At 42.2% G+C, this 144,179-nt stretch overlaps 6 protein-coding genes across 6 annotated transcripts; 4 read left to right on the forward strand and 2 right to left on the reverse strand.

Annotated features, from left to right (window-relative positions):
* Positions 1–4,752: 4,752 nt before the first annotated feature.
* LOC139755830 (uncharacterized) lies at positions 4,753–7,598 on the forward strand. Its single transcript, XM_071674435.1, has 2 exons — positions 4,753–4,864; positions 7,244–7,598. The coding sequence occupies exons 1-2, from the start codon at positions 4,753–4,755 to the stop codon at positions 7,474–7,476; spliced, it is 345 nt and encodes a 114-aa protein (XP_071530536.1). The 3' UTR covers positions 7,477–7,598.
* A 2,338-nt stretch (positions 7,599–9,936) lies between these two features.
* LOC139755762 (uncharacterized) lies at positions 9,937–23,469 on the forward strand. The gene is given in 14 exon segments (XM_071674388.1): positions 9,937–10,018; positions 10,132–10,213; positions 10,396–10,570; positions 12,404–12,466; positions 12,468–13,701; positions 14,195–14,314; positions 14,317–14,408; positions 14,515–14,742; positions 16,727–17,034; positions 17,395–17,461; positions 17,723–17,851; positions 21,986–22,033; positions 22,540–22,591; positions 23,447–23,469. Coding segments are annotated over 14 exon segments (2,703 nt in total).
* A 92-nt stretch (positions 23,470–23,561) lies between these two features.
* On the forward strand, positions 23,562–43,525 carry LOC139756154 (uncharacterized). Its single transcript, XM_071675330.1, has 4 exons — positions 23,562–23,661; positions 28,735–29,015; positions 37,860–38,065; positions 41,418–43,525. Exons 2-4 carry the CDS (start codon positions 28,746–28,748, stop codon positions 43,054–43,056), a joined length of 2,115 nt encoding a protein of 704 aa, XP_071531431.1. The 5' UTR covers positions 23,562–23,661; positions 28,735–28,745; the 3' UTR covers positions 43,057–43,525.
* Positions 43,526–72,045: 28,520 nt separating this feature from the next.
* On the forward strand, positions 72,046–90,752 carry LOC139755831 (uncharacterized). The gene is made up of 9 exons (XM_071674436.1): positions 72,046–72,131; positions 77,332–77,448; positions 78,441–78,650; positions 80,385–80,466; positions 82,520–82,694; positions 86,104–87,400; positions 89,212–89,426; positions 89,553–89,780; positions 90,047–90,752. The coding sequence occupies exons 2-9, from the start codon at positions 77,346–77,348 to the stop codon at positions 90,377–90,379; spliced, it is 2,643 nt and encodes an 880-aa protein (XP_071530537.1). The 5' UTR covers positions 72,046–72,131; positions 77,332–77,345; the 3' UTR covers positions 90,380–90,752.
* Positions 90,753–100,746: 9,994 nt separating this feature from the next.
* On the reverse strand, positions 100,747–115,235 carry LOC139755763 (uncharacterized). Its single transcript, XM_071674390.1, has 8 exons — positions 115,160–115,235; positions 113,352–113,561; positions 112,146–112,227; positions 111,322–111,496; positions 107,597–108,893; positions 102,755–102,969; positions 102,400–102,627; positions 100,747–101,238 (listed from the first exon to the last, which is right to left on the reverse strand). Exons 1-8 carry the CDS (start codon positions 115,233–115,235, stop codon positions 100,747–100,749), a joined length of 2,775 nt encoding a protein of 924 aa, XP_071530491.1.
* Positions 115,236–129,487: 14,252 nt separating this feature from the next.
* On the reverse strand, positions 129,488–143,734 carry LOC139755832 (uncharacterized). Its single transcript, XM_071674437.1, is given in 9 exon segments — positions 129,488–129,955; positions 130,246–130,473; positions 130,611–130,825; positions 132,176–133,036; positions 133,039–133,471; positions 135,268–135,442; positions 136,364–136,445; positions 142,313–142,522; positions 143,451–143,734. Coding segments are annotated over 9 exon segments (2,646 nt in total). The 5' UTR covers positions 143,557–143,734; the 3' UTR covers positions 129,488–129,619.
* Positions 143,735–144,179: the final 445 nt, after the last annotated feature.

The raw sequence follows: 144,179 nt of genomic DNA on the forward strand, positions 1-144,179 counted from the left end.
CTTGTTTCTGTGGTCATTCTTCTCATGACCAGGTGAAGAAGCACTAATAATCACCCATCTTTCACAATCCACTTTCAGTTTTACCCACATCAGTCTAGAATTTACTTTCTTACACTCTCACACATTTCCACAATTCCTACTTCAGGAGTAGTGCTACTCCTTCCTTAGCTCTTGCCCTCTCACTAACCCTTCATTTTACTGTTACGACACTCCCAAACCATTTCTCCCCTTTAACCCTTGGTTGCATTACAGTAATACAGTAGTTGACAGACCTATGACTGGGAAAACTAAGCCCTTTGCTTGCTTAGCTATGCTCTTGTTCATGGATTGTTTACGACATTCACAGCAGTAGGTATGGAACAGTTCTTGTATCTGTACAGCACTGGTTGGTACAAGGAGGTTGTGGTGAAGGACGTCGGTCAGGCGATCGCTCCATGACCCTTGAGGAAATCTATGGAGTTGCTGAGGTCAGCTGGGTGGGTCACGACTCCAACGGTCAGGGGTCACCGTCGCCCGTTGTTTACACGGCCATCATCTCCAACATAGACCTCATCAGCTCACTAGTGAAGGTTTCTGATTTGTTCGTCTCTTTAAGAGTCAAGTTCACACTGGAGGGAGACACTCGTGTGTGAGGATGGTAGGTTCAGTCTGGCGTGACCCAAGGGAGGTTAGGATAGAGAGAGAGTGAGTTCAGGTCAACATATGCTGATCTGCAGGCGACCTGAGGGTGCCACTGACACTCGTCATACCCTATCGTGTGTGTGTGTGTGTGTGTGTGTGTGTTTTGGTGTACATAAGAGAGGGCGAGGGTAATGTCAGGTTCAGTCGACGCGGTTGGTTGTCATGCGTCAACTGTGGCGGTTCCTCTCGTCCCGGTCCGTGTGACAGAAGGCAGCAGCAGCCTCAACCTGAAGCAGGTCCCTCTCTCGTACCTACAGGTCGGTCCTCTCTCTCTCTCTCAACTGACTTGTACATTACCTTCCTGAGGATTTTTTCGTTTGGGTTAGTTCACGTCCCTTAACCCTCCTGTGGGTGGTGTATGTATGTTAGCTTCATATGGCGCCTGTATGTCTTCAAGTACTGGCTGTTGCTTATGAACTGCAAGTGGCTTCTGCTTCATAGTCTGACGTGGATTTGATAGTTTAGTCTAAGTCGACCCCAGTCATCTTACTTCAGAGGTCAGCTTGAGTTTGATCATAAGACCCTTCGTGTGTAACAACATCAAGAGGTTTCCTTCCTTCCCTTATTTAGCCCTTGTTTCATACTATTCTATCATTCTCGTCATACCCATACAGAAGATCCTCTCTAACTCTCCCAGCTCACTTCATGGATCACCTTTTACGCCTTCACCTCCACCTTAACGTTTACCTTGAGGTGAAGTGTTGTCTTACAGTCACTTGGTTCTCTTACTTGCCTTCGTTTGGCTTCTCTTGAGTTCCACACTTATTCCACCTTTTGGTCCTGGATCTTCTCTCTTACATGAGCGAGTCCTCTCGCGTATGCTCAACTGGATCTGTTCTCTTAATTTCACATGAATCCTCTTCCTTACCTCCAGATGTGTCCTCTAATTCCCTTTTTTACCCTAAAGTTCGTCTGTCCTCTTGCCTTCATATAGGTCGTCTCTCTTACCTTCAGGAAGGCCTTCTGTTGGCCCCAATTGCTCCAAGGTTCTGATATCTTCCATTATCTCAATCAGCTTCGAAAGAACTCATTTGTCTGATGCAGTTTTGTATTCCTTCATAAACGTCAGGTGAGCCAACCTTACAGTCATGGGTTGGGTATATTCACAGACCTTCCAGTGAAAACTCACTCACTCTCTTACTTACACTTATCAACTTTTTTTTGGAAAGTTTGGGTGCAAATTATGAATATGTAAATGAAAGTGAATAGGTAAATGATTATATAATCGTTGTACTTTCGTAGAAACAATGTAATGTTTATTTTTTCAGCCTCAGGATGAATTTCATTGAAAAGCCATCATTTGTGGTGCATATGACAATACTAATAATAATGATAATGATAATAATAATATAATAATAATAATATAATAATAGTAATAATATAATAATAATAATAATAATAAAATAATAATAATAATAATGATAACAATAAGAATGATAATGATAATAATAATAATAATAATAATAATAAAAATAATAATAGTGATAATAACAATAATAAAAATGATAATGATAATAATAAAAAAAAATAATAATGATAGTAATAATGATTAATAAAAATGATAATTTTAGTAAAAATAATAATAATAATAGTAATAATAATAATAATAATAATAATAATAATAATGATTATAGTAATAACAATAGTTAAATTACTATAAATACTGATAACAGTAAAGCTAACCATCATTCATTCTATGGGAAGACAGAAAGTTTCCGGCAACCGTCCTAGCGAACAGACGTGCCTGTGTCTTCCAGCGACCGTATAGGAAGATCAAATCTCATACCATTTTTGCAGCGAATATTTTCTTTTTAGAATTTTGTCACTGCGTCTTTTCAGTTAGACCTTCTGTTTTTCAAGTGTTTTGATAATTGTGTTTGATACTACAGTTTTGAAAAGTTTTATGAATTTTAACGTCTAAGATATAAGGAATAAATTTGTTAGGTCGTGCGTATATGCTGAGGAAACGCTGCCCGGATTTAGGAAAACGTGGGGCGCTCACGGAAGCTTAAAGAACGAGGTTAGGGTTCCTGTCTTTTACCCGTGTTATCATGAAATCTTTTCAAACAGAACTTTTGTCCTCTATAGCGTTTTGTTCACTGTTTTTCACACTGTGATGCAGAAATGTGCTGTAACAGGCGACTTGAAAAGGGAAAATTTCACCTTCAGGCCATGTGAACTGAAGAAACACGGTTACTTACAGGGAAAACACAGCGTGACTTCCTGAAACGTAAGGAACTTGGTCAATGCTTCGAGAGTCGAGGGTTCGATAACCTGGGTGGCTTCACAGTGTCCCAGAACCACTAGGGCACAACTAGTGGCCAGAGTTGGGATATGTTGTGTGTTCGTCTGTTGGTAAGAACATAAGTGAGGTTGGTTTAGTAAGTCTATTAAGTCTGACCTGACCTTGCTAGAGATAAAGGGACGAGGGGAGAGTGTGTCATCATGACCTCAGACCTGACCTTGCAAGAGATAAAGGGACGAAGGAGTCAGCATGACCTAAGAACTGATCTCGCCAGAGATAGAGAGACGAGGGGAGGGAGGGGGGGGGGGGGTTCAACATGACCTCAGACCTGACCCAACTAGAGATAAAGGCGTGGAAGGAAAGAGGGGAATCATCTTGACCTTAGACCTGACCTTACCACACATAAAAGCTCGCTGGGAAAAATAAGGTCAGCATGACCTTAGACCTTGCCAAAGATAAAGAGACGAGGGGACAGAGTGGTCGACATGACCTCAGACCTGACCCTACTAGAGATAAAGGCACGTAATGAGAAAGAGCTGACCTTGCCAGAGATTAAGGCACGAATGGAGACACGGTCAACATATACTCTTATCAGGAAAGGAAGATAATAATGTAGTTGAAGAGGTCGGGGTTCGTGGTCGCTTACCACCAGATGAGCGACTATGTACTACGTGGTGATGTACGTGTGCACTACGTGGTGATGTACGTGTGTACTACGTGGTGTTGTACGTATGTACTACTTGGTGATGTGTGTGTGTACTACGTGGTAATGTACGTGTGTACTACGTGCTAATGTACGTGTGTACTACGGGCTGATGTACGTGTGTACTACGTGGTGCTGTATTTACTACGTGGTGATATAGGTGTGTACTACGTGCTGAGGTATGTGTGCACTACGTGGTGATGCAAGTGTGTACTACGTGGTGATGTACGTGTGCACTACGTGGTGAGGTACGTGTGTACTACGTGCTGATGTACGTGTGTACTACGTGGTGTTGTACGCATGTACTACGTGGTGATGTAGGTGTGTACTACGTGGTGAGGTACAGGATTGGCCACCGATTCGACTCATTAGAATACACATCATGTCTCCGGTACACAAGTCTTAACTTCCGAGCAATTCACACCAGACGTGACACGTAAAAAAATGAAATATTTTGTCGATTTATCGATAATGTAAAAGAAGTCACTAGTGCTTGCTTAGGTTAGAGGAATGAGACTTAACTGTACTCCTGGAACAAAGGACTGCTGCTGTGTGGCGAATTTGTACATCTTGATGTATATAATTGTGTATGTACCATCTGTTGCTGTGGTCAATAAACTGAACTAAGTTATGATGACCTTGTATGAAAGCAGAGACCTACATATTAATAGTTACTAAGCATTTGATATCACTCCTCTGTTCTTTACAGGAAGGAAGAGTTAGTGATTTGTATTAGAAATTTACATTCTCCTTCTGTTGCTTCATTTACTGTAATTCAAAAAGGAATGAGAAAATGAGGAATGAATCAGACGATATCTTTGTACACATTTGTTCCTTCAGGCCTGGGGAACATAAGAAGACCTATGGCTGAAATTCCCTGCAGCCAGCATTATAGTTTTTATAGTACATTGATCGAATCTTATTTTTTTCCATTTAAGAGATTTAACTGCATGACTGATGAATGCTGGTGACACAAAATTCCTTCTTCGATCGTGAAAGAAGATTCTATACTCTTCAGCTACCATTAAGGATGGAAATCATGATTGTTCAGTGTGTCATGTGTTATGCAGAGTCCCAAACTCACTCGACTTTTATTTACTTCTGAAAAACCCTACACCAGATGATGTCTGGAGTCCAGAACAAGACGACGTCTCTCAGGCTGGACCAGAGAGCTTCCAGAGAACCCCAGCTGCTGCTGCTGTTGCTGCTGCTGGGAATTTACCTTCTGGATCAAGGTGAGATGATGATGAGTTTGTGTCAAGAGGAAAGATCACCAGTTGGGGCCATCTGTCCCTCTAACCACCACCTATCACCAACTTTACACATCATGTTGAGCACCAGCTGAACCATCTGTTCCATGAACTATATCACCTGTCACTAACATCACCTCATAATGAGCATCAACTTGACCATCTGCCCCGATCACTACCACCTGGTCCTCACCACCGAGCACCAAGTGAACCATCTGCCCCAATCACTCCCATGCCTTACATCCTCGATAAAAACTTTTCACTGCTTCTAACAACTTGCCTCCCACACCATATATTCTTAATACCTTCCACAGCGCACCTCTATCAACTCTCACCACCTAACGCCATGACTGGACCAGTCCTCCACACCAAAGATACATCTTAGTGATGTTGTTTGATGTTACTTACCAACGTCATGTGTTTATTGTGTTACCTGTCAGTGTATATGAGGGCATTTCTTTGTGTCCTCAGTCATGTTATTTGGTTTCGTTCTGTGTAAGTGTGAGGTGATCGTGATGTGTAACGTTGCTGCGTCTGGACACCTGTGCATTCATATCTTTTATATGTGTCAAAACCAGAGCACCTCTAGTACAGGACATATTTTTTTTTTTTTTTTTTTTTATACTTTGTCGCTGTCTCCCGCGTTTGCGAGGTAGCGCAAGGAAACAGACGAAAGAAATGGCCCAACCCCCATACACACGTACATACACACGTCCACACACGCAAATATACATACCTACACAGCTTTCCATGGTTTACCCCAGACGCTTCACATGCCTTGATTCAATCCACTGACAGCACGTCAACCCCTGTATACCACATCGCTCCAATTCACTCTATTCCTTGCCCTCCTTTCACCCTCCTGCATGTTCAGGCCCCGATCACACAAAATCTTTTTCACTCCATCTTTCCACCTCCAATTTGGTCTCCCTCTTCTCCTCGTTCCCTCCACCTCCGACACATATATCCTCTTGGTCAATCTTTCCTCACTCATTCTCTCCATGTGCCCAAACCATTTCAAAACACCCTCTTCTGCTCTCTCAACCACGCTCTTTTTATTTCCACACATCTCTCTTACCCTTACGTTACTTACTCGATCAAACCACCTCACACCACACATTGTCCTCAAACATCTCATTTCCAGCACATCCATCCTCCTGCGCACAACTCTATCCATAGCCCACGCCTCGCAACCATACAACATTGTTGGAACCACTATTCCTTCAAACATACCCATTTTTGCTTTCCGAGATAATGTTCTCGACTTCCACACATTTTTCAAGGCTCCCAAAATTTTCGCCCCCTCCCCCACCCTATGATCCACTTCCGCTTCCATGGTTCCATCCGCTGACAGATCCACTCCCAGATATCTAAAACACTTCACTTCCTCCAGGACATATATATACACATATATATACAGTATAATCAAGATTCACTGTACAGCTTATATATTCTTTGGCCAGTCCAACACTGATGTCATTTCCCTTTCTGTTTATCAAAAGATGGCTATCAATTTCATTTGTCAAATGGAAAAGTACTTTCCATGACCACATGTGTGTACGAAAGGAACATTGGTGTAACAAGGGTATAATTTTTTACAACTAATTGCGTATACTTTCACGATACTCCGAGATGATGGGTTGTACTTCCCTTCAATAAACTTTCTCTTCCTCTTTTCGATGACGGAGGCTATAAAGATGCTTTCTCTTCTGTCTAGACTTCTCCCCTTCCACAGAAGACAGACGAAGGAAGTTAGCCTCAGATCTCCCATCCTGGATCATCTGCTATACTAGTATATGATAGCAAGCTGGAGCACGGTGTGGGTCGTGAGGGATATATTCTGTGCGTCAGGCTATCAACCCCAGTGATGCTTCTGTCAGACGGTCAGCGGTCCGAGCAGCACCTCAAACCATCCCGAACACCCTGCCACAAAAACCTTACTGGAGACGATCCTCCCTAGAAATATTATCGTAGATGTAAAAAGTTCAAGGTAACCAAGCGAGGATCCAAGATCATAGAGACCTGAGGGCATCAGAACGATTCTTAGATACAATCTACACATGCAGACAGAGCTGTACCTCGCCCCCAAGAACACGGTAGAAAAGAATCTCTCGATCTACCATCACAAAATCCTAAAAGGACTCAGTAATGTCTAATTTCTGCCTGTATTCTTTTATTTTTCTGTTACCGTCTCTAGCTAGCGTCTCTCAATCTCACCAAGCGATGACCTCTCCTCAACCCCATTCCTGATGAACCAATCATTCATGTCCCCTGGTCTACTCACTCCTTTTCCATTATCCACCGCTTCCTCCTGTGTCTCTCCTTTCACCTGACTCTTTCACCCCGTTTCATCTGTCCTTCCAGGCGCAGAGAGCATCCAGGTGCTGGAATTCCAGAGGGACGGGGTGGCCACTCAGTCGACCATGGCGGAGTACGAGGGCAAGCTGGACCACAACTGGAAGATGGACTCCCTCACCTTGTGTGCCCGCTTCCAGATCTTCTTCCTGCACGGCCGCAGTACCTTCTTCAGGCTCTGGGACCGCGTCGATGGCTTGCCCTATCAGCTCATCGGCGGTCAGTACATGGCGGAAATTTGACTGGGAGTTACCAGAGGAGGGGCCAAGGAACACAGAAAAAGAAAAGCCAACATGCCTTTTGTTATGTATGTTTCACTTGCTTTAGATAGTTTCTTGCTTGATAATCACCCACCAGTGGACAGTCTCTTAGTCCAACCTAAATACATACACACAAGGGAACCATTTGGTCCAAATATCTTCAATCCTCCTTAAACTCGCCTTTATTTCTCGTGCTTCATTCCTCAGGCTTTGCACATGTCTCCAACTCTCTGACCTCCTATTGCGAGGGAATGCTCTCCTCACACCCACCCGCTGCAGTCCTCTATGCAGGGGACTGCAATTTACACAAGTCAAAGTCAGATAGTCAAATAACACGGGAGTTCCAGACGGACACGACCACTCTTCCAACACACTTTTCCTCCTTTTTCTATTCACATCTGAACAAATTTCAAAATATTACATTTCAGTTGCCAATAACTGCATCCTTCACCTCATCCTGGAAACCCAATAAAATGAACATCATAGAATCTGTTCTTTAGAGCTGGGAGTATTGTATTGGTGTTGGACTACCGGCAGACCTCAAGCCATATTAACATGAAGAAAATGGTTTCTTAAGTGTCCGAGAAGGTGAGAGTTGAAGAGAGAGAGAGAGAGAGGGTCACGTTAAATCATATTTTCCGTTGCATATATGCTCCTTCTATCTATGAATAATATCGAGGATTTATGAACGAGTTGATCGTACATTGTTTCCAGGAATATAATGATTTTAGTGAAATACGCCAGTATAACAGCGCCTCGGTAGCAGCACTATTGTGCGGTAAAGCAAAGGCATAATGAATGTTCAACATGTTCGAATTGCGACGGAGTACGTAACATGGCATGTCAGTGCTTACGGCAGGGCGGGTAATCAGCAAATTGTTATCAGGGGTTCTGAAAAGCCAATGCGACAATAAACCAAAGATTAAGGAGTTCTTTCGAGCATTAAGAGCTCAATACGACGCTTGAGACAAAAGCCTAACAACTCTGATGGTATAAGCAGCCGCCTGGTTGATGTGGACATTGGCTAATGACGTTACTGGATGAAGCGCCAAATGCGAGATAGAGGCATGAGGAGACATTCAGCCTGTCTTATGAAGCCCTTCATCTTCTCGTCGCTGTGAGTACGTGAACGTAGTTCAGATATCATGAATGACGTAACGTAAACAGGTCTGAGTGATGAACAACATTGGCCTGAAGTCTTGTGAGACGCCTTACTTGCTAAATAACTTTACTTCCAACAAGTCTGAGTTTTCTCAAGTTTGTAACAAAGTTTTACTTAAGTTTTGTGACCAGTGATAAGTTATGAATGTTAAGTTTTGTGTTAAGTAAAAGTGACGAAGTGGTAGTATAATAATCTATCGGAAATCTTTTATTTGTAAGATCATAACTAGAATCAAAGGTTATGAATACCTTATCAAATTGTAAGTTTTAGTTCAGTTTGCATAGTATATGAATAATTCAGAATATCGCGGTTATCAATTTCTACTCCTTGAATTTCCAACACGTAATGCTCAGCAAAAGAAATTGTGGTTAAGATAGGCATAAATCTTTTTCTAGCGTAATCACAAAAATGAATGAATTTCGTTATGTACAGAAGATTTTTATTTTTTATTCTCTCTCTCTCTCTCTCTCTCTCTCTCTCTCTCTCTCTCTCTCTCTCTCTCTCTCTCTCTCTCTCTCTCTTTCGTCATCGTTTGTTTACCCTAGTGCATTTCTTGGTGTTGCTATTGCATCTTTAACATTCATTTTCTAACATCTTACATTTGAAAAATCTTTGGGAATAATTTTAACATGTAAGCAAACGTTTTTATGTTAAGGTGTTACCTTTTTATATTCTCACATTCCTTCTAATTATTGACGATGTTCATTACTTTCTTTGTTTTTATTAGTTTTGTTTGTGGCGACTTAGTTACCTATTTTCTTAGTCATTCAAGTTAGTTTTAACTGTACACTGGATCCTCTTCAACCCTCTTGTTTGGTTCTCATTTCTAGACAGAATTAATCTGTTCTTTGAATCAACTCATACATCTCTTCATCTGTATGAACATCAAGATGTTTGTCGGAAATCCTTGGTAAAGTCTCTTTGGCACGTGTGGGCAACTGTGGCGATGTGTGGGTAGTGGGGTGGTGGCCTGACTTGGAGGGAGAGACAAGTCCGGTCTCGACTGTTGGTCAGAGATGTTTGATAAACTCTGGAGAGGGACTTAGTGCTCGAGGGGGACCAGTGAATTATGGGCATATTGGCTATGGATGATATATAGGCCAGAGCGTGAGTATACGAGGGTCAGAGCCAAAGGCTGTAGTGTTAGAGATGCAGAAGAGGAGGAATAGGACGTTTTATATATATAGTGAGTCACTAAGGAGCTGAGCCAAGCTAGGATGCGGCACAGGACCTGAGCTAAATGGGTTAGCAACTAGGCTAATGCACAGGACTTGTGCTGAATGGGCCAAGCTAGGCTGAACACAGAGCCTAGTGTAAAACAGGCCAAGCCTAGGATAAAGAACGGAGCATCAAGCATCCAGAGTAGGAACTTATGAAAGGCAAGTTTATGAGACTGAACTACAGAAGACAAAATGCACAAAAATCTAGGAACGAAAAATAGAGATGCACTCTTGATTTTCGACCGTTTCCGACAGAGCTGTGGTTGGATCGTGTGAGGCCTGTGATCGCCCACCGTTGGCAGTTCCAGCTGCTCAAGACTACGTTGAGAGCCTACAGGTGAGTACTGACTCTTCTCTGAGAGTCTTTTATGATAACTGCTTACGGCGGAACGCTTTAGTTTTCACTGCCTTTTTTTCTTTCTCTTGTTTCTCTTTCTTTACATCCTCACATTTGTCCCATACCTTCATTCTATGTATCCTCCGTTCTTCCTCCCACTTCTTCGGCATCACCTGCCTCAGGTGGTATCACATATGCTTCACCTACGACCACCTGGAGCACCTATACAACACCTTCGTTGACGGGGAGCTGGTCTACGAGCTGACCTACGACGTGGGTCGGCCAGTCTACGGCGACTACGCTTTGCTCGGCCAGCACATAGAAGTCCAGAGGAGCTTCAGCGGCAACCTATCACAGGTGAGGGATACTTGGTGCTCATCCCAAAGTCACTGTGGTCAGTCGTTCCTAAACTAAATGTCAAAGCGCTTTCTTTACGAGACTGTAGAATGATGTAGGGCGTAAGGCTGGGAATGGTTCTCAAATCGTATGTATGTAATCCTACTTTTAAATCAAAATCTTGAGTTAGTATATTTTTACGAAAGCTTTTGTAATCTTTTAGATTTTTTTTTCTCTTAAAATAGTTAAAGTTCTGCAGAGGTTCTGCATGAGTTGTAGAAATTCCGTGTGTTCTGGAATGGATTTTAAGGGGACTGAAATGATAAGCCTAGGTCTGGTTGGAGTACTGCAAACAGCAGTCTCTGTGAGCATGCGAGAAAACGATCCTAGTTCTTAGGGTTCTGGCAGTGTTGAAATTCTGTCAAAACACTTTTCTTCGGGTGAATCAAGTTTCATGAGCTCGCTCAAAAGACTGATAAAGCTTACTTCTCAAAAAGAATAAAAAGATAACTTCATTTTTCTTTAAACACTTAAGCACTTTAAACACTTAAATCTTGGTCTCAGCTACTTCAACATTAATTCTGAGTTTTTCTCCTACCTGTCCTCCAACCCACGCTATCGGATGTTGTTTTTTAAGAAATATTACCGTCAGATATGATGTATAGTTTGTCGTTAAACTTTCATAAAAAGTATGCTTTCTTCCTCTGGCGGAAGCTTAGTTCTCTTGAAAGCTGTGACGAAGCTTAGTTCCTCAAGGGTCTTGTCAGAGTAACGGGGAAAATTCTGGCATCTCAGGATTTCTGGGGTTTTAGGATAGACTTAATGACTACCTAAGAGATTTTCAACTTCATATTCAAGAGTGAACACAGTTTGGTACAGTAAGCCCTGAACCTTATTGTCATTACTCAGAGATTAATGTGTCTTATCTATAAACAAAAGTGTATGAAATTTCTAGACTATGATGTAATGATGCTTCTTAACCTTTCCTACGCATTTTCACTCGCCGCAAACATTTCAAAGGTTTAACATCTCATATTTGACATATTTTGCGACGGGTATAGAGAATCCGGTATGAGATCATTTTTTTTTAGTTCATTACACTGGAAATATGATTTCAGAACACCATAAAACGTCAAGTATTGGGTTTTGTTAAAAAAAAATTTTGTGTTTATCAATCTAAAGGGCAAAACCATTTCTTTGTACTCAGTCCGTTATTCTGCCGATAACGACGGCGTTTGTCCAGCTATTTTCTTTTTCCGAAATAATAATTTTTTCCACAAAGTAGTTGTGCTGAAGAGGAGCTTTATACTTCGATGAGTGAACCATGGACCTGACACAACCATTATCTATAAGATGTCAGAGAACAGAAGGTGTTACCAGCTGTCCATATAAGCAATAAACAAAATGATTCAATGCGATGAATTAGTAAACATGGCACCTATGTCCTCGACGCTGGCACAAAAACGTGTGTATACAGTCGTCTCGTATACTTTCGTTATACAACAGTGGGAAAAATAGTAAATCATTCGCGATTCTAAATGCCTTATTCATGTACACGAAAAAGCCGCGAGGTATGATTATCAATATATTTCAAAGGAAGGTCGTGATTACAATACAATATTGTAATCAAGTTCTATAATCAGCTGAGTGTGTGTGTGTGTGTGTGTGTGTGTGTGTGTGTGTGTGTGTTGTAACAGCTATCATGTGGCGTCATAGATAGGTAAGGTTAGTTAGACAATGAATATATGATTTAGAATCACAACACATAGGCTTATGGGAATTTGCAAAGAGCATCAGGCATTTTTACATAATCGTCTTCACTGAACCTGTCATGCAATTACCTTATGTCCGCAGGTCAACGTCTGGGACTATGTGCTGAGCGAGGAGACGATAGCCGAGATGGCTGCCTGCCAGAATCGACCCTCAGGGTAACTACGTCTCCTGGCAGGGCGGGTGGAAGCTCTCCAACCTCACGGAGTACCACGTCCCTCTCCAGTACTTCTGCCAGAAGACTTCAGACTCCACATACTTTTGGTTCCCGAAAACGCCGTATACCTTTGGATTCTATATCTGTGAGGCTCTGGGTGCTCACCTGCCTCTCCCGATTACCATGGATGATGTGCATAGAATATATCACCTCTCAGCTCAGGCTTGGCCCGACGAGAATATCTTATGCAGGAAAAGATTCTGGGTTGCCATAACTGACGCCCAGGACCAGGGCACCTGGGTCACTCACTACGACAACGCCATCGCTCCAACTCCTGCCTGGAAGGACGGCGAACCCAATGGTATATTCTACGAGGACTGCGTCCAGATTGAACCCAGAGGCGTGGCAGATGTAAACTGCCTCACTAACCTTAAGTGTGCTGTGTGTGAGTTTCCCGAGCTCCAGATTTTCTCTCTCCTGGGGACCTGTGAAGCAGAGCTCCGTAACGTCTACTTTATCGCCTACCAGGAGGAGCTGGGAGGTCTTATGTTCAAAGGATACGGTGAGTACCATATCCGCAAAGAGGGCGAGGAATGGCTGTGGGTCAGTGTGAGGAAAAACGAGACTATGGCTAGACTAGATGTCAATGCTCCTCATGACATGCCCATGGGACGTCGCGTCTGGCATCTTGAGACACCAGTTTGTGACCAGTTAGAAGGTACACGAACCTTGGTCTTGACCCCATGTCCATCAGACAGCTACACTTGTGATGATGCCACATGTATCCCCCTCGAGAATCGCTGCGACCTCAAGTACGACTGTCTTGACCGGAGCGACGAGGCTGACTGTCAACTTATCGGCAAACCCGAAGACTACAAGAATGACCTGCCACCCAGACTCGGTAATAAAAGAGACGCCTTGAGTTTACCAGTAATGCTACAGATGAGTATCGAGTCCATTACTGTCTACACGACAGAAATGACGATGCAGCTGTCATACCAGATGCAGATGACTTGGTTCGACAACCGCCTCACCTTCCGCAACCTGAAGACTAACGACAGCCTCAACAAGGTGCCCCTCAATAGCATGATGGAGCTGTGGTCGCCCATCGTCGGATTCATCAACACGGAGGGACACCAGCACACAACGGTGGATGTAGAGGCATCGCTGCACCTCCAGCGGCTGCAGCCACCTTCAGGAAGGGACAACAGCGCCCCCGGGGAAGGTAGGACTCCGTATACTATGCATAATATGAAAGGTTCTTCGGGTACAATGTCCCTTCACAGATATAAGCAATGGATGGCTTGTCTGATGGGTTGTGTGTGACGCAGAGTGACGGACTAACACATTAAGTTCAAATGCCTCGCAAATGTCTTGTGTAATGGGCCTGCACCTTGTCCCGGACCTTAGTCTGGATGAGGTAGCGTATGAGGGGCCGCTTGCGACTCGTTTTCACAGTACATTTCACTTGTAAGATTTCCCAGTTGACTGGTCCCCTCCGTCCCTCACCTTTCACTGGCCACTCTTGAATAATCTTCTCCTGGTTTATAGCTGGGTAGATGTTCTCTTATTCACGTGGGTTTCACATTTCAGTATGTAGTATGAATTTTGCTCTTAGAGATCTTTCTTAGTGGATTACAAAACACAAAGAACATCTTCACTCTGAAATGATGTTACCAGTTGATCTTCACTCGGACCTTTCATAATTCTTCTGCTAGTGGAGCTGTTCCCTGGGGAAGAGAACCCCTTGACCATCACGAGGAAGTACAGCACCACCTTCGTCTGTGACTTCAACTTGGTGCTGTACCCGTTCGACGAGCAGCACTGTGACATGCACCTCCGATGCTCTCGGCCTCTAAGAACTACCTCATGTTCGACGATGCGGCCACCTCCGCTGCCTACTATGGGAGTGAACTTCTACTGGAGTATCAGGTTCGTGGTTGATTGTTATCAAGGAGGTACATGAGGTATGTTGCAATGGGTTTATTCAGTGTCATCTTATAGTCAAATCTTAAAATTTTTCCTGCCTTTTCTGCAGCTTAAGCAACCCAGACTATTGTACGACAACAGCCAAGAGTTCAGCGAGATGAGGGTTCGGATCCCCCTGCAGCGGAGAGCGGGTTATGCCATCCTGAACATCTATACACCCTCCCTGATCCTGCTCGTGATCAGCTACGTGAGCCTCTTCTTCCGTCCACACATCTTCGAGGTTCGGGTCATGACAACTCTGACCTCGCTGCTCGTGATGGCTACACTGTTCACACAGGTGAAGGAGACCAATATGTGTGGTGGAAGTCATATGTGTCTTTGTGTGTGTGTGTGTGTGTGTGTGTGTGTGTGTGTGTGTGTGAGGCGCCGCCTCTCCAGGTGTGAGGGGGAACACTGCACGGGAAATGTTACTTTACTTTGACCTAAACCAACCACCATTAGCCAGTATGGTCAAACGTAATAACCTATGAGAATGTGACATAATCATTTCATTTCCATTTTTGGTTGAGTGAATTTGGTTAAGTGTTCACCGCAGTAAGAATTAGGAAGAACAGAGGTGAACATTGCACTCAATCAGTTAGTGCCGTGCTTATATACGACCTCTCGTATCACGACATACAACCTCAAATGTGTAACTACCTCACATACTAGCTGGCCATACCTTTAAAACAAACTCATACATTTGATTAATACCTTACAAAGTGATGTAAAGTCAGCCATTACCATGTATACATACTATACTCTATAATATAAAGCCTGCCTATAAGGCATATATGGCCACTATCTTAAGTGTAATCATCTTTGATACAGGGATAGTTAATCTCCTCCCAGACGTGCAGCTAGCCACCAGCTTCGTATATAAGCCTGATAATTATGGTCTTTTATGTAACCTCTTATTTCTCAGTATAAATCATCTATACACATATGTATAGATAACCACTGTCTTATACAATCTCAGATGTACACTTGGGTATTGTCTATTGTATCAATGTTTTGAACAATACAACCCAAGCATTAATCATCATAACATTTGGCATAAATAGAAAGGAATTGAAACAGCAATAAACCACAGTGGTTGTGGGGGAGAATCAACACTCATAACTTCGTGTGGTGAGAGTGGAAAGACATGTCAATGCTCCAAAGAGCAAGACTTACAAACTGTCATTGTGATTAAGGAGACGCAAATTAGGTCAATCGTGGATATGACGAGATGCATTAAGCGTCTGTTCTTCAACTGATGACTGTTGCTGCTTTCCTCAACCACGTCAACTCACATTTGCTCGTCAAGATCAATGTGAAGATCATTACAATTTACTGGTCTAAAAATCTGGTAACTCGTGTTGACCAACATAAACAGTGACCTCAGAAGTTGGTGATCCCGTGTGTCAAATTATCTTTATCTCTGTCTTGAACATTATCATCGAGATTGTCATTTCTAGTGGGTGTTAAATCTCTTTTCGCCGTGGGTAGGTTTGTCAACTGATTTCCGTACATTAGGGCACTACAGAGTCAACCCGAGTCGGGGCTGCGCCCGGAGTTTGTGGAATGAGCTTCACCTTACATTGATACCTGTGTGGTTTATCCTTCTCACTGTCATCAGAGTTCATCACAGACTTCCAGCAGCTGGTCATAATATCTTTCAGCATCTAGTGTTTGTACTGGGTAGGGACTAAAAACTAGTCCTGTTATCATTTTCATAAGAAGATTATCTTTAATTTTCTAGCAAAACTGATGTCAGTAATAATGGCAGGATCAGCACAGGACTAACACGAGCTAACAAGGAGCAAGACACTACATCAATCCCCCCCCCGTCACTGTTATATAGTGTGTACGCTGGAAAATCGTCTATTCGGTGATGATGTATTGATTCAATGATGTTAAGAATTACCCACGTTACCCTCAGTGGTAAATATAATATCAGTATTATTCACACGCTTATCAAGTATCCCGTTGTGCCACCAGATAACTGAATGCATCTAACCCACGCTCTCTTTTCGTAATATGAACAGAGGAACCAACCACAAACTCGTCTCTCGTCCTGACTGATCTATAAAGTCACTAATGAATCTCTCTCTCTCTCTCTCTCTCTCTCTCCTCGTATTCGTCACTTGCTCATTCATTACACATTTTCCACACGGGTTTCACCCCTTTCCTTCCTCTGGGCACCTCAGTCCCTCTCCTCACCCTCTGGGTTGCTCATCCTCCCTCACGCCCCTTCCAGCTACAACTGGTGGGTCAGTCATTCTCTCCCTCACCACCAGGTCTCCGCGTCGCTGCCCAAGACCTCGTACTTCAAGATGGTGGACGTGTGGCTCCTCTTCTGCATCGTGATGAGCTTCATTATCATCATCTTCCACGCCATCATCGACAACTCCCTAGGGGACGCCATCCCCGGGCTGGCCGCCTCTTCCCTCCCCGTTCCGACGAAGGTGCTGCCGTTCTCCCCAGAAAGCCCGACCTCCCCCAGCAACAAGAGTTACACAAACATCAACAAGACGACCAAAAGACTCATTAGTGCCTCTCGTCTGAGCCTCATCGTCCTCGTTATCCTCTTCAACCTGATCTACTGGTCATATATCTTTGGTTAACGTCTGGCCCTTTTACCTGTGAGGTAGAGTCCCATTTACTTGCGAGATTGTGTTATTCATCTAATAAGTTGGTTGTGTATCACTGAGGATCTTGGTTGCCTCTGATCCAGTGAAATTGTGAGGAAATGGTAGACTATACTTGATCCATCGGTCTTGAGAGAACTTTCCCTGTATCTTGTTACTCTGCCGTGTGACTCTGCTGCTCAGACTGATGTCTTCTGCTGAACTCAACACCTGGCATTAACATCCAGTCCCCCTTCACCTGCCTTCTGATCTCCATCACGATAACCTTCATTGAGCGTATCTCTTATGGTTTAAAGCTGCGAGTCTTTGGTTTATAGTTGTGAGTCTTTGGTTTATGCCCGGGAGTCAGTGTTCAGTATGTGTGATCTGAAGCTCAGTGATCATGTTGGACAGTTTCAAGTCATCAGTAGATGTCTGCTGTAGTGAGGACGTCCAGGCGTTTTATGTTGAGGTTATGAGCATCATTCTTGAGCCGTTTGGTGTTGGGGTCGTCTGTGAAGACCATCTTGAGCAACACAGTCTACATACACCATATTCATTGTTCCATTGTATATCATTGATGATACTTTGTGTTCTATGTTCCAGATTACGTTTAGTATTATGTTCTATGTTACACAGATTAGTATTGTGTAATGTGTTCCACAGATGACGTTTAATATTGTGTTCTATGTATTTTGTATGTGTCACTGTCAACAGTGCAGATCTAATGTCAGCAGTCTAAGTTCTCCACAGATAATATGGTACTGGTCATCGTCCTCTGCTCCATTCACCAAAGTGAGTGTCAAAGTCTCCACAGACGAGGCTACCAATGAGGTTCCACACACCCTTCTGTATGGTGTACAGACTTTGATCACAGTCCAACATTCCCTGGTCAACCTGTGGCTCAAACCTCTGGTCTACATGTATGTCTAAGTTTTTCACTTTCATCCACTACCATGTATACATCCTTCACCTCGTTAAAGTCTTTCATATTCCGTAAAATTTCAGTTTTGCTTAGTTTTGAGTGATCCTTAGCCCTAAGTTTTTTTGATAACTGCTCCGTACTCTTAGGCATAGCGTCAAATGCGTCATAACTCAAAATGTGAATAACTTTTTCTGATGTTAAGTTCAGCATAATCATTACTGAATTTGATATACTCCATAATCCAGAATTGTTGCCAAATATCTCATTATCATATGATGAAGTGTAGTGATCATGGTACACAATTATACCTAAAATAATCAGAGTCGTATGTGCTGCCTCTACATACGCACAGTTTAGAAGGAACAGTCAAATGATACACAGAAAATGAGAACAAATGACCACATCCTGTCGTTCATATGACAGATTTTTCGAACGACTCGTTTCTCCTGGCAAATGACTTGAAATCTAGATTTCGTTATGACTCTACGATAAGCAAATACGCATTTAGCATTAGGGATGATCATCATTTACTTCCCGTGACGTCAACGCCCACGTCAATATAACTGTAAATACAATTAACTAATTGCATGAGACGTAACGAAACCTACCGTCACTGAATGATTCAGTCCCCCATGGCCCTGTGAGGGACTAAGTTCAATGAACAAAGAACATGGATGTAGAAGAAATTTCATTTGGGGTGCCTATTATAAATCTATACAAGACTCTTACTCTTCCATTCTACGTTCAACGAGGCAGTCTAACGCTACATAATATAACTACAGATTCAACTATGTAACATGAGGGACGCTTGTTGTATCATAACACAGATCACTGGTGCCAACAATAATAATGTCTGATCAACCAAGAAAAGATTACTTATTACTTATCATGACTACAATGTGGCCTCCAAATTCAACAATGTCTTGGCTTCAGTAAGAACAAAGCTGTCTTAAGAAATGCGAGACACACTGATATCAGCAACAATCTCAATGTACACATTTCCTATACATTATACTTATGGAGCGTAGAGGACAACAATGTAGCAGCAATGATAATAATAAAAACCAATGGGGAGAAAAATTCAATGAGCCTTGATGAAATGAAGTTGTAGATGAGATAAATAACGTGACATCACAGGACACGAGGGGGCGACAAGTCTCATAACCTCAGCAAATACAGACCAGTGTTGAAGTGGTCACTGCCGGCGAGGATACTTGGAAATGCTCGGTCCAGGAAGGATGGCTTGACGCCTTTTCATCCAGGACAACATTCTGGATCTTAGAACCAGTTCAATCTTGCGTCAAACTCAGCGTCAACACAACGGCAATTATCCCACTGAATTTTGTATCAAACAGCGTCAACACAACGGCGATTATCCCACTGAATTTTTTGTTGATCTTCATCAAACCCTTGATACACTGAATCACTCAAATTTCATCCATGAACAACTATATCTCACTCGACGAAAAATACCGACACATTACTTCAGCAGATGGTATTTCAACACCCCAGCCAGAGGGCGTGGGACTGACTCTATCCGTTGATAATACAACACTGAGCCCCTCACGCAAGAATCCAGCCCCTTCATCAACATATATTCATTAAACTTGAATTCATAAAGTGACGATTGAGTGACTGGATTAACACATAGACTGGAGTAACACTACTAAGATTATAATGTGGATTAATTTCCTTTCGCTGTTGACTATTGGATTATTTCAATATGCAAAGTGAATGAGACGCTGATTGAAAATGAATAAGAAAGTGACTTTGCCGCTCATATAAAGACTCTCTTATACGATGGGACAAGTTGCCAAGTACAGTAGTGGAAATTTCGTGGGCCTTTAGGTAGCTTTAAACGAAGGTTGGATGTGTTGATGGGTTCAGGAGGCTGGTTGTAGGGTGGACAGACTCAGGACCTGCCTAACATGGGCCAATAGCTATGCTTCTTGCAGTGTCCTCAGTTCTTATGCTCTTATGTTCATCCTCCAAAAACTATTATACTAACAGTCGACTGCTTTATCACTGACCTTCCCTTCCGACATAACTTGTCTACTTTGGGGTTATCAATGTAACGTCACTGAAAACATATCCTGACTGAAAAAGACAGACATTGAGATTCTACCCAACTCAAAATATAGGAAATATATTGGCTTTGTGGATATCATAATCTGTACATCATATTTTGATCCCACTAACTACCGACTTCACGAAAATTATATACACACTTTCTCACCTTCAGACAAAACCTACAATCATTTAAGTAAGAAACTCTTTGATTAAAATCTTACATAACTAACTCGATGACGCAATGTAATGTACGACTATAGTATCACTGATAAGATATCTCACACATACATGGGTTTACAGTAACTCATAATAGCTCGTTGGGTCACTCATAAACGTTTGTGGGGGCGTCCGTGTACGAGTAACTAACTCATTATGTGACTAACGCATGACTGACAAACATAATCCTTTCTTACTTTATCACATCAACGTCACAGTTCTGCCGTGTGTATGGGTGTGTGGACTCTCCGTCCAGAGAGAGGGTTGCACACACACACACACACACACACACACACACACACACACACACACTGAGTTTGGTAAAGTGTGTGGAAGAAGAAAGTTAAGAGTAAATGTGAATAAGAGCAAGGTTATTAGGTACAGTAGGGTTGAGGGTCAAGTCAATTGGGAGGTGAGTTTGAATGGAGAAAAACTGGAGGAAGTGAAGTGTTTTAGATATCTGGGAGTGGATCTGGCAGCGGATGGAACCATGGAAGCGGAAGTGGATCATAGGGTGGGGGAGGGGGCGAAAATTCTGGGGGCCTTGAAGAATGTGTGGAAGTCGAGAACATTATCTCGGAAAGCAAAAATGGGTATGTTTGAAGGAATAGTGGTTCCAACAATGTTGTATGGTTGCGAGGCGTGGGCTATGGATAGAGTTGTGCGCAGGAGGATGGATGTGCTGGAAATGAGATGTTTGAGGACAATGTGTGGTGTGAGGTGGTTTGATCGAGTGAGTAACGTAAGGGTAAGAGAGATGTGTGGAAATAAAAAGAGCGTGGTTGAGAGAGCAGAGGAGGTGTTTTGAAGTGGTTTGGGCACATGGAGAGAATGAGTGAGGAAAGATTGACCAAGAGGATATATGTGTCGGAGGTGGAGGGAACGAGGAGAAGAGGGAGACCAAATTGGAGGTGGAAAGATGGAGTGAAAAAGATTTTGTGTGATCGGGGCCTGAACATGCAGGAGGGTGAAAGGAGGGCAAGGAATAGAGTGAATTGGAGCGATGTGGTATACCGGGGTTGACGTGCTGTCAGTGGATTGAATCAAGGCATGTGAAGCGTCTGGGGTAAACCTTGGAAAGCTGTGTAGGTATGTATATTTGCGTGTGTGGACGTATGTATATACATGTGTAGGGGGGGGGGGGGTTGGGCCATTTCTTTCGTCTGTTTCCTTGCGCTACCTCGCAAACGCGGGAGACAGCGACAGTGTATAATAAGAAAAAAAAAATATATATATATATATATATGTCACTGAAAGTCGATATTTCTTTATACAGATGATTTCTATAAAATGACAAGAAACGTAGCAAGTAAAATAATGAATCAATTCACTTATCAACACGCAATAATGAACAAAAAAACAAAAAACTCTGGCTTAGAATGGAATACTTAGCAATCCTATTTTTTCCTTCTTAAGGTTATAATCTAGAAGCAGATGATGATGATCGTGTTATGACTGATTCCTTTGTCTCACAACTTAACGACTTAACCTTAATTACACCACTCTGGACATGGATTACATGTCCTTAGCTTTAAGGAAAAGTCGAACAAACATAAAGCAGTTTAGATGCAAATCTGCCTGGAACCAGTTGCGTCCAATGGAACCAACATAGCTGGACAACTTGTAAACTTCACATACCATGTAAACAGATTAATAATTCATTATATCGTCCTAACCATGTGAACACTTTTCTCAATATGTGACCTTTGGTGATATAGACACACTTGGCTGCTGCCTTCCAAGCTTTGACTCAGCTTGAACCTAAGGTAAAGTCTAGAAACAAGAACGTAACACTTCTTAGCTACAGTAAAATACTACTTAACAAGTTATAGGTAAAACTAAAATATACATCCTATCATTCTTAACATAAATTTACTCACATGACTGTTGTGTCTCCATCACCTCGAAGGCTCCCTCTATGTAAATAAAAGTACACTATGAAAAGCAACTCTACAAAACTATGAAAAGCCAGTGGTATCAAACAAGAAATGAAACTCATAAATATCACATAACCTATGACATATTTCAGTCACTGAAGCCCACACTCCCTGGATCTTTTGTGAACTCTGCATCCTCTTCTTTGACCAGCTTATGATATACATGTAAAATAAAATGTATTATTGTATAAATGTTTCATGATCCTACTTGGAGCTCAAGTGATGATCATCCTTACTTTGGTGTCGAATTGATGTCGTTTGATTATTAAAAGTCCTTCTTGACTATAGTCTGAGGTCAAATAGTGCAATACCGTTTTCTCTATATTGACCGACAGGGCTTCGGCAAAACACTGGAAGGCGGTATTCGTGTTACTTACTGCATGGAAGGTTAGTGAAAAGACTCTAGATAAGTTCTTCGTGAGCTGGGGGACGACCAAGAACCATCGTCAGCTCCAGCAGTCACAACCATTGCAAGGAAGAGCTTCTGAAAGAACAAGATAAGATGTCTTTATTGTCAAATTGTAAACATGATTCAAAATGAAATTCTTTGTGGCTAGGAGCTTAATTTAAGGTAAAAAGTTATAAGAATTGTAAAATGAAGATTATAAAGCATCACATAAAAGAAGGTTAGAGGTAAAACTCCTATAAAAAGGTGTGTGTGGGGGGGGGGAGACGAAGTTGTGAAGTTACAAACTGGAGATCAAGGTCTAGTGTTCCTTCCTGCAAATAGAAACAAGCTACTACCTCAGTGGAAGGTATACTATACACCTCTAACCCTACCTACATCATTCGCGTGGGGAACCAGCTGTAATAATGTATAGGATAAATGAGGTGACCCATTCGCTCGATCAGCTGTGTGGTGGGGGTCAGCCATGGTGTATGACTTTCTGCTTTTAGGCAAGCTTACAGTGTGGGTCAGTGAAGACTCTTACTCAGCTGCCGGCCTGGAGCGGAGTAATATTTCCCCAGAGTTGGTTCCACTATGGTATGGAGTTGATGGCCGACTGATATAGTCAGCATCATTTGATGTTTTGTTTATAATGCCATGGTGAAGAGCCGTCTCAGTCACCTTTATTATTATACAGCAAAAGGTTATTAATGTTCATAATAACTATATGGTACTTTTAAGCCAAAAAGATTTAGTAACTAACCATCAAGTTATACCCAAAAAGGTATTAGATGCTCTGTGCTATAGTGACTACCAGAAATAAAGGATTGTATCAAATACCTTTGGTCCCACAGATGGCGCCATCTGTGCCCAATAGATAAGACACTGTAATCAACACTGCCCAATCCCAAGAAACTATAGATGATATGATAAGGCAAACGATAACCTAGTTCATATGGAGAAGTGCAACCACAGAGCTACAGTAGTCGTACGGTTGTGAAGGTAAAGTTCTGCGTCTCAAGCTCATGGAGGAAAATAAGAAAGTTATACGTCTTTAAACTTGTGAAAGGTTTGTGTGCGATCTGTATTCTGTTTTAAGGTTAGAGTCAAGGGTACACTGCACTAGACTATCGGCTTTCATATTTATTTATTTATTTATTTTGCTTTGTCGCTGTCTCCCGCGTTTGCGAGGTAGCGCAAGGAAACAGACGAAAGAAATGGCCCAACCCACCTTCATACACAATGTATATACATACACGTCCACACACGCAAATATACATACCTATACATCTCAATGTACACATATATACACACACACAGACACATACATATATACCCATGCACACAATTCACACTGTCTGCCTTTGTTCATTCCCATCGCCACCTCGCCACACATGGAATACCATCCCCCTCCCCCCTCATGTGTGCTAGATAGCACTAGGAAGAGACAACAAAGGCCCCATTCGTCTACACTCAGTCTCTAGCTGTCATGCAATAATGCCCGAAACCACAGCTCCCTTTCCACATCCAGGCCCCACACAACTTTCCATGGTTTACCCCAGACGCTTCACTTGCCCTGATTCAATCCACTGACGGCACGTCAACCCCGGCTTTCATATATATATATATATATATATATATATATATATATATATATATATCATTATTATTATCATTTTTATTACCATTATTACTATCATTATTATTATACTTTGTCGCTGTATCTCGCGTTAGCGAGGTAACGCAAGAAACAGACGAAGGAATGGCCAAACCCAATCACATACTCATGTATATACATAAACGCCCACACACGCACATATGCCTATACATTTCAACGTATACATACATATACATACACAGACATAAACATATACACACATTTACATATTCATACCTGCTGTATTCATTCATTTCCGTCACGCATGAAATGGCACCCCCTTCCCCCCGCGGGCCAGCGGGGTAGCTCTAGGAAAAGACACCAAAGGCCACATTCGTTCACACTCAAAGTCTCTAGCTGTCATATGTAATGCACCGAAACCACAACTCCCTTTCCACGAAGAAAATGAAACATCATAAGTTACCAAGTGCACTTTCGCGTAATGATCACATCGTTAGAGGAGATACGAGAATGAGAACAGTCAGTTGATATACAAGAAACAGACGTAGCTAAGACGCCACAGGTGAACGAGCGATATCGGGTAATGTGATGTTTGGGTTGGTGGTGCCTTTCATGAAATTCGAATAATGTGGACAGGAAAGGGAAGTTTACAAATTTTGCCTACAACAAAGCTAACCAGTTCTTAAAGATCTTCACTAATACTTATGTGTTTAATGTGAGAAGATTCAACGATACTTTTCGTGGTAAAGGAGTTACACTTAACTGAATTCGCGTTACTCCAGTCAATACAATGGTCATAATTTTTAACATTAAAAAAATTGATTCTTGTCTTGTTTTTATACTATATACATGTTGCGTAAGTCTAAAATAATGACCCTTGCCAGTCTGCCCAACATAAAATGAACTAGTTTTTACAAGGGATTCTGTAAACACAACCCGCAGAATTCTCTGTTGAGTTTTTCATTAAGAAACTCTTTATAGTATTGTTATTGCGGAAGGATACATTTACATTGAAGGATTTAAGCAACCTGGGAAGTAAGGTACAATTATCACTAAAAGGGAGAGCTAAAAGATTCTTGGTATTAAGGGGAGGTTTGGAGTTAACTCTATAGAATTAACTCTTTGCTAACAATGAAATGGAATGATGATAGTTTAACACTGGTGGGTTTTCTGTATATGCTAAACTTAAGCATGTTTCAATCACTATGTATCATGCTCTAAATTCTGAGCATAATGTTCTCCAAACTGAAACATACAGTCTTTTATACACAATATCATCAAGTCAATAAACACAGAATTAGAAACAGGTAAATCAATATCATCCAAGACAACCAGATGTTCTAAGAGCTCATCAACTCCAACTTTTGTGAACAAGAATAAAACATCAAAATTTATCGGTTTGAAACCAAAATCAACATGGATATTATTTTGCCTGTAGCGAAGAAGGTGAAGATAAAGTGAAACATCTTGAAACTTGATTTCCAGCGATGCAATACAGTTTCAGCCCAACACAGGCCTTCCTCAATCGCCTCAAACAGTGGCAGAGAAGGAAATCACCGTTTATATACAGGTTTGGGTAACCTTTGCGCAAATCAGACCCAAACATGCCGTAACCTTGGTTCACTCGCTGTGACCTGATCTATAAGGTTAAATCCAAAACCAAATCTACTTTCTCTAATGATCCTAACACATTCAAAGTATCGTCACCGATTATTCGAATGAAAATTGAATGTAACAGAATTAACATGTATAGTGGACAAGAAACTCAGCTATGTAGCGAAGAAATAGTGGACAAGGAACTCAATTATGTAACGAGGAATTAGCGGGCAGTTGGAAGAATAGCCACTAGAGGGATATCGGAGAGAAGGGAGACTTGGATTCGCTGAGGTATGGTGTGTAAATACATCAAATTTACTTATATATGTACATAGTCTACCCACCTGGATTAGCCTGGATGATAGGCTGTCACACCAGTTATATACAACTCCGGCTTGTATCTCTCGTCGACGTATATATCATCTTTCATATGTAACGAGTTACTGACGTATCCTTGTAGTTCCATCAAGTTACCCATTAGGAAAATACTGCGGGCAAAAGATATTGACGCAGTGATCTGTTATGGTGTAAGAAGCAGTGAGTTGCAGAGACAAAGCTTGGCGACCGCAATGAGATAGATTATCAGGGTATATCTTATCTCCACAAAAAGCTGGTCTCTCCTCTGACTAACACCAGTCGTGGCGGCCAAGGAGTCTCTATTTCTTGATCACCTTACACTTTCTAGGGTCCCCGTGGACTCGTAGGAACATACTTGATCACACGCAAAATTGTGATCCTTTCCAACATATATAATACATATATATATATACTTATAGAGTCACTGAAGAGCCTACGAAGACGCGCAGCTCCCAGGGTGCTCAATTCGCGCGGTCCGTCCTTCGTAAACGCATCAGATCGCAAGTTTATATGAATTCGACTTCCTCCACGTAACAGATTCACTGAATCTATCATTCAGCCCGGACAGCTGAACTGATGAAGTCGATCTTTTGTTGTACTTCTGAGGTCAAAGTATCACTAATTCTGTTTAGAAAACGCGAAGAAGCTGGTGATATTCCTCCAAAAGCTCCTCTCGTCTTCAGTACATACATTGGTAGCTATACGATATATATCAAAGGTAACATAATCATCAGCGACTCCATTGGCCAGTCATGTTCTCCTGCCTGGCACATGAAAAGTAAAACACGTTTGCAGCGTTAAGGGCTCCTGCCTCTGAATTCCTCCAGCTATCCTAGAAAAACACAGCCATCGACCACCTTCTTGTCCTCAACATCATTCAAAGCCTGAAATCTATCATTACTACCAGCTAAGGAAAACGTTTACGGGGCTTTTTGTGAGACTATGTTTTCTGTCAACGTTGTAAGATGGTTGATGATCAATGCACCGGAAGACCCATAACAATGATCAAAGACTCATTTGAGATCGTAGAGGTTGATATTAACCCAACGACCTGGTTAGTAGCGCTAGATAATCATTATTCCAAAGGGCAAGCCACAGTTGCTGTCATACCCGAACTGATGAAGCTGTTTTAGGTATATCTGAAAGTTCTTAAATCTACTCTCACTGTCTAGCAAGTGGTCATCAGGTAAGGGTTTAATGTATAGATGGTTCCCGTGCTATGGGGTTTCAATGACCCTCCGATGAATGGATATTGTCTACGGACCTTCGTAGATAAAACCCAACAAATATTCTCTTGATAGAATTAGTAGATTTGTCGACGAGGTGACTATTGTATTCACTTGTATGTTCAAAATGTCTTACATTGTAGTTCTGCTCTCTCTCATATATATATATATATATATATATATATATATATATATATATATATATATATATATATATATATATATATTTTTCTCTCTCTCTTTTTTATTATACTTTGTCGCTGTCTCCCGCGCTAGCGAGGTAGCGCAAGGAAACAAACGAAAGAATGGCTTAATTCACCCACATACACATGTATACACATACACGTCCACACACGCACATATACATACCTATACATTTCAACGTATACTTATATATATATATATATATATATATATATATATATATATATATATATATATATATATATATATATACAGACATATACATATATACACATGAACATAATTCATACAGTACTTGCTGCCTTTATTCATTCCCGTCGCCGCCCCGTCACACATGATTTGACAACCGCCTCCCCCGCATGTGCGCGAGGTAGCGCCAGGAAAGGACAACAAAGGCCACTTTCGTTCACGCTCAGTCTCTAGCTGTCATGTATAATGCACAGAAACCACAGCTCCCTTTCCACATCCAGGCCCCACAGAACGTGCCATGGTTTACCCTAGACGCTTCACATGCCCTGGCTCAATCCATTGACAGCACGTCGACCCCGGTATACTACATCGTTCCAATTCACTCATTTCCTTGCACGCCTTTCACTCTCGAGCATGCTCAGGCCCCGATCGCTCAAAATCTTTTTCACTCCATCCTTCCGCCTTCAATTTAGTCTCCCACTTCTAGTACCCTCCACCTCTGACACATATATCCCCTTTGTCAATCTTTCCTCACTCATTTTCTCCATATGTCCAAACAATTTCAATACACCCTCTTCTGCTCTCTCAACCATACTCTTTTTATTACCACACCTCTCTCTTACCCTTTCATTACTTACTCGATCAAACCACCTCACACCACATATTGTCCTCAAACATCTCATTTTCAACACATCACATTTACCCTCAGCATCCTTCTTTCATATATATATATATACATATATATATATACATATATATATATACATATATATATATATATATATATATATATATATATATATATATATATATATATATATATATATATATATATATATATATTACGGTCTTTTGTGGACCTTCTTAACAATATATGAACACTGAATACTTACTTATGTAATCTTTTATTTTTCCACATAAGTGATATTAACCATGGCCAAAATATCGCCAGGATCCGTCACTATGAAGGGACGGAATCAACAGTGTACCGTTCAGCTGGATCAGACGGGGTTAGACGGATCCCGTGCTATGCTACTGGGTCAGGTGGAAGTGACCGAACCTATGATTGATGTGAGGAGGAAGGAGAGGATCAATTTGGCCCACACGTGCCACAAGGCTGTGGTCAACGGATGGCAAGAAAACGGAAAGCTGATCGATGTTCAGATCATCAATAAGGAAGCTGAGGTTCATCTGAAGCAGGGAGCTATACACGTCATCTGTAATGGTCACCAAGTGAGTTTTGCCCAACTGTATAAAATACATTAAAGTTACCCCTAAAAAGGCTGTAAATCCAATTAGAAAACGAAGATTTCTTTCATGAATATAATAATAAACATAATTCCATAATATTTGTGATATGTGAACACAAATATCAAAGAATTCCATTTTTCACCATCTTTTCTAATTACAAAATGGGTCAGTGTACAAGTGACGCCTCCATCATAAGCACAAAAAGCTATCTACGTAATAAAAAAATAATGTTTGCGCTGAATAATTCCGTGCTACAGTGTACTAAACGTACGAATTAACTTGTGCTTTGAAAACTCCAGAGTCTGAGAGGGTAACATATTTTTTTTCTATTATGCTTTGTCGCTGTCTCCCATGTTAGCGAGGTAGCGCAAGGAAACAGACGAAAGAATGGCCCAACCCACCCACATACACATGTATATACATACACGTCCACACATGTACATATACATATCTATACATTTCTACGTATACATACATATACATACACAGACATATACATATATACACATGTGCATATGTACATATACATGCTGCCTTCATCCATTTCGTCGCCACCCCGCCACACATGAAATGGCGTTAGGAGAAGACAAACAAAAAACCGCATTCGTTCACACTCATTCTCTAGCTGTCATGTAATAATGCACCGAAACCACAGCTCCCTTTCTACATCCAGGCCCCACAAAACTTTCCATGGTTTACTCCAGACGCTTCACATACCCTGGTTCAATCCAATGACAGCACGTCGACCCCGGTATACCACATCGTTCCAATTCACTATTCCTTACACGCCTTTAACCCTCCTGTATGTCCAGGTCCTGATCACTCAAAATCTTTTTCACTCCACGGGCACTGCACGCGCATGACCGATGATCGCGTCCAAGATCGTGAGGTTCTCGAGGCATCGTCCTCAAGAACGAATGCCATTTGATCTCCATCGATCTTGACGAGGCTCGAGATGCGGCTGCTAAGGATCTTATGTAGTAGTCGGATTACAGCACTCGAGATGGTGATTGGTCTGTAGTCCTTGGGCTGTGTTGGATTTGGTACCTTAGGTATCGGTACAGTCCTATTCGCCTTGAGTGGTTCTGGCAGTGTAGAGGTAGCGATCCACAGATTAAACATCTTGCAGAGCGGAGGAATAGACTTTAGGAACCTTGTCTGCATTCCGTCGGGACCGGGGGGCTGATGTCTTAGCGGCCTTGAGGTGGTGTGCTACTTCTCTCGTGGTTAAAACCTCTGCTGGCGGTTCGCATGATAGGTCGCAATCGGTAATGGCACGTCTGTCTGGTTCGGATGGTCACGAGAAGAGGGCTCCCCAAAACGGGTAGAGGGTTTCCGGCCCAACCGTAGTCAGCGGTACTTTCCACTCGCTTTAAGGACCTGTCTAGCGGCCAGCGATTCATTCTCATGATAAAGCCTCTGTACTTTCTTGTATTGCTCCCTGCGCAGTCGGTTTCCGCGCACAGGAGCCCCGTCTGTCGGCGATCACAGCCCGCGTCCACTTGATGTCTTGCTCCGCCCTCACCACGATCTTGGCGGTCTGAGGGTGAGCTACAGGAACTTTCCAACATTTTGGCGTGTTCTGTGGCTACCCTGATGGCGGAGAGGCTGTCCCCTCGGCGCAAATGACCGAGGGTGGCGTTTAGCACTTCCTCGCCCCACACAGGATTTGCGGGGCCAGGCCCTAGCGTATCGAGGTAGGACAAAGTCTCCGCGACAAAAGAGGCAACGGATTGGGGTTGGGGACCCCGCGGAGAGTAGGGGACAGATAAAACCGTGGGGTACTCTCCTCCACCACCACAAGGAGCAGTAGGCTCTTCCCCATCGAGGACAACCCCCTCTTCCGTACCGGTGGAGCCTACCCTACCGGAGGAGTTGGCAAGCAAACGCTTTCCTCGCGTTGTGCCTCCTCCAAGGTGCCACTCAGCGTGTCGCCTCTAGAGGTCGTTGGGACACGTCTCCCACCCGACACATTGCGTTCTCGTGGTGAGGGTTAACGTTCAGGATCACAAGGGTTAAGGAATCGGGTGTGAGGATTAGATTCGGCGACCAAAACGTGCCAGTGCTTGCCTTCGCCGATGATCTGGTTTTGGTGGCGCAGACGGCGGAGGGTCTGCATAAGGCAATATACATCATGGCGGAGACTCTCGCGGGGGGGTGGCCTTCAGGTGAACCCGGAGAAATGTTGGTGCCTTAGCATGGAGATCGATGGCGAACGCAAGACTTGTTATGTCAATAAAAACAGGACTTTCCAAGTCTTGGGCAGCGCTATCCGTTCCATTGACGCTGAGGACGATTACTAGCACCTTGGTGTTCTCGTCGGGGGAGGAGGTAGGCGGAAATCCTACGGTGCCCCCTGCTAGAAGAGGGCTTGCCAACATTACCAGGGCCCATCTAAAACCTCAGCAGAGGATTACAATCCTCGTGGACCACTTCGTACCCAAGTTAATGCATCGCCTGGTGCTGGGGGAGGTATATAAGACAGAGCTCGCGAGCATGGACAGGCAAGTGAGAATGGCAGTTCGCCGTTGGCTCCACCTGCCCCATGACGCGCCCTGCGCTTTCTTCCACTCAGCGGCAGGGGATGGCGGTCTGGGGATTCCCGATTTTGTCTCGACCGTCAGGCTAAATAAACAAGCCAGACTCGAGAAGTTGCTCACCTCGTCTGACCCGGTGATCCAGGCCGCGGTCCGGGAACCTGCAATATTAAAAAAGTTGCAGAGCTGGTCGGGCCACGCACGCATTGCTTGTCGATAGGCGAACAATAAGACCGAACCATCTCACGCATGGAGGGCTAACCTAATCAGTACCTGCGATGGGTCGGGTCTCGCCCCATCTGCTGCTGTACCACAGGTCAGCAGATGGGTCACCAGTGGGATCCAACTCCTCACGGGCAGTCACTATGTTAAGGCCATCCAAGTGAGGTCGGGAACACTTCCCACCCACACCAATGATAAAAGAGGCTGACCTGATATCTTGGACCTGACCATTAGTTGTGTCCAAGCCCCGCCCCTTTGATGACGTCACCAGCGTTACTCAAGAAAAGCAATGCTTCCTTATGATCTGCTGTTTGGTTCCTCTTCCGTTCATGGAGGCCTCTTTCCTTCCTCCTCGCTGGTTCCTGCGAATGACGACGAGTACGACGGATCCGTTGTTATTTTTTCGCTTTGAAACGTTTGATGTTTGTTGGGATATATATATATATATATATATATATATATATATATATATATATATATATATATATATATATATATATATATATATTTCTTTTGTATTATACTTTGACGCTGTCTCCCGCGTTCGCGAGGTAGCGCAAGGAAACAGACAACAGAATGGCCCAACCCACCCGCATACACATGTATATACATACACGCCCACACACGCACATATACCAATACATTTCACCGTATACATACTTATACACACGCAGACATATACATAAATACACGTGTACAAAAGGCCACATTCGCTCACACTGAGTCTCTAGCTGTCATGTGTAATGCACCGAAACCACAGCTCCCTTTCCACATTCAGGCCCCACAAAACATTCCAAGGTTTACCCCAGACGCTTCACATGCCATGGTTCAATCCACTGACAGCACGTCGACCCCGATATACCACATCGTTCCAATTCACTCTATTCCTTGCACGCCTTTCACCCTCCTGCATGTTCAGGCCCCGATCGCTCAAAATCTTTCTCACTCCATCCTTCCACTTCCAATTTGATCTCCCACTTCTCCTCGTTCACTCTACCACCTATGACACGTACATCTTTGTCAATCTTTCCTCACTCATTCTCTCCATGTGACCAAACCATTTCAATACACCCTCCTCTGCTCTCTCAACCACACTCTTTTCATTACCACACATCTCTCGTACCCTTTCATTGCTTACTCGATCAAACCACCTCCCATCAAATATTGTTCTCAAACATCTCATTTCCAACACATCCACCCTCCTCCGCACAACCCTATTTATAGCCCATGCATCGCAACCATTTAACATTGTTGGAACTACTATTCCATTAAACATATCCAGTTTTGCTCTCCGAGATAACGTTCTCGCCTTCCACATGTTCTTCAACGCTCCCAGAACCTTCGCCCCCTCCCCCACCCTGTGACTCACTTCCGCTTCCATGGTTACATCCGCTTCTAAATCCACTCCCAGATATCTAAAACACTTTCCTTCCTCCAGTTTTTCTCTATTCAAACTCATCTCTCAATTGACTTGCAGCTCAACCTTACTGAGCCTAATAACCTTGCTCTTATTTACATTTACTCTCAGCTTTCTTCTTTCACACACTTTACCAAACTCAGTAACCAGCTTCTTCAGTTTCTCACCCGAATCAGCCACAAGCGCTGTATCATCAGCGAACAACAACTGACCCACTTCACAAGCCCTCTCATCTACAACAGACTGCATACTTGCCCCTCTTTCCAAAACCTTGCATTCACTTCCCTAACAACCCCATCCATAGAGTAATTAAACAACCATGGAGACATCACACACCCCTGCCGCAAACCTACATTCACTGAGAACCACTTTCCTCTCTTCCTATACGTACACATGCCTTACATCCTCGATAAAATCTTTTCACTGCTTCTAACAACTTGCCTCCCACACCATATATTCTTAATACCTTCCACAGAGCATCTCTAGCAACTCTTATCATATGCCTTCTCCAGATCCATAAATGCTACATACAGATCAATCTGTTTTTCTAAGCATTTCTCACATACATTCTTCAAAGCAAATAACTGATCCACACATCCTCTACCACTTCTGAAACCACACCGATCTTCCCCTATCTGATGCTCTGTACATGCGTTCACCCTCTCAATCAATACCCTCCTGTATAATTTCCCAGGAATACTCAACAAACTTATACCTCTGTAATTTGGACATTCATCTTTATCCCCTTTGCCTTTATGCAATGTAACTATGCATGCATTCCGCCAATCCTCATGCACTTCACCGTGAACCATACTTACACTGACTATTCTCACCAACCAGTCAAAACAGTCACTCCCCTTTTTAATAAATTCCACTGCAATACCATTCAAACCCGCCGCCTTGCCGATATATATATATATATATATATATATATATATATATATATATATATATATATATATATATATATATATATATATATATATATATATTTTTTTTTTTTTTTTTTTTTTTTATACCTTGTCGCTGTCTCCCGCGTTAGCGAGGTAGCGCAAGGAAACAGACGAAAGAAATGGCCCAACCCCCCCCCCCCGTACACATGTACATACACACGTCCACACACGCAAATATACATACCTACACAGCTTTCCATGGTTTACCCCGGACGCTTCACATGCCTTGATTCAATCCACTGACAGCACGTCAACCCCTGTATACCACATCGCTCCAATTCACTCTATTCCTTGCCCTCCTTTCACCCTCCTGCATGTTCAGGCCCCGATCACACAAAATCTTTTCACTCCATCTTTCCACCTCCAATTTGGTCTCCCTCTTCTCCTCGTTCCCTCCACCTCCGACACATATATCCTCTTGGTCTATCTTTCCTCACTCATTCTCTCCATGTGCCCAAACCATTTCAAAACACCCTCTTCTGCTCTCTCAACCACGCTCTTTTTATTTCCACACATCTCTCTTACCCTTACGTTACTTACTCGATCAAACCACCTCACACCACACATTGTCCTCAAACATCTCATTTCCAGCACATCAATCCTCCTGCGCACAACTCTATCCATAGCCCACGCCTCGCAACCATACAACATTGTTGGAACCACTATTCCTTCAAACATACCCATTTTTGCTTTCCGAGATAATGTTCTCGACTTCCACACATTTTTCAAAGCTCCCAAAATTTTCGCCCCCTCCCCCACCCTATGATCCACTTCCGCTTCCATGGTTCCATCCGCTGACAGATCCACTCCCAGATATCTAAAACACTTCACTTCCTCCAGTTTTTCTCCATTCAAACTCACCTCCCAATTGACTTGACCCTCAACCCTACTGTACCTAATAACCTTGCTCTTATTCACATTTACTCTTAACTTTCTTCTTCCACACACTTTATATCATATTCTTTCATACTATTCGCAATTTCCCCCGTTAGCGCGGTAGCGTTAAGAACGGAGGAATGGGCCTTTCAGGGAATATCATCACCTGGCCCCCTTCTCTGTTCCTTCTTTGGGAAAATTAAAAAAGAACGAGATGGGACGATTTCCAGCCACCCGCTCCCTCCCCTTTTAGTCGCCTTCTACGACATGCAGGGAATACGTGGGAAGTATTCTTTCTCCCCTATCCCCAGGTATATACGTATATATATATATATATAAAGTGCGTAAGACAAGGGAGCAAATGGGAACTTCAGTGAAGGGCGTAAATGGGGAGGTGATAACAAGTAGTGGTGATGTGAGAAGGAGATGGAGTGAGTATTTTGAAGGTTTGTTGAATGTGTTTGATGATAGAGTGGCAGATATAAGGTGTTTTGGTCGAGGTGGTGTGCAAAGTGAGAGGGTTAGGGAAAATGAGTTGGTAAACAGAGAAGAGGTAGTAAAAGCTTTGCGGAAGATGAAAGCCGGCAAGGCAGCAGGTTTGGATGGTATTGCAGTGGAATTTATTAAAAAAGGGGGTGACTGTATTGTTGACTGGTTGGTAAGGTTATTTAATGTATGTATGACTCATGGTGAGGTGCCTGAGGATTGGCGGAATGCGTGCATAGTGCCATTGTACAAAGGCAAAGGGGATAAGAGTGAGTGCTCAAATTACAGAGGTATAAGTTTGTTGAGTATTCCTGGTAAATTATATGGGAGGGTATTGATTGAGAGGGTGAAGGCATGTACAGAGCATCAGATTGGGGAAGAGCAGTGTGGTTTCAGAAGTGGTAGAGGATGTGTGGATCAGGTGTTTGCTTTGAAGAATGTATGTGAGAAATACTTAGAAAAGCAAATGGATTTGTATGTAGCATTTATGGATCTGGAGAAGGCATATGATAGAGTTGATAGAGATGCTCTGTGGAAGGTATTAAGAATATATGGTGTGGGAGGCAAGTTGTTAGAAGCAGTGAAAAGTTTTTATCGAGGATGAAAGGCATGTGTACGTGTAGGAAGAGAGGAAAGTGATTGGTTCTCAGTGAATGTAGGTTTGCGGCAGGGGTGTGTGATGTCTCCATGGTTGTTTAATTTGTTTATGGATGGGGTTGTTAGGGAGGTGAATGCAAGCGTTTTGGAAAGAGGGGCAAGTATGAAGTCTGTTGGGGATGAGAGAGCTTGGGAAGTGAGTCAGTTGTTGTTCGCTGATGATACAGCGCTGGTGGCTGATTCATGTGAGAAACTGCAGAAGCTGGTGGCTGAGTTTGGTAAAGTGTGTGAAAGAAGAAAGTTAAGAGTAAATGTGAATAAGAGCAAGGTTATTAGGTACAGTAGGGTTGAGGGTCACGTCAATTGGGAGGTGAGTTTGAATGGAGAAAAACTGGAGGAAGTAAAGTGTTTTAGATATCTGGGAGTGGATCTGGCAGCGGATGGAACCATGGAAGCGGAAGTGGATCATAGGGTGGGGGAGGGGGCGAAAATTCTGGGAGCCTTGAAGAATGTGTGGAAGTCGAGAACATTATCTCGGAAAGCAAAAATGGGTATGTTTGAAGGAATAGTGGTTCCAACAATGTTGTATGGTTGCGAGGCGTGGGCTATGGATAGAGTGGTGCGCAGGAGGATGGATGTGCTGGAAATGAGATGTTTGAGGACAATGTGTGGTGTGAGGTGGTTTGATCGAGTAAGTAACGTAAGGGTAAGAGAGATGTGTGGAAATAAAAAGAGTGTGGTTGAGAGAGCAGAAGAGGGTGTTTTGAAATGGTTTGGGCACATGGAGAGAATGAGTGAGGAAAGGTTGACCAAGAGGATATATGTGTCGGAGGTGGAGGGAACGAGGAGAAGAGGGAGACCAAATTGGAGGTGGAAAGATGGAGTGAAAAAGATTTTGTGTGATCGGGGCCTGAACATGCAGGAGGGTGAAAGGAGGGCAAGGAATAGAGTGAATTGGAGCGATGTGGTATACCGGGGTTGACGTGCTCTCAGTGGATTGAATCAAGGCATGTGAAGCGTCTGGGGTAAACCATGGAAAGCTGTGTAGGTATGTATATTTGCGTGTGTGGACGTATGTATATACATGTGTATGGGGGTGGGTTGGGCCATTTCTTTCGTCTGTTTCCTTGCGCTACCTCGCAAACGCGGGAGACAGCGACAAAAAAAAAAAAAAATATATATATATATATATATATATATATATATATATATATATATATATATATATATATATATATATATATATTTTTTTTTTTTTTTTTTTTATACTTTGTCGCTGTATATTCAAATCTATAGGAAGTTTTACATATGAAATCGAAGTAATCTTTCACCATGGTGTGCCCTGGGATCGAAATCTGGGTCACTTGCATGATAACTGCCTGAGAGACATGGGATCTCACTTATCAAACGAGATGTAGCGCGAGACAAGTTAAAGCCAGTCGTTGTGTATCAGTGATGTGCAGAGTCTCCCACACCCTTCTGGTGATAGCAGACACCTCTATAGGCTAAAGATGTTACTATAAATAAACTGGATATCTTTAAATATTGGTGGTAACCACGAAATGACCTCGGAAACATTAAATATGGGTCGCGACAACAACGTAAACATACAGCAGGCCGCTCAAATGAATGCACGAGTCGAATATCCTCCATCCAGCGGGCCTATATTCAGGATGATAATATTCATGGTAACGCATTTAGACTATTCCCTCCTCCTCCTCCTCCTCCCCAACAACAGGTCAACCGTCATAAAGTGACCGGCGTGAGTGTCATAACCGCCGTGAGCTGCACCATAGGTCACCTAGTGTACATTGGCCGATGTCAGGAGCAACAGAGGCGCCTGGCTGTCGTACTGGACTTCCGATCGAAAGAGGCGGCAGACTCGCTCATCAGGGGGTTCCTGGAAGCGAAGACACAAGACACAACGCTCTGCGGATCCTTCAGGTATATATAGATGTCCACAGTGAGCCACTCCGTCTGTAGTAGTAGTAGCCTAGTCCACTAGTGATTATGAGCGTGTTTAATTATTTTGGAGTCGCGTAAAATAAAATTTGATCTACTTGTAGCTACAAGATTTGACAGGGTTGGGGAAAGGAAGGAAGGAACGAAGGAGAGAGAGAGAGAGAGAGAGAGAGAGAGAGAGAGAGAGAGAGAGAGAGAGAGAGAGAGAGAGAGAGATTTAAGGGCAAACTAATTTAGATTTATAACATACGTGTCTTTGGTGTTTTGCGAGGGGTAACCGTTTCAGAATTTGGAGAAACATACTTTTGATGCCGTCATTTTGCGGAAATGTAACAAAAATGATGCAGGATTTGTCGTCTGTCAGGTAAAGTAAACATAAGAAAATAAAATCTTAGCTGCTTAAGAACACCAAAGATAGCTTATCATAAAATGTGAAGTGCACACGCTATCTTTATCATTCCTTGGGCATATGTTTATCTGTGTGACTAGTAATTGACAATATTTAATCGAAAAGAGGAAATAAAAACATTTGAACTATACTGATTACGTGACAATTTACGTGTAAATATCAAAATATAGAGAACTAGAAGCAGTATTTGAAATGATTCGTTTCTTTATTGTTTTACGTTGTAAACCTTGTTTATGTGTGGGTGTTGGAGATGCCACAAGTCTTCTCTCATGTAACTGTGGTGTATTGAATGGGTCCGTTGACGTATTTGTGTGTATTGTAAAATGTGATGGCTTGTTTCATCTTGAAATAACCAAGTGATCAGTGTTCACATAGGATATAGAAGCAATGACGTTCGGAAGAAATGTGAGGAAAGTACTAATCGGGTCCAACAGAAATGAGGATGAAATTGATGAGCTTATTCAAGGATCTCTCCTTTCCCTCAGCGCCCCTCCTACCCACCCAGCCCTAGCCTGCCAAGAATGCAAAGCCTCTCAAAAGCTCACAAACCAGGGATGCCAATGAGTTTCATCTCATCAGGCACAGACAGAACATCGCGTAAGCACAGCACATCACCCACACTAGCCAAGCGGTTGGCCAATCTACTCTCTAACGCTTCAAGGTCCGATAATGGTACACACGTCAAACACCCCGCGGGTTTGATTGAAAAGCACTACCATAAAACGCTGGAAAGCTTTAATTTAAAGCTGGTAAACTTTAATATCAAAGCTTTATTTATCAACTTGCTGTTAGAGGGGGTCCATACAAGTAGTTAGAAGGGCGGAGGATTAGATTCAGAATGAGGAACTACCGTAAATACCAGAAATATGACGCTGGTGTATTTATGCGCCAGGACTGAGGCATTCACGTTCAACGAGGAATACAGACAGCGAAGTGGTCTTGCCATGGCCTCCACCCTTAGTGCAGTCATCCCAAGCCTGTGTGTGTAGACGTTGGGGATGGACAGCTACAAGTTAATCGTCGGTAGTGGCTCATGAGGGGATCGGAAAATTAACCATTTCATATACGATGATAAATGGAGGTTTGACCAGTATGTAAAGTTCTCATTTTACAGTAAACTTTTAAACTAGAATCATTTAGTTTCGAAAAATAACGACAGAATGAAGAAGTGTGGAGTTATCATTGGGTTCATTTCAAGGGACTACTAGAATCTGCAGCTGTGAGTAGTTGGAGAACAGATGTATTTTCGGCGAGTTCAAGAAGTTTTGTTGCCCTTGAAGATCAATTCATCACACATGAGAATTACGATGTCATAATGCAGAGGCGGAGAGGAGCAATTGAAAGCAACACGGTAGAAATGGGATGTAAAACAATCATAACTATTTTGAAAATATACTTTATATTTTGATTTTTAGCGTGCCATGAGTTTAATGACCTTAGCAGATGATGGACCTTAAGCTAAAACAACCAACCAACCTATTGTACTTTGTAGATGATAACACTGTATGGTAGATACGTACAGAAGACGAGAACCAATATCGCTTCTTCATCAGGGATAAAGACTGGTGATATTCTGAAAACAAAGTGGTAAATGTGTCAACGAGGATAGACGGGTGTTCAGCAATTTACTTTGGGGAAACTACAATAGCCATAAACGGTTTCATGAGGTGGGCAAACTACAACTGGTACGAATTTGGCGGTGATGGAATTTAATGAGCCGAGGCCGGAGACTTGGGGACCCTACTGACTTGAAAAACAAGTCAGTTGGAAAGTGAGTCTGAATGGAGAAAAATTGGAAATGAAATGTTTTAGATATCTGGTGGTGGACTCGACAATGAATGGAACTAAGGAAGTGGAGGTGAGTCACAGGGTGGGGAGGGGGCGAAGGTTCTGAGAGCGACAAGGAATGTGTGGAAACAGAGAACGTTAACTCGAAGAGCAAAAATGGGTATGTTTGAAGGAATAGTAGTTCCAACAATATCATATGGTTACGAAGCATGGGCTATAGATGGGGTTGTACGGAGTAGGGTGGATGTGTTGGAAATGAAATGCTTGAGGACAATAGGTAGTGAGGTGGTTTGATCGAGTAAGTAATGAAAGGGTAAAAGAGATGTGTGGTAATAAAAAGAGTGTAGTTGTGATAGCAAAAGAGGATGTGTTGAAATGATTTAGACACATGGGGAGAATGAGTGAGGAAAGATTGACAAAGAGGATATATGTGTCAGAGGTGTAGGGAACAAGGAGAAGCGGGAGACCAAATTGGAGAAGGATGGAGTGAAAGATTTTGAGCGATCAGGGCCTGAACATGCAGGAGGGTGAAAGGAGTGCACGGGATAGTGAATTGGAACGATGTGTTATACTGGGGTCGACATACTGTCAATGGACTAAACCAGGGCATGAGAAACGTTTGGGGTAAACCATGGAAAGGTCTGTGGAGCCTGGATGTGGATAGGGAGCTGTGGTTTCTGTGCATTACACATATCAGCAAGAGATCGAGTGTGAACAAATGGGGTCTGTTTTCCTGGCGCCACCTCGCTGAAGCAGGGGGTAGCGATGCTGTTTCCCATGGGGCAGGGTAACGCCAGGAATGGATGAAGAAGGCAAGTATGAATATGTACGTGCATATATGTGTGTATGCATGTGTGTGTATATGTTGATATGAATATGAATATACATGTAATATGTGCTAGTGAGAATCCTGCCGAAAGGTCTGGCGAAAATTGGCAAGGTGATGAAAGCCTTGAACTAGATGAAGTGCGACAAAGCAGCTGGAGTGGATGGGAATGCAGGTGAATTTTCTTGAGTGTAAATGTTGTTGACTTGAGTCATACTTGTTCAACACTCATAGGGCTCAAAGCGAGGTGCCTAGGCAGTGATATAAAGTATTTATAGTGCATTGGTTCAAGGTAGTGCTTCTCCCAACAGAGATACTCCTCTGACGTTGCTGCAGGACCCTCCCCGCCGCCATAGAGGATCCATAGCTCAACCACAAGCCACGGACACAGAAGACCCAACTCACCCTCATCAGGAGGAGACTAAGGAACAGCGCCAACGCCATCCCCAGGATAGGCCCCAGCCACTGCCCCGACCTCTTCCCCAGACACTGTCCCGACCTCTTCCTCAGCCACCCCAGCCCCAACCTCAGTCTCCACTCCTTCCCCAGTCCCAATCCCCACTCCTTCCCCAGCCCCAATCCCCACTCCTTCCCCAGCCCCAATCCCCACTCCTCCAGTCCCAGCCCCAATCCCCACTCCTTTCCCAGGCCCAGCCCAAACCACTGCCCCGACCCCTTCATCTAGCTAAGCCCCAACCACTGCCCAGACCCCTTCCCCAGGCTCCGTCACAGCCACCACCCCTACCCCAGTTTCGAGGTTTGCCCCAGCTCAGCCTCATCCAGCACCCATACGTCAGTAATGATTCCTACGAACAGCAGCAGGTCCTGGCTACCCCAGGCGTTAGACCGACCACGCTTCCCTCACCTGGAAACGAAATTCCCCCGGGCGATGAGGAAGACATCTACGAGGTCGTGTCGCCTGACAATTACGAATATGTCGTACCTACGTCCCCCACCTCCAGCGATGGGAATGACTCCGAGTATTATATCGAGGACCCTTACGAAAACCTGGTGAGCTTCGTCCGCCATGATAACGAGGAGGAGGAAGACCAGTGCGCGGAGCCCTCCCTGCTCGCGCTCGTGTGCGAGTTCCTTCAGAACGAGTACGAGTACCTCAGCGCCATTCAGAGAATCAGCGACGCCAGGCGCTTACTCCCGCCTGAATTGCAGCACCTGCTCCGGGGGACGGAGCCATTGGCCAGCGCTCACAAGGATATGTACGTCGAGTTGCACGACGGGCACAGGTCGTGCTCTAGGATCGCCCAGGTCTTCGTCTCCCGGATGCCTCAGCTGGAACAATACAAGTACCACCTAATGAACGTCCCTAAGACAAACTACTATCTGGAAAAGGTGCCGCAGGCGGTGATGTGCAAGTGTCCAAAACTGAAAGAGGACCTGACGTCTTCCTGGAAGAGACTGCACTACTACTTCATGACCCTCGAGAAAATCATGGAAAGTGCTCCAGCGGAGAGCAAGGGAGCGATCCAGGAGGTCATCAACCTACTGAAGGATCTGTACCGCCAGGGGGATGCGGGCATCCTGATAGACGGCATCAGAGCAGCTCCGTTCGACATGCACCTCCAAATGCCCCTCCTCCTCCAGAACTCCTTCGTCGTCTCGAGCAATGCCCTCAGAAAGCTCAAAGCCAACACGTACCACGTGCTCTTGTTCGCAGAGATGGTAGTCCTAACCTTACCGAAGAAGGGCAGGTATGATTTCAAGGCGCACCTTCGCATCGAGCAGCTCTATGTCCTCTCCTTGAAGTCAAACGCCGGCGAAGAGTTCGCTCTGGAACTGAGACTCGGAGGGGAACGCCGGGCTGAGAAGTACAGGTTCCGAGCCAGATCGAGTGTGATAAGGGAGAAGTGGGTGAGAGAGATTAGCCGACTCATCGAAAATTTCGCCGAGAGATCCAAATGTATAATGAAAAAGCGTTACGGACTAGATTGATGGCCTTCCCCTTTACGGTACTTGTGTCTGCTACGAATTACGATTAAAGAAGCTGAACCGCACTGGGATTAAATCCCTCTTGACTACCAGAGATGCCATATTTGCGCGAAGATCACCATTTGCAACATGGCTGTTGCTCTTGTTCCCACCAATCAGCAGCGAGTGGCAAACGGCAAGGGGTCCAGACTAACCAGACAAAACACGGCTGTCCAGCCAATGATGCTGGCTCGTTCAGAATTCCATGAACGTTAACGAAGACATCTAGCAACTCTGAGTTTGTTGGCGTGAATGAAATTGTGAATGAAAAATGTTTTGCTACGGCATCGCTGACTGGTTAACAACACAGTCTCACCACGGCATCGCTGATTGGTGAACTGAGCAGAGTGTCCCTCAGCGATTTGTTTTTGTATATGATGTATATTGCTAGATTTAATATATATATATATATATATATATATATATATATATATATATATATATATATATATATATATATATATATTTATTTTATTATTATTATTTTTTTTATTATACTTTGTCGCTGTCTCCCGCGTTTGCGAGGTAGCGCAAGGAAACAGACGAAAGAAATGGCCCAACCCCCCCCCCATACACATGTATATACATACATCCACACACGCAAATATACATACCTACACAGCTTTCCATGGTTTACCCCAGACGCTTCACATACCTTGATTCAATCCACTGACAGCACGTCAACCCCGGTATACCACATCGCTCCAATTCACTCTATTCCTTGCCCTACTTTCACCCTCCTGCATATTCAGGCCCCGATCACACAAAATCTTTTTCACTCCATCTTTCTACCTCCAATTTGGTCTCCCTCTTCTCCTCGTTCCCTCCACCTCCGACACATATATCCTCTTGGTCAATCTTTCCTCACTCATTCTCTCCATGTGCCCAAACCACTTCAAAACACCCTCTTCTGCTCTCTCAACCACGCTCTTTTTATTTCCACACATCTCTCTTACCCTTACGTTACTCACTCGATCAAACCACCTCACACCACACATTGTCCTCAAACATCTCATTTCCAGCACATCCATCCTCCTGCGCACAACTCTATCCATAGCCCACGCCTCGCAACCATACAACATTGTTGGAACCACTATTCCTTCAAACATACCCATTTTTGCTTTCAGAGATAATGTTCTCGACTTCCACACATTCTTCAAGGCTCCCAGAATTTTCGCCCCCTCCCCCACCCTATGATCCACTTCCGCTTCCATGGTTCCATCCGCTGCCAGATCCACTCCCAGATATCTAAAACACTTCACTTCCTCCAGTTTTTCTCCATTCAAACTCACCTCCCAATTGACTTGACCCTCAACCCTGCTGTACCTAATAACCTTGCTCTTATTCACATTTACTCAACTTTCTTCTTCCACACACTTTACCAAACTCAGTCACCAGCTTCTGCAGTTTCTCACATGAATCAGCCACCAGCGCTGTATCATCAGCGAACAACAACTGACTCACTTCCCAAGCTCTCTCATCCCCAACAGACTTCATACTTGCCCCTCTTTCCAAAACTCTTGCATTTACCTCCCTAACAACCCCATCCATAAACAAATTAAACAACCATGGAGACATCACACACCCCTGCCGCAAACCTACATTCACTGAGAACCAATCACTTTCCTCTCTTCCTACACGTACACATGCCTCACATCCTCGATAAAAACTTTTCACTGCTTCTAACAACTTTCCTCCCACACCATATATTCTTAATACCTTCCACAGAGCATCTCTATCAACTCTATCATATGGCTTCTCCAGATCCATAAATGCTACATACAAATCCATTTGCTTTTCTAAGTATTTCTCACATACATTCTTCAAAGCAAACACCTGATCCACACATCCTCTACCACTTCTGAAACCACACTGCTCTTCCCCAATCTGATGCTCTGTACATGCCTTCACCCTCTCAATCAACACCCTCCCATATAATTTACCAGGAATACTCAACAAACTTATACCTCTGTAATTTGAGCACTCACTCTTATCCCCTTTGCCTTTGTACAATGGCACTATGCACGCATTCCGCCAATCCTCAGGCACCTCACCATGAGTCATACATACATTAAATAACCTTACCAACCACTCAACAATACAGTCACCCCCTTTCTTAATAAATTCCACTGCAATACCATCCAAACCTGCTGCCTTGTCGGCTTTCATCTTCCGCAAAGCTTTCACTACCTCTTCTCTGTTTACCAAATCATTTTCCCTAACCCTCTCACTTTGCACACCACCTCGACCAAAACACCCTATATCTGCCACTCTATCATCAAACACATTCAACAAACTTTCAAAATACTCACTCCATCTCCTTCTCACATCACCACTACTTGTTATCACCTCCCCATTTGCGCCCTTCACTGAAGTTCCCATTTGCTCCCTTGTCTTACGCACTTTATTTACCTCCTTCCAGAACATCTTTTTATTCTCCCTAAAATTTAATGATACTCTCTCACCCCAACTCTCATTTGCCATTTTTTTCACCTCTTGCACCTTTCTCTTGACCTCCTGTCTCTTTCTTTTATACATCTCCCACTCAATTGCATTTTTTCCCTGCAAAAATCGTCCAAATGCCTCTCTCTTCTCTTTCACTAATACTCTTACTTCTTCATCCCACCACTCACTACCCTTTCTAATCAACCCACCTCCCACTCTTCTCATGCCACAAGCATCTTTTGCGCAATCCATCACTGATTCCCTAAATACATCCCATTCCTCCCCCACTCCCCTTACTTCCATTGTTCTCACCTTTTTCCATTCTGTACTCAGTCTCTCCTGGTACTTCCTCACACAGGTCACCTTCCCAAGCTCACTTACTCTCACCACCCTCTTCACCCCAACATTCACTCTTCTTTTCTGAAAACCCATACAAATCTTCACCTTAGCCTCCACAAGATAATGATCAGACATCCCTCCAGTTGCACCTCTCAGCACATTAACATCCAAAAGTCTCTCTTTCGCACGCTTGTCAATTAACACGTAATCCAATAACGCTCTCTGGCCATCTCTCCTACTTACATAAGTATACTTATGTATATCTCGCTTTTTAAACCAGGTATTCCCAATCATCAGTCCTTTTTCAGCACATAAATCTACAAGCTCTTCACCATTTCCATTTACAACACTGAACACCCCATGCATACCAATTATTCCCTCAACTGCCACATTACTCACCTTTGCATTCAAATCACCCATCACTATAACCCGGTCTCGTGCATCAAAACCACTAACACACTCATTCAGCTGCTCCTAAAACACTTGCCTCTCATGATCTTTCTTCTCATGCCCAGGTGCATATGCACCAATAATCACCCACCTCTCTCCATCAACTTTCAGTTTTACCCATATTAATCGAGAATTTACTTTCTTACATTCTATCACATACTCCCACAACTCCTGTTTCAGGAGTATTGCTACTCCTTCCCTTGCTCTTGTCCTCTCACTAACCCCTGACTTTACTCCCCAGACATTCCCAAACTACTCTTCCCCTTTACCCTTGAGCTTCGTTTCACTCAGAGCCAAAACATCCAGGTTCCTTTCCTCAAACATACTACCTATCTCTCCTTTTTTCACATCTTGGTTACATCCACACACATTTAGGCACCCCACTCTGAGCCTTCGAGGAGGATGAGCACTCCCCGCGTGACTCCTTCTTCTGTTTCCCATTTTAGAAAGTTAATACAAGGAGGGGAGGATTTCTGGCCCCCCGCTCCCGTCCCCTCTAGTCGCTTTCTACGACACGCGAGGAATACGTGAGAAGTATTCTTTCACCCCTATCCCCAGGGATGATATACATATATATATACATATACACATACACACACATACACATACATACGCACATATACACACACACACATACATATATATACATATGAAAAATGTAAGAAACAATTTAGAAAACTGAAACTTCTAGCTTGAAATGAATGAAAAAATGAAACATGAATCTTTCATATACAATACAAATGTGTACATAAAAATATATTTATTTATTTCTTATTATACTTTGTCGCTGTCTCCCGTGTTAGCGAGGTAGCGCAAGGAAACAGACGAAAGAATGGCCCAACCCACCCACATACATATGCATACACGCCCACACACGCACATATACATACCTATACATCTCAACGTATACATATATATATACACAGAGACATATACATATATACACATGTACATAATTCATACTGTCTGCCCTTATTCATTCCCGTCGCCACCTCGCCACACATGAAATAACAACCCCCTCCCCCCTCATGTGTGCGAGGTAGCGCTCGTAAAAGACAACAAAGGCCACATTCGTTCACACTCAGTCTCTAGCTGTTATGTATATTGCACCGAAACCACAGCTCTCTTTCCACATCCAGGCCCCTCAAAACTTTCCCTGGTTTACCCCAGACGCTTTACATGCCCTGGTTCAATCCACTGACAGCACGTCAATATATAAATATATAAATATATATATATATATATATATATATATATATATATATATATATATGCGGAAGATGAAAGCCGGCAAGGCAGCAGGTTTGGATGGTATTGCAGTGGAATTTATTACAAAAGGGGGTGACTGTATTGTTGACTGGTTGGTAAGGTTATTTAATGTATGTATGACTCATGGTGAGGTGCCTGAGGATTGGCGGAATGCGTGCATAGTGCCATTGTACAAAGGCAAAGGGGATAAGAGTGAGTGCTCAAATTACAGAGGTATAAGTTTGTTGAGTATTCCTGGCAAATTATATGGGAGGGTATTGATTGAGAGGGTGAAGGCATGTACAGAGCATCAGATTGGGGAAGAGCAGTGTGGTTTCAGAAGTGGTAGAGGATGTGTGGATCAGGTGTTTGCTTTGAAGAATGTATTTGAGAAATAGTTAGAAAAGCAAATGGATTTGTATGTAGCATTTATGGATCTGGAGAAGGCATATGATAGAGTTGATAGAGATGCTCTGTGGAAGGTATTAAGAATATATGGTGTGGGAGGCAAGTTGTTAGAAGCGGTGAAAAGTTTTTATCGAGGATGTAAGGCATGTGTACGTGAAGGAAGAGAGGAAAGTGATTGGTTCTCAGTGAATGTAGGTTTGCGGCAGGGGTGTGTGATGTCTCCATGGTTGTTTAATTTGTTTATGGATGGGGTTGTTAGGGAGGTGAATGCAAGAGTTTTGGAAAGAGGGGCAAGTATGAAGTCTGTTGGGGATGAGAGAGCTTGGGAAGTGAGTCAGTTGTTGTTCGCTGATGATACAGCGCTGGTGGCTGATTCATGTGAGAAACTGCAGAAGCTGGTGACTGAGTTTGGTAAAGTGTGTGAAAGAAGAAAGTTAAGAGTAAATGTGAATAACAGCAAGGTTATTAGGTACAGTAGGGTTGAGGGTCAATTCAGTTGGGAGGTGAGTTTGAATGGAGAAAAACTGGAGGAAGTAAAGTGTTTTAGATATCTGGGAGTGGATCTGGCAGCGGATGGAACCATGGAAGCGGAAGTGGATCATAGGGTGGGGGAGGGGGCGAAAATTCTGGGAGCCTTGAAGAATGTGTGGAAGTCGAGAACATTATCTCGGAAAGCAAAAATGGGTATGTTTGAAGGAATAGTAGTTCCAACAATGTTGTATGGTTGCGAGGCGTGGACTATGGATAGAGTTGTGCGCAGGAGGATGGATGTGCTGGAAATGAGATGTTTGAGGACAATGTGTGGTGTGAGGTGGTTTGATCGAGTAAGTAACGTAAGGGTAAGAGAGATGTGTGGAAATAAAAAGAGCGTGGTTGAGAGAGCAGAAGAGGATGTTTTGATATGGTTTGGTCACATGGAGAGAATGAGTGAGAAAAGATTGACCAAGAGGATATATGTGTCGGAGGTGGAGGGAACGAGGAGAAGAGGGAGACCAAATTGGAGGTGGAAAGATGGAGTGAAAAAGATTTTGTGTGATCGGGGCCTGAACATGCAGGAGGGTGAAAGGAGGGCAAAGAATAGAGTGAATTGGAGCGATGTGGTATACCGGGGTTGACGTGCTGTCAGTGGATTGAATCAAGGCATGTGTATGGGGGTGGGCTGGGCCATTTCTTTCGTCTGTTTCCTTGCGCTACCTCGCAAACGCGGGAGACAGCGACAAAGCAAAAAAAAAAAAAAAATATATATATATATATATATATATATATATGTTATGCTTTAGATCTGTAATCAATATGGTAAATATGAAATAAAGTCCTTCTAGCGAGAAAAAGTATCCAATTACAATGGCTAATCACATTTGCGACCATAATTCTATCAAAGGCATTCTTCAAGGAGACCTTGGATTGCGCTGCGGAACGAACCCACTGCGCGCGCATCTCTAACAGAATGAATTACGTTCTCCAAGGCGGTTCAGCTCGTTGGTCGTCAGAGGTAAGAATAAGTCACAAGTGACAGATTGGAAGAAGATGAACGTAATGAATATCGAAGATCTTAGAAAAGTTGATGCATAGAAAGTGGAAAACGGGTAGTGGGCTTATCAGAGACAATGGTTGGTTGGTAAGGTCTTCAGAGCTCAACTAGGTGCTAGGGTCATTAAGGCTGTCAGCTTCAGGCTACACGTCCACCAAACCAAAGATATCTTCCTACACCTTCGTCATGCATTGAAGATAGTTCGTACATTCTCGCTATATAACTCATTCCCGTAACCAACCAGAGCTTTATATTTCCGTTTGAGGAGCACTCGCTCCGTAGGTATATATAGGGGAGAAAGAATACTTCCCACGTATTCCCTGCGTGTCGTAGAAGGCGACTAAAAGGAGAGGGAGCGGGGGGCTGGAAATCCTCCCATCTCGTTTTTCTTTTCTTTTTTTTTTGGTTTAATTTTCCAAAAGAAGGAACAGAGAAGAGGGCTAGGTGAGGATGTTCCCCTAAAGGCCCAGTCCTCTGTTCTTAACGCTACCTCGCTATTTCGGGAAATGGCAAATAGTTTGAAAAAAAAAAAAAAAAAAAAAAATATATATATATATATATATATATATATATATATATATATATATATATATATATTATATATGGGGATGGAGAGAAAGAATACTGCCCACGTGTCGTAGAAGGAGACTAAGAGGGGTGGGAGCGGATGGCTGGAAATCCTTCCTGCCTGTATCACTTTGCAAAGGAAGGATCAAAGCAAGGAGCCAAGTGAGGAATTTTCCCCTCTGAGGCTCAGTCATCTGTTCCTAAAGCTACTTCTAAGACTTACTAGGGAAATAGCAAGCACGTATAAAAAGATTTTATACATAACACAACCATTCAAGAAACAAACGGTAAACAGCATCAACAAGAGAACCAAACTCTAAACTTAAACATAGTTGCATTCAACGGTCCTGTTAATGTTATTGACTGATACGTTTGGCAAGAGTATGCCACGGCTCACTGGCACTCCTGCCAACTCATTGCGGTTGAAAAAGTGTTAAGTATGATGATAAAAACACTTCGTCATCAGTTGAGATAGTTCACTAACACACTTGGCTGTAGTTTACGGGAGGCATCACTAGCGAAAGAGAGTGTCACCGAACTGGATTAACTTGAAGACTTGTAGGTTCGGCTTGTGGACGAGTGTTTGTGATTGTAAACGTGTCCCTCTGTGTGTGTGTGTGTGTGTGTGTGTGTGTGTGTGTGTGTGTGTGTGTGTGTGTGTGTGTGTAAACAGTAGTTTGACGGTAGGTTCCCCGTTGATGTGTATAGCTTTTGTGCGGCCACTGCCCTGCGGGGGTAAGCAAGCGCTGGAGATCAATCGCTCCTGTAGGATGGAAGTGCTTGAGGAGGGTGGTGATTGTGGCAGCCCAGCATTTCAGTAGGTGGCGTCTGCTGAGCTGCGAAGCAAGGGCGTGGGATCAGAAGAGCACTAGAGAGGTTTAAGAGAAGCCAAATGTTGGTTGGTTGGCGACCTACGAAAAAATGGTCATCAGGACACCATTTCCCCTCTTTTGCCGTCATATGATCGAGTGTGTAATACCAACCGACTGCAAATGAACGACTAAACATATTCAGATGAAATCACTAAACACATTTAAATGAAATTTCTTGAAATAGGTTCAGTAACATATCCTCTCTCTCTCTCTCTCTCTCTCTCTCTCTCTCTCTCTCTCTCTCTCTCTCTCTCTCTCTCCAGGCACGAACCAGACTCACTCTGAGGCCGATTCCCCACCTCTCTCCATATAATTCTAAAATTTACTTTCCATTTTCGCTCTGGTTTTCCCTCTTTTCCTCACACTGATCATTCGTTTTCTCTCTTTATTCAGACCCGTGAAGCATCTGTGAATTAAGAAACGAACATACATAAAACAGCACAAATATACGATAAATATCTTTCGAAATGTTGCATTTCGGAAACACTACACCCTAAGCCTACAGACACGTAAACATTCTCTTATATTGTCTCACTATCAGGCAGTTGGTCTATTATCGTCACTATCGAGCAAAAACTCTCTCATCACTATCAGGTAACTGCTACCCCTGTACTTTCATTATCAAGCAATAGTTCTGTCTGTGTCACTATCTAGTAATCTTATTGTCCTTATCAGACAATTTTTCATTTGTTGTCACTATAACAAAATTGCTCTTTCAGTTTCACTATCAGACAATCGCTCTTCAGTTTTCACTATCAGGCAGTTGCTCATATCACCATCTCTCACTTTCTCTTTTATTGTCATTATCAAGCAATTACTCTTTCATCTTCACTATCTCTCACTTTTTTGTCATTATGAGGCAATTGATTTTTTATCTTCAATCTCTCTTTTTTTACCGTCATTATCAAGCAATTACTTTCATCTTCACTCTCATTTTCTTTTATTGTCATAATTAGACAACTGATGTTTCATCTTGACTATCTTTCACTTTCTCTTATATTGTCATTATCAAGCAACTACTTTAATCTTCACTATCTCTCACTTTCTCTTTTATTGTTATTATTAGGCAATTAATTTTTCATCTTCACTATCTCTTTCTCTTTTATTGTATTATTAGGCGATCAATCTTTCATCTTCACTATCTCTCACTTTCTCTTTTATTGTTATTATTAGGCAATCAATTTTTCATCTTCACTATCTCTCAATTTCTCTTTTATTGTTATTATTAGGCAATTAATTCTATCTTCACTATCTCTTTCTCTTTTATTATCATTAAGCAATTAATTTTTCATCTTCACTATCTCTCTTTTATTGTTATTATTAGGCAATTAATTTTTCATCTTCACTCTCACTTTCTCTTTTATTGTCGTTATCAAGCAATTACTCTTCATTCTCACTTCATGGCAACTATCAGCCAGTTGCTCTTATAATGTCACTATCACATTGTCACAATTACCCAATTGATCTTATGTCATTTATGTCACTTTCTCGAATTGATCTTCCCGTTTCCATTCCGATTCTCCTTCTTTTTCTCGTACTGAACTTCCCGTTTTCATTCCGATTCTCTTTCTCGTACTGAATTTTCCGTTTCCTTTTCTATTCTCACCACTTTTCTCGTACTTCTCATTTTCATTCCTATTCTCGTTCTTTTTCTCGTACTGAACTTCCCATTTTCATTCATAATATCGTTTATTTTTCCTCGTAATGTTCATTTCTAATATTCCCTTTCCCTCTTGATTCACATCTGTGCAGCAGCTGTGGGTGTAAAAGCCGTACTTTCAACAGTACAAAGATACAGTTCTACCCACAAGACATTTTCAATGCCACTCGTTTTCTGATGCTAATTTTGAAAATACTAAACTCCAATCCTGCAGTGACGTAACCGTGCTCTCGTTTTGTCTCTATCAGCCACTTGTTCTCTTTGTCATTATAAGGCAATAAATCTTTTGATGTCATTATCTAGTAATGTCTTCCATTGTCACTCTTAGGAAATAGGTCTTTCATTGTCACTAAACTGCTATCTACTTTTCACAAAGTTTCTCTTAGTGTCGCTATCAAGTGATTATTCTGTTATCTTCACTATACCTCATTTATTGTCATCATCAAGCATTGGTCTCTTATCTTCACTATATCTCACTTTCTCTTTTATATTATTGTCATTATCAGGCAGTTACTCTTTCATATTCTCATACCTCTCACTTTCTCTTATATAGTCATTATCATGCAATTGCTTTCATATTGTCACCATCAGGTAATTGCTTTCGTTTCCACTATCAAGCATTTGTTCTTTTCGTCACTGTCAGGCAATTTATATTTTTTGTCAATAATCACACAACTCTTCTTTCACTGTCCCTATCAGATAATTGTTTTCACTGTCACTATCAGATAATTATTCTTTCATTGTCACCATCTCGCAATAGTTTGCACATTGTCATTTCTCCTTTCACTGTCACTATAAGCCAATTGCTGTTATAATGTCACTATCGGACAGTTGCTCTTATAAGGTCACTATCAGACGATTTCACTCTGTCACAATCAGCCATTTGCTGTATAACGTCACCTTTGTCACTTTTCCTAGTACTGAACTTCCCGTTTTCATTCCGAATCTCGTCCCATTTTCTCGTCCTAATCATTTCTAATATTCCCATTCCAGCTGGATTCACACCTGTGCAGCAGCTATGGGTGTAAAAGCCATAGGATAAGCTCAACAGTGCAAAGATACAATTCTACCCACGTCATTTTCAATGCCACTCGTTCTCTAATGTTAATTTTGAAAATGCTAAACTTCCACCCTACACTAACGTAACCGTGCTCTCGTGTTGTCACCATCAGGCAAATGTCTTATCAGTGTCAGTACAAGACAATAGATCCTTTGTTGTCATTGTCTGGTAATGTCGTGCATAGTCACTATCAGGCAAAATGTTCTTTTGTTATCACTGTTAAGCCATTTCTCTTTTATTTTCACTACCAGGTACCTGCTCTATTCTTTTTACTATCGGGCAAATTGCTATCTACTTTTCACAATGTTTCTCTTACTATCACTATCAAGTGATTATTCTGTCATCTTCACTACACCTCTTTTATTGTCATTATCAGGCCATTACTCTCTCATCTTCACTATGTCTCACTTTCTCTTTTATTGTCACTATCAGGCTATTTTTCTTATCTTCACTACACCACTTTCCCTTTTATTGTCATAATCAGGCCCTTACTCTCTGATCTTCACTATGTCTCACTTTCTCTTTTATTGTCATAATCAGGCTATTTCTCTGATCTTCACTATGTCTCACTTTCCTTTATTGTCATAATCAGGCTATTACACTTATCCTCACTATATCTCACTTTGTTCTTTTATTGTCATTATCAGGCCATTACTCTTATCCTCACTATATCTCACTTTCTCTATTGTCATCATCAGGCCATTACTCTTATCCTCACTAAATCTCACTTTATTGTCATAATCAGGCTATCACTCTTATCCTCATTATATCTCACTTTCTCTTTTATTGGCAATATCAAGCCATTACTCTCATATCTTCACTATATCTTTCTCATTTATTGTCATTATCAGGCCATTATTCTCTCATCTTCACTACATCTAACTTTACTTCTATTATCATTATGAGGCACTTGCCTCGAAAGTCACTATCAGGCAACCGTTATCTATTTTCGCTATCAAACAAGTTCTTTCTCACTGTCACTATCAGGGATTTACTCTCCAGTCTCTCACTTGCTGCCACACTATTATCATGCAATTTCTCTTTTGTCACTATCAGGTCATTTATCAAGTCACCATTAAAAAAATTATTCTTTTATTTCCACCATCAGACAAATCCTTTTTTTATTTTCACTGTCAGAGACGTCATCTTGTCACTATCAGGTAACTATTCTCTTATCATCACTACCAGGAACTATCACTTTTATTGTCACAGTCCCTAATACCAATACCATCTTACCTCTAATATTGGGTGACACATCTTGGTAGTTTCAGCCATGTTCCTGTTACTCGTCCTCTAGTCTGAAAAAGTCTACAGAAACTAGGAGACAAAAATGATATCCCTTCATACCATCAAAGTCTCCTCTACTATATCCTTGGTGGTTTGTCTCAGCCTGTGGGCCAGTCTGGCTTGGCAAAATGTGATGCTTGAAAAATACATTTCCCAGACTCAGGACGAAGTGTTGGCGATGCGGCATAACATATATAAGGACCGGTCTACCATTCTGAGATACCTGAGTATCAATGATGGCCTGCCCCCAGAGTCACTGTTCGTCTTCGAGTCCCTCGATATCAACAGTTCCCTCAAGTATGTCCCGTTGTTGGGGTCTTACCTTACCTTCATCCATCGGCTGGAATTACACGAAGACCTGCACTAGAGGAAGATAAAGATACTGACTGAAAGGCAGAATGCAGACTACTTCTATCTAGGCTTTCTCCTCTGTGGTGTGATCACCACGTTCTACCGATGGATGGGATTTTTCGAAGGGCACAGAGAAAGTGAAACTGCCTAGTCGTACTGGAATTAGTGGCTGGTCGGTGAGAGACAAGTCTCCCAGCCTGGAAATCTGGAAGAGACCAGCAACGTCGTGCCTGTTCCAGAGACGTGGCTGGAACTGAAGCCACCCTCAGATTTTACCCTAAAACAGAAGGCAGATCATGTGGTGCCGAAGATGTGCAAGAAAAGCACCGTATTACAAGATTCAAAACAGACGGCAGATCATGTGGTGCCGGAGGTGTGCAAGAAAAGCACCGTAGTACAAGATTCAAAACAGACGGCAGATCATGTGGTGCCGGAGGTGTGCGAGAAAAGCACTGTATTACAAGATTTAAAACATAGCGGCATAACCGTAGAAGTTCTTCAACGCAGGACCGATGCATCTCCTATAGAATCTACTACGGAGTCGAGCGTTTCCCAAGATTCCACGTATGCCACGGTGGAGCCTTAGTGTCACCACGTTCCCCGCAAACACGACCCTTTTGAACTGCTGAGAACTAGATACAAAATAAGAAGATACCGTATTTTCATTAAGAGGAAATCGCAATCGTATTACTCCAACTACTTCTCTAAAGACGAGAGGATCTATAATCTAGCTCGCGAGTGTTTCCCTTATGGGACAGAGGGCTGTATCCTGCTGATCCAAGACGAGCAGTAGCTGTTGAAGAAGGCCGTTCTCCTATCCAATCTAGAAGAAGTCCCGGGGATCCCTCGCATCCTGGGTGTGTCCCGGTCCCCACTGGGTATCCTCGTAACGAAGTATCCGCAGTCAACATTCTGCGACTTGATAAAGGGATCCTACCCGGACTGGCTGATGCTGTCCATTTTGCGAGGCGTGGCCGAAACGGTCGATCGTCTCCACGAAACTGGGTACGTGCACAACTCGATCGGCTTCCACAGCGTCGTGTGGGAGCTGAAAGGAGCCAATGTATACACAACAGTCGTGGGACTGGGACGCATCACCCCTTACGGCAAAGAACCAGAGTTCTCCCAGCCCGAGCAGGCAGTTTGCTACTATTGTCGCAAGAAGGCATGGAACGAGTACAGACCTCCTGGTATGTTCGAGGACGATATGCATCACCCGCAGACGGACATTAAGCTGATTGGGGTCCTCGCCAATGCTATTCAGAACAGACTGAGACAAAAGTCGAGGAAGTTAAGGGCCTGGATTCACGGCAGCCAAGGTAAGAGGGGCACTCGCCCGGAGCTCCAGGATCTCATTAGAATAACGAACAACATTGAAAGAAAATCATACATTAATGATGTAGTATGCTGCAGCGTTCAGTGATGAAAACGGCGACACGCACACGTTGCTTCTAACAACTTGAGACCTCCCACAAAGTGTCTCTATAAACCCTATCATGCGCCTTTTCCAGATCCATGAATACTACTTGCAAATCCATCTGTTTTTCTATGTATTTCTCACATATTCTTCAAAGTTAACACCTGATCCACACATACTCTACTTCTGAAACCACACTGCTCTTCCCCAGTCTGATGTTCTGTATATGCCTTCACCCTCTCAATCAATAACCTCCCATATAATTTCCCAGGAATACTCAACAAACTTATGCCTCTGTAGATTGAACACTCATCCTTTTCCCCTTTGCCTTTGTAAAATGGCACTATGCATGCATTCCGCCAATCCTCAGGCACCTCACCATGATCCATACATTTATTGAATATCCTTACCAACCAATTAACAACACAGTCATCCCTTTTTTAACAGATTCCATTGCAGTACCATCCAAACCCGCTGTCTTGCCGGATTTCATCTTTCACAAATCTTTCACTACCTCTTCTTACTTAACCACACCATTCTCCCTGAATACTCTCACTTCGCACATCAGCCCGACCAAAACACCCTATATCAGCCACTCTTATCATCAAACACATTCAACAAACCTTCAAAATACTTACTCCATCTCAATCACACTTTATCACTACTTGTTATTACTTCCCCACTTGCCCCCTTCACCGATGTTCCCATTTGATCTCGTGTGTTACGCATGTTATCTACTTCCAAAACACCTTTTCATTCTCCCTAGATTTAATTATTCTTTCCCCAACTCTCATTTGGTCTCTCTTTCAACCCTTGCACCTTTCTCTCGACCTCCTCCGATCTTAACGCTACCTCGCTGACGCGGGAAATGCCGAACATGTATGAAAAATCATATAAATATATATATATATATATATATATATATATATATATATATATATATATATATTTTTTTTTTTTTTTTTTTTTTTTTTTTTTTTTTTTTTTTTTTTTTTTTTTTTTTTATACTTTGTCGCTGTCTCCCGCGTTTGCGAGGTAGCGCGAGGAAACAGACGAAAGAAATGGCCCAACCCCCATACACACGTACATACACACGTCCACACACGCAAATATACATACCTACACAGCTTTCCATGGTTTACCCCAGACGCTTCACATGCCTTGATTCAATCCACTGACAGCACGTCAACCCCTGTATACCACATCGCTCCAATTCACTCTATTCCTTGCCCTCCTTTCACCCTCCTGCATGTTCAGGCCCCGATCACACAAAATCTTTTTCACTCCATCTTTCCACCTCCAATTTGGTCTCCCTCTTCTCCTCGTTCCCTCCACCTCCGACACATATATCCTCTTGGTCAATCTTTCCTCACTCATTCTCTCCATGTGCCCAAACCATTTCAAAACACCCTCTTCTGCTCTCTCAACCACGCTCTTTTTATTTCCACACATCTCTCTTACCCTTACGTTACTTACTCGATCAAACCACCTCACACCACACATTGTCCTCAAACATCTCATTTCCAGCACATCCATCCTCCTGCGCACAACTCTATCCATAGCCCACGCCTCGCAACCATACAACATTGTTGGAACCACTATTCCTTCAAACATACCCATTTTTGCTTTCCGAGATAATGTTCTCGACTTCCACACATTTTTCAAGGCTCCCAAAATTTTCGCCCCCTCCCCCACCCTATGATCCACTTCCGCTTCCATGGTTCCATCCGCTGACAGATCCACTCCCAGATATCTAAAACACTTCACTTCCTCCAGTTTTTCTCCATTCAAACTCACCTCCCAATTGACTTGACCCTCAACCCTACTGTACCTAATAACCTTGCTCTTATTCACATTCACTCTTAACTTTCTTCTTCCACACACTTTACCAAACTCAGTCACCAGCTTCTGCAGTTTCTCACATGAATCAGCCACCAGCGCTGTATCATCAGCGAACAACAACTGACTCACTTCCCAAGCTCTCTCATCCCCAACAGACTTCATACTTGCCCCTCTTTCCAGGACTCTTGCATTTACCTCCCTAACAACCCCATCCATAAACAAATTAAACAACCATGGAGACATCACACACCCCTGCCGCAAACCTACATTCACTGAGAACCAATCACTTTCCTCTCTTCCTACACGTACACATGCCTTACATCCTCGATAAAAACTTTTCACTGCTTCTAACAACTTGCCTCCCACACCATATATTCTTAATACCTTCCACAGAGCATCTCTATCAACTCTATCATATGCCTTCTCCAGATCCATAAATGCTACATACAAATCCATTTGCTTTTCTAAGTATTTCTCACATACATTCTTCAAAGCAAACACCTGATCCACACATCCTCTACCACTTCTGAAACCGCACTGCTCTTCCCCAATCTGATGCTCTGTACATGCCTTCACCCTCTCAATCAATACCCTCCCATATAGTTTACCAGGAATACTCAACAAACTTATACCTCTGTAATTTGAGCACTCACTCTTATCCCCTTTGCCTTTGTACAATGGCACTATGCACGCATTCCGCCAATCCTCAGGCACCTCACCATGAGTCATACATACATTAAATAACCTTACCAACCAGTCAACAATACAGTCACCCCCTTTTTTAATAAATTCCACTGCAATACCATCCAAACCTGCTGCCTTGCCGGCTTTCATCTTCCGCAAAGCTTTTACTACCTCTTCTCTGTTTACCAAATCATTTTCCCTAACCCTCTCACTTTGCACACCACCTCGACCAAAACACCCTATATCTGCCACTCTGTCATCAGACACATATATATATATATATATATATATATATATATGTGCAAAGTGAGAGGGTTAGGGAAAATCATTTGGTAAACAGAGAAGAGGTAGTAAAAGCTTTGCGGAAGATGAAAGCCGGCAAGGCAGCAGGTTTGGAGGGTATTGCAGTGGAATTTATTAAAAAAGGGGGTGACTGTATTGTTGACTGGTTGGTAAGGTTATTTAATGTATGTATGACTCATGGTGAGGTGCCTGAGGATTGGCGGAATGCGTGCATAGTGCCATTGTACAAAGGCAAAGGGGATAAGAGTGAGTGCTCAAATTACAGAGGTATAAGTTTGTTGAGTATTCCTGGTAAATTATATGGGAGGGTACTGATTGAGAGGGTGAAGGCATGTACAGAGCATCAGATTGGGGAAGAGCAGTGTGGTTTCAGAAGTGGTAGAGGATGTGTGGATCAGGTGTTTGCTTTGAAGAATGTATGTGAGAAATACTTAGAAAAGCAAATGGATTTGTATGTAGCATTTATGGATCTGGAGAAGGCATATGATAGAGTTGATAGAGATGCTCTGTGGAAGGTATTAAGAATATATGGTGTGGGAGGCAAGTTGTTAGAAGCAGTGAAAAGTTTTTATCGAGGATGTAAGGCATGTGTACGTGTAGGAAGAGAGGAAAGTGATTGGTTCTCAGTGAATGTAGGTTTGCGGCAGGGGTGTGTGATGTCTCCATGGTTGTTTAATTTGTTTATGGATGGGGTTGTTAGGGAGGTAAATGCAAGAGTTTTGGAAAGAGGGGCAAGTATGAAGTCTGTTGGGGATGAGAGAGCTTGGGAAGTGAGTCAGTTGTTGTTCGCTGATGATACAGCGCTGGTGGCGGATTCATGTGAGAAACTGCAGAAGCTGGTGACGGAGTTTGGTAAAGTGTGTGGAAGAAGAAAGTTAAGAGTAAATGTGAATAAGAGCAAGGTTATTAGGTACAGTAGGGTTGAGGGTCAAGTCAATTGGGAGGTGAGTTTGAAGTGGATCATAGGGTGGGGGAGGGGGCGAAAATTTTGGGAGCCTTGAAAAATGTGTGGAAGTCGAGAACATTATCCCGGAAAGCAAAAATGGGTATGTTTGAAGGAATAGTGGTTCCAACAATGTTGTATGGTTGCGAGGCGTGGGCTATGGATAGAGTTGTGCGCAGGAGGTTGGATGTGCTGGAAATGAGATGCTTGAGGACAATGTGTGGTGTGAGGTGGTTTGATCGAGTAAGTAACGTAAGGGTAAGAGAGATGTGTGGAAATAAAAAGAGCGTGGTTGAGAGAGCAGAAGAGGGTGTTTTGAAATGGTTTGGGCACATGGAGAGAATGAGTGAGGAAAGATTGACCAAGAGGATATATGTGTCGGAGGTGGAGGGAACGAGGAGAAGAGGGAGACCAAATTGGAGGTGGAAAGATGGAGTGAAAAGGATTTTGTGTGATCGGGGCCTGAACATGCAGGAGGGTGAAAGGAGGGCAAGAAATAGAGCGAATTGGAGTGATGTGGTATACAGGGGTTGACGTGCTGTCAGTGGATTGAACCAGGGCATGTGAAGCGTCCGGGGTAAACCATGGAAAGCTGTGTAGGTATGTATATTTGCGTGTGTGGACGTGTGTATGTACATGTGTTTGGGGGGGGGGGGGGGGGGGGTGGGGCCATTTCTTTCGTCTGTTTCCTTGCGCTACCTCGCAAACGCGGGAGACAGCGACAAAGTATAAAAAAAAAAAAAAAAAAAAAATATATATATATATATATATATATATATATATATATATATATATATATATATATATATATATATATATTATTCTTATTTTGCTTTGTCGCTGTGTCCCGCGTTGGCGAGGTAGCGCAAGGAAACAGGCGAAAGAATGGCCCAACCCACGCACATACACATGTACATACAAACACGTCCACACCCGCAAATATACATACCTATACATTTCAACGTATACATATATATACATACACAGGCATATACATATATACATATGTACATAATTCATATTTGCTGCCTTTATCCATTCCCGTCGCCACCCGGCCACACATGAAATGACACCACCCTATCCCCGTATGCGCGCGAGGTGTTGCTAGAAAAAGACAACAAAGGCCACATTTGTTCACACTGTCTCTATTTGTCATGTATATAATGCATCGAAACCACAGCTCCCTTTCCACATCTAGGCCCTACAAAACTTTCCATGGTTTACCCCATACGCTTCGCATGCCCTGGTTCAATCCATTGACAGCACGTCGACCCAGGAATACCACATCGTTCCAATTCACTCTGTTGCACACCATTCACCTTCCTGCATGTTCAGGCCCCGATCACTCAAAATCTTTTTCACTCCATCCTTCCATCTCCAATTTGGTCTCCCACTTCTCCTCGTTTCCTCCACCTCTGACACATATATCCTCTTGGTCAATCTTTCCTCACTCATTTTCTCCATGTGACCAAAGCACTTCAATACATCCTCTTCTGCTCTCTCAAACGCACTCTTTTTATTACCACATATCTCTCTTACCCTTTCATTACTTGATCAAACCACATCCGCACCACCTAACAACTCCGTCCACCTACCCCCAACCCAACACCAACAATCCATCCATCTCTCCACCTACCAGTTCCTCTCCCACACCCACCATCACAACTTCCACCACCTCAACAGTCCCTCAGGAACCTCCACTCCCAAATCCCTCCCCCCTCCCATCCCCCCTCCCCCTCCCTTCTTCCCGCACCTAACCCTCCCGACTCGCCAAACAACCTACCTACGGTCAACGTCGACATTCGACTCGTCGACAATAACCCCCTTCCCTTCCCTAACCCCTCCCCAAATATCCCTACCCAAGATTAGACAGAACACGACCATGAGTCACATAAACTACAACGGGAAGCCAACGGCCGTCATCGGCCACAGATGTAGAAGGCCGATAAACTTCCAAAAATCGTACAATGCTTAAAATATTACAATCTAACGTGCTCAACTAACACAGCGGCTGTCATCTGATTGCCACTCTCCTCGAAGAGAAAAGGCCCTATGCTGTGATACTTAACAACACATGTATCGCCAACGGGTACAAAATTAGACATTACGGGTATACATCCCAACAGTCTCCAAACGGTAGACATGAGGGAGTCGCCACTCTTACACGCAACACTGCTGAACACGAATACCTAAAACCACTTAATGGCGGTTCGAACACTTTCTAGCAGATAAGATAAACACAGTACATGGCTACATTACCTTTTGCATCACGCACTCTCGACCCAACACCACCATTCCACTCCACGATCTTTTATGATGTTCACCTGCGAATGAACCATCACATTCAATCTAGAGCGGATAATGCACCTCTATAAAGCATTAATTAATTCGAACACTTATCACCTACGCCCCTTCTGCTCTTGAACTCTGAGCCAATTCCAACATCCGCGCCCTCCAAATAATTCAGAATAATGCTCTACGTTGGGTTTCTAACACCAAATGGCACGAGTTCATCAGCAGATAGCATTTTACCGAACCTAACTGTACAAAGCAGAGGTATATGAATACGAACAAAGCGCATATGGATGCGCACCTGTGTAGACCCCGTTGCTCACCAACGTGAGACGAAGGGTATTCGAGTACATAGTATTCGAAGTCATTTCCCTATTAGGGGCGATCATAGCCCAGCGGCAGCGCCCCCGCCTGTTGCACAGGGGTCCCGGCTTCGATCCTGGCTGTTGGAGGTTAGTATGTTCTATGAAGATGCTCGATCATATGCACTTTGTTCGTGTGTGTGTATATATATATATATATATATATATATATATATATATATATATATATATATATATATATATATATATAATCATTATTACTATTATACTTCGTCGCTGTCTCCTGCGTCAGCGAGGTAGCGCAAGGAAACAGACGAAACAATGGCTCAACCCACCAACATACACATGTATATACATAAACGCCCATACAAGCACATACACACACACACATATATATATATATATATATAGGGAAGTACTGTAGTCATCAAGGAAAGGCCACCGCGCCCTTTTCGCCTTCCTCCTCACTGGCGTCATCCTAGCTACTGCTCCTCGACGGACGTGTCCGACTCGCTCGATGAGATCCTCGTCCTCCTGGTCGACGAGGACGTCGATCGATCCTCTCTCATGCAGTCGATGGACTTCGTTCGGTTTCTGAATTGTCCTTGCGGCTGAGCAGTGCTGGCAGACTGTAGCCTCTCTCTCTGGAAGATGTCGGTAACTTCCTCCGGTCATTCTTCACATTACTGTTACTCTGTCTCGTGGTACTTTGCCGTCGAGTGAACCTCGGCCTTCATTCTGAACTCCTTCCGCGTCGCTGTCTTGTCTGTAGCTATCCTGGCGGCCCAGTACAGCAACTCAGCCCCTCGGCGAAGCTGGTTAAGATCCCTTGATGAGGTCTGACTAAGACCCTTTGTGACCCGTTATCCTTTTGCGCTACCGCTCGCAGGATGATCATGGGGTGCACAGAAAATTTGCACAAAATCAGTTGTCCGCTAGGAGGGAAGGAAGTCACGGGGGAGGTCAAGGGAACTGTTGGGCACCCTTCGTGTGTGTGTGTGTGTGTGTGTGTGACAGGGAGGCGCATCTGCTGTTGGGCTCGTCTCCAATATTCCCAAGACGACGGTGCCTGGGAGACAGTCGACATGAGGTCGTTAGCGGCTGGTCTGGTGACCTGACGTGGTGTGGGGGGTCAACTTGCCTCTTGCTGTAGACGGGGTTCCAAATGTGGTACTTACCTTAATGATCAGTTTACCTCCTGGGTATACCATGCCCTCACGACCAGTTTACCTCCCGAGTATACCACGCCTCCAACACCAGTCTACATGCCAGGTATACCACGACTCCACCATCAGTTTCCATGCTAGGTATAACACGTCTCCACCAACAGTTTAAATGCCAGGTATACCAAATCACCACGTTTACATGCTTGATATACCACGCCTACGGCAACAGTTTACACGTCAGGTATACCACCCATACGCCACCAGTTTACATGCCGTTCCCAGTTGTATTCTTTCATGGAGAAAATTGTTTATGTTTCCCAGCATATAGTTTACTCCACACTCGACGATTTAGAAACGTACATATTTTAATTCATTTCCTTGAAGACAATATATAATAATAATTAGGAGAGGTACATGTTCAGCGTCAGTATGACTCATGAGGCTAAGACCTAAAAATAACGAGATCCACAGCTCGTCATGGGTAGTATTCTGCCTAATCAAATGACAATGTTAGTCATGAATCTACCTAGTCATGTGTGAGATTGATGAAGTTCCCCCTGTAAGGTATAGCTTTGAGTCCCGTTCTGGCTTGATTTGGGATAAATTGTGATATGTATTAATTGATCTCGGTAACATCATGTCTAAATGGTTATTCTACTGTGACCGTTATTAACCAAAGGCCATGGAGTTATGCCAGTTACTACATCACGAGAGACTAGTAATACTGTTGACCAGAGCGTTTTCTATGAACGGCTTACAATCATAGAAAATGTTAAAAATGGAAATGTACAGGGTAGACTATGCTATATGAGATAGCTCCGTTAAAAGGCAACCATCGTTACTAATTTGACTTGTATTCATCTATCTTACGTTTGAAACTTATCAAGTTCTTAGCATGTGCCACGCGAGCCTTAATCTACTTGTCAAAACTTTACCATGCCAGTGTTTACGTATTTCTTTTCCATCCATTGTTCATTCTAGGCTTGGTATTTTTCATTGTTCATTCTAGGCTTGGTATTTTTGATCATCGGTTTACGTTTCACTTAAATATAGTTATATCCATAAATAGGCCTCTCTATCTATCTGCTTACCTATCTATCTAAATAAAACATTAAGGGGGTAAGATAAGAATATGGATTAAAAGAGATTCTAAATGACCGCAAGTTCAGTGCGGGAGCGAAAAGGGAACCATGTCTGAGAGGGAATATGTCCTATCTGGAATACCACAAGGAACGAACGGTGTAAGCCCTAATCTTCCTCACAATAATGATAGTACAAACTGAATTGCAAAAGTTAAGGAAAGCAGATTAAGGAATTCTCTTAATGACACTAAGGTGACCCAAATGATTGGATCCTAACACGATCAAAAGGGAGATGCGAACATACGGATATAATTTACAAATGGGCAGAAGTGAAGTAGATGGAATTTCATGAAGATAAATTTGAGCAACTTTTTATAATGAAAGAAGCAATAATGCATTCGTGTTACAATCTAAACGTCCAGCAAAGCAAGTGAATGAACATGAAACAAATGAAAAAGATTTGGGTGTCATTATGAATGGACAAGTACCTCCTGTACAGTGATAGCTTGCTTTGCCAGGAGGCGATTGGCTACGGTGGACACATGGAGTCCATTGTCACCTTGGTTTTGATCATAAGAAACCCGGGAAAATCAGAGGAGTTAGGCAGAGCCAGAAAAGGCTGCACCAGATAAAGTCTGGAAGAAGAATTTGGAATGATGGTTGCCAAGTTGAATTGCCCATAGTTTAAACCAGATAGTTGCCGTATCACTCGTTTTTCAAGGATTCTTTAGCATACAATCAATCCCTCCACTGATCCTGTTGCAGCTTGTCCAGTTCTTCTTCTTTCACTAGTGTAGGAAAATGGACTCGACTTTCCTTTGAGGGGAAATGAGCTTATCTATGTTCAGTGATTCTCAGCGCGGATAGGACAGTGTTTACGTCAAATATAAATTTTCTTTTTTCATTTGTGAATACAATGCCACCAGAAACACTCGAAAGCAGCCTAGGTGAAATCTTATCCCTTATCTCTTAGAGGTTCCTTAAGAAGCAAAGCCTCGCTCGCTCCTACCAGGAACAATAATGTAACTTATTTCTTTGTATGCAGCAGTATCATTAGGGTCAATGGCAGCAAGTCAGGTCGCAAGAACATACCAAAAAATAAATCTGTATTCAACCGAAATGGCAGCGAAAACTGCCGGAAGCCTAAAATGCTGAGATTGGACTTCTTGATTTATTTCGTCTGTTTGGGCCAGGACACAGTTCAACTACAGCGGCATATGATTGGTTGGCAGAGCGATCATACTGTTGTGGATCGCTTTTGGCTTTTCTCTTAAAAAAAAGAAGGCTGCAGTGTACTCCAACACTATCCCAAAATTCTGAATATGACTGACCCCTTTCGACAGCCAGCGAATCTATGATAATCTCAACATAATAATGTTTGGGAACCTGAATTGTGGCTGGAATCATATCAAACTGATGTTGACGCCTCCTGCTACGTGCAAGAAATGATTGCTGGTAGCCGGGCCTGGCTCGGTAATACCGTGCATGTAACACTACGTGGTAGACAATTAATTGTGGTATCCTGTCTTAGCCCGTGTTCCGGTCGTTGATTTTATATTACTGTCCCTTGAAAATTAGCGTTTTAGCGGTCTGTCAACGTCTTGTGTCTTGTTCACGGCGTAGTATCCTTGTAGATTGAATATCTGTCTCTCATGCGAGGCCGGTGCTATGCTTCTTGGCGACATGCAGTTTGGCGGAGCCTTCTTGCATGTGTTCGGTACGTCCTCTGGACAGTGTACAGGTTGTGCTTCCCTCGAAGGCCAAATTGGTAAAGGGCTCACGGTCTCCTCGTTGAAATTTGAATTCATAAAGTACGTTAGATTCTTGTTGTATGTCGTTTTCTGAACAGCTGGTTCTTCATTAGATTTTTGTAGTGTGACTTGTATTTTGAAGGGCTGGTTCTTCATGAAGAGGTTGCATTTTTGTTTGTTTGTACGTTTCTGCGGTAGAAAACTAGCTTGACTTTGTTATCTTGCGTTGTGTGGTTGATGTTTCTGGAGATGTCTTGCAATATACTTCATCTGACTTGTAGCCTTTCGACATCTGTTTGCAGTAATACATATTACGTGTTGCTGTGAGTTTCTGCCTTATGAGTTTGTTTTGCAGGAAGTATTTCAGTTGTCAGTCGGGGTTCTTATAGGCGTTGTTGATGAGACTGTGTGATTCGCTGTTCTTTTGCTTAGAAGATAAGCCAGTTAGATGCAGTCTTGTATGATCCGTGTAACATTACGTTGATGACTCCTAGTTTGTGGCGGTCGGGACATTCTCTGTTAGCATATAGACATCAGCCGAGATCTGTTAATTTCTTGTGAATGTAGGTTACGTAGCCATTTGTATTGTCATTCACCATAACATCTAAGAATGGCATCTAATTGTTGACAATTCATGAGTAAATATCTGAGCTGTGTTGATTTGCATAGCTGTTTTAAGATGGCTCAGGTGTGTTCCATCTCCCATGACTACGAGTATGTCATCCACACATCTACAGAATGCAGATGGGCGTAGTGAGTTTTCCTGTAGTGTAGGACATTGTAGAAAGACTGCAGGAGCCTTTTCAAAGCCTTTGGGTAACACCAGGACTCATTCACTGAAATATCTATCAGTATGTGTGTGATTTTGTGAGAGTTGAAAATGGATGTTTTAAGGTGATTCTATGGGTTACAGTGAATGTGCAAAAATCTTTCGTAGGAGTCCTCTAGGTTCAGGTGTGTGAGTCTTTCCTTCATTAACTGAATGTATAATCTGAACTTATAATTTAATAACAGAAACTTCTGGTCCAACTAATTAGCTCGTCATTATCACCTGCACCCAATTAATGGTTTATAACATCATTAAATTGCTGGGTAACCTGTTCCTTACTTGTTTTCTGTCTGTAAATTTTAGATTAACAACCTGATATCTTGCACTGAATAGATTCATTGTTTAATTAAAGGCAGGAATTAGGCAAATGATTCTCTTGAAAATACCGTCTCAGATCCAGGCTTGTAAATAAATTCCCAGAGCCAGTATAAAGTGGTACAAACAAGGTAAACATTTAATCACTGTGATGGCTGGAAAAGAAAATATTTATACAAGAGAAAGATTTATAGTATCTCACACCAACGTATAATCGTTTCCAAGTCTGTGATCCACTCACTATTATTAACCAAGTTCTCTCCTTGCTATATGGATGTTAAGTTTTATTCCTTTGACCAAGGTAATTGTCTCCATCACATACACAACACTTGACAACACGAAGCACACACAACACATTCCATATAACGCTTCAAGTTGTTATCAGAGCCTACCTAAGTCATGCTTACAAGAACTACTCATCATGGGGAACTATTCCACCAAGAAATCACTAGAGTCAAGCAAATCTTGTTTTGATAAAATCATTGATAAAGAGACAAATTGTTATCCAAAGTTGGTTAGTTAATCACACACAACAACAAGCTGGAACTGTTCACAGAGTCTTCTACGAAAACCAGATATCTCCTGTCTATTAGACGGACGAACGTAGTCTGAAGGGATGATAGATAGCAACATTACCTTTAATATTCATAAAGATCATATCAACATCATCATTTACTACAAGAACAGAAAAACTATGAGAAACAACCTCACACACAACAGTAACCCACCACAGTCCACCGATGTAGTTTACTATTACTCCTGCCCAGATGAAGGTGGTAAACTTCTAAAGAGCTTGTACTACATCAGTATTACGACAGTAACTCACAGTCGACGTTTACCCCTTCACCTTCAAAACGGAGGCGCTAAACTACATATGTAGCGGCTACATAACATGATTCTTACTCGTCAGCATCTTACTGAAAATAAGATAATACTGAAACATTTACACGACCCTACAAGACCACAGATAACAATGCGCAGAGGTGACCACAGAAATGCGATCATGAAACACTGTCATGAAAACAATCACCCTGTAGACCTTAACAACCCAGTTAAATCGTACTCCTCATCTGATTATGTCACCCGGAACGTCATTAAATATACTAACTGCCAATACTAAGAACATTAATTTGTCCCCAGGTAACTATAAAGCACATCTTATTCTCAACCAAATCATTACGAAAGAATAATCAAGACACGATAAGTAGTTAAACACATCTCGGCGGTGCCCAGGTTAACCTTCCCCACACAACCCTCTATAACCATAAAGCATCTCCCACTTTCCTTTTAACGGCCAGGACAGTGTATACCTCGGCATGGCAGCGACAGGTCGACCTACGAGTCTGTGTGTTGATGTTGGGTTTGAAAAACTTTATGAATTGTTTGACCTTGATGAGGCGGATTGTCTCTGTGCAACATGTAGAGATAGATAAATGTTAAATAAAGTAATCTGAACATCAATCGAATTGATATTTCAATATATATATATATATATATATATATATATATATATATATATATATATATATATATATATTGGAAAGGATCACAATTTTGCGCGTGATCAAGATATTCCTATGAGTCCACGGGGAAATGAAACACGAAAAGTTCCCAAGTGCACTTTCGTGTAATAATCACATCATCAGGGGAGACACAAGAGAGAAATATAACAGTCAGTTGATATACATCGAAGAGACGAAGCTAGGACGCCATTTGGTAAACATGTGATTGTCCAAAACATACAACGAGCGTTCACAAACTTATCATTTTACAAATCTTATCAACAATAAAGTTATCTAATTTGTATAGACCATCACTAATATTAAGATTATAATTCTCTGTGTATTTAATAATAGAAGATTCAATGATACTTCTCTTGGTAATAGTTAATAACTGAGATGGCGTTACTCCAGTCAATACAATGATCATAGTTTTTAACATGATTAAACAAGGCATTTGATTCTTGTCCCGTTCTTATACTATATTTATGTTGCTTAAGTCTAACAGAAGATCCTTACCAGTCTGACCACCATAAAATTTATCACAGTTTCCACAAGTCACTTTATAGGAGCGTCCAAGAGAATTTTCTGGTGAATTCCTGATTAAGGTATTCTTTATAGTATTATTGTTGCTAAAGGCAACATTTACATTAAAGGATTTAAGCAACATGGGAAGCAAAGTGAAATTATTAAAAGCGAGAAAAAAGATTTTTGGTGTCAATGGGAGGTTTGGGCTCAACTCTATAAAATGATTTCTTTGCTAACTTAAGGGATTTATCAATGAAAGATCTAGGGTACTTTAACTTAGATACAATAGAATATATCTTCCCAAACTCATCATCAATAAACTGTGGACTGCAAATAAGTAATGCCCTAAGGAACATAGCTTGAAATGATGATAATTTAACTCTGTCATGTTGAGATGAGTAATAATGGATATATGAGCATACATTGGTGGGTTTTCTGTATATGCTAAACTTAAACTTGTTTCCTTGTCTATGGATCATGCAATCTAAAAATGTTTAACATATAATTATTTTCATTTTCTATAGTAAATTTGATGGAAGGTACTAAATTGTTTAGTAAAGGGAGAAAAATTTGTAAATTTTCATTTGTTGTCCAAACACAAAGAACATCATCTACATACCTAAACCAAATTGCATTAGAAGGTAAGATATCCTTTAGTAATTTTGTTTCAAAAAAATTCCCCTATAAAGATTACTTAGTACAGGTGAAAGAGGGTTACCCATTGCCATACCAAATTTTTGAGCTTAATGATCTCCATTAAATTGAAGTACATAGTCTTTTATACATAATTTTATCAGTTCAATAAAGTTAGAATTTGAAACAGGTAAATGAATATCATCCAAGACATCAAATAAATATTCTAAAAGGTCATCAACTGGAACTTTAGTGAATGTAGATTTAGTCAACAAGCTAAACAATATCAATGTTAATTTTGATATCTCCTTCTGTTCCCTCTTTTAGAAATTGAAATATAAAAAGTGGAGGGTTTCCAGACTCCCGCAGGAAATAAGAGTAAAATATTAGTGACGGTCTATACAAATTAGATAACTTTACTGTTGATAAAATTTGCAACATAAGTTTATGAACGCTAGTTGTATGTTTTGGACAATCACATGTTTACCAAATGGCGTCCTAGCTTCGTCTCTTCGTTGTATATCAACTGACTTACATTTCTCTCTTGTGTCTCCCCTGATGATGTGATTATGACACGAAAGTGCACTTGGGAACTTATCGTGTTTCATTTTCCCCGTGAACTCATAGGAGTATCTTGATCACGCGCAAAATTGTGATCCTTTCCAATATACATAATATATATATATCTTTCTTTCATACCATTCGCCATTTCCCGCATTAGCGAGGTAGCGTTAAGAACAGAGGACTGGGCCTTAGAGGGAATATCCTCACCTGGCACCCTTCTCTGTTCCTTCTTTTGGAAAAAAAAAAAAAAAAGAGAGGGGAGGATTTCCAGCCACCCGCTCCCTCACCTTTTAGTCGCCTTCTACGACACGCAGGGAATACGTGGGAAGTATTCTTTCTCCCCTAACCCCATTATATATATATATATATATATATAGAGAGAGAGAGAGAGAGAGAGAGAGAGAGAGAGAGAGAGAGAGAGAGAGAGAGAGAGACAGAAGATGGATGAAAGAGGTTTCATTTTTTGGGTCCTCATCATGGGAGGGAGGTGTGTGTGGTGGTGTACATAAGAGAGGGCGAGGGTAATGTCAGGTTCAGTCGACACGGTTGGTTGTCATGCGTCAACTGTGGCGGTTCCTCTCGTCCCGGGCCGTGTGACAGAAGGCAGCAGCAGCCTCAACCTGAAGCAGTTTCCTCTCTCGTACCTACAGGTCGGTCCTCCCTCTCTCTCTAACCTACAGTTATTGGTACGTGGGACGCTATTTCTTCTTAGTTTCGGTGTTCATTATCGTTACGTGGGACACTTTTTGTTCTTAGTTTCGGGTGAGTTTTAAACTACTGAAACTTTAATTTTCATTTATTGTTTGCGATTAGTTGTGGTCTATTAGTCTCCTGCGGATGGTGTATGTTAGCTTCATATGGCGCCCGTATGTCATAAGTAAAGTACTGGCTGTCGTTTATGAACTAGAAGTGGCTCCTCTTTCATAGTTTCACATGGCTTTACTATGTTAATCTAAGTCGATCCTCGTCAGCTTAATCAAGTGTCAGCTTGAATCTGATCTTAAGACGCGTCGTGTATAACAATATCAAGAGGCTTCCTCCCTTCTTTGAACTAAAAGTGGCCCATGTTTCATACTTTCCTACAGCTCTTCTTACACCCATACAGAAGATCCTTTCTGGTCTTCATAACTTTCCCAGCCTCCATCACGGATCGCCTTTTATACCTTCACCTCCACCTTAACTTTTACCTTGAGGTCAAGTGTTGTCTTACAGTCACCTTGGTTCTCTTTCTTGCCTTCGTCTGGCTCCTCTTGATTGCCACACTTGTTTCACCTTATGGTCCTAGATCTTTTCTCTTACCTTAGCGAGTCCTCTCACATATGTTCAACTGGATCGGTTCTCTTACTTTCAAGTTAATCCTCTTCCTAACCCTCTCTTAAAGTTAGCCCATTGTCTTGCCTCTAAATTGGAATTTTCTCTTTTACCCCTAAGTCAGTCCCTCTCTAATCCTTAGGTGGATCCTTTCTTTTTCCTGTAGGCTCGTCACCTTTTAAGTAGGTCCTCTTCTCTCCCACAGTTAAGGCCAGGGTCCACCCTCACATCTTCAGGTAGGAACCCCTCACAGTAATATGTGTGGCTCCTCTCTTACTTCCAGATGGAATATTTTTCCTTCTCTTCAGGTGCATCTTTCCCTTTACCTTCAGGAGAACTCTCTCTCTTTGCTTCTAGTTTGCTTTTCCCCCGTTACCACACTAATCCCTAAGTTTCTGATCTCTTCCATGATCTGACACAGCCTTGAAATGATCCAGAGAAAACAGAAGTAAGAGCAACAGGGCAATAGTTAGAGCGGTCTCCTTTCTTAGGGGTGGGTTGTACCAAGGCATACTTCTAAGGATGGAAAAGTCAGAGGCCTTAGACAAAGGCGAAATAAGTAAACAAGGAACGGTGCTAATTCAGAGGTACGCTTCCTTCAGGACTCGATGAGATATGCCATCTGGATTATTCGTTTTGTCCACCTGGAGCTGGGATGGGACTTGGAAGACTCTTCATAAGAAGAATACAGGACATGTTATAGATTCAGTGGGAGGAGATGGGGAGGAATCATCCCGAGTTAGAAGAAAATAAGGTTCCAAAAGGAGCGGCTGTATCATTTGGAGAGTTCGCTATACAATGAATGTGTCGAAAGAGAGGAGAAAAGATTGAATTACAAAAGTTATTACAGGTGCTTCTGGCTGAGAATCAAATATATTTGTCGGTAGAAGTAGTAGTCAACCAGAAAACATTATTTTTGGTAAGGTGTATTTCATTCTGCGAAGGTCAGTTTTGTAGTAATTAAGAAAAGAAATGAATGAAGGGAAGGCTTTCGGAGGAGCGTAGGAGTTTCTTGGCCCCATACGCACCCTGATGCAACAGGAGTAAGAATAAGAGAAGATAGATTTGGTATATAAGACAGGAGGATGCAGGGTTTCATCCAAGCCAAGACTGCAAGCAGTACCCTTCCCATACGAAGTCTATAAAGAATCCACGCACGGATGACCGCTGAGCTCTCTCCAGAAGTCCCAAAGTTGGCGTTAACGGAGAAGTAGGAGGAGGAAGCCTGTTGGTGTTTGTGTTGGCTTGTACTTGAGATACTGGCTTACATGAGGTGGGGTTAAGTTGCTGTCGTGAGGTGGGTACATCTACTAACCTTCCAATGAAAAATCATTGACATTTGCAGTTAATTAGAAAAATAATTCATGGAGGTTTGAATGTAACTTATGAATATTACTACTACTAATAATAATAATAACAATACTATAATAATAATAATAATAACAATAATAATAATAACAATAATAATAATAACAATAATAACAATAATAAAAATAATGATAATAATAATATTAACAATAATCTATATTGATTACAGCGATTTGTCTTTAAAAAAATATTCATACCTAATTGGGCCAATGGGACGTAAAGACAACCTATACCTTGCCCAGAATATCGGTGTCGTACCTAAAACAGACGTTATCTTACCCAGAACAGTTAAACTATACTTAGAACAGCCGGCTCCATACCTAGAAAAGCCGGCACCATAACTAGAGGAATTGGCACCGTACCTAGAATATCCGGCACCATATCTACAGCAACAGGCGATATATCTACGTGGAACAATCGAACCTAAAACGAAAGTAACTAATCGGTACCGCATCTACAACTATCGGCACCATAATCAGAACAACCGGCACCGCACCTAGAGCAGCCGGTATTGTACCCAGGGTGGCCAGTACTGTGCCTAGAGCATCCGGTACCGCATTTAGGACAGTCGACGCCGTGTGTCGAAAAGCCGGCATCATATGAAGAACACTCGGCACCGTACCTAGAACAACCGGCTGTATACCTCGATCAACCGGCACCGTACCTAGAACAACCGGCTGTATACCTCGATCAACCGGCACCGTACCTAGAACAACCGGCTGTATACCTCGATCAACCGGCACCGTACCTAGAACCTGCTGTATACTTTTATCAACCGGCATCGGAAGTTATACATATCCCCTTGACCTCCGCAGCAGCAAATTATAGGGCTGGCCCTCAGATAACCAACGATAATAATAATAATAATAATAATAATAGTAATTATCATTATCGTTATGCACTTCAACTTAAAGCCACTTATGTATTTATGAAGAAAGTTTTCACTCTTGAAAATAGAATGAAATTTTGTGAATGTTTTTTATCATTATCGTTACTGCACTTCAATTTAAAGCCACTTATGTATTTATGAAGAAAGTTTTCACTCTTGATAATAGAATAAAATTTTGTGAATATGTTTTTTAACTTATCAATGATGGTTACATTAACAGCACTTCAAGTATCTTTATTCTAATATATCAATCTTCCATATTTTCTACTAAAAGTTTTGTAGGAATATCTTTGGGTATCCACAAACATAGATTTGTAATATCGTGTGGACTTTATGTCATATAAATAACTTCAATGTTATGATTTTTAATAGCTGATAATACGTTGTTAGTTTAAAAGAAAATCTAGATCCTGCGTTTGTATGTTTTTTTTCTTTCTAAGTTGAGGTTATTATATGTAAGAATATCATAATGCAGAACATTATTTTTTGTTCTTTACATGAACACCAAACCAAAGCCCATTTGCCACCATAGTGGAACAGACGAGACGGATGAACCTTAAATCCATATTAGCGTTTGATGATGGAAATGTACGCGACCCAGCCCAACGCACTCACCCACAACACTGAGTTGTTGGTAAGGTGTCGACCCAGCCCAGCACAATCACTCAACACTGAGTTGTACACAGGGGTGAGCCTGCCCCAACACACTCATCCACAACACAAGAGTTGTACGTAAGGGGTGAACTTGCCCCAACTCATTCACCCACAACAGTGAGTTGTAGGTAAGGTGTAGACTCAGCCCAACAGACTCACCCAAAACACAGAGTTGTACATAAGGGGTGACCCTGCCCTAACTCACTCACCCACAACATTACTGAACTATTTTCCTTTCATACAATATATTAATCATTTTGTTCGTACACTGATATTGATGTTTTAGTAAATAGGCTGATCGTATATCATTTCAGTGAAACAAAATAACGAAGTGAAATACAACGATATAACTTATGTGTGTCTGTAGGCTAACACAAGAACGCTAAGAAGCAACAGCAAGACGCAGAAAATAGAACACAATAAAACTACGACGTAGTTGAAATACGAGGCAGTACGACGCTCAAATGGTGTATAGGTATTCTGCTGAAACTATCTAGTTGCCAGTTTCAACAATTCGTAACACCACAACCACGTAGACCTACAAATGCATTGCAAGTGGAAGGTAGAGAACTGAGGTGGAACTGGGGAAAAGACGTGATTTTGCTGAAGGTTTAAGAAGCAACTGGTTCTTCTCAGTGTCCCAGAACAACTTGGATGTTCACGGCACCCTAGATCCACCCTGGTCACCACAGTCTTCCAGAACAACCTGGATGTTCACGGCACCCTAGATCCACCCTGGTCACCACAGTCTTCCAGAACCATCTGGGTCCTCAAAATGTCCCAGTCCCACCTGGGTCTTCTTCACAATTCCCAGAACCACCTGGGCCTTCACAAGGGTACCGCAGTGGCCTGAATTAAGTTGCAAGGGAGTTTTTCAGTGTCAGAACGTGACTTCTTCAACTCAGACCTAACCTTGACAGGGGATGTGGGGGGGGGGGGGGGGGGGGTTAGCTTGACCTCAGACCTTACCACAGATAAAGGTACGAGAGGATAGGTAACGTCAGCATGACCTTAGACCTGACCTTGCCGGAGAAAAAGGCACAAAGGTGGGGGTGGGGGTCAACATCAGTTCAGCCCTGACCTTGCAAGAGGTTAAGGCACGTTGGACTGCAAGGTCAACATGTATACCGTTACTAAGAAATGGAAATACAATGTGAACACATTGTGTTGAGGCAGAGATCGATCTTCTAACAATATTTGCCAAAAACTGAATATTATCCATCTATTCTGCCCACGGTAAAACAAGTAAAAAATATAAGAATCATTATTTACTTTTTGACTTTTTATCGACAGACTTATACTCGACCAGGAATGAATGAAGATTAAACAGTATCTTGAGATATCTGTCTCTTAGGCTTTGTAGGCATAAGAAGACCTCTGGTTCAGCTTCTATACTGCCTGTACTTTAGTTTATATGGTATATTGATCAAAGCAGAATACCTTTTTTATCGTTATGTATCGTTATCTAGTAACAACTTGACCACTGAGTAACAAATACCTCTCTGATAAAGCGGATCTTGTATTCCTAGAGTACTACCATAGAAGGAGTCCCAAAAGACGTGTCTTTCTTTCTTCCTGTGTCGTGGCAAGATTCCCATACTGATATAACTTTTGCTTACTTCTGGAAGATCTAACCCAGTTGATGGCTGGGGACCACAACAAGATGGTGTCCCTGAGGCTGGACCAGAGAGCTTCCAGGAGGCACCAGCTGCTGCTACTGCTGGGGATTTACCTTCTGGTTCAAGGTGAGATGATGACTGTGTCATGAGAGAGCACCAGCTGGGCCATCTGTCCCTTTCATTACCACCTGTCACTAAATCTATCCTTCATTTTGAGCACCAGCTGCTCCATCTGTCCCTTGAAACCCTAGTCCCCAAGTGGAGCGACAGCTGGACCATCTATCCTTTTAACCACCACTTATTATCATCAACGTCGCCCCTCATGCACCAGCTGGGCCATTTGTCCCTTTATCTTATCATGTGCCATTAACGTCGTTACTCATAAAACAAGATGGTCCTGTTGCTACCTCAACTTAAATGAGGTATTTTATGAGGATAATTTGTATTATCTGTAAGATGTGTATCCTCAACATTCGCAACTGCTCAGGTGGCAACATCTACCCGAGTGAATGTGTCTACTTATTTCAGCCGTTGTTATGTTTGCATGTTTGCGCTTACTCTGTTAACATATGTCTGGGCATACGAGATTGTGTGTTGTGTGTATGCATTATTAACAGTTAGGTACAGTCGACTGACTGTTGTTCAGGAATTCACCCACGTAAAAGTTTTTCAAATAGTCACAAGCAATATATTTAGGGCTCATTTCGAATTGGCTAACAATGAATAGAAGACTGAAAAAGAACTGAGGAATAATTTCATTAAGATTTTCTTTAGGAATAATTTCATTGAGAGTTCAGAGCAATCGAAGGAAACACTGGCGACACTCGTCTTGCTGTTACCCAACAGACCGTACAGTTTCTCCACAATTCAGTACCTGACCCTCACAAACAAGCAAGTTCTTACCCTCTGCTGACTCCCGCCTCATCATCCAATCATGTTTCCTGTCTCCTACATTCTTAAGAGCTCTTGTTCTTCTCGTTTCTTCCGTACGATCCCATTCCCCACTTCCTGAGCACTCCCTACGCCATCTTATCTTCATTACCCTTCCTAATCAACAGGAACATCTCTCAATACCTGCCCCCGAAATTGCCAACTACCTGTCCCGTTCCTCTTTCCAGGAGCGGAGAGCATCCAGGTGCTGGAGTTCCAGAAGGACGGGGCGGCTAGTTGGTGGACGGTAGCGGAGTACCAGGGCAAGCTGGACCGCAATTGGAAGATGGACTCCCTCACTTTGTGCGCCCGCTTCCAGATCTTCTTCTTGCACAGCCGCGCCACCTTCCTCCAGCTGCAGGACCTCGTCGACGATCTGGATTGCCAACTAAAGGGCGGTAAGTGTGGGAAAGGAAGACGAAGGAGTCAAAGTAGCGTGAAATAATAACAAATAGGTGGCAGTAGATGAAAAATGTGTGAATCATAAAAGTTAAAGAAACGCAGGTTGAAAGTAAACTGAAAATGTAAAAATGTGGATGTGAACGACCGGGAATTCATGGAATAACGGAAGCAATGAGGGATAAGCAGTTTCAGGAAGCGAGTGCAAATTTGTGGGGGATAAGAAGGCTAGAAAATGATGAAGAAAAGAGAATCTAAAACAAGGTAAACAATAAAGACCGAAATTAGATTTGAAGCCCACAGGATTACAAGAGTTGAGATATCTCTAAAATCTTTGGAAGATTCTGCTTCTAAGCCTCCACCCTCTTCTCATGCCACTAAATCCATGTCATTTCCTCTATTTTCCTCGCGCAGGGTCCTCCTAGAACTAACCCACCTCCAGGTGGACAACTAATGTGGGTCAGATGGCATTGCTCCTCGAGTCCTAAAGGAGTCTTAACTCTGTGGTAGCTCCGATCCTTGCTCGCCTATTTAGTTTGTCTCAAATCCCATATTTTTTCTTTCTTGAAGCATGTCTTGATGGAGCCTAATCCTAGAAAATAAGGAGATTGCTCCAACTTTCGCCACATTGCTCTTACTTTTTCTAACTCCCGATTCTCTGAAATTCCTCTTATCCCGAACTCTCACGAATTCTTAGAATCAGATTCCCTTCTCTCTGTTCACCAACACGGATCTCGAAGTGCTACGTAAACTGGTGACCTTTTCCCATGTGTGTCTCAGTTGTGGTCCTCCTCTCAGGAACTTTCATCATACTTTTGTCCAATGGCTCTCAACATCTCAAAAGCAGATAACAGAGTAAGGCACAAAAGTTTGCTTTCTAAAGTCAATTCCTCTGGTTTCCCAACTCTCTGTTTCCCAGTGAATAGTCTCCTCTCTGGCAGTTCCACTGCAGAAGTCGATGGTGGTGTTCTTCTGGGTTCTGTTTTACTGCCAACTCTCTTTTCTCTTATACTTCTGCTGTAATTCACTCTAATGCTGATGATTTCACTTAAAACACAATTTACTTTATCATCTCTTCTTTTAATACTCATTTTCTTTTTTGCACTGAACATATTATTTCCGCCAGCATATCAGATCCGTCTAGCACCTCGGAATGTGGATCCAAAACTTAGACATATAAAATAGAGGAGATATAAGTTACTAAGTTGTGAAGGTGCCAAAGAACGACATAAAAGAAAAACAAAAAAACCAGGAATAAACGCGGGCAATTGCAAAATGTGGGAACGAAAGATGTATGGATACAAGGGAATGAAATAAAAAATTGCAAACGATGAAGATAAAATAATGAGGTATAAGGGAACCATAAATAATAACTAATGTCCATAGGAATGATATATAATTAGCTTGAGAATAGTTAAAAAGAATGCCGATTCTGATATCAAGGGAACCATGGCTTGAAAGATGAGTACCAGAGAGTAAGAGGTAAAGGATCAGTGAACGAATGTAAAGGAGCCAGATGAGACTGACGTGGTAAGAGATCAAGGAAAATGAACGAGACTGAGAGTATGACATAGTAGGAGCTCGAGAACAGTGCAAGGCAGGAACATATGAGATGACAATAGAACAGAGAATGAGATATTAAGGGGAGAAATCAAAGGCAGGAGAGAAGGTAGGATTAAGCTAGTAATACAGAGACACAGGCCCAGAGAGTGACTCCTTACGGTGTCCGACAGAACTCTGGCTGGACCGGGTGAGGCCTGTAATCGCTCATCGTTGGCAGTTCCAACTCATCAAGGAAAAACTCAGAGCCTTCAGGTGAGTACAGCTCTTACCCTTCATCCCTCACTCATGCACGGCTCTTCACTCATATATGATCTCTTATCACCTTGCAAATCTATTTCGGACATAGTTCTATTTACTTGTGAATATGGTTATCATTCAGCTGTCTTTCTCCAACCTTATTTGTTTTCTTTGTTACCCATACTTCTGACAAACATACTCTATTAGTCATCTTGTCCATATATCCAAACCATTTCAGTACACCTTTTTCAGTACCCTCATACATTCTCCTCTTACTATAGCACCTTTCTTTTACCCTATCATTTCCTATTCCATCAACCCTTCTCATTTCACATATCGTTCCCCATACATCTCATTTCAACCACATCCACCCTCTTCTTGTACATTATCCTTTAAGTCCAACAATTCGCATCCAAAATCAAACATAGGTCATCTTTATCCTTAAGACAGGGTTCTCTCTTTCCCCACATACCCCAGCGCTCCTATGACGTTTGCCCCTCATCCACCTTATGCCTCACTTCAGCTTCCATGGTTCCATGTGCTGCCATATCCATTTCCTTCACATGTTTTCATTCAGACTCACACTCTGGCTAACCTATCTCCCTGCACTGCTAAACCCAACAGCCTTGATATTTATTCAGATTCCTTCTCGGTTTTCTCCTTTCACATACTCTTCCAAACTTGGGTGCCATTTTCTGCAGTTTCTCACTCGAATCTGGCACCACCATTGTTGTCATCAGTAAACACCCTCAACAACCCATCTATAAGAAAATTAAACAGCAACGGTGACATCATACAACCTTACCGTAGACCCATCCTCACCTGAAACAACTCATTGTCCTCTCAGCTTACTCGCACACAAGCCTTACTCTCTCAAAGCTCTTCACTGCTTCAAGCAGCCTTACTCCAACACTAGAAACACCAGAGTTATCTCTTGTTTGGTGTGTCGTTATATTAAAGTAGAGGTGGGCGGGGCGTTTCAAAACTACCGGACTCATACAGAATGACTAAGTTAAGGACACAATGAGCTCAGCCGTTTGATTACACGTGAACTAAAAGGCAGCAAAACCTCAATTCAGTGAAAGTAAAGACTAACCCAAAGCGACCACAATTTTATAATAGATTACGATATCTTAACACCTGGTAGGTAAGACGTCTTTCAATGGCTCTTTTCTTTCGTGACTACGCGACATGAATGTCGGCCATTCGTTACTGACACAGTAGCAATGAATCCGCTTCCTTGCGTGCAGGCAAGATTTATTACTGATAGTAATGCTATAATAGCTATATTTCTGTAATCAACACGAAAATAATGTTAATGTTATCAGGATGGAGGATATTTCACGTCATTTTCAACTCCACACAATCTCCCCCTCTTCTTTCAATGTCTCTTTCTGCCTTCGCCATCTCTCATAAACGCAGTGATGAGCCATCTATTGGTTCAAAAATATATTTGAGTCTTTCGCTTCGAACTTATAGATTCATCTGTACCCAGTTCACATTGTGGATGGTACCAGATTATAGTTTAGAACCTCTGCACTATGCAGCACTGTAATGAATATATTAAGGAACTTTGAGACAGCACCTTCACGAGTTAATGAAAAGGAGTATAGTTCCATCAAAGAACTTATTTCAGAGGCGCTCATCTTGTCCCTGATACTGAACGTAGCGCAGCTTTGAAACTGAAGGTGCCCCTGGACCACTGAAAACGTATTTCTAGACTACATAATAATAATGTGGCATGATTAAAATGTGCCCCATTGGAAGCCGTGTCAATTAAAAATGTTAAAATTGGCTTCATCAAAATAATAAGGTAAAGCATTGATTGATATTTCTGTATCATTCTTTAGAAAGTCGAACGTTAAAAGAGAAGATAAGGAAGGAGAACTTTACAGCTTCGATGTATGAGGAAAGAAGGTATCTCAACCCCCAGTTCTTGTATATGGGTAGACTCTACACAGAAAACCATATCTAAAGTCTTTCGCCTCCTCCCTTTCCATCCAACCTTCCCCATTATCTCTCGTCATAATCTCTAATACCAGGTGTCCCCTACCTTCACCTGTCCCAGATGGTACCACCTGTGCTTCACCTACGACCACCTGAAGCACCTTTACAACACCTACATCAACGGAGAGCTGGTCTACGAGCTGACCTACGACGTGGGTCGTCCGGTCTACGGCAACGACCTTCGTCTTGGCCAGTCGGATGAACTATACCAATCCTTCAGCGGAGCTCTGTCGCAGGTAGGTTCTTAAGACACCAACAAAGTCACTTGGTTATATATAGACTCGATCAAATACAGGGAGGATCATACTAGATCTCTAACACTGCTTGGAGTTCGATTGGGCATCCACCAGAATCATGCGTTTTGTATTAGTAATAAAACCTTGATATACCGACGTAAAACTCAATTCTATGTAGGTTAGGATATGTAACGTAAAACCCAATTCTATGTAAGTCAGGATATGTAACAAGCAAGAGAATTTCAGGAAGACGACATAGGGGTTACGGATGGGGTTACGATAGATTTCCCTCTCTGAGACATCTATATCTTTGGCTCTCCCTTCGTAAATGTTCCTGCAGTTGTAGGTGTTGTCACATACTGGGGCAGGTCTCCTCTAAGTCACGATGTCTCAACATATTGTAGTATGACGATTCCACAGTCGACGACGAATTTTCAGAATGGCTTTATCAACAGTTAACTAAGGGTTGAGCAGGTGGGAAAACAGGAGGAAAGGTTGAACAGTAAAATTAATGGAGATACCTTTTGTCATGGACCAGAAAGATATACTAGCTGAACAAGTCAAATCATCACACCTCGTTATGGTAGCTTGACTTTACGAAGAATAACTTTATTGTGATTCTCACTAGAAATAAAGGCAGAATGTGATTCTGGAAAACGATGTGAATGGACTTCATGGATACTACACGGAACTAGAACGTAATATATTCAGAGCTCTCTAACATGAAAAAGGTGTACAAGACTTTGACCCACGTACACAGAATCATATACTCAAACTCTGCCTGAAGAGGTATATGAAAATCAAAACCTATCATCATAAACTTGTATATAATGGCTTCCTCTACGAGGCTCATCAGTCTATTCATACTGAATAGAATAAGATTTCCCAAACACTTATTTCTTCATTATCATGTATTTCATATATGACCTTGAGACTCATATTCTTGGCATTTCATCAGATCAGGTATAACAGCAATATTGCAACCGCAGGTGGCAAGTATCTTCTCCACAAAGTGGCCATGGGTCTACATAGAACAACCAACCCTCAGTCGACAAAGTTACAAACATGCCTGTTGAAGAAGAAACGCAATATTTGAACGCCTTTTCTTATCCACAATAGTTTCTTACTCTATTAGGGATCTCGGGCTGTCAATTGTTATACTCATAGTATTTTTACTCACTCTTTTGCCTTCAGTTTTCTTTGTTATTCTTTTCCCACTGATAGTGTTTGGATTTTCGTCTCAGAGGCTTTCTTTATCATCATTTTGTACCAGTCATTGAGAAATAGCTCCCTTTAACTGAGGTATATGTTAAGGGTGATCCATTTAACTGAATGATTTTCACAGCTGTCATACACGAGTAATCATTTTGGTTATTTACCTGTTTTACTCATTTATTTCACATCCTGTTTTTCAATCTCTCCACATTTCATTGCTTTCGACTTCCCTTCCTCGATATCCTGGCACCATCCTGAGAGTAACAAATATGGGCACATTGCACTCAAATTTTCTGTTACTATCTTTTTCAGTGCCTCGATATTTTCAATGTTTTATTACAAAAAGTGATATAGCTATAGGATACGGTATTCAAAATTCTAAAATTAGTTATTCTTTCATCCGAATGTAAAAAAAAATGTCGAAATCTCTCAAAACTGCTAAAATAGAGAGAACCAGACTATTTACTTAGCTTCATTTCTTGAATTGGTGTCTGTACGAGTTTCAGTGACATAAGCTTGAAGTCCCATTTCCATACCATGATTGTCAGAGGTCACTCTTGCTATGTGTCCAGGAAGCAATATGACAGGGTTTCCTTCAAAAAAGAGGAGGGAGGGAGATGGGATTCCTTTAGTGTCAAGATGACATACATACTTCCAATAGTATTGTCATTCCCCTAATGTGACCAGTAAGACAGACATTCTAGAGAGCTACACCATACCCTACCTTGTGAAAACACAGTGGGCAAGGTATACCACGATGGTCTGGACTGAAAGCATTAATGAATGCAAATATCATTCAACTAATTATGGATGAAGGAAACTCGGAGGAAATCTTTAGATCCAATGACAACCTTCAGAAATCTCTCATTAAGATGATTCAGTTTTCTTTGGCTGGCATGATAAGCATCACTGTCTTTAAATAACCTGTAATGATTAGATAATGTTTTCCTGTTCCTCCGAAATTAGAAATGTTTTTCAGTGAGGAAATATCCATGCCATTCACATCAAAAGACTGGTTTTGCTAACTGACACATATTTGTTACCAAAGCACAATCAATGATATCCTTCCCATCACGAAGAGGGATTCCAGCAATGGGTAGGGAAGGGTTTCTGAAGGAAAAACTTTCAAAGCCCAATACGCTCTTACAGCAATCACACCCTGACAGCGAGTGTAGACTGAATAAAAAAAAAAAAAACATTAAACTGTCATCACAAACTGAGTCATCCCAAAAAGCGAGGCATAACTGGTTCTAAGGAAAAACAGCAAAACACTCGTGTGAAAGGAAGACCACCGAGTACTCTCAATGTACAAGCGTCGGCGTGTTGAGAAGCGGACAGGGGTTGAACGTTCTTAGATGGAACTGACTGTGGTTGAAAGACTGAGACAAATAATGAATCTAGTCAGAAGGCTTAGAGGAGTAATCGTGATGATCAGGAACTTTCGTAGCATGTTTAATTTACTCTTCCAGATCGTTAGGGGTGGAATAAGAAAGGGCCTTGACTCCACTGGGATCATCCCGAGCAAAGCGAAGCCAATCTTTCTCATGCGCACTGAAATCTTCAGCAGAAATGTTCAGCACCTGGATGTAAATAGAGTACGCTTTTTGAAAGAAAAATACGCAAAACAAAGAGCAAAGTATGTAAGATTATAGTAATTTTGAGCTAGATGGGGTCCTCTTGAAGATCCTCAAGGTCCATAAGACAAGCAATAGATGTTTTTTGTATTACAGTAAGCACCAACTAAACCCTCGGAGCTTAAACGATGTTGAACACTTTAGTTAGAGATTTGATAATGAAGAGGAGCAGTCCTATATGACCGGGTAACAAATTAAATGAGGTAGACATATGGTGTTCACGAGACGAGGATGGTTCTGAAACTACGAATGATGCAGATATGGAAAAAGAGAGGCAGGTCTCGGATTAGTGTCGGTTGAAGTGAGGTGGGCCCCAGTCATCTGACAGTAGTTTTGGGATAGCCAGAAACCGTTCAGAACCTTGGCCGGTGGTGCTATACCCATCATCAGAGATTCTCTTTTTTTCACCTAAGTAAATCAAGTTAAAACGGACAACGGAGTTTATAATGAAAGATACAGAATATTAACTGAAGTGGGTACTCTGAGTGAAGGGGCTCCTCCTAATAGCAAGAGACGGTAGTGCCGACGTTTGTCACACAATTTATCGTTTATATCTGCAGGTCAACATCTGGGACAATGTGCTGACCGCAGACACAATAGCCGATATGGCTGCCTGCAAGACCGACCCTCAGGGTAATTACGCCTCCTGGGAGGGCGGCTGGAAGCTCTCCAATCTCACGGAATACGACGTACCTCTCCAGCACTTTTGCCAAAAAAGAGCGGACTCGATCTACTTTTGGTTCCCGATGATGGCACAAGCCCCAGCATACTACATCTGCGAGGCCCTGGGTAGTCACCTACCTCTTCCACTAACTATGGAACAGGCACAGTTTTGGCCCAAACTCTGCGCCGAGATTTGGTCTAAAGATTCGCTCGCGTGCAATCACCACTTCTGGGCCTCCATCAATGACATCAACGACGAGGGAACTTGGGTCACCCACTACGATAACGCCCTTGCACCAACGCCCGCCTGGAACGACGGGGAACCAAATGGAATGTTTTATGAGAACTGCGCCGCCATTAAAAACGATGGCGTAGATGACATTAACTGCCTCACCAACCGTAGATGTGCTGTGTGTGAGTTTACCGACCTGCAGCTCTTCTCCTTTCTTGGGACCTGTGAGTTCGAGTTAAGGAATGTCTACCTTACTGCCTATCAAGAAGAAGTTGGTGGTCTTATTTTCAGGGGATACGGTGAGTACACCATCTATAAGGAGGGAGAGGAATGGTTGTGGATCAACGCGGTGAAGAACAAAACTTTGGCTAGAATGGATATCAATGCGCCTTTCGGAATGCCCATGGGACGCCGTGTCTGGCACCTCGAAACAACAGTTTGTGACCAAGTAGGAGGTGTACGAACGCTTCTCCTGACGCCATGTCCATCCGACAGCTACACTTGTGATGATGCCACATGTATCCCCCTCGAGCAACGCTGTGACCTCAAGTACGACTGTCTTGACCGTAGCGACGAGGTTGACTGTGAACTGGTCAGCAAGCCCGAGGACTACAAGAAGGATCTGCCACCAAGACTTAGTGATGGAAAAGACACCGACAGTTTGCCTGTAACCCTCCTGATTAACATAGAGTCCGCTGCCATCTACACAACAGAAATGACGATGCAGCTGTCATTCGAAATTCAGATGACTTGGTTCGATAACCGCCTCACCTTCCGCAACCTGAAGACTAACGACAGCCTCAACAAGGTGCCCCTCAATGGCATGATGGAGCTATGGTCTCCCATCATCGGGTTCATCAACACAGACGGACACCAGCACACAACGGTGGATGTCGACACATCGTTATACCTCAAGCGGCTGCTGCCACCTTCAGGAAGGGACGGCAGCGCCCCTGGGGAAGGTAAGACATCATCTTGTGGTGTACAGTTAAGCTATCTTTATTTTTTCTTTAGGGAATATACAGGTAGACTTCATGTCTTTAATTACTGAGTAAACTCTCTTTAAACGGCAAGTAGCAACATATGCCAAGCTAAAGAAAATATTGTTCAATATCTTAGAATGGGCCAAGTTGTGAGGAGAAAGGTTCTTAGCCATACACCCACAGTCCTGCTAGTAAATCATAACTTAGCACTAATCAGTACTATAAACCTGGTACATATTTCAATCTTCCTCCAAATACAAGAGATTTCTGTTTTGATCTTTGAGCTTTTCGTATTGGTTATGATCACGCAGTTTTTTCAAACTGAGTTTTCGTTGTGCTGGACCTGCGGTCAATCCCAATACGGATCTAGTTTAAGTCGGCCCTCCGCATCGTAGCCCAAGATTCGAAACCTGTTCGCAGAACATGAGCACAGAATTCAGAATTGGATAGTCGTTTCAAATATGGTGGCAGTGATGCTCAATATATTCCATACCTATGACTACAATTTAGAGTACAGCGAAAGAATGAGTACATTCACATCGTAAACATGAACAACAGACAGCTTCCTTAGATTCTGAGGCAAAGAAATATTAGTACTGAGACCATCAAGAGATAATACGAATGCAAGGCATGTGTTTTAGATAAGGCCGTGCGGAGGAGGATGGATGTGTTCGAAATGAAATGTTTGAGGACACTTTGTGGTGTGAGGTGGTTTGATCGCGTAAGAAATGGAAAGGTAAGAAAGATGTACGAAAAAGAGAGTGCCTGAGTGAGCAGAAGAGGGTGTGCTGAAATGGACTGAACATACGAAGAGAATGAGTGTATAATGGTTGACAAAGATATTTGTCAGAAGTGGAGGGAACAAGTAGAACGGGGGGACCAACTGGATATGGAAGGATGGAGTGAAAAGGAACTTGAGCGATCGGGGTCTGAACATGCAGAAGGGTGAAATGCGTGCGCGGGATTGAGAGAACTGGGATGATCAAGGTATGCTGTGGTCGACGTGTTGTCAGTGAATTGAGCCAAAGCATGTGAAGCGTCTGAGGAAAAGCATGGAAAGGTTTGTGAGGCCTGGTTAAGGATAGAAAGCTTTATAAGAAAGATTTCATAAGAGATTTTCAAGAAAGATTAGATTATACTGCATTGCAACTGACATGGAAAGATAAACAATGAACAGTATCAAGATAGGCTCAGCGCGACTATTTGGTGTACCATAAAACAGCTCCAGTCATTCTTCATTTTCAAAATACGATTATTTACTCATCTCAGAACGATTAACTGACCAGAAATAACGGCATGAAGTTACTTGAAGATGTAATCTAATAGCAGTCTGAGGTTCCACTTGCATGGAAATAAACATACATTAGATACTGTCAAAGCAAAGATTATCAATACTTTTACGATATGGCTAGACGAGCACCTGAATGACATTATCTACGAATAAGCATGTTGAAGGAAAACGTTATCCATATTTTCCAACTCTTTTTCCTTTACAAAGTAGCAACTAAAATCCCTCTTACTCCGAGTGTCCGGTTGAAATTAAATCATATATTCTACTCGCATTTTCCTATAATATTTCCACGTCATTATACTCTCTGAATACCACACGGTTGTCCTCCTTAGTTATTTTCCACCTGACAGAACTGACGACAGAAGCGGCGTGTGGGGACAAGCCTTCTGCTTCAACATCGTGCCTTTATCTGTATAAACTGGGACTTTAAGACACTATTCCTGTACTCTGGCAGATAACCATATCATAGACCTTCATGTTCTATCTTTTCCCTGGACAGTGGAGCTGTTCTCTGGCGATGAGAACCCTCTGACCATCACGAGGATGTACAGCACCACCTTCGTCTGTGACTTCAACCTGGTGCTGTACCCGTTCGACGAGCAGCACTGTGACATGCACCTCCGGATGCTCTCGGCCTCTAAGAACTACCTCATGTTGGACGATGTGGCCACCTCCGCTGCCTACTACGGTAGTGAGCTTCTGCTGGAGTACCAGGTACATGCGAGTCATTGTTAAATCACTTACTGAAGGTCTGAAGCACTCATGACATACAAATTACGATGTTTTCTTCGGATTTTAGTTTTCAGTAACCACTTCTTAAATCTATCATCTCCTTTACAGCTTGGACAGCTCAAAATCCTGTATAACAACAAGAGAAAGTATAGTGAAATGAGGGTCAGGATTCCGCTCCAACGGCGCTCCGGTTATGCGATCCTAAATATCTACATACCCTCCCTGATCCTGCTAGTGATCAGCTACGTGAGCCTCTTCTTCCGTCCACACATCTTCGAGGTCCGGGTCATGACAACTCTGACCTCGCTGCTCGTGATGGCTACACTGTTTGCACAGGTAATCACGCTATACGAGGCAAATACTCTCCGTACGTGACATATTCAATATTTGTAGAGAGAATGTCTTTTGACCTAGCCTGAACATTTATCATAGTATGGAGAAGGGATGGGGCAGTGTATTTTGACGATTTTTGCCAATGTGTTTGGTTTCCACTGCTGCAAGAACTGCAGTTCCTGGAAGCGAATACACCAGTAAAGTAAATGAGCGCCTTATCTCTAGCCACTCCTACAATCTCATCACCACCGCCTCTCCCTCAACACCAGGTCTCAGAATCGCTGCCCAAGACCTCATACTTCAAGATGGTGGACGTGTGGCTCCTCTTCTGCATCGTGATGAGCTTCTTGATCATCATCTTCCACGTCATCATCGACAACTCCCTGGTCGACATCACACCCGGGATGACGGGGTCCTCGCCCCTCTCCATACCGACGAAGGTGATGCCACTCGCGAAAGAGATCACCCCCTCCATATCCCTCTTCAAGAGTCATCCAGGACTCAACAAGAATACCAGATACCTCATTGCTATATCCCAGTCCAGCGTCTTCATCCTTTTCGTTCTCTTTAGCTTCATCTACTGGGGTTATATCTTTGGCTGATGTGGAACGTCCTCGATAGTGAAGACTTTAAGCATATTTGATCCACTAGTTGTGTGTGTGGTATACATGGGACTACCAAGGTCTCGCTTGGGTCAGGTGACTCTCCCATTCGACTGGGATCCAGAGACCATAAGGCTCTTCATTCTAACACCAAATATGTTAATATTTTCCATAAAATACGTGCTAATCATATACAAATTTTCATCAAAATATCCTGATATTTGCCATAAAATACGTGCTAATCAAGATATACATTTTCTTCAAAATATCCTGTGTAGTATAACAAGTTCCTTGCAAACGTTTATGAATATATACTTCTCAGAAATGTGAAATGATTCTAATGCACAAGTACAAAAAACAATACAAGTTTTACATCAACTTTTGCTGTCTATAAATCTCACTGGACTAAAACATAAATGAAGACATGAAAATAAATAACGAAAAACAATTCGACCCACATGAGTTCTTCTCTAATGCACATAGAATTGAATACGACAGCATATCTAGTTATTAATCTTCTTTCTTACGTTCCCTAATATTCTCAGTATTGTTCTATCATCATTAGGTGGGTGCTCAAAATCATCCATTCTATTTCAATCAAGCTTTCGTCTTCAGAGAGGCATCATAAGGAATCTACAAAAAGGAAAAAATAACGTCGAAAAACGAATAATGTTAAACGTAAACATGTATATAAACAAACCACAATACATAGAACGTAAAAAATGAGGGAAAACACTGTAAGCGATACAGAATGACTATATATATATATATATATATATATATATATATATATATATATATATATATATATATATATATACATATATATATATATATATATATATATATATATATATATATATATATATACGAGTGGATGGGTCTTTCTCTGTTTCTTGGCGCTGCTTCGCTAACGGGGGAAATTGCGATCAAAAACAAATCAGAGTTGAGGTGAGTATCAATATACTTCAGGGATAATAAAATGTTTTATGAGGTTGATTGTGCAATGAAAACAAGAGAACAAATGTGACCAACGGTGAAGGGGGTAAACAGGGAAGTGGTAACAAGGAGTCATAAAGTGTTTAGGAGACAGAGTGAAAATATCGAGACTTGAATTTGTTGGACGATAGGGTGGCAGCTGTTTGTGTCGGGTGGTATATATATATATGCATATATACGATCAGGAACGCTAACTGTTGCAACACAAAGGTCCATTTGCACACAGGTGTAGACTTCAACCCATTAAGTGTCCAGTGTAGCCTGCTGCTGAGTGTACAATTTACCATATGTTTCATATGCAGAAACTAGAAGCCTGTCCTCTATGACCATGTGTGGTATCACATATGTGGTACGTCATACTCTGTGCTACGTTTCCTAATGCAAGTTTTATATGGTTTACTTTTGAGGCTGGTTAGTTACTGTTTTAACTGTTTAACCTGACATGACCCTACTACCCACGTTTCTATCAGATGCTACAGTGATCAAGGTCACTATCGAATACTCCAGTTCAACCAGTGTTTTGTAACTTGTTTGGTGTTAAAACATTATGCAGTTCTAGCTCGGTGTCAAAACTTTGTCATACATGCTTAGAGTGAAAAGTTCCGTGGATGTTTTCAAGATGAATTTGGACTCTGGTTTCTCACGCATTTTCAGTAACTTTTCACTGATGTATAACGTTTCGGAACGCTTGCTTAGGGTGATATGATCCTCAACTCTTGCCTGGTGTTATGTTTTACAAACCCAAAATTCATGCGTGGAGTCTCATGCAACAACTTGCTTGTCATTCTCAGTAATTCTTGTGTGACTTTAAACGCTCCCTATATCAAGATGGTAAATATTCCGTGCCTCTTGTCAGGCTGTGTGAAACGTTCCAATACATTTGCTGTCTCATATGTGCTCAATAATTTGTTTAAAAGGCCGTTTGTAACACAAGTCCTGAAGTACTTGACGCCCTTGCTTGGAGGCAGATGCTCCATTGACTGCTCTCTTCAGTAATTCACTTGTAAGGGGAAAATCGCCAGATAGAAAAAAAAAAAAAGTAACAAGTCAATAGCCAGCAAATATCCCGCAATCTAGCATCACGTTTGCAGTTTGAAAATTTATGGAAAATCATCCGGAACAAAATTGTAAACCATTTTGAAGACCACCGCTTAATCAACGATTATCAACTTGGTTTACGGAGAAATCGCTCGTGTCTAACAAGTCTACTCGATATCTTTAGTACTATGATCAACATGTGTGATGGAAGTAAAGGAACAAATTTCATGTACTCAGGTTCTCATAAAAGATTCGATAAAGTTCCCCATAAAATCTTACTAAGAACAGGCAAGTCGCATGGTATAGAGTTGTACTTCAGTAGTTAGGTCATGGGTTGAATGGCTCGCAAACAAAGTGATTAATGACCGAGCCACATAACGGTTAGACTAACAAGTGGTGTTCCACAGGGATCACAATTGGAACCCGTCCTCTCTTCAATACGGACGTATCAGTGATACTGGTACTAGGCTACATTGTAAGATACCGAAATTCGATGATAATTCCAAGGTAAGAAATAAATACATAGCTGAAAACGAACGTCTGCTACATCTAACCGACACAGACAAATTTATGGAACCGAGATCATACGTGGCAAATGAATTCTAATATCGGTAAAGTGATCTATTTCTGTCTGCATACACAGCAGTACAAGGACCTCGTAATCAATCCCGCTGTCGACATATTCTGACCTCTGTGTGAGATACATGACAACGGAACGTCACACAACAACTTAAGACAGCGAATTCCTTTGTTTGGGTATCAAATGCTACAATGATGACCGTTTAGTGAATCATCACGATCATCATGGTAAACACTGAGCTAAGCTAGCTACACTGGGTGCCAATGACAACCCCCGGGGCTAAGATGGTCTCAAGGTAAAAGCCACGGCACAGGCACGTAGGAACGCAACGGTTTCCTTACGGTCTTACAAATCACTAACAATGTACCACAATATGCATGTGCAAGGGATGGATACGTACGCTTACGCACGCTTTATGTCCAAAACATCACACACTTCTGTAGTTCCTAAGGTTGGATGTGGCTGCTGATCACTCAGCCAGAAACACGTCCATACACACACACGTCCATACACACTCACCATCCTCACTCTCAAACAGGCATGAACAATACGACAACGAATAAGGAAACACGAATAAACACCGCCACGAGGCTTGAAATAACTGTGCAACGAAATAAAATCAAACTCGTAGCCTAACTTCCAACTTACCTAGGTGACTTGACTCAAATTGGTGGACTTAACACTATAACTCTCGCAGCAATTGATGTACTTACTGTTTGAAAAAGCTTCGCTCCAAGACCTTGGACACCTAGGAATGGTTGATGGCACTTGTCGAAGGTTCATGAGCTACCTTCTGTGGGCAGGCTAGCAGTCAATAAAGCAGCTCCTATAAGGCGTAGCTAAACATGTTTGTCAATCGCTCCTCGAGATATAGGCCTTGTCAGCTGAGTGTAGAGTGTCAGATGGTTAAGCAGCTTGGTGTTGAGGATGGGCACTTAGCAGCTCAACAAGCGTCACAAGTACAACATGCATCCAAGCACATAACAGTAAATGATCGCGGAATGGTGTCCCTGCACGGGAAGCAGAGCACCACTGACTGACAATGATGAAGACACACTACACTGGCGGGAAAACAAGGGGGTCACGTGATGGACAGTCGTGCCGGAACCAATCATTTTGAAAAATTTTACCCTAGAGTTTCCTATTGGACAACGCCGATACGATTGGCGTAGCATGCACCCTGCAGGACTTGCCTGTGTTTTTTTTCTTTGCAGTATGGAGTAGGTCCCGACTTTGGCTTGTACGAAATAGACTTATGAAATACTCAAATGAACAATACACGACTATTTGTTCTGTTTATATGATTAAGAGAATTACATTTGCATGTAACAACAACTCAGCAAGCTGGAAACTGGAAATGAGCGGGAAAATATTCATGTTATATACTTTGAACTATGAAAATAATACGAAAATAAAAAGAAAAATTCCTTAGCATTTTTTACAGTTAGATGTAAATATTGTCAAAGTGTGTCCGTATATGAGGTATACGGTCGACATGGGTTAATCATGTTCACTTAATACGTGAGAACATACTTAGCTTCAAGCCCACAATGGACATGTTATTTGCACCTCTGTCATTATAGAGATTTCACGACGATCTCTCCCATAGTCATGTATTTAACTTGCTAGTTTTACCGTGTTAACCTCTATGCTTCTTACTTCTTTCGCAATCACAAACAGCCTCGAAAACATCCAACAGTCAGGTTTTAGTTGCATTATTCTTTATCAACCTTTCTCGTGTCGTAACTAATTTCAGGCTGAGTCCAGTATGTTACACACACACACACACACATACACACAACTTGGTAGGTAGTGTGTGTGGCAGGCAACCACAGATCGGGGAGGTACTCCCATTTGGAAATCATGATGAGGTTAGTGATGACGCCACAGTGAGCCAACACTGCAGAGGTTTGCCACGTTTCCATACCTGACCCCATGTTGCTTTTTTCTTTCTTCTTCACCTAAACTTGGGTTGTTTGGCACTTAATCCAAAGCCTCACACTCTCTTCACCTCATGCATTACACTTTACACGTAACTCACCGAGATTTATCTCCTCCAGCTTACGAAACGAAAATGCCCTGCACTACAATACGCCAATTCCGTGATTCTCACGCGCCACCATTCGAAGAAGGCTGGACTGTTTCCAACACTCTCCTCACAGTCATGGATCGATTAAGGATCCACCTCGTCTCTTCACAACACTGCACTTAGACCGGGTTCCTCCTTTATTAATTTCTCTAATATCTGTTATCTCATATTCAACTTCGCCTATGCAGAACACCGTCTTTCTACTTCTTCCCCTGATCATTCCGACACCAGACTGCACAAGGCTGCTTCCACTCTACGTTGTGAAACCTTACTGTATAAATTCCTAACAGCGTTCCGCTCCAAGGGTGGTATTTGTACTTACTTCAGTAAGGATATAACCATTGCTCGTCCAACTTTACGCCACTTTCTTCCTTGTCTGTCTGCGTTACATAACCTTGCTCCTGTCTTACGTATTTTTCCCTCCAGTTCCTACAGCTACGCACAGCTCTTCGTTTACTTGACCTCCTGCCATGAATTATTGTCTTCGTATCCAGTAGGCAACATAAGAACTAGTCAAACTCTTCTTGAAACGATCTTTGTGGAGTTGAAGTCATTTCTTTTCCTTAACGATCCTGAATGAATATCGATCGCAACAGCCAGAGCGAGTTTCCGATCGTCACGATCACGATCTCAACACACTCGACCTCTTTTTGACCCGTAAGATTTTCCATGACACACACAGTATAGTTCTACCCTCGAAGGGTTCTCTGACTAAAATTCTATGTCTATCACTCTCAGCTGGGTATGCTCACGTCTTGTTCCATCTCCTCGAATACCAATTCTTGAGCACTGTGAGAAAGCTCTCTCTCTCTCTCTCTCTCTCTCTCTCTCTCTCTCTCTATATATATATATATATATATATATATATATATATATATATATATATATATATATATATATATATATATATATTATATATATATATACATATATATATATATTACCTTATCTTCCCGCCCCAGGAGTCCCCCTCTATCCTCATGAGGTTTCTGTAGCTCTCAGAAAGGTAGCTACGTCCACCGGTCGGAACCAGAGGTCATAAAGTGTTGTGATGTGCGTGTGTTTATGTGCAGAAAGCTGCATCGTAGAGTTAAGAGTCTTAGGGTATCCTAAAATGGTATTTGTAATGTTGTAGTTATGGATAATGTCCAAGACATAAACGGGGAGTGTAACTCGTGTTTGTCTGGGAAGTGTGGTTTCTGATGAGTTTATGTTTGGTGGGAGAGAATTCATGACTGACTTAGGAGGTTGGCTGCTTAGAAATATGTTTTTTTTCGTGTTATTTCAATGTGTATGTGTTCTGTCACTGTTGTATGTGTTTGGGATGAGGGAATTTGTACGCAATGGTTACTGAAGTGTGACGCTGGGGTAAGCTGTAATTTTTATTTGAGGTTTAGTGGTTAGTTATAGAGTACTGTTGCATTGGCCTAATCATGAACTATGATTACATTTCAATAAGTTACCTCACTGCCCGTCAGCCTACACTGGCAGGATAGGGTAAGGTAAGTTGTGTACTAGGGATGTGACGAATGGCTGCAGAAGATGGGGAGAATGGTCGTCAATGGCGCAGTAGCTTGGGACTTCTGAAGTGCAGACCATCCCAGGTGAGGACCATCCCAGTTGTGGACTACCCCAGGTGAGGACCATCCCAGTTGTGGACTACTCCAGGTGTTGGCTATCCCAGGTATGGACCGTCCAAGGTGTGGACCATCGTAGGTGTGAATATTCCCAGATGTGGACCATCCTAAGTGTGGACCATCCCGAGTGTGGACTATCCCAGGTGTGGACTATCCCAGATGTAGACAGTCCTAGGTGTGAACCATCCCAGGTATGGAACCATCCCAAGTATGGACCATACCAAGCGTGAACCATCCCAGGTGTAGACCTTCCACTGCTGCCCTAACACTCCCACTAACCAACTCACATGTCCACTTGCTGGGGTCAAATGATCCACCAATATATTTAAGGTCATCACATATGTATACAGCTATTACATGAAATTTGTCTAACGCTAACAGACGTGACGGAGATAGAACATATATCGTTTCAGATGTTTTTTGTATTGGAATGATGATGCAATGGAAAGCCTCATAGCTAAAGCACCTTACGTTTTAGGCTGGGATGGTGACAGTATCAGAGGATATGACAGAACAGAGTACTTTAAGTCAAGCTAAACTTTAAAGGCGTTCCCTATACATCATGCATCAGAGAATCCATTTTCTCTGATTCTTTCTTTTTTCTTCAACTGGTATATTCGTTTTCTTTCATCGTAAATGCTGCAGATAGATTTCTCTGGTCATCTCGTTACTTTTCTTCTACAACTAAGCTAAGGTTTATGTCTCTGATCTCGTCGGTTCTCACAAAAAGCCTCGATAGAACCTATCATGCGAAAAACTAAATTTCATTTTCATCGAAATATTCATATTACAGCGCTCGTGTTCCAGATTACCTGAATCTTGTACAGTAAGTGGATACATAGTGATGGTCCTCTTTACCCTTAACTTATCATATATCTGTGAATGGACCCAGGTATTTTTTAGAATACTTTAAAGGCTCCACTCATGGACAAAAGTCTACATCAAGACCGGGCAGAATCTCAAATATGAGGAGGTTAATGAAAGGGAAAAAGAAGAGACAAGGAAATGTATATCCGAGTTTTAGAGGAATTGAGAAACCTTTCTTTTAAAATGCACCAGGTCATAGCTAGTGGGAAAGACATTAGAGGGTAAAGAGTTCCAAAGCTTCGAGGTGCAGGAAAAGAAACAGTTATCCTTTGTATTTCTTTGTGTACATCTTCTCCAATCATCCACCCATTACCACTAAACACAAAATAGAATAGACCGTAGGATACACTTCGTTATTTGTATATGACTGAATTTCAGGATCCGACGCACATGCTGTAAGCTAAGGCCCTTACGCCAGCATGGAGGCCGAGTGACCGACTGAAAGCTCGAGACCCGGTTATTCCAGTTACTACTAAAAGTCCAGCTGAGACTATGTGTTACACACTCAAATGAATCATTTTAGCACCAGAGAACAAGAAGAACCTTGCGATTGTGGATTAGGATGTTTAATTATTATCAACTTTTGTGTTAGGAGGCAGGCCACATTATTTCTGATACTGTGAGTAGCCTTAGATATTTTGTGTAAACGTACGCGGACCCATGTCATTCTAATTAGGTACTGAATATAAGAAGGTTATTGGCTTTTCCTTAGCCTACAGGAAAGTGAGTAGTCAAAGTATGTTTGGCGGTTCATTGGCCTAGTTGGGTCATTAAAGTCTGAATTAAGAGGTTTTACTTAAACCATGGGTACGGGACCTTATGGTAATTTCATTTGAACATCATCAACTATCAAATAATAATCTCCAGTAAGTATTACTGGCAATAATGATAACGTAACAACGACGATATTACCTGTATGTATCTTGTATCGTTTTTTTTTCTCTCTCTCTCTTTGTTATGGTGAAATTTCAATTCAGTAGGAGTTCAGATGATTTTCTTTGGCATTTATTTTACCCTTAGGTAGGTTCACCGCTTCTATTTTCTCTTTCCAGTAGTGGTTGTTGCATACAGTGTTTCTCACTACTCTAGGGTAATGAAGGGAAAACCAGGAAGATAACGATTTATTAAACGCGTCCAATAAATGTTATTACATGAACCACGAAACGAGATGTGGACATGAGGGTCGAACACCACAGGCTATGTCCTCTTAGTGAAAGTGGTGGGCCATAAAACAAGTCTCTGTCTAAAGAAAAAAGTTAGAACCTTAGAATCAAAGTATATTTCAAAGGAAATTGGACAGCCTAGAGTCAAAAGGATTCCGAACGAAACATATAAAAAGACCCATAGATTTTAGAAGCTTGAGTCACTGGATACAACGAAATTTACACTATCCAATATGTTTGACGTCACTAAAACGTATTGTAGTGATGATGTGGGAGACAAAGATGGCAAACGTACGATACACTCGTTAATTTCTTGAAATTATATAACTAAACACAAACTGGTGGTTAGAATATGCTCAACATTATCCCTTGGAGTTAATGACACAAAACATTATGTGTGGGGAGTCTTAGAGTAGACTTCATGTATTGGACCATAGAGGATTATCTATAAGTCAGGATCAATTCATTTCTATTCATGGGTGAAAATTTCTATGAAGCTCACGAAACACGTTTGAAGAGTTGGACACGTATTTCCCACAGGTGTCGTTTGTGAGTGTGGGTTATTCAGCATCAAGGGAAGACTTTAACATTTTTTAACTTCAGGTGTAAATTCAACATCATTGAACACCAGGCGGAGTATTTACACTATCTAACACAAAGTTTGGAAAATTCGGAACGAACTGAGAGTAACAGAGGACATGAGACAAACTAAGACCTACACAATGAATGACCTTTCAAAGAGATTTTCAGTAAATGATGCCAAGGAAATGTTGAATACATATCTAGTGACATGAAGTAACTTTTGTGAAGTCAGACAAGACCTGTAAAGCATATAACAGGATCAGGCAAAGGTTGTAGGTGATCTGGAGCAACGCAGGACTTGTGTGGCAGGTGACACCAAGCATAGGTTGTGAAGCGTTTGACACCAAACGACGAAAATTTGCTGTTGACACCAAGCAAAGATGAAATAGCAGTTAACACCAAACAAGTGTTATACAGCGTTTGACAGCATGTGAGGATAACAGAGTAACAGACACTAAACTCAACAAATCCTACCTAGTATTTGACAACAAATTACGGTAACAGAACAATAACACTAGGTAAGATCAGTAGAGCAAATAACACTAAATAGAGCCGAAGAATAACTACCAGGTAGGCAACACACCATTCAATAGTAACAGAGCAAGTGATAGTATGCAAAGGATACAGCTAGCCAGAACACTAGAGCAATTTACGCCAAGAAATGCTAGAAAATATATACCGTAAAACAAGATGATTAAAAAGGCTTTGAAACCATTAACTTAAGGCATGAGTTAAGGGGAATCTGACACCATGCAAGAGTAAGATGAAGCATAGGTTAAGAAGTGTCTGATATCAAGTAAGGATTAGGAGAATCCGCCACGGAACAACAATGCAAATGACACCAGAGCAAAGGTTGTAAGGGTAAGGGACATCAAGAGTAACATATCAGTTACTACCAAACAAGGATGAAAACAATGAGCACCACGTGAAGAGAGCAGAGAAACTCACGCCAGGAAAGGCTTACACAGTACGTGACGCTAACGGAACATAAACACGGTAGGCAAGATGATGAGTTGAGGTTGAAAGCCACAGGCTGAGTCCGATGAGAAAATTTTTACTGGGTCTTCCATTCTTCACAAAACTATATCGTCTACCAAGTGAAGTCAATGATTGTGAGCTTATTCAACACAAGAAGAAAAGAAGAGAAACAAACCATAGTTTGAAACGTTTAGTGAGCTGTTTCAAAGGGTAAATTATCAGAGTGCTAGGAAACGTGCATGGCTTATGGCCTATTGTATTAGACGTTCTAAAGAACGGAACTGAAAGGCAAATGGATTAACTGAAGATGATAAACAACCAGGAAACAGATTTACTAGAGTAACACACACCAATCTCAGATGCAAACGAATAATTTAAGTGGAATCTTGCTCAACCCAGAAGCACATGACTGCTGGGTCAAGCAGTCACCCATGTTAGCTGAAGATATACGACCAGTATATTAGACTGAAGAGAACAAAGAGGAAGAGGATGATGACGCGGGACACGGCGATCACCGTCGTCGCAACTTTGTTCACGTTGGTGTGACCGTCGTAGTCCCTACTGGGTGTACGTCTGCCTGGGGAGTGAGGCTGGACCTTCTTCGGCGGTGAGAAGAGTGAAGAGGGACTCTCCCTCGGTGTCAGCTCTCCTAGGGAGTTGTCTATGATGGCGTGGAAGATGATGATCAGGAAGCTCATCACGATGCAGAAGAGGAGCCACACGTCCACCATCTTGAAGTACGAGGTCTTGGGCAGCGACGCGGAGACCTGGTGGTGAGGGAGAGACGGTGTTGATGAAGATGGTGAGCTGTCACCAGTTGTGGCTGAGGGGGGACGTTTGGACGCTGAGGAAGAGATGTGACGACGCGTAAGGAAAGCAAGTGAGAACGCTGAAGAATAGGACCTGAGGATGCTGAAGGACAGGAGCTGAGAAATGAGGCACTGTCTAAAAGTGAGTAAAGTGATAATAGAGAACGGGAAAGGGAATAGGCGAAAGAGATGGATGCTTCAGAAGAAGGACTGTTGAATAGAAAATGAAAACAGGGTGACGCTTGTTGAGAAAAAGCGATTGAAGGGAACAGCGGACTAGTGGATTGAATCGGGGGCTGAAGGGGAGACTGGATTATCATTTGTAACTAGATTAAGAAGTCGTGACTTGCTTTACTTATGTGCTTGAGCTTCCATGACGCCATGTGATACAATCAACAGTCGTTGTATTCTGTCATCACTTGTACATGGTTGCACGAGTGGCACTCACGTCACTGGCGTTTTACTTCTACTTATTGTGATATCACCAGGAGATCCTCTGGTGTTGGAAGCAGCACCAGCGCCAGACATGACCCTTCTCTGATGGATATACTGTGAGTCAAGAGTTGTGAACAAATGTTTGGGTTTATTTCAAAAACCGTTTTACCTCATCTAACCTAACTTACCCGATCGAACTATGCTGAAGATGGGCTAAAATAAAGATTTAGTTAGACCTGGACGAAACAGTTTCCATTTCCTTTTTTAAGAATATTAATTTCTTTTTGCAGCTGACTTGACTAATGATATCACAAAGTTATTTTAGCCGTTCCAACTAGGTTTAGGTTAAGAAATAGCTTTCGTAAACAGAAATTGAGTCCGAAAAGAGTTCTAATATACTGAGGACATAGCCAGTTAGAAAGCAAGTTTACTTGACATATTGGTAATGACTTATTGTCAGTAACTGAAGATTGTAGTGTGAGAGGCACGCATTTTGTAGGATTTGTATCCATGTAGCGGTTGCTCATGTATGAGAATTTCATATACTGAATAACTGTGCTTGAGAGATGATTTATGATATGGACGCTGTGTACACGTGAGTTGCTGAGTCTTTACGCATTCTAATGGCTTTCGATACTGCTAGTTGTTGGACCAGTGAAATATCCACAAAATCTACCCCCAGCAAGTCATAATGAATTTCGTAACCAACCTTTTCATTATTTAGTAATATTGGCAGCGATAGAGCAAACTGAGGCGTGAGCTGTGTGTGCAGAAACACGTGCACTACGTTCCCCTCACACAGAGGGAGTCTGTCTGTACGACAAAGTGAAGCGTCTCACTTACCTGGGTAAATAGAGTAGCCATCACGAGAAGCGAGGTGAGAGTTGTCATGACCCGGACCTCAAGGATGTGTGGACGGAAGAAGAGGCTCACATAGCAGATGATAAGAAGGATCAGAGAGGGTGTGTAGATGTTCAGGATCGCATAACCAGAGCGTCGGTGGAGCGGGATTCGAACTCTCAACTCACTGAATTCTTTATCACTGTCAAAGATGAGTTTCGGCTGTTCCAACTGTGGGTGAAAATGTATCCCAGTTAGCAAATACATCGACAATGTACAATGTTCAGTATAATGTCTACACTTGGAAACTCATTAGGCTGTCAGTATTTGCTTCAAGTGCTACGAGATGCACACGAACCTGGTACTCCAGCAGAAGTTCACTACCATGATAAGCAACGAAGGTGGACGTCTTGTTGAACTTTAAATAGGTCTTCGAGGCTGAGAGCATCCGGAGGTGCATGTCACATTGCTGTATGTCGAATGGATACAGCACCAGGTTGAAGTCACAGCTGAAAGTGGTACTGTACTTCCTCGAGACAATGAGAGGGTTTCCCTCTCCCAGGAATAATTCCACTATAAAAAGAGACCAAGATGGATTACTTGTTTGCATGGTAACAATGAGACACTAGATATTAGTCGCTTTTGACTCCGTGTTCAACGTTTCGTCATTAGTCTTCCTTAGGAGAAGACGACAGTAGTGTCTCACACTATATTTTTCAAGATAGGAGGCAAAGCAAAAGATGAAATATCGAAACATACACAAGAGAGAAGTATGGTGTGCAGAATTCTATGGAGAGTATGCAACATGACATTCGTGGTAGAGGTGTTGATACAAACGATAGGAGAACACAGGAACGACGAAAGAAACAACAAAATGACCAACGCAATCGTTGTATACATACAGAAGAAGGAAGACACTTCTCCAGACGGAGGGAGCTACAGATAAGACGCAGAAGCTTGGACAGACAACGGAGGAAAAGCTGTAGAAACAGCCTACAACATCAGCACAGTAGTTAGTAGTAGCAATAAAGTAGTTAGAGATAGGCTACAGCGACCGTTAGATTGGTAGGCGAAGCTTACTCCAATGCGATTGGCCAAGTGAAAGTATCTGACCAGTCCAGGAGAGCCACGTCACAGCGACCGTGATCCAACAACATTGCGCATAACTCAGTTGGAGGAACTACTGTGGCGTGTTAGTGTGAGCTGTTTGAAACTGTCGAAACGTTGAGAATCAAATCATCTGTTCAGAAGCTCGTGTCTCATTACTACTTCACTACATGTCTTTCAAAGCGAATTACACTCATGGGTCACTTATTTGATGTTTTAAGTCCGGAAATCATAACTCTATGTTCAAAGCAAATTATTAATTTTTGAGGTTTGCGCAACAAAGAAGGAATCTACTTGTAAGACAAGTACAAGAAAATATAGAGAAATGCCAATATTTGTTGATAAAGTAAGTTTTATATGAATGTCTGAGTGAAATATGAGTGATGATGAAAGATGATTGATCTGATTATCCATAAAACATGCATTGAATTTCTGAGGTCATTGCCAGAAACGACTGTGGGGTTTAACGTGAGCTGCTCAGAACAATAAATCAAATCCAAAGAGAATAAAAAAACAACAACAAAAAAATGCCACCCCAAAGCCCATCCAAGTCACGATATTCATGTGTCCACAAAGACTATGACGAAAGTCACTCAATTATTCAAAAAAAATACCAAAAAAGAATTCAGTGTTCCAAGATACCTTCGACATAGGCTGATATTCTAAGTTGACTGAAGAGATAAAATACGCATACTGAAAAAACGAAAAAAATGACACACTCACAGATAGATAGGTAGATAGATAGATAGATACTTTATTGACCACAGCTTCAATTACAAATGATACATTGCAACATATAAAACGTAAGAGAAGCTGACAATGAAATTAAGAACAAAAAGCAGCCAAATTCCACAAAATAATGAAACACAATGCACATGAAAATACTCCAAACATAGATCACTAAGCTGACACCATTGTTTATACAACAGTAAAATACCATGAATCGATATGCATGACGTTACATGATTAATACCTTCACCAAAAAGGTCTTCCAGCCTCATGATATCATACTGTCTTCTGACTGTTTGTGTTAGGGACACACGTGTTCTACCACGTGTCTCTCTCTGCATAAGGCCATAAACACATCAACGCCCCTGTGGCTGACGACCACACCCTCTCCCATCCCCTCGCCCCTGTGTCCACCACCCAGCTGTGTGTCTGTCCTCATACACGGGATCTAGTGCACGACACGCAGTGTACCTCGCTTAACATGTGTTTGGTCTTGCATACCTCGTGTGGTGAAAAGTTAGAGTGTATATCCTTATATACGAGACACCTTGATGAAACTGACTTAGCTATTATGTTACAAACATTTCCTCTTAATAATCATCTATCGTATATGTGAGTCGATCTTAGTTCCAGTGGCAAGTGATAGTAGGGGTCGTCAAGCAACCAAGGTCCATCAGACCAAATTATATGAAACAAAAACTTACGTTGATTCTGTTTATCTTGAGGTGTTAGTTAGCCTCCCTCACCGTAACACACAAGGCTCGAGGTCGACCTTCTTATGAAGACAGGCTTGACGGTCTGCACTCACCCAAGACTCCCACACATACATAAGGCACCAGATCAACGCTGCATTAAACACCCTCCGCTTCACAATGGATGGGACATCATTGGTCTTTCTTTTTTTTTTACGAGAGATACAAACAATCAAAAACAAACAATCAAAACGTGACACAGATTATTCTTTGTACGTAACTGAACATTGAGGACACAGTACCATCATTTATGAACGGTGAACCCAAATACACTTAACTGGTACAGTGTTCTGTAATCAACTCGTTCACGTGGATCAGCTCTGTGTCCCCATCTTCACTAGTGATTGCAAAAAGATATTTTGTTTTGCTGGTATTTACTACCATACCATAATCTTGACAGTACTCATTAGCTGTCTCTAGCTTCTTGTAGTTCCTGCTTATCGAGAGCAATACAGTATCATCCATCAAGACTGAATTATGCAACCATTGTAAACATCCTTCTGGGTCACACTAATCTTTAATAACTTTTATCAATTCATCAACAAATACCAAGAACAAATGAGAAGCATGACACTTGAGAGCCTTGCCTGACATCCAACATAACAGTCATGACTGCAGTGCACACAATACGTGGCGGTCATGACTGCAGTGCACACAGTACGTGGCGGTCATGACTGCAGCGCCCACAATACGTGTCGGTCATGACTGCAGCGCCCACAATACGTGGCGGTCAAGACTGCAGCGCCCACAACTCGTGTCGGTCAAGACTGCAGCGCCCACAATACGTGGCGGTCATGACTGCAGCGCCCACAATACGTGGCGGTCATGACTGCAGCGCCCACAATACGTGGCGGTCAAGACTGCAGCGCCCACAACTCGTGTCGGTCATGACTGCAGCGCCCACAATACGTGTCGGTCATGACTGCAGCGCCCACAATACGTGCCGGTCATGACTGCAGCGCCCACAATACGTGGTGGTCATGATTGCAGCGCCCATAATACGTGGTGGTCATGACTGCAGCGCCCACAATACATAGCGGTCATGACTGCAGCGCCCACAATACGTGGCGGTCAAGACTGCAGCGCCCACAATGTTACATGATACATTGACACTATTGCTGCTAGCATTACCATCCCACATCCCAACCACTTGACGACTGAATTTCTTTTTTTGCCGAGGATTTAAATCATATGCCTTGTAGGACTCAATGTCACGAAAAGTGTCCTCCTTTTCCTCCTTGCCGTACGTGTCAGGAGACGCAGAGTAGCTATGTGTTCCACACAGCCACGGTTCTTCCGTGCCCAGGCTTGTTCCGTGAATGTCGGATGGTACCAGTTACTTAATCGCGCACGTAACACCGTCTCATACAATTTTGGCAATGCAGGTAATTACGCTAATTCCTCTGTAATCATTATGGGTCTCGTCAGTTTCCTTTCCTAAGAATTGTAAACACCTTTGCCCTCATCCTTGAATTAGGGTTAATACTGGAGGAAGAAAAGCACGATGGAATAATGTCGTTGTGGCTAATATCCACTGGACTGGAAGCAGTGCGAACACACCAGGTGGGAAACCATCTGACAGACACGTTTTATCAGGTTTCACTTGGCTTTGTTGAAGCAGCAGGTGTGCGTGAGAGATGGTCTCGTCCAGTAAGGGCGACGAAGGTGACATCCTTAGTTACCTTATCTCCATTGTGACCAGTCATGGGGGCACGATCGGGGGGCGATCACCTCGCTGTAGGACAGAAGAATCACTCATATGATCCACCAGTGATGAAGACACAACACATGTAAGTCACCTCCGAGATCCAGGTGTAAGAGCCTTCAATACGTCTTGTTACCAGGGAAATGTTTATGACGATCCATATGAGTATTGATAACAAATAAACCGTCGATCAATACATATAGTAGACAATAATTCAGCATTAATTATCATTATCAATACAATTAACATCATCCTGAATCCCTGGATATGACATGTCAGCATCAGGTGACTTGGTCATCGTGTCTTACCAGATCTCGTATTCTTACTGCCAGTCATGACCTAACCTTCAGGCATGTGCCCAGACTTGTGTCTCTACGACGGAGGAGAATAAATCATGATGAGAATATTACTGCGAGTCACATGGTGGATATAACAGAAAACCAAACAAAACTCTTTGAACACACACACACACACACACACACACACACACACACACACACACACACACATATATATTCAGTAATGACTCTCTTTTCTTCCTGCTCCACTCCCGCAGATTTTGTTTTACAATTACGAAGGAGTCTGAGAAGGAAGAAGAAAATTTCATGAGAGATAACGTCCTCACAATTTTGCTTTGCCTCCATTATAAGTGAAAAATGTTGCTCGTCAGCTTAGTAGACCAACAGCTACAAGTGTTGCTGGTTAGATAATGACACCAACAACTACAGATGAATCTCTATCACACTGAATGATAGGTTGAGAACAGACACAGACCTTTAACTTGTAGTTTATGTATTGAATTTACAGTTGTCTCAACCTATGGCATCAGATCTACGTGATATTGCACCGAGAAGACTCCTGAATATATTATAATCCTGCAGGAGCGTCAGACATGCAGCAAACTTACCTTCCCCAGGGGCACTGTTGTCTCCCTGGCTGGGTGTCATCAACCGCTTGAGGTACAGGTTAGTCTCTATGTCCATGACGGTGTGTTGGTTCCCCTCCGTGTTCACGAACCCGACGGTGGGCGACCACAGCTCCATCATGCTGGTGAAGGGCACCTTGTTAAGGCTGTCGTTAACCTTCAGGTTGCGGAAGGTGAGGCGGTCGTCGAACCAAGTCATCTGCATCTGGTATGACAGCTGCATCGTCATGCCCGTCGTGGAGATGGCCGCAGACTCGATGCTGATGTGTAGCATCACCGGTAAACTCGCGTCATCTTCTTCATTACTGATTCTCGGTGGCAGGTCTTTCTTGTAGTCTTCAGGCTTGCTGACCAGTTCACAGTTGACCTCGTCGCTACGGTCAAGACAGTCGTACTTGAGGTCACAGCGATTCTCGAGAGGGATACATGTGGCGTCATCACAAGTGTAGCTTCCCGTTGTGCAAGGCGTCAGGACCAAGGTTCGAGTACCTCCTGCTTGGTCGCAAACTTTCGTTTCAATATGCCAGACGCGACGTCCCATGGGCATGTTGTGTGGCGCGTTGGCCTCAAGCTTAGCCACTGTCTTGTTCTCAACTACGTTAATCCACAGCCATTCCCCGCCCACTTTGCGTATATGGTACTCACCATATCCCCTAAAGATAAGACTCCCCATTTCCTCCTGGTAGGCGATGAAGTAGACGTTCCGCAGCTCCAACTCACAAGTCCCGAGGAGGGAGAAGATCTGGAGGTCGGGGACCTCGCATATGGCACACCTGAAGTTGGTCAGGCAGTCGATATCTGCCAGACCGAAGGGCTCAATCCCGCCGCAGTTCTCGTAGATCACGCCGTTGGGCTCGCCATCCATCCAGACTGGATCTGGAACGACAACATTATCGTAGTGGGTAACCCAGGTGTCCTCGTCGTTCAGGTCGACGATAGAGGTCCAGAAGTCGACCCTGCAGCGGTAGGGCTCGTCTGGCCACGCTTGGGTCGACAGATTGAAGAAGAAGTCTACCTCGTCCATGGTAGTTGGGAGAGGTAGATGAGTGCCTAGGGCCTCGCAGATGTAGAAGGCAAAGGCTCGTGGTGACGTTGGGAACCAGAAATAGATGGAATCTGTGGTCTTCTGGCAGAAGTGCTGTAGAGGAACGTCGTATTCTGTGAGGTTGGAGAGCTTCCATCCGCCCTGCCAGGAGACGTAGTTACCCTGAGGGTCGGTCTCGCAGGCAGCCACCTCGGCTATCGTCTCCTCGCTCAGCACATAGTCCCAGACGTTGACCTGCGGACGTATACATTTAAGTTACAAAAAGTTCTGTGTAGACGACTTAACCAAGATGATGCATAGCTGTGAAATCCACCAGTTTCCTTTGTCAGAAATATGGAAACAATGAATTAGACTCATGTATTCCTTACCACATAAATAGAATTACTGAAAAGTTGTATCGCTGATATGGCAACTTACAACCCCATCCTGAGACGGACAAGAAAGAAGAAAAACTGCTTAGAGATGTGTAAATATCCCTGCTTGCTCATCAAATATGAGCTCTTGTATAAAGTTCAATCACCCTCATACCCAGCAAAAATCTATGATTCCAAATGCTAAGGTAATCTTTTATTAAAGATATAATCAATGTCCCAGGCTTCCTCTCTCTCTCTCTCTCTCTCTCTCTCTCTCTCTCTCTCTCTCTCTCTCTCTCTCTCTCTCTCTCTCTCTCTCTCTCTCACTGATCCTACAGAGCTCGAACATTTACCATAGCCCAACGCTGTGAATGACATCGTGAGAATCTTTATAAAACTCCGAATATCTTATACAAAATACAGATAAGAACCTTAAGAACGTCACTAGTCTTTAAGGCACTCATGGGTGTTAACAAAGATCCAACAGAACGCTGGGATCTGTTGCTCAGTCTTATCAAGGGTTTATGTGTTACCCGCACGATTAAGAAGACAGGATTTTGGTACAGATCCTTTCGAGTCGAGATTTCGGCTAGAGTGAGAGAGCCAAGGAGATCTCAGTTTTCCAGTCGACTCAGAGGTAACTAATGCTCTTGGAATATGTATCATAAAGTTTTTACATGGCCCAGAGTTTCTATGAAGCACTAGTATAAATTCCAGTCGATGAGTGACAGTATTTACACAGTTTGAAAAATATGTATGTCTCTCCACTTTGAAAACATTATTCCACGAGTTTCTGCTCCCTTCCACAACCACAACAGCCTCGTTAGGATCCAATGGTGATTTCCATTCTGTGAAGCACTGATTAAGGTGAGATCCTTGATACCTCCCGTACTGTTCCCATGCATTTATGGCTCATCTTAACTATGCTGCAGGTGTTTGCTGAAATCTCGAAAGAACCCATACTTTTTTTTTTTTTTTAGCGAGAACTCATAAAGCCCAGTTCCAATAACCTTTGGAGAGTCCAAGACTTTATTAGATCCCTCTTATAATCTGGACTCCGTGTAGACTAAAGGATCTTCTTTTGGTCTTTCACTACCACAGAGGCCAGGGTCTGTTTAGGGCTCCTGTGGAACCCGTAACTCTTCTTCTGCCTCACAGACGCTGGAATTCTTCAGCGCCCTTACAGAGGTAAAGTGTTAGCAGGAATCCATATAGAACCCAAGACATTTGTTTTGACCCTTTCAAAGAAATGTCGTTTGAGATCACTGTATGTATGAAACTTCTTTTTGTTAAGATTCATACATTCTAGCACGGGACTCTCCTCATACATTTTAGCACGGGACTCTCCTCATACATTCTAGCACGAGACTCTCCTCATACATTCTAGCACGAGACTCTCCTCATACATCATAGCACGGGACTTTCCTCATACATTCTAGCACGAGACTCTCCTCATACATCATAGCACGGGACTCTCCTCATACATTCTAGCATGAGACTCTCCTCATACATTCTAGCACGAGACTCTCCTCATACATCATAGCACGAGACTCTCCTCATACATTCTAGCACGAGACTCTCTTCATACATCAAAGCACGGGACTCTCCTCATACATTCTAGCACGGGACTCTCCTCGAACCTGACATAGCTCTTTACAAGTGCGTTGTGAATGAGATGAAGGGTTGATTAAGATGAAGAGGGGAAACTGTAGTACCAAACTCTTGACATAATCGAAATACAATCAAGATTGTCCTTAAGGAATGACTGAGTTCTGGCAAAACATGAATTACTCAGGGATTTTTACATGAACCTCACTAGGTCTAAAGCTTTTCTAAAACTGACACACACACACACACACACACACACTTACACACACAACCCAAGTTCTACTGGTCCCGTTAGCAGAACTTTTCGCATTCTATTATCGCATATCCAAAGCTCTGGAGCCTGACTTGACCCGGATATTCTCCAAGTGACCAAAAGTCTCATTTTTTTCTAATATTATGCTACAAAACATCGAGTGTCTCTCTGAAGCCATGACGAACCTGAGCACTACTACTACGAGAGACTATCGAAATCCATGAACGTCTTCCGCTTGAGTCGTATGGAGTAAAATGACTCTACCAAAACTTGGAGGAGGAGGAGGAGGAGGAGGAGGAGAAGTAGGAGGAGGAAGAGGAGGACGACGACGAGGAGGAGGAGGAGGAAGAGAAAGGGGAGGAGGATGAGGAGGAGGAGGAAGAGAAGGGGGAGGAGGGAGAAGAGGAGGAGGAGGAGGAGGAAGAGGTAGAGGAGGAGGAGGTCTTACCTGCGACAAGGCGCCGCTGAAGCTCTCCAACAGTATGTCGGACTGGCCGAGGCGGGCGTAGTCGCCGTAGATCTGCCGACCCACGTCGTAGGTCATCTCGTAGACCAGCTCTCCGTCGATGAAGGTGTTGTATAGGTGCTCCAGGTGGTCGTAGGTGAAGCATATGTGATACCATCTGGAAGGCAGGGTTGGAGGGGAGAGAAGGGAAATGAAGATGGGTAAGAGTGAGAAAGAATGAGATAAGAGATAGAGAGAATAACGTAGATATGTATGAAGGAGAGAGAGAGAGAGAGAGAGAGAGAGAGAGAGAGAGAGAGAGAGAGAGAGAGAGAGAGAGAGAGAGAGAGAGAGAGAGAGAGAGAGAGAGAGAGAGAGAGAGAGAGAGAGAACACAAAGACGGCAGGAGATAGATCAGCAAACCCACACACACACACACACACGCGCGCGCGCGCACATACATACTATAAACATGGAAATACACATGATCATTAATAACTGGTGAAGAAATAAGATCCATGTGAATCAAACATTAGTTTATTGACAAAAAAAGAGATATGTCTATAGTAAAGAAACTAGTAAGGTTGAACACTCACAAGTCCCAGAAGCAAGATCAGAACCTGGTAACTTCAGGACCTGGTTACTTCAGGACCTGATAACTTCAAGACCCGGTATGATCAGGACCTGGTAAGATCAGGACCCTGTATGATCAGGACCTGGTAACTTCAGGACCTGGTAACTTCAGGACCTGGTAACTTCAAGACCCTGGTATGATCAGGACCTGGTAAGATCAGGACCCGGTATGATCAGGACCTGGTAAGACCCACCTGTAAGCCTTCAGCTTCTCCTTGATGAGCTGGAACTTCCAGCGGTGGGCGATGACGGGTCTGACACGGTCCAGCCACAACTCTGTTGGACACAGTGAGAATGGTTACTCCCTCCTCCCGTTTTCTGACTGATTCTAATTTCTTATTCCTCCTATTCTCATGTATTCAAACTTCACTTTTCTTCATTACACACTTTCTAGTTGTCTTCTATCTTGTTGCCATTCATTCTATTCCCTCTATGTCTCATTTCTTCTATCTTCTTGTATTATTCAGTGTTCCTTGTTTTACTCTTCTTTTTATCTTACATCTATATCTATCATTTTCCGCATTCCCCTTAAGCAATTATCTGTTCCCATATCATTTTCTGGCTCCTGTAGGACTCACCATATCTCCCTTACCAATCCTTGCTCGGCCCACTTATGTCTCACTCACATTTGATTGATTTTCTCGTACCATATTTAGTTGGAGCCAAGTGCTGTATAGTCTGGTCTCTTCCTGTTTCTCCTTATAACCCCCATGCATTTCGATCCTGGGATCTCTTATGTCTAAATCCTTCGCCACCTACATCACATTCCTTGATCCTCTTGTATTCTAATCCTCTTTCATTTTCTTCTCTCATTCCTTACATCCTTCACTTCCACCATTTTGTTACATCCTTTATTAAATCTCGCCCCATTACATTTCTTTTTTTCATTCTCCGTCAACCTTAAATAATTCTTTTAAGCCACTTGTTGCTAATCCAATAAAATAATCTATCCTAATATGTTTTTCCTGAGACCCGTCTCAGCCCCTGTGGACTACGTGAACAATACGTAGTTGCTGTATAATACTCGTACTGTGTAAAGGCTGTCTGTTGATCATCCATTCCTCCACCTCCCTTGGTTATCATAACCCTAACGTTTGTTTTACAATTCTTCCTGTTTATTTCAAGCCTTTGAATGCGGTTGAATAGTAATAGTAATGATAATGAGGATGATAACAACAATAATCGTAATAGTTATCATAATCATGATAATAACATTAAGTGTGATAATGGAAATAATAATGATTACAATATGAACACTAGAGAATAAATTTGAGCGAATGTGGCCGTTCTTCGTTTATTCCTGGAGTTATGTCGCTAACGCGCAAGACAATGATCAGATATGAAAATGATAATAATGATAATGGTTGTCTTATTTCTTTGTCCCTCTCTCCTTAACTCACCGCCTTTCAGCTGTGAATCCAGGTTCTCAACGCGGTCCCAGAGCTGGAAGAAGGTGCCACGGCTGTGCAGGAAGAAGATCTGGAAGCGGGCGCACAGGGTGAGGGAGTCCATCTTCCAGTTGCGGTCCAGCTTGCCCTGGTATTCAGCCATCGTCCATGGAGTAGCCACCCCATCCTTCTGGAACTCCAGCACCTGGATGCTCTCTGTGCCTAGAGAGGTATGTTGGACAAGGGAATAGGGTCGAGTACATGAGAGCAAAGGGTGAGTGACAAGAGGTCAAGAACTAATATATATATATATATATATATATATATATATATATATATATATATATATATATATATATATATATATATATATATATATATATATATATATATATATATATATATATATATATATATATATATATATATATATATATATATATATATATATACATGTATATACATGTGATCGAGTGAGTAACGTAAGGGTAAGAGAGATGTGTGGAAATAAAAAGAGCGTAGTTGAGAGAGCAGAAGAGGGTGTTTTGAAGTGGTTTGGACACATGGAGAGGATGAGTGAGGAAAGATTGACCAAGAGAATATATGTGTCGGAGGTGGAGGGAGCAAGGAGAAGAGGGAGACCAAATTGGAGGTGGAAAGATGGAGTGAAAAAGATTTTGTGTGATCGGGGCCTGAACATGCAGGAGGGTGAAAGGAGGGCAAGGAATAGAGTGAATTGGAGCGATGTGGTATACCGGGGTTGACGTGCTGTCAGTGGATTGAATCAAGGCATGTGAAGCGTCTGGGGTAAACAATGGAAAGCTGTGTAGGTATGTATATTTGCGTGTGTGGACGTATGTATATACATGTGTATGGGGGGGGTTGGGCCATTTCTTTCGTCTGTTTCCTTGCGCTACCTCGCAAACGCGGGAGACAGCGACAAAGTATAAAAAAAAAAAAGAAAAAAAAAAAAAAAATATATATATATATATATATATATATATATATATATATATATATATATATATATATATATATATATATATATATATATATATTATCCCTGGGGATAGGGGAGAAAGAATACTTCCCACGTATTCCCTGCGTGTCGTAGAAGGCGACTAAAAGGGGAGGGAGCGGGTGGCTGGAAATCCTCCCCTCTCTTTTTTTTCAATTTTCCAAAAGAAGGAACAGATAAGGGGGCCAGGTGAGGATATTCCCTCAAAGGCCCAGTCCTCTGTTCTTAACGCTACCTCGCTAATGCGGGAAATGGCGAATAGTACGAAAGAAAAGAAAAAAGATATATATATATATATATATATATATATATATATATATATATATATATGTTCTCAAATTTTCTCAGTTTATTTTACCATTAGGTGGATGCTCAAACATCAGTTGTCCAAAGTTATCCATCTATTTCAATCAAGCTTTCGACTTCACAGAGGCATCATCAGGAATCTACAAAAAGAAAAGAAACTGCGCCAGAATACTTGAATATGATATGTAAAACGTAAACAAAATATGAAAAACGCTCGGAGAAAACACACTGCATAGCATATAAGAGTAAGGGAAAACACTAAAAGCTAAACAAAATAACAATATCATGAAGGGTAATATGAGTTACAATCTAAATACTAAATATGGAAATAGAAATATAGAAAAACTTACAGTTGAGGAAACACAGAACAGTATTAAACGAGGCAGAAATATAGAAAATCCATCACTAAATACACCAAGTTGGGCCAAGCCAGACCGTTGTTCTCCGGATGTGGAGTTGAGGTCATATTGGGCTCGTCTGATTCTCTCTGACCTACGTAACCCAAGACCGAGTTCCTGCTGACCAGAAATGGCGGACTCGGTAACTTGTGGCTGGTCTATGACGTGCCCCATCTGTCCTAAAAGGCATTAGGTCTATGTCCTACTGGTGATGATGGTGATGGCCAAGTTTGTCTGGATGTTGATGACAGGAGCTTTCTCTCTAACGTGAATGGCTTCTAATATCTGTAGTCTCCTTCGATCACAGCAACTAGTAATGTTTTTGGTGTTATTTGCTATAATCTCCCTCGTTAGTCTCGTTCCATGTTTTTTGTCATGATGTTTAACTCCACCCTCTTATAAGTGGAGCGAGAGGCGGCAGTTCAGGGCGCGGGTCGTATGTCCAATGTAGTTTATGTGGCGTGGCTTATAGTCCCCAATGCTACATCGGTACTCATATACCACATCGGTACGATTCAAACTTCCAGAGCGACCTACCATATTGTTATTCCAGTGAGTTTAAGTTATCGACGCAGATCAAAATGTCGTCTATATCTCTAGTAAATCTAGGGTGTCATGCTCTCAGGTCGCAGTGTTGTAAGTTTTCTTTGCGCAGGCTTTATGACGCGAGGTCCGACACAAGATTGATATACTGCTTAGATCAAATTGACAAGGCTTTTAACATTTCCTACAATAGATAGATATATGTTATACATGGCCTTGACTCATATTCAACACGCTATCCTCATGATACTTCATGATACTGGATTCTACAATATTAATATGAGGATAGCGTGTTAAATATCAGTCAAGGCATGTATAAGTTAGAACTATCTATTGTAGCAAATGTTACTGAAAGCTTTCTCAATTCAATTTAAGCAGTACGTCAATCCTGCTTTTAGATAACTTGGCAGCGAATGGAACCATGGAAGCGGAAGTGAGTGATAGGGTGGGGGAGGGGGTGAAGGTTCTGGTAGTGATGGAAAATGTGTGGAAAGAGAAAACGTTATTTCGGAGAGCAAAATGGGTATGTTTGAAGGATTAGTAGTTCCAACAATATCATATGGTTGAGAGGCATGAGCTATAGATGGGGTTGTGTAGAGGAAGGTGGATGTGTTGGAGATGAAATGTTTGAGGAAAATATGTGAGTGTGAGGTGGTTTGATCGAGTAAGTAATGAAAGGATATGCGATATGTGAAAACATAAAGATTGTGGTTGAGTGAGCAGAAAAGAGTGTGTTCAAATGGTTCGGACATGTGGAGAAAATGAGTGAGGAAAGGTTGACAAAGAGGATATGTGTGTCAGAGGTGGAGGGAACAAGGAGAACCGGGAGAGAAAGAAGGAGATGGAAGGATGGAGTAAAAGTAGTTTGAGCAGGAGGGTGAAAGGCGTTCACTGAATAGAGTGAATTGGAACGATTTGAACCACCTATCGTTAGTATGTTAGCTGGGTACAATAACCACTCGTTTGCACTATTTCACTACTAGGTAGTATGAGCCTCAAGGGATATGGCTGGTCTACATCCTGTTGCTCATGGGTGTGAGACGAAGGGTGTTCGATTACTTATAATCAAAGAGTCACTTCCCTATTGTGTGCAGCCTAACAGAGTGGTTAGTGAACCCAGCTACCATACAAATAGTATGGGGTTCGAATCCTTACTGTTGAAAGTCACTGTGTGTTCTATGAGAGTTCGTTCATTTGCACAATATATGTATAGACTTATGTAATCTGCTCTCTGTTTTGTCCGATGGTTATTCAGGCGAAACATAATGAAAGACTGTACTACATCTAGGCTGTTGGGAAAGCTGAATACAGCAAAGCTTCACATGTGTTGATAGGTCGATTCAAGGTTCAAATGATCCTCTGGCCTATGCCATACATTTGTGGTAGTTAATCAGACAGATGGCCCAGCTGGTGGTCAACATGAGGAAGGAAGTTAGTGAAAGGTGGTAGTTAAAGGGACAGATGGCCCAGCTGGTGCTCAACATGAGGGACCAAGTTAGCGACAGGTGGTAGTCAAAGAGACAGATGGCCCAGCTGGTGTTCACTCCTCTTCACACAAACTCATCATCTCACCTTGAACCAGAAGGCAAATCCCGAGCAGCAGCAGCAGCTGGTGCCTTCTGGAATCTCTCTGGTCCAGCTTGAGGGACGCCCCAAACATCATCTTACTTTAAGATGAAATTCGTTGCGGTGTCATGGAAACGTGAAAAAGAGACAAAGATGTATGAGAACTTGTTCATCACTGCTGCGAATTGTTCAGAATGAACTTCTTATGTTTAGATGCAGATATCCCTCAGTTATCATCTGCTTTGAACTAGAAATCTCTATAACAGATATCAACCTGTAGTGAAGATTGCGTTTTAGATGAGCCGTAAAGAGCAGGTCCAAGGTCAATGGTGACCATGTTGTAGTGAAGATCAGGGTGTATTGATGATGGGCTTTTGCCTGACCCAGAAGGGTCTGGCCAAAGTTCTGAGGTTTTGAAGATGTGGTAAAAATGTTCTTGACCAGATGATTAGATAAGGGTCTCGTCAAAAACCAGTGATGTCAAGGATGTAGTGAATGCTGTTTTGTTTTACCTAATTACCCGTGAGGATCCATTCAAAGACCAGAGGTATTAAGGATGTAGTCCAGATAAAGGTGTTGTGAAGATTACTTTGTCGAGGGTAGGTTATATTTGTGCTTATTGAGAGTGTTGTAAAGACAACTTTGTCGAGAGTGATCTGTATTTCTTGAGGGGAAATTAATCTAAGATTATTAAAGGTGTAGTGAAGATGAGTTTCTTAGTGGTGTCCTTCCCTCTCTAAAATGGATGGTGAGTGATAATGCAGAAACACAAACGCCTGTGTTCCCTCACGAAAGTTGATCATTCTAGTCTTCTTGAATGTTCTTTCCAAGAATCAGAGCACAAAACATGATCCTTAAAGGATGGAGCCTTGACATTTTATGGGGGGTACCTTAGAAAAAAAGTTCATCGAGAAAGATTTCAGTCTTTTCAGTTTACAAAAATCTACCTGAAGAAAAAGAAGAGGAACGTAACTGAGGTTAAAGATAAGGCACACCTTGATAAGGGAGAGTATCTGTCCGAGGACCTACCTGAAGAGGAAGGAGGATAACCCGTTTGAAGACAAGGGAGAACGGCTTACCTAACGACAAGGGGGAAGGACCTACCTTAATGTAAGGTAGTGGAATCTGCCTGAATCTAAAAGAGAGGGACCTGCTTGAGGAAAACGAAGATAAAGCTCTCTAAAGACAAGGAAGAGGATGAAGTACCTACCTGAAGACAGGGGAAAGGAGCCCACCGAAAGGCAAAGGTGAGGGACCTAAATGAAGACAAAGTTCTGAAACATAAAGTACAATCTATATAGCAAAGACAGAGATCGAAGAACCAGAAACAATAGTTTGAATTCAAGGAAAAGGAGCGAGATATAACAGCAACATGAAAAAAAACTTATTAAACTGTATCTTGCCACTAGAAAAGTTAATACTGAGACGATTGATGATTCTAAAACAGAGATATATAAATACCTCACTAACATCTTTCATCGGTAAACAGAAGAGTTCCAAGAAGGAAACAAATCTTTTTAAATAACATTTTCAGGCTCCACACCTAGCTAAGCCCATTGCAGTAAAAAGAGATTTTTTCCCATTCATTCTTTCCTGTCAATTTTCTATGGTAGTAACTTTTGCCATACTACTTGGTGCTCTTTCTCATCTCTCTTTCTGTTGATTATTGTGCCGTAGGGAGTGGTAGGTGGGGATGTGTCTTCTGCTCTATCACTCTGTTTCTAGCAACAATAAGATGATGACTTCATGACAATACCACAGTCCTTTCATGGTCAACCTCATGATGAATCATCAGGTTTCCTGTTATCTCTCTTTCCCATGTACTCATAGGTACTCCCAAGACACTCGAGAGTGATCTACTGAAATAAAGAGGCAGGTAGATGTACGAGACGATGGGGAGAGTGGGACCTGCCCAAAGATAACGAAGAAATACCTCCTTGAAGACCAGGGAGAGACCTGCCTGAGGACAAGAGTGGCAAATCGGGATTTAAGATAGGGAGATTTATCTAAATGTAAAGGGAGAGGGTATTTTCTGAAGACCGAGAAGAAGGGTTTGCCTAAGGGCAAGGAGAGAACTTCCTGAAGGCGGTGTAGAGGGACCTACTTGCAAACGAGGGAGAGGTTGCTGCCACTATACAACGGAGGGGGACCTACCTGAAGACAAAGGATAGTGACACTCCAGACGGTGTGAGAAAAGAACGTGCACGAAGTCAAGTGAAAAGAATCTATCTGATGACAAGGGAGGGGGAACCTACCTAAGGAAAAGGGAGAAGGAACAATCTAAAGAAAAGGGAAAAGAACATGCTCGATGATAAGGCAAGAGAAGGAGAAGGAAACTGCCTGGGGCCAAAGGGAATGAAGTTACACTGGGACAAGGAAGGTGGATGTCCCTGAAGACATTGGAGAGAAGCCTGTCTGGGTGCATGGGAAGTGATCTCTCTGAAGACAAGAGATAGAGATCTAAATGAAGACACAGGAAAGGGACCTACCTCAAGAAATATAACGGGGCCCTGCCTGAAGATAAGGAAAAGCAAACTTTATCGAGGTAAAATTTGAGAAGGGAGAAAGTCGTACCTTGAAGAATGAGAAAAGGAAATGCCTCAAGACAAGAAGGAACTCGCCTGAAATACACTATTTGAAGACAAGGGAGAAAACTCTGTGAAGATCAGGGAGCAAAACGTACCAGAAAAAGGAAGTATATGTTTTAAGACAAGGGGAGACTGAACCACCTGAAGGTATGGGAGAGAGCCTACCTGAGAACAAGGAAGAAGAATCAGCTTAAGACAATAAGACGTTGATCTGAATAAAGGATGAGAAACCAACCTGAAAGCAAGGGAGAGCGAGTTACCCGGAAATAAGGGAGAGACACCTGACTGAATACAAGGAAGGGCAAACCTATTCGACGAAAATAGGGAGAGGCCTGCATAACGACAAAGCAAAGGGACCTTCTTAAAGAAAAGGGAGAGGATCCTACCAAATGACACGAGGGAGGGGCTTACCAGAAGGTAAGGGAGGAGGGACCTGCCTGAAGTCAATGAAAAATACCCTACCTGAAAATAAGGAAGAAGGACTTACATGACGATAATGAAGAGGGGGGTGTGCCTGAAGACAAGGGAGAAAGACATACTAGAAAATGATGGTGAAGGACCTGCCAGAAGACAAGGGAGAGGGACCTATCTGTATATAAGGGAGAGGTGCCGATGTGAAAAAGGGAGAGAAACCTCCCTAAAGGCAAAGGGAGAGCGACCAACTTAAGGATGAGGGAGAAGGACTAGCCCGAAACAAGAAGAGGGGGATCTATCTGAAGAAATGGGAAAGAGTTATGACCAGGGACATGGGAGAGGAAGAATGACCTGTCTGAAAACATGGATGAACGACCATCCGGATGGTAAGGGAGGAATATCTACCGGAACATATGGTAGAAGAATCTACCTCAAGAAATGAGAAAGGGATTTACTCGAAGAGACGGCAAAAGGATCTACCTGAAGACAATTATAAGGAAACTATCTGATGAGAAGGGAGAGAGATATATACCTAAAGATGAGGGAGAAGGCCGACCTGAAGACAAGGGAGAGGGACCTATCCATAGAAAATAGAGATGGATCTGCCTGAAGACAAGTGAGAGTGACCTCTCTGACAACAAGGCAGAGGAACCCGCCCGAGGACACATGAGGTGGCTTTACCTAGAGAGAAGGAGAGGGATCTGCCTGAGACATACAGAGGAGAATGCCTGAAGACAAGGGAAAGGGACCTACTTGAGAAAAGAGAGGAAGATCCACCTGACGGGAATGGAAGGGAACGGATTTGACAAGGGTGAAGGGCCTACCTGAGAATATGGCAGAAGGGGCAGCAAGAAAACAGAGGAAAGCGATCCACGCCAAGACAAGGGAGAGAGATCTGACTGAAGTCAAGGGAGAGGGACCTGCCTAAAGACACGGGAGTAGAACTTGCCTGAAGGAAAGGGAAAGGGGCTCCCCCTGAAGTCAAGGGGGCCACCTGAAGACAGGGAGGAGGGGCCTACCTGAAGACAATGGAAATGAACCTGTCTTAAGATAAGGGAGATAGACCTCCCTGAAGACAAGGGAAAGAAGGGCTTGCCTAAAGACCAGGGAGAGACACTTGCTAGAAGACATGGGAGAGGGATCATGAATACGAGGGGTGAAGGGACATGCCTGACATCGAGGGAGAGAGACCAGCCCGAGTATAAAAAGAGAAAAGGACCTGCCGGAAGACAAGAGAGAGGGACAAACCTTACACTAGGAAAGAATATTCTACCAGATGGTAAGAGAGATGGGTGTGCCTAAAGAAAAGGGAGATGGACTTTCCTGAAAATGATAGAAAGGGAATTGCCTAAAGACAAAGGAGGAGTGACCTACCTTGAACATAGGGGAGAGGGGCTTGTTTGAGGACAGAAGGAATGGACCAACCTAACGACAGAAAGGAGGAACCTGCATGAGCAAAAAGGAAATGGACCTTAATGAAATTGTGGGAGGAAGGACGTTTCAAAACGAAAGGAAGAGGAACCTACTCAGAGACGAAGACGAGGAACTTAGGTGAAGGCACGGAAGTTGGACCTACCTGACGACAAGGGAGAGGGAGTGCATTACAAGAGAGATGGGTCTCCGTGAAGAGAGAGACCTACCACACAACAAGTGAGGGAGAGGCTTGCCTGAAGACAAAGGTGCGTGACCTTCTTGACTGTAAGGGAGAGGAACCTGGCTGATGACAAGAGAGAGTAACCTACCTATTGATAAGGGAGAAATATCTGCCTGAAAGCAAGGAAGAGGGTCCTACCTGGCAGTGAAGAAGAGGAACCTATCTGAAGGCAAGGGAGATCCACCTGCCTGAAGTTAATGGCGAATGACCTACCTGAAGACAAGGAGGGACTTAAATGAAGACAAGGGGGATGGATTTTCCTGAGGTTATGGATGAGCGACCTAAATGAAGACAATGGAGAGGGACCTGCCTGAAGAACAAGGAGGAGGGACTTACCTGAAGACAAGGGAGAAGGATGTGCCCGAGTACACGGAGGCTGCTCTTGCTAATGCTATGCACACGGCGCGTCGCTCGGCCGACCTCCGGCATGACTCGCGCATGTCTATCAGCAGTCGAAGCTCTGCCCCATCTGGACATATGTCACCCACACCCGCTCATGAGAAGGTACATGTCCACCAGCAGCCAGACCCCTGCCTCATGGGGAGACACATGTCCACCAGCAGCCAGACCGCTGCCTCATGGGGAGACACATGTCCACTCATGCCTCATTAGGTGGGGGGGGGGGGATCTTCTAGCAGTCGGACCCCTGCCTCATCATACATCATAGAAAGCCATGTACACAAATTTCGCAGAGCTGATGGATAAATGCAGTCATGCCTAACACAAAGACACGCACACAAACAAAATTCAAATGCAAACATATACACAAAAGAAAATTTTCATATGCACAAGCACATAAATACAATAAACCAGACTGAAACACAGATCCACATACATAAATACATAAACACCAGCTCAGTGACCTACATACATATACAAACACACTCACACATATGAAATACATCATATCTGTGTGCAGACAATATATGTTAGAAGTAAAGAAGTTGAAGGATCAATTTAAAGACCACGATGAATGCCATGAGGTGAGAGAAGAACTAAGAGGTTTGTATAGTTACTGAATAAGAAGAGGAAGAAATGTCAGTTTAATGTAGGGGATTTAAAGGGTAGAAAAAGAGGGAAAAGTGTGAATTCATTAAAAGCAAACATCTTCCGATGAGTCTTTTAAAACAGAGGCTACTCGGCTAGAGGAGAGGAGTGAAACTTACAGAATCTATTGACAATTGTGAGGAGGGAAGTGCAATTTCGCCAGCTGATCAACAGACAGAGGGCATGAAGAATGATATAATGGAACATAGACCTGGAGCAATACTATGTGAGGTAGGTAGGGGTTTAAAGGAAGTTATAGAGAGGGTACTATGCTCTGTTTGAGCTGGAGTAATCATAGAAGTTTATGGCTTGTTTGATGAAAGGTTTAGAAAAGTACAGAGCCTAACAGACCAATACTTGCAACTAAAACGGAGATTTTAAAGTAAGAGATACAGAGGTTGACACTGCGACAATTAGGTATCAAGCTGAAAAGTGGTTGGCACCAAGATAGGAAAGATCTACAAATCAAGTTGTTGATAAACGCGAATTACTAAAAATTTTTGGCTCGGAAGAAGATCATACAAAACACTACTGGGAACTGTAGAACTACCACACGCAATTGCGATGATAGAAGAAAGAAATTTCGGTGGTTATGATCAAGACTTGTTAAGGGAAGACTAGTTATAGTTACATTTGTTTTGGAGTCATCTAGCCAGAAGGAAATTAGAAAAAACAAAGAAGCCTCACAATAAGGTGGAGCTCACCGGGGTATTCGTCAAACATGATAAGGGCAAAGGAAGAGAAGGAGAAAAGCAAGGAATACAGTCAGAATGCAAACATTTGAAGACGTCAAGCAAAGCAAGAGGATGGACTAGCCCCACCAGCACAACAGAGAGGGACGCCAAGCTAAGCAAGAGGATGGACTAGCCCCACCAGCACAACAGAGAGGGAAGAATGTGTTCGGCGATTGTAAACCTCAGATTGAAAGCATCGTATGTTAATAATGATGGACTCCCGTGGGGCAGCGGTCAGCGTTCCTGACCGTGACGCATTCACGGTCTTATACATGGTTGACGAGGTTCAACCCGAGAAAATATTAAAGCAATGAGGATGAGTCAAGTGAAAAAAAAAGTGTTAGGAAATAAGTTTCGGGACTGTGTGTGTGTGAGAGGGATTTAGAAGTCACCAGAATCCTTTATTTGGAGTAAAGGAGACAAATCGTCTGCAGGAATAGATTTCAAGTGTATGGTTAAGGCAATAACTATCAACCACTTCATGTCTTACAGAAGCTAATAGAGAAATTCCAGAGTAAGGCAGTAAAGATGGTACCAGAATCAAGACCTGAACTACAGGGAAAGGCTAGAGGCTTTGAATTTGCTTAACTTACAAGAGAGAAGAGCGAGGGGTGACCTGATCACAACCTGTGTGTTATCTAAACATACTGATGACGTGGACAGTGAACAGTTCTCCAAGAAATATAAGGATAAACAAACCAGAGGACAAGACATGAAAGTAAGAAAGACACTTGTTAAAGAAGATGTAAAGCGGTATTTTTATAATATGTGACTGGTGGAAGAATAGACTGAAACAACTGAAGACAAGGTTAATGCAGACAGCATAATAGATTTCAGAAGTTGTATGACTGTAAGAAATGCTCAAGAAATGGACCCTTGAGTGTAAAACCCCCTTACCATACAGTACAATTAGACAATCACACACACACACACACACACACACACTACGAGCTTCAGTGGTGTGGTAGTTGGCAAGTGGTTGCTGCCCACGATATATGTATGGTTCAGGTCCACATGGGTTCAAATCATGGGTGCGGCAGTCGGCCCACACCCAACCCAGGTGCTCATAATCCTCTCGGAGCTGGTCGATGAACAGGTGCGTGTATGTGAAATTACGTAATTGTGCTGTACAGGGAGGGAGTTTTGCTCTCGTGCGTGTGTATGTGTGTGTGTGTGTGTGTGTGTGTGTGTGTGTGTGTGTGTGTGTGTGTGTGTGTGCTTGCATTTATATATATATATATATATATATATATATATATATATATATATATATATATATATATATATATATATATATATATATATATATATATATATATATATATATATATATATATATATATATATATATATATATATATATATATATATATATATATATATATATATATATATATATATATTTTTTTTTCATACTATTCGCCATTTCCCGCATTAGCGAGGTAGCGTTGAGAACAGAGGACTGGGCTCTTGAGGGAATATCCTCACCTGGGCCCCTTCTCTGTTCCCTCTTTTGGAAAATTAAAAAAAAAAAGTGAGAGGGGAGGATTTCCAGCCCCCCGCTCCCTCCCCTTTTAGTCGCCTTCTACGACACGCAGGGAATACGTGGGAAGTATTCTTTCTCCCCTATCCCCAGGGATAATATATATATATATATATATATATATATATATATATATATATATATATATATATATATATATATATATATATATATATATATATATATATATATATATATATATATATATATATATATATATATATATATATATATATATATATATATATATATATATATATATATATATATATATATATATATATATATATATATATATATATATATATATATATGTATATATATATATATATATATATATATATATATATATATATATATATATATATATATATATATATATATATATATATATATATATATATATATATATATATATATATATATATATATATATATATACTCACAGGAGTATAGACATGATACACGTATATGTACATAGATAAGGGACGGGCAACACTAGTATTGAACTCTCTCCCCGTAAGAGAATTATACGATTCCACACACACACACACACATACACACACACATACACACACACACACACACATACACACACACACACACACACAGACCGGTGATGTAACTGTGAACTAAGAGTCCGTCTTGTAAATACTGTTTAATTGTTTGATAAATTCATTTCCATCAGAGTCTTAGGATAATTACTCCTGAACTTCCAATTTCACCGTAATTGTGGTAATGAATTCCTAGTAATTTGGTGACTGTATAAAGAATTAAAGAGAAGCAGGTGATGTTGACAGTCTAATTAGGTCCAGCTGAGCCCCCTAATGCTGGAACAACATTCATGTATGTAAACAACACGTAAAGGACCAGAAGAATCGCACATATGGTGTCGCAGGCAAGTATAGACTCACAGACACACACACACATATAGACACACATATACACAAACACACAAATATCATATGACCTTTCATGTAACTACCATAAAAGAAGACACTTAGCTCTTACTGCTGAGTTGCTCCACACTCTCGGCACATAGACGCACACACATCACAACAACCTGTGGTCCCGACCAGTGGACGTGGCCAGCTTCCTGAGTGCTGCAGGTGCCTCCTTAAGACAGGGGGGAATCGCAGGGCATATATATATATATATATATATATATATATATATATATATATATATATATATATACATTAGTGAAAGCTGGGAACGGACTTTCTTTAATAGACATACAATCATAAACCACAATATATCTAGAGTTAGTAATCTTTTTCATGTTCCTAATTTCCTCCATATTAACTTACCATTAGGTGGGTGCTCAAACACCAGTTGTCCAAAATTATCCATTATATCTCATTATATCTCAATCAAGCTTACGCCTTCACAAAAGCATCATCAGGCTATAAAAAAAAAGAAGAAGAAAGAAAGAGAAGACTGCGCCACAAAACTTGAATATGAAATGTAAAACGCAAACAAAATGTATAAAAAATCACATTTGGAAAATACCACAGAACATAGAACATGTCATGATGGATAGTATGAACTACAACCAAAATACGAAATATGGAAAGAGATATATAGAAAAACATACAGTTGAGGAAACACAGAAAACAATCTTTAACGAGGCAGAGATACAGAAAGTCCAACAGTAAATGCAATAAGTTGGGCCAAGCGAGACTGTTATTGTCCGGGGTCAGCGTTGAGGTCAGGTCGAGGTCATTTGATTCTCTCTCCCCTTCGTGACCGAGTGGGTCAGTGAACATGTTCCTCCTGTCCTGAAATGGTGGACTCGGTAGCTTGTGGCGGGACAGTGACGTGTTCCACCTGTCCTAAAACGGCATGACGTCTGCGTCCTGGTGGCGGGCCATCAAAGAGCTGTATGGCGGTGGTCATGTTGGTCTGGATGTTGATGACAGGTGCTTTCTCTCTAATGTGAATGGCTTCTAATATCTGTAGTCTCCTCCGATCAGTGAAACTAGTAATGATTTTGGTGTTATTTACTATAATCTCCCTCGTTAGTCTCGTTCCATGTTTTTGTTCATGATGTTGTTTGATTCCACCTTCTTGTAAGTGGAGCGAGATCCGGCAGTTCAGGCCGCAGGGTCGTATGTCCGATGCAGTTTATGTGTTGAGTCTGACAGTCCCCAGTATTGCATCGGTACTCATATACCACATCGGTACGATTCAAACTTCCAGAGCGACCTACCATACTCTTGTTCACTGACGTTCAATCGAACTGAAGTATATGTTGGGAGACATTAAGGCATGTCGATTTATGAATGTTTGGTCTTTCAAAAGATTCTGTAATTATTCGGTTCGTATGAATTGTGTATCTGTCGCCTTGGGGAAGCACTGTGTAATATTTTCTGCGATTGATTCAAGTACAGAAGCGTTACATTATATTTTTTTTTCTAAAACAAAAAGGTTTTTGGTCCCCCAAATTTCGTGTACTTTTACGCGCAAGTTTTTGTATTATTAGGATAATAGATTTGCTTGAAAACCTCAGGATAAGGACTATTTTTCGTGTTGGACTCGAACCTGGGATTGAAATATATGCTGGGAGACGTTAAGGCGAGTAAATGTGAAATTTGTGATTACTTCCTTAGAAGATTCTGTGATCATTCGGTTGATATTTTTGGGTATGTATCTGCTTGGGAATGCTTGATGAGATGTCCTTTCGTGATTATTTCAGTTGCAGAATAATTTCATTGCGTCATTTTTTCAGTTTAGAAGAAAAGAAATTTAGGCCACCAAAAAAAAATACTGTAATTTTTGGTCTTTTTGTGAGCGTAACAGGAATTGCTTGAAAACCTCAGTATAAGGATTATATTTCATGCTGGACTGGAATCTGGGGCTGGATGTGAATTCGGAGACATTAATGCCTTTAAATGAGAAAAATTAATTGTCATTCTTATAGAAGATTCTGTGAGTACTCGCTCCGTATTTATTCGTTATCTGTCGACTTGGGGGATCAATATGAAATTTCTTTCCTGATTATTTCAAGTGCTGAAGCGTTTCATTATATGTTTCACTGTCAAAATAAAAGAAAAAACTTGAGCTAAAACATTTCGTGAACTATCATTTGCAATATTTAGTGATAATGTGATGGTAATATATTTGCTGAAACACCTCAGGATAAGGACTATATTTTCATGATTAGTTAAGAATCTAAGGTTGAACTACATATATATATTGGGGACATTAAGCTCCGTGAGGAAGTGATTCATTGTTACTCTTGTAGAAGATTCTGTGATTATTCGCTTATATATTTATTGTGTTTTGTAGATTTGTGGAAGCATTGTGAAATATTTCCCGTGACTGAAGTATAGAGGCGCTTACATATGTCATATTTCAGTTTTAAAACGAAAAGGTTTTGGCCAAAAAGTTCTCTGAACTACTACCTGCATATTTTGGTATTTTCTTGAGGGCAATAAATTTGGTTGGAAACCTCAGTTAAAGGACTTTTTTCATACTGAATACGAATCTGGGGTTGAATTGTATGTTGGAGGACATTAAAGCCTGTAAAAAAGTATCTAACCGGTGTTCTTTTAGAAGGTTCTATGATTATTCTATTCGTATCTATTGATTTCTTGGGTATATATCAGCTTGGGGAAGCATTATGAGATATTTTTCGTCATAATATCGTGTGCAGAAGAGTTTCAGCATATTTCAATTTCAAAAGCATTTTGAGATTTTTACGTGATTGTTGCAAGTATAGAAGCGGTTCATTATGTCATATTTCAAGCTCAGAACAAAAGTTTATAGGGTAAAATATTCCTGGAATCATAACCTGCAACTTTTGGTGTTTGTGTTGACGTGTCTGCGAGTCGGGCGTTACCCTGAGCCTTCTCTGGCCCCAGGGTTAATCTGGGGGTTGCGGTGGGCTGACCATGGCTGTTTTGATTTGTTCATGGATGGTGTGGGGAAGGGTAAGGGAGGTGAATGCAAGGGTCTTGGTGAAAGGAGCACATAATGCAGTCTGATGCAGATCAGAAAGCCTAGGAAGTGAGATAATCAGTTATTGTTTGCTGATGACACCACAGCACTAGTCGCAGATTCAAGTGAGAAACTGTAGAAGTTGGTTGGGGTCTGAGTTTGGGAAAGGGTGTTAAAGGAGGAAGTTAAGAGTAATTGTGAATACAACTAGGGTTATTAGGTTTAGCAGGGTTTAGAGGCAGGTAAGTTGGGGGTGTGAGTTTTACTTTTATACATTTACATAGAAGGATCTATTTTCCATAAATGTTTGTAAGAAACTGTTGATGAATTTTTCAGGAAAAATTTTAGTAAAGAAAAAGTACACCTTAATTAAATCGTATTTTATCGATGATTATGTTAACATGTTTGTCTCTGGAGTAAAGTTCCTCAAGGTTCCCCTGGACGCCGACCAGTGAGTGGGAGAGTCATCTGGTTCGATTCCCTTAGTTTGCTATGTTTAAAGTCCCCACCATCGAGCACGTCCCACATCAACCAAAGATGTAACACCAGTAGATGAAACTAAAGAGGATGAATAGAATGCAGACACTAGACTGGGATACAGTGATGAGGAATTTAGTATTTTTACTGAGCCCCGGCTGAATGTTGAACACGGGTTTGGAGGAACTGGTGTCTTTCTTAAGAGGCAGCACCTTCACCGGTACCGGGAGGGGTGAAGACCTGGTCCTTCCGGGTGCGGCCTCGTCGACCAGGGAGTTGTCTATGATGACGTGGAAGACGATGATCAGGAAGCTCATCACGATGCAGAAGAGGAGCCACACGTCAACCATCTTGAAGTACGAAGTCTTGGGCAGCGACGCGGAGACCTGGTGATGAGGGAGAGGCGGTGGTGATGATGGTGAGGTTGTAGAAATGGCTGAAGATATGAGCATGGTATAATATACTCCCCCAGGGACAGTAGTCCTTCCAGCAGTGGAAAAACAGACATTTACTGAGAAAATTATCTGTCAACAGAACCCATCGCCATAATCTATAAGTTATGTTATTCCGGCTAAGTCAAAAGGGCTTCCTCTAGACAAAGATTGAAAAAGACAGGTGCGGAGACCCTCTGCCTCACAAATCGTGAGCTAAAATGTAAAATTCATTCCTCTTTTACCTGCGCAAACAGTGTAGCCATCACGAGCAGCGAGGTCAGAGTTGTCATGACTCGAGCTTCGAAGATGTGTGTGCGAAAGAACAGGCTCACGTAGCAGATCAATAACAGGATCAGGGAAGGTGTGTAGATGTTTAGGATCGCATAACCGGAGCGCCGTTGGAGAGGAATCCGAACCCTCATTTCGCTGAACTCCCTCTCATTATCATACAAGAGTATGGGCTGCTCAAGCTATAAAGGTAGTAGAGAGTGTCAGTGGCGGTTACAGAGATTTCAAGTGATAGATACAAAGAAATAATGCACTTAGCTTATATTGTTATTAGTGCTTCAGAAACTGAGTATATGACTAGCTAACCCTGCACACCAACCTGATACTCCAGTAGTACTTCACGTCCATGGTAAGCAGCTGAGGTGGTCACGTCGTCGAATATGAGGTAGGTCTTCGAGGATGAGAGCATCCGGAGGTACATGTCACAGTACTGCTCGTCGAACGGGTACAGCATCAGGTTGAAGTCACAGATGAAGGTGGTGCTGTACTTCCTCGTGATGGTCAGGGGGTTCTCCTCCCCAGGGAACAGCTCCACTGTACATTGGTATGGAAAGAAGACAGGTAGCAAAACCTGAAGATCTATGATGAGGTTTTCTACTGCAGTATAAGTGTTAATGATTCCCAGTTTATATAGATGGAGACATGATTGTAAAGAAGAAAGCTCATGGGGATTATTGGTTGCGAAGGAAACTGGAGCGAAGTCTGGTTACTTGATAGGAAGCAGCAAGTCGTAAAGAATGGTGAATCATCACCGTCGTCACACGTCTACTAGTGGGGTTCCCCAAGGATCCGTCCTGGGGCCTATAATTCTCATCATTTATATTGATGCTACTGACGTAGGACTGAATAACTTAGTGTACGATATTACAGACGACACAAAGATTGGCAATGCCACAATATATGAAGAAAGTAGACTAAAATTACAGGAGGATCTTAGATGAAACAGCTTAATAGTCTAGCAAATGGCAAATGCTGTTCAGCGTCAGCAATAATCAGTTGTTGTAAATTGGAAACCTCAGCAAGAAATCTGATTATGAAGTGATGGGCCACAAGATGAAGGACACCCCTTGTGTTAGGGATCTATGGGTCTAAAGGCAAGTAGGAAGTTAGGATTTTAGAACAGAAACTTTACATACAAAAACAGGGATGTATTATTGCCACTATAACAGATTCTAGATAAATTGTACCTCAAACATGCAGTACAGCTCTCTCTCTCTCTCTCTCTCTCTCTCTCTCTCTCTCTCTCTCTCTCTCTCTCTCTCTCTCTCTCTCTCTCTCTCTCTCTCTCTCTCTCTCTCTCTCTCTCTCTCTCTCTCTCTCTCTCTCTCTCTCTCTCTCTCTCTCTCTCTCTCTCTCTCCCAGTAAGAATATTCTTAGATTAAACTGATTGCAGCGAAGAACAGCGAAATTCATATCTTTCTTATGCAACAAACTGTAAGAGGACAGACTGCAAGAATTGATTTTATTTTCCCTAAGCAAAACGTTGCTCTGAGGCAGATGAGGCGAATGTTTTGAAATATATCAAGGATACAACAATGTCGATATTGAAAATCTCTTTACGGACGTGCCAGCGGTACCAACGAGAGTAAATGGACTAAAACCAATAGGTCTTCGAATTAATCTGGATTGCACAAAATATTTCGTTACCAATGACATTATTGATGTGTAGAATAAGCTTCCAGAAAAATTTCAGACAAAACTGTTAAAATGTTGGAAATACTTTTGCATGATATTTTGAATCAGTCATCATCACTGATCTCGCCCTGGTCATGCTGCGATAACTTACCAATATCAATTTACCAATTTCGCGTATTCTAGGGGAACTGCCTGCATAATCCTAATAAGAAATGATGCACAGCGGCACGGCACAAGAAGAAGACCTACCTTCCCCAGGGGCACCATTGTCCCTTCCTGAAGGTGTCTGCACCCGCTGGAGGTACAGCGAAGTCTCTACATCCACCGTTGTGTGCTGGTGTCCCTCCGTGTTGATGAACCCGACGATGGGCGACCACAGCTCCTTTATGCTACTGAGGGGCACCTTGTTGAGGCTGTCGTTAACCTTCAGGTTGCGGAAGGTGAGGCGGTTGTCGAACCAAGTCATCTGCATCTGGTATGACAGCTGCATCGTCATTTCTGTCGTGTAGATGTCAGCGGATTCGATGTTTATCAGGAGAGTTACCGGTAAACTCTCTGCGTCTTTTCCACCTCTGGGTCTTGGTGGCAGGTCATTCTTGTAGTCCTTGGGCTTGTTGATCAGTTCACAGTCAACCTCATCGGTGCGGTCAAGACAGTCGTACTTGAGGTCACAGCGTTGCTCGAGGGGGATACATGTGGCATCATCACAAGTGTAGCTGTCGGATGGACATGGCGTCAGGAGAAGCGTTCGTGCACCTCCTTCTTGGTCACAAACTGTTGTTTCGAGGTGCCAGACACGGCGTCCCATGGGCATGCCGAGGGGCGCACTGATATCCATTCTAGCCAGAGTTTTGTTCTTCACCGCGTTGATCCACAACCATTCCTCTCCCTCCTTATAGATGGTGTACTCACCGTATCCCCTGAAAATAAGATCACCTACTTCTTCTTGATAAGCAATAAGGTAGACGTTCCGTAGCTCCAGTTCACAGGTCCCAAGAAAGGAGAAGATCTGGAGGTCGGTAAGCTCACACACAGCACATCTACGGTTGGTGAGGCAGTTAATGTCATCTACGCCATCGTTTTTAATGGCGGCGCAGTTCTCATAAAATATCCATTCGGTTCCCCGTCGTTCCAGGCGGGCGTTGGTGCAAGGGCGTTATCGTAGTGGGTGACCCAAGTTCCATCGTCGTTGATGTCATTGATGGAGGCCCAGAAGTAGTGATTGCACGCGAGCGAATCTTTAGACCAAATCTGGGCACAGAGTTTGGCCCAAAACTGTGCCTGTTCCATAGTTAGTGGAAGAGGTAGGTGACTACCCAGGGCCTCGCAGACGTAGTATGCTTGGGCTTGTGCCATCATCGGAAACCAGAAGTAGATCGAGTCTTTTGTCTCCTGGCAGAAGTGCTGGAGAGGAACGTCGTACTCTGTGAGGTTGGAGAGCTTCCACCCGCCCTGCCAGGAGACGTAGTTACCCTGGGGGTCGATCTGGCAGGCAGCCATCTCAGCTATCGTCTCCTCGCTCAGCACATAGTCCCAGACGTTGACCTGCGGATGTAAACAACAAAGTGTGCCACAAAATATCGGTATCGACTACTCTTGCTATGAGGAGCAGCCCATTCACACACAGTACCTACTTAAACTGATCTTCTATTCCATTCCCCTTTTTCTTTACCTCCGTTCTGTCTTTATCTGAGTCACGTACTTACAATACATGGAACGCAAATGAAAAGAAAAAGGTCTAGTGGTGACTCGGAATGGTTCCTGCAGTTAAGGTGGACTGAGAGGTTTCTTGTGCTTACTTGACTACCATCATATGAATGGGACCTGCCTCACATCCATCTCTCTCTCTCTCTCTCTCTCTCTCTCTCTCTCTCTCTCTCTCTCTCTCTCTCTCTCTCTCTCTCTCTCTCTCTCTCTCTCTCTCTCTCTCTCTCTCTCTCTCTCTCTCTCTCTCTCTCTCTCTCTCTCTCTCTCTCTCTCTCTCTCTCTCTCTCTCTCTCTCTCTCTCTCTCTCTCTCTCTCTCTCTCTCTCCATATCTGCAACACTGGTAGTCTCGAGGCCAGCCTCGTCTTTGTTCAGTACCATTTGTTTACTTCCTCATCTGATCTTTGAGACCGGGCCACATAAGGCTGCTTTCCCTCTTCTCTATCAAATATACAACTATAATACTTATCATCGTTTAAGCTTCATGGATATCTGACCCATCACAAAGGGTTATTCTCCTTATATTCAAGTTCTAAAATTCAATGTGCGAGAGATTTCAATGTGCACCAAAAATTATGGATTTCCTCTGCTCGAGATGATCCCAGTGGAGACAAGGTCTCTTCCTTTCCTCAACGATCTGGAAAATAATTTCCTCTCAACTCGAGAAACTTCGCACTTTGGAAAAACTTAGTGGTCTAATTTCCGTGGTTTTTGTATTGCTCTTCTTTGGGATGCATCCATTTGCGATGAACGTATGGTGGTCATTTTCGTTGATATGGAACCCAATATTCTATTGGTTAAAATGTATCCCCTCAATCATGATTTGATTGCCGTTGCTCTAATGTTCGTTTCATCAGGAAAAGGAGCATATTGGGGCTGTGAAGGTTATTCTTTGTCCAGAACCTCTTCTCTCATTTGTTGCCTGTATACCTCTCCGTGTTGAGGAGGATTTTATGTTTTGTGCATTGGTAACGATATTCCGTACAGCCCATTAACGAGACTCGAGGCTTGTCTGATGATGTCAATGGCGGGAATATTTCTTCATATCCCATAGATGTTCTTAACTATGGAGGATCAGTAAAGGGAAACATCATCTAGATCCGTCTCATTACTAAAGATAGGTTTAAGGCAGTGATGGCCACCACGCCACCCAAAGAGATTTGGATCCTTTTTATGATGGAAGTGTTTATAAAAGTTACAATATGATCTGGACTTTTTTTTTTCTGGATCTTCCTCAACCACAACTGGTGGAATGATGTTTGCATTCATTAATGCTCTCAATCCAGACAGACTGTTTTCACAAACCTTGCTCACACATATTACTGGGGAAGGCTGTCTCACGGGTTATATCAGTGGGAATGATGAGGTGATGTGAAGGAAATATGTTAACTTCCTACGAAGGTGAAGGAATCCCCCCTCCCCCTTTTTTTTTGGAGTGATGGAAGAGAACCGTAAGCTTGACTTACTTTTTCCTGGACACAGCATGACAATGACGCCTGAAAAACCTTGGCGTCGAACCTATGCGCTCGACCCTGGGCGGCCCGTGAATGCGTCAGGAACGCTAACCACTACACCACGGGAGTCCATTATATTTCGACATATCCAAAAGATTTTGTATAATTCCTCCAGTTCCTACCTGCGACAGAGCGCCGCTGAAGGACTCGTAAAGCTCATCAGACTGGCCAAGACGAAGGTAGTCCCCGTAGATCTGCCGACCCACGTCGTAGGTCACGTCGTACACAAACTCCCCATCGATGAAGGTGTTGTACAGGTGCTTCAGGTGGTCGTAGGTGAAGCATATGTGGTACCACCTAAAGGACAGGTGAAGGGAGAGGACACCTGGTATCAGAGATTATGATAAAGAATAATGGGAAAAGTTGGATGAGAAGGGAAGAGGCGGAGGACCTGAAACGTGTGTTCCTCTGTAGAAACCACACATGTATAAAGACTGGTTCGTGTGACACCTTCAGTCCTCACTCGACCAAGATGTGAAGTTTAGGTCCTCCATCTTCCCTGTATGTGACCCTCCACTGTGAGGAGAGGGATGCACTTATAACACATGAAATAGCATTATTAGTCCAGGTCTTACTACCGCAACTTTTGATAAAGCCATGTTGATTGCTGTGATAATAATGATGAAAACAATAATGATAGTAATGATGTTTATAATAATATGTTAATAATGATAAAATGGTAATAATAAACATGATGATACTAATGATGAAATTATGATAATAATGATGATAATAATAATAATAATAATAATAATAATGATAATAATAATAATAATAATAATAATAATAATAATAGCAATAATAATAATAATCATAATACTAACAATAACAATAATATCAATAATGAAGATAGTAGTAAAGTACTACCAATAATAATACTAATGATAATGATAATGATGATTAGCAAGAATGATGATGATGATATTGATGATAGTGATAATGATAATGATAACAACTATGATGATATTTCCCGTATGCACTGCACTCTTGTGTATCATGTTCCAAATTCTTGGCATTACCACGACCTGACCAACAAAATAATGATAATAGAAATAATGATAATGATTATCAATATCATTACTAATTATAAGGCTGGAGACACAGGTGAATGATAATCGTATGCACAAGTAGCGAAATAGATTTCCAAGGTAATGAGAGATCATATAAGAGTGAAGAGCCGTACATGAGTGAGGAATGAAGGGTAAGAGCTGTACTCACCTGAAGGCTCTTAGTTTTTCCTTGATGAGTTGGAACTGCCAACGATGAGCGATTACAGGCCTCACCCGGTCCAGCCACAGCTCTGTCGGACACCGTAAGGAGTCACTCTCTGGGCCTGTGTCTCACTGTATTACTAGTTTAATCCTATCTTCTCTCCTGCCTTTGATTTTTCCCCATAATCTCTCATTCAACTTTTCTTATTCACACATTATAACCTTGTTGCCTTGCATTGTATTCTTTAGCTCTCAGGCTCTCTACGGCTCACTCCGTCTGGCTTATCAGAGAATTGATTTTGCAGCTTACATTTTCATTTTCACTACTAATATGTAAAATATTGCACTAATTGATATCGAGATTTATATGCCGCTAGTGAATCATTTCATTAGTTTTTCTCTTTGAAGCTGCAGACATTCAATATCTGCTATAGATCTATTTCCCACCTTACTATAGCCTGTGAATTTTGATATCCTTCAATACAGCCTTGTGTCAGTAAGATCAATATCTACCAAAATGGAATCGATCTCAACACTGATCCCTGCGACACGCCACTTGTTACGTCTAACTATTCTGTGACTTGAAGACTAATGACTATAATTCATTTATGGCTATTCCGTCAGTTTTTTTAATCACCAAAGTACCACCCAATCTCAACCATGTGATTTTGCTGATTATGTTTGATTTGAAACTTTATCATCTGTATTATGAAAATCAATGTATATGGTATCAAATGCTTAAGTTTCATTATGTGTTTACTATGCCATAAAAGATATCAAGCAACTGTGTCAGGAATGAATCATACCTTTACAAATTTTGCTGCGAATCATTAAGTGATATGGTATTTTTCGGAACTTACAAGATACGTTTGCTGAGCTGATTAGGCGATGATATCCGGGCAGGAACTTATCAATTCGTTTGGATATCGGTACCACAATGGGAAACTACCAGTACTTTGGACCTTTCCCCTTAGCAAGTGACCAAATGAAAGGTGGTTAGTGGCTTAATTTTCTCATCTTTCACTGTCCTCTGATAAAGTTTACCAACCATCTTGTTTACTTTAATTCCAATTAATGTAGATAGTGTACCTTCAGTTAATTCATTGGTGACTGCTACATGCAAGCTTTTTGCCTCATTTCCCTTTAGTAGATCAACATAATCTACACAGTGGCTTGCCCTTCCCTTTTCCTACTCATGTGTAAAACGTTGAACTTATCGGAACAAAGATAAACTTGCCATCTGTGAGCCCAGTCTATCAACTGGTGTCTATCAGCTGGTGTGTGTTAGCTTGCGTCTGTTCAATTTAGGTTGAAGCTTTAAATCTCCGACTGATAACATCTTCGAATTTTGATATCTATAATGCAGCCGTTATCATTGTCACTGATGTACATGAGAAAGAGAACTGGTCTCAGGACTAATCCCTGTGGCACACCGCTTGTTACGTCCGACTAAACTGAGGCTTGACTATTTACGGCCAGTGTACCATTTCTCCTACCACTGAATCACAACAAAATCTATACAATGCTGCATGACCTTTTACGAAATCTTTGATGCATAACTTTGTCAAATGCTTTATGACGTGAACAGATGATATCGATCGCTTTCATATCATTATACATGTTGATTATATCATGAAATCAAGCAGATTTGTCAGACGTCAGCACTTCGTTGTCAATCCTGTTGCGAATCGAAGATTGAATGGTGATCTTCCGAGTCTCGTTACGAATCATGATTCACGAACGACAGACGTTAATCTCTAGGGGAAGGACTTGTTACCACCATCGAGCATCGATGCTACATTGGAAAAGTTCCATTCCTCAGGAACTCTTCTGGGAGCAAGTGACGATGAAACTCTCACGAACCCAACTAATTCCAAACCCTTTACTGCCATAAAACCTTGCAGGACCAGTCGTCTTATATATCTTAATTTCATTTAATGCTGTTAACATACGTTGAATGTGTGTCAGAAGGCTGTGAAATCTTGTCGCCTACCAGCCATAGAATTGGATCTGGAGCATGGCATTGTCTCGTGTGGTGCACACAAAGAAGTACACAATACATTTAGGATCTTCGCCATGATTTACTGTCGTGAATAACGTTGCGTTTTCCATAATCAATGAACCATTATCCTGAGCACTGGCTCTCTTGTTTCTAGTGCTGGTGCTTTTACGAATATACGATTTATTCTGACATTTTCTTATACGTGTAGGTGTCTGATTATCTACACAAACTTACCTTATCACGTTCCTTATCATTTTTTTTTCTACTTCTAATAGGGTTCCTTTCTTAAACAACAGCCTGTCTTTTTCCCTACATTGTTCCATCATTTTGCCTTTGTTCTGGAACATGATCTTCTGCTACACACTTCCTCATGTCTTCCCACCACAACTCTAAATGTCTTACTGAGGCTATCCCAAGCCATATGTCCAAATTATTCTCGTCGACGAATGTCATCCTAACTTGCATTATCATCAGTAGCATGAAAAGACACACGAAACTTCTCTTCATGCCTGTCGAGCTGTTTGGCAATACAGGTTATGATGCAAGCCATTTCAAAAGCGATTTGCGAGTGAACACTTGTACCAAACATTTCCTTCCTATCTTTAATTAGAACTGAGTTGCACGTCTTCTCGTTGCGATCGTACTTCTCAACGAATTATTTCAAGGCTCTGTCAGGTACGTTTAGGTAAAGTCTACTCCGGATATACTGGTGAGGGATTTTCTTCATCAGATATCACTATATCTAAGATCTTTCCCATCGTAACGGAAACTTATTCATACCCAATTTCTGTCAATTGGTGCTGAGACTTTTCGTATACCCTTAGTACATCTTTATACCGCTGTTTCTCGACTTTGAATTGATTTTCTAGCTCGCTCATGATTTAGTCAACGAATCTTTCATATTTAACACATAACAACATGGTAACGCATACAACTGCTCTGTCATGCTTTCTTTTTGACTTTGCTCCTTTAATTTCTGGCCTTCATGTTGCATTATTTGCTATCGTCACGTCTCATTCCCTCGCCTTCTCTCTCTCTCTCTCTCTCTCTCTCTCTCTCTCTCTCTCTCTCTCTCTCTCTCTCTCTCTCTCTCTCTCTCTCTCTCTCTCTCTCTCTCTCTCTCTCTCTCTCTCTCTCTCTCTCTCTCTCTCTTTCCTGTCTCCTATATCTTTCTGCCATGTTTTTGAATCTCACTCCACGACCCCATCACGTTTCAGTGCTGCATTACTGACCTCTGTTTTCAGAGCGTGTATTCTTCATCCATTAATATTTTCCCTTTTATTTAATTCTCTGGTTCTCTTAAAAATCTGATTCCTAGACATATCTATATTTTATTCTTTGACTCCTTTTCAAATATGTATTCCTGGTCTCGTGCACCTCATTGGCACGCTCTACATGTGTGATTTTTGGCTCTTTGTAACCATTCGTCGGAAATCTTGTATATCTTTCTATATATCACATTCTATGTCACCGATGAATCTGAGTCGCTAATATAGCTTATTCCTTATATTCTTGGTCATCCCATATCTCATTCTTGGCTCCTTCATATCTCATTCTTGGCTCCTTCATATCTCATTCTTGGCTCCTTCATATCTCATCCCTTGAACAACCGTCTCTAAGTCTTTGTCCTTTTATGATTCCTTTTCCAGCAGCCCGCTAGCTTCTGGTCAGCCCATGTCTCATCATTTCGATCAGCTGTCTTATATGTCTATGTGCCAGTTACGAACGCTGCCCAGATAAGAGGAAGACGTACCAGTCGTGACACATTTCTGAAGTACAACACAATTATTCAACCATATACCAATGTTTCTAGCAATACGTTGTGACGGTTTAAGTAGGTGTATGGGGCAGTTCAAACTACCTAGTTATTAGTTTCTCATATCCTTGCCTCCTCAACTGCGTAGTTATACCACTGTATAGCCATTCGAGGGCAAGAACGTGATTGAATAAGGTGAGAGCACGTGATTGGCTAAGGAGTGAGAAAAAGGTAATATGGCAGAGACAGATCAAATCACAACAGAGCAGAGCACAACAGATCCGTGCAGCACTGAGTCACCTCAGGGTACAAGCAGTAAGGTGTTAGTGATCCCTCTGTTTTTGTTAGTGCAATATGCATAGCCACGCAGGTTGAACGCGAGTAAAGTCAGTGGCATGTAATCTTTGATGCCGAACCTTACTGAAAGCCTTTGGACAGTCTAGATAGATAACATCAACTGCTTTACTTTTTTTTTTATACATGTTGATCACATCATAAAAGATATCGAATAGATTTTTGAGTCCTAAGCAATTTCTTCGAACACAATGCTAAGAGTTGTTCATTAAGAGGGGGTCCTCTAAATGGCTTACAATCCTAACTCGAATGAAGGTATCCATAAGTTTTCAAACTACAGGCGTTAAGCTCATAGGACGATGATTTTCGGGCAGTGACTTTTTACCCTTTTTGAAACATCGGTGTTACTTCAGCATACATCCATTTATCTGGAACTTTACCCGTAGCAAGTGACTTATTGAAAAGGGCAATCAAGGACTTAATCATCTCAATCAAGGATTCAACTATCTCAAATGTGAAATATGATATGATATCGCTGCTCACATGGAAAAATATTACGGCACCTGTACAATACCCACAGCTTTTGGCCAGCGGACTTTATAATGCTGATTTTTAGGGTGTCAAGGATAGAGTGGAGACAATGATTACATCCAACGTGTTGATATTTTGACAAGGATGGATTCATTTTGAAACTGAGCAGAGGGAAACAAATTACATTCAGACAGAGGAATTGTATCTTAGTACTACGTAACTGGACTAGGCTGCTGACTAACAATTCCGAGAAGGTTCACAGTGAGGAAGTGAGGAAGAAAACGTGTTCAGTACGAGAAGGAGGAAGAGAATGAACAGGAGTTGAAAGGAGGAGGGGAGAGAAAGTGAGCTAAAGTGTGTAAAATGGACACCGCCGTTGATAGGAGTGAGGGAAGCCTCGTCATCAATGACTTCTGCAAAGGGACTACCAACGAGGAAACTGTTTCTAAGAGAAGAGACAGGCGTAGGAAAACGAAAGGAAAGGAGCCCAGAAAACAATGACTTATGTCAGGCTCTGTCAAATGCTTTGGAGATGTTGAGAGCTACGACAAAATTATCAAAATCCCTGAGAGAGGAGGACCAGAAGTGAGTTACATAGAATTATGATTGCCAGTTGATTTAGCACTATGAAATACGTATTTGTTATGAGAAAGAATAGAATGAAATTTTAAGAGTTCGAGAAAGTTCAGGTCATGAAAAGGTTTAAAGACTTTGGAGATCGCAAAAGTTGAACGCAATGAGTCGAAAGTTGGAGGGGTTAGAGCAGTCTCCTTTCTTAGGGATGGGCTGCACCAGGGTATGCTTCCAAGAAGTCTCGGCCTTCTATAAAGACTAGATAAGTGAGTACGCATCGGAGCTAACTCAGAGGCACACGCCGTTAGGACTCAAGGAGGTATGCCATCCGGACGATACGCCTTGTGCACTTGAGCTGAGAAAGTATTTGGAAGAATCTGCTCGAGGAAGATATAGGAAGTGGCATAGGTTTACTGGGAGAAGATGGAAGTGCAGGATTAGAAGCAGAATCGTCCAAACATTACGAGAATCTCTCATCTCTTTTGATTATGTGGTTTCGTAATCCATCTTCTGGTATTTTGGTTTCAATATGTTTCTTCCTCTTTTCTTGCCCGCTTATCTCTCTATGTTTTATAGTTCCACATATTTATACTCCCTGCCTTGAACTACTCATTCAAAATTGGTTCGGTTATCTCGTAATTCCCGGCCTTCCATATCTTCCCCATTTTTAGATCACCAGTTTTCTTTTATCCTGTCCTCCTTTAGCTCCTGTCACTCATTAATTTGTCATCATCTACGGTCAGCCATTCATCCTTATTTGTAACTTACTTATCTCCTTGGTTTTCTTTCGCCACACTGACCGCCCTTTAGCTGGGATTCCAGATTGTCGACAAGGTCCTGTAGCTGGAGGAAGGTGCCACGACCATGCAGGAAGAAGAGCTGGAAGCGGGCACACAAGGTGAGGGAGTCCATCTTCCAGTTGCGGTCCAGCTTGCCCTCGTACTCCGCTACTGTCCACCGACTAGCCACTCCGTCCTTCTGGAACTCCAACACGTGGATGCTCTCCGCTCCTGGAAAGAGAAATGGAAAAAAAAGAGAACTTTCAGGTGGAGAAGAGAGAGAATAAATAGTTAGGATTTTGGGGAGTTAGGTGGCGGGAGATGATCTCGCAGAGGAAGAGTAAAGAGGATAAGAGTGTGGAAGGAGGGGACAGGAAGCAGGTCATGGGATAGTGTGGGAGAGGACGGGGAGGACAAGAGCTCCTATAGAGCTGAGAATATGGGGAAATGGTAGCAAGGGTTTGGGTTATGATGCAAGCTCGAGCAGAGTGTAGGAACCAGTACGTTTGTGAAGGTCAGATATTGTAGAGAAACTGTATGTTTTGTTAGGGAACAGTGAGACAGGTGACGTCAGTGTCCCATTTGATTGTTTCGAACTTCGAGTTTCAGTCTTGTCTGTATGAACTATTCTCCAGCTCCTTGTAAGTCTTATATGCTTTATGTCAACGAACTCGTTACTAGCCCATGAGAGTACTTGTGACTGGAAAACTTTTTTTTTTTCCACGGCAATGTAAATATCTTAACAATCGTTTGACTGTATCTGTGACACTGTTTCACACACACACACACACACACACACACACACACACACACACACACACACACACACACACACACCACACTCACACACACTAGCAAAATATGAAAGCTTAACAATGCAAGAAATTATGAAAACAAATGCGTTTGCTTAGGCATATATTGCTGCTGCCCATTCTTAGCGTACATAGCTGACATTTGGTGCAAATTATCCTGAAATATTTTTTCTTTGTGGAAGGAGCAAATCTAGTGCTAAGAGGAGCGATGTCGCTCATAATTGATGAGACAGAGAGACAGATAGCCCAACTGGTGCTCAATGTGAAAGGTGAGGTTAGCGACATGTGCTAATTACAGAGACAGATGGCCCAGCTGGTGCTTACTCGACACAGACTCATCATCTCACCTTGAATCAGATGGTAAATCCCCAGCAGCAGCAGCAGCAGCTGGTGCCTCCTGGAAGCTCTCTGATCCAGCCTCAAGGACGCCATCATCTTCTGGACTCCAAGCATCACATAATCTTACTCATCTGATCTTTTCAAGAGATTTTGAAGTGGAAAAATAGTAACAAGAAAAACTGTAAGATTTCTGGGGTGTTAAAAGACAAATTAATGGAAAAGACAAATATTGGTTTACCTCATATATTTCAAAGATGATTTTCGTTTCACGTTCAGTCCCTTGAAGGCAGGGTGACCCCAGTATACCACATCATTCCAATTTTCTCTATTCCGTGCACGCCCTTTCACCCTCCTGCATGTTCAGGCTCCGATCGCTCGAAATCTTTTCACTCCATTCTTTCACCTCTAATTTGGTCTCCCGTTGTCCCTTGTTCCCTCCACCTATGACACATATATCTTCTTTGTCAACCTTTCCTCACTCATTCTCTGCATATATCCAAACCATTTCAGCGTACCTTCTTAGAGCTCTCTCAACCACACTATTTATATCACCACACATCTCTCTTACCCTTTCATTACTTGCTCGAAGAAACCACCTCACACCGCATATAGTCCTCAAACATTTCCTTTTCAACACATCCACCCTCCTACGCACAACCCTATCAATAGACCATGCCTCGCAACCATATAACATTGTTGGAACCACTATTCCTTCAACCATACCCATTTTTGCTCCC

The sequence above is a fragment of the Panulirus ornatus genome, chromosome 20, assembly GCF_036320965.1.
Source record: "Panulirus ornatus isolate Po-2019 chromosome 20, ASM3632096v1, whole genome shotgun sequence".
In the NCBI taxonomy this organism is placed as follows: domain Eukaryota; kingdom Metazoa; phylum Arthropoda; class Malacostraca; order Decapoda; family Palinuridae; genus Panulirus; species Panulirus ornatus.

What these genes read in the sequence shown, in the direction of transcription:
- LOC139755830 (XM_071674435.1), top strand. Translation starts at nt 4,753, where the DNA reads ATGTCTGGAGTCCAGAACAAGACGACGTCTCTCAGGCTGGACCAGAGA. An exon ending in AATTTACCTTCTGGATCAAG is followed by an intron (nt 4,865 to 7,243) that starts GTGAGATGATGA and finishes CTGTCCTTCCAG; the next exon opens with GCGCAGAGAGCATCCAGGTG.
- LOC139756154 (XM_071675330.1), top strand. Translation starts at nt 28,746, where the DNA reads ATGAAGGGACGGAATCAACAGTGTACCGTTCAGCTGGATCAGACGGGG. An exon ending in TCATCTGTAATGGTCACCAA is followed by an intron (nt 29,016 to 37,859) that starts GTGAGTTTTGCC and finishes CCCCAACAACAG; the next exon opens with GTCAACCGTCATAAAGTGAC. An exon ending in ACGCTCTGCGGATCCTTCAG is followed by an intron (nt 38,066 to 41,417) that starts GTATATATAGAT and finishes TTCTCCCAACAG; the next exon opens with AGATACTCCTCTGACGTTGC.
- LOC139755831 (XM_071674436.1), top strand. Translation starts at nt 77,346, where the DNA reads ATGGCTGGGGACCACAACAAGATGGTGTCCCTGAGGCTGGACCAGAGA. An exon ending in TCAGCGGAGCTCTGTCGCAG is followed by an intron (nt 82,695 to 86,103) that starts GTAGGTTCTTAA and finishes TTATATCTGCAG; the next exon opens with GTCAACATCTGGGACAATGT. An exon ending in AGCTTCTGCTGGAGTACCAG is followed by an intron (nt 89,427 to 89,552) that starts GTACATGCGAGT and finishes TCTCCTTTACAG; the next exon opens with CTTGGACAGCTCAAAATCCT.
- LOC139755763 (XM_071674390.1), bottom strand. Translation starts at nt 115,235, where the DNA reads ATGGGGCACGTCATAGACCAGCCACAAGTTACCGAGTCCGCCATTTCT. An exon ending in CAACAGTGCCCCTGGGGAAG is followed by an intron (nt 102,970 to 107,596) that starts GTAAGTTTGCTG and finishes CTCTTTTTATAG; the next exon opens with TGGAATTATTCCTGGGAGAG. An exon ending in TGGCTACTCTATTTACCCAG is followed by an intron (nt 101,239 to 102,399) that starts GTAAGTGAGACG and finishes CTCATTTCTCAG; the next exon opens with CTCCTGTCCTTCAGCATCCT.